Source organism: Juglans regia, chromosome 1 (assembly GCF_001411555.2).
Source record: "Juglans regia cultivar Chandler chromosome 1, Walnut 2.0, whole genome shotgun sequence".
In the NCBI taxonomy this organism is placed as follows: domain Eukaryota; kingdom Viridiplantae; phylum Streptophyta; class Magnoliopsida; order Fagales; family Juglandaceae; genus Juglans; species Juglans regia.
The window spans coordinates 21,163,692-21,291,242 of record NC_049901.1 but is presented as its reverse complement, the minus strand read 5'-3'; the positions used below and the strand labels follow the sequence as shown (position 1 = coordinate 21,291,242).

General features: G+C 36.1%; 4 protein-coding genes and 1 long non-coding RNA gene across 8 annotated transcripts; 1 reads left to right on the top strand and 4 right to left on the bottom strand.

Moving 5' to 3' along the window:
• Window positions 1–12,168: 12,168 nt before the first annotated feature.
• LOC109013327 (protochlorophyllide reductase-like) lies at window positions 12,169–15,141 on the bottom strand. The gene is made up of 5 exons (XM_018995366.2): window positions 15,031–15,141; window positions 14,795–14,893; window positions 13,598–14,132; window positions 12,850–13,208; window positions 12,169–12,710 (listed from the first exon to the last, which is right to left on the bottom strand). The coding sequence occupies exons 1-5, from the start codon at window positions 15,082–15,084 to the stop codon at window positions 12,555–12,557; spliced, it is 1,203 nt and encodes a 400-aa protein (XP_018850911.1). The 5' UTR covers window positions 15,085–15,141; the 3' UTR covers window positions 12,169–12,554.
• Window positions 15,142–29,422: 14,281 nt separating this feature from the next.
• LOC109013328 (ethylene-responsive transcription factor ERF054-like) lies at window positions 29,423–31,485 on the bottom strand. Its single transcript, XM_018995367.2, has one exon. It carries the CDS (start codon window positions 30,874–30,876, stop codon window positions 29,485–29,487), a length of 1,392 nt encoding a protein of 463 aa, XP_018850912.1. The 5' UTR covers window positions 30,877–31,485; the 3' UTR covers window positions 29,423–29,484.
• Window positions 31,486–63,689: 32,204 nt separating this feature from the next.
• LOC109020836 lies at window positions 63,690–65,546 on the top strand. 3 transcript variants are annotated; one of them, XR_004797585.1, is made up of 4 exons: window positions 63,690–64,355; window positions 64,434–64,492; window positions 64,658–64,755; window positions 64,832–65,546. It is a non-coding gene; the product is annotated as an uncharacterized LOC109020836 (long non-coding RNA). The 3 variants fall into 3 exon arrangements; XR_004797586.1 differs by having other exon boundaries at window positions 63,690–64,247; window positions 64,356–64,492; window positions 64,658–65,546; XR_004797582.1 differs by having other exon boundaries at window positions 64,658–65,546.
• A 1,144-nt stretch (window positions 65,547–66,690) lies between these two features.
• LOC118348489 lies at window positions 66,691–69,179 on the bottom strand. The gene is made up of 4 exons (XM_035690290.1): window positions 68,889–69,179; window positions 68,248–68,378; window positions 66,813–66,945; window positions 66,691–66,708 (listed from the first exon to the last, which is right to left on the bottom strand). The coding sequence occupies exons 1-4, from the start codon at window positions 69,177–69,179 to the stop codon at window positions 66,691–66,693; spliced, it is 573 nt and encodes a 190-aa protein (XP_035546183.1).
• Window positions 69,180–96,388: 27,209 nt separating this feature from the next.
• On the bottom strand, window positions 96,389–101,121 carry LOC109008980 (uncharacterized protein At4g04980-like). 2 transcript variants are annotated; one of them, XM_035684667.1, is made up of 10 exons: window positions 100,784–101,121; window positions 100,543–100,677; window positions 99,370–99,549; window positions 99,184–99,279; window positions 98,958–99,084; window positions 98,034–98,874; window positions 97,778–97,943; window positions 97,521–97,685; window positions 97,289–97,441; window positions 96,414–97,188 (listed from the first exon to the last, which is right to left on the bottom strand). In XM_035684667.1, exons 2-10 carry the CDS (start codon window positions 100,603–100,605, stop codon window positions 96,985–96,987), a joined length of 1,995 nt encoding a protein of 664 aa, XP_035540560.1. In that variant the 5' UTR covers window positions 100,606–100,677; window positions 100,784–101,121; the 3' UTR covers window positions 96,414–96,984. The 2 variants fall into 2 exon arrangements, with proteins under 2 accessions (XP_035540557.1, XP_035540560.1); XM_035684664.1 differs by having other exon boundaries at window positions 96,389–97,188; window positions 100,543–101,121.
• Window positions 101,122–127,551: the final 26,430 nt, after the last annotated feature.

Below are 127,551 nucleotides of genomic sequence, written 5' to 3'. Positions count from 1 at the left end.
TAATTATTATCCTCATAGTACTGATTTTCGCAATTTATATGAGTTAAGATGCCTAGATTATAATCTAAAACTTGAATTAGAAATATTAATGAATAACATAGAGGATCTTAAGAAACAATAATAATTGATGAGACAAGATTATACATTAATGATGACTAAATATTATATATATCAAAGTAGACAAGCGGTAATAGAATATCTAGAAGCTGACTGCACTTTTTTAAGAAACGAAATTAAAAGTGTAAGAAATTATTTAAGGATTCTTGTTTTATAATAATAATAAAAAAAAAACATAATACTTACAGCCTATTATTTCTATTTAATTAATATATAATTAAATAGAAATAAAAAATTATATATTAATTAAAAAAATAATGTATAAGTATTTCACGTAAAATTTTTTATAATATATATATATATATAAATATATATTTATTTATTTATCTGAAGCTTTCAGCTTTGAGACCCGTCGGGTCATACACGTGCACAAAAGATGAACAATAGTTATATTTTATAATTTCGTTGTCCTGTTTTGGAGCATTGTTAAGTGTTATCGGCAGATAAAAAGACATTAGTTTGTATAATTGGATGAGATAAAATAATTTTAGATAATAATTAAATAAAATATTATTAAAATATTAATTTATAATATTTTTAAAATTTTTAAAATTTAAAATAATTAAATTTTTTATTATATTTTATATAAAAATTTAAAAAAATTATAAAGATGAGATAAAATAAAATAAATAATTTACGTATCCAAACAATATCTTAATCTAGTGTTTGTCAGTTTCTTCCTTCACTAACAAGGAATCGTATAAGTTTAAACCAGTCAAATCAAATTTTATACAAATTATATTATTTAATAATTAATCACAATTTTATGTGAATCAAGAATTTTAAATTTTTTTTTCCACCAATCTTATAAAGCTTATCAAATAGCTTTATTTATTTAAGGTGCTATTCTCAACACAACAGTACAATCAGATGTTGGGTGCTCGTGCCGCTTGGACTTGTGATGTTGCTAGTTGCGGTGGGCGTGCCGTTTAGGCTCACGCCGGTGCTTGTGGTGGACGGCGGTAGCAGTGAAGAGACGGGTTAGGGAGAGATCAACAGAGGGGGAGGTGGCAACGCAACAACCATAGGAAGAAGAAGAAGAAAAAAAAGAAAGAAGAAGAATAAAAGAAAGCGCAAGTGGGAGACGGTAGGTTTGGATGAAATGATACCCTAAGTCTCACTTGTAGTTTTTTATTGTGTTTTTATTTTTTATGTATCTGTTGGTAGTTTTTGTTTTTAGTTATTAAAAAAAAATAGGCTATTCGACTTGGTGTCCAGCAGAGTTCCGTAATCCTCCTCCCTGAGAAAACAGAAGAGGTCAGTGCTTCTTTTCTTTAGAAGAGGGATCGTTTATTTCTGTTTTTATAGAACGCTTTCTCTATTAGGAGAAAGTTTTATATGAGTTAAGACAATGTCTGCCACAAAGGAACTTGTGTGCAGGGGTGCTCCAGAGCATAATCATAGTTTGGCTTGTAACTCGGATTTTTCCTGTATTATTAAGTCACAACTGTAATTTCAATTCATTAAATAAAATGAAATCTGTTTAAAAAAAAAAATGCCTTCCCCTTCACTGCTCATTAATCTAATGTTGTCATGTGGTCCCCTATTATTTATCATTTAATCAAGATACTTTATCATTGTATTGGCAAAATGACAAAGTTGCGCAAATAATTAAAAATATGAAATAAAGAGTGAATTAAAACTAAAAAATATATGAAAACAATAAAGGAAATAAAATGACGTTATATTCAATGTAAACAAAATAAAATGCTGTTCATATTTAAATTTTTCTTTTTTTTTAGAAAAAATGTGAAGAAGAAGAAGTTAAACCACAATTTTATAGCAAATTTTATCAATCCCCGCCCCATCAAGAAAATTTAATACACCTTTTTGTTTCTTTTTTTACAAAGGAAACAGTACTGAAAAATTCTTTCACTGGGTACGAGTATAAAAAACCTAGGTAGATTGAGTATTGAATTTAATCCAACGATTGCTTCCAAAAGTTTGGTTAGTTTTTATAGGATTGGTTTTGAATTGGATTGTAGGGGGATTTTCCTGCCGGGCGAGCCCATTGGAATTCGGTCCTATAAAAATCGGCCCAAGGGTATCCTCGCCCAAAGGGAATAGGGGGTCTACCAAGGAGGGGCGCCGAATGGACTTCAAGACTAATCAGTCTAACATTCCACATCTGACTTCAGAGCCTAGGGACCTGCACAGAGCATAACGGAAAACACGAAGAGCCTTTGATCTGGTGGTGCCAGACCATCTACAGAACATATGGCTTGGACAGGGTCAGGAAACCACGTCTCATTAATGGCGTTACTGCTAAGTTACACGCCACATTTATGAAACTGACGCAAAGCCACTCCTTATTAAAGGAGGTCTGACAACAGACGTAGGAGAAAAGGCACAGACTTTGTGGAGGAAAATACCATTGACGCATTTCCCAGACCATGGTATAAATAGCCAATTCCATGTACCAAAAGTCTCTCTCGAATCCCTAGACTACTTCACTTATTTACAAATTCTCAAGAATATTTACTAACTTTGGCATTAGAGGTTACCCGGCCTCTAAGCCGTCCTCTCATAGTTGTAGTCTTCTCTACCTTTTGCAGGGCTCGTTTTCGAAAACCTGAGTTGTTAGAGCTTGACCCAAAGGTACGAAACACGATGTTAGCAGTGACACCGTCTATGGGATCGTAATAGGTCTTGCGTGTGTTTCGTGCACTCAAGGCAGCCCGTTCTCGGCAATTCAAAGATTCACCAAAGCTATTTGAGATATGGAAATAGGCCAGGCACAGAGCCGGGAGCACAAGAATGAAAGGCCGCGATGGGAGATGGCTATGCATACGCAGATGGAGTACTGCCTACAATAGAGGATATCGGCGCTCTACCGCCAACCCCAAATCGCGCGAATGTTATAAGCAAAGTTCGAGATGAGTAGGAGGTCCAGAAGGCCAAGCCAATTGGATCACTAGAACTTGTCACCCTCCATCCAAATTGACCAGAAGCTATGGTGATGATTAGCAGTGAAATGACGTCAGAAGCTTGAGACACTATGCAACAACTCCTCGCTGAACATCTGGATGTGTTCGCATGGAACCATGGGGACATGCCCAGGATAGCGCCTGAAATCATACAACACGGCTTAAGTGTGGATCCAAAAGTCAGAGGGGTAAGGTAGAAGCGCCAGAGCGTCAGTGTGGAAAAGAATGCCGCCATAATTGAGGAGGTAGACCGACTGCTGGGGGTGGGGTTCATCCGAGTAGCTCACTACCCAGAGTGGCTATCTAATGTAGTGAGCGTGAAGAAGCTAGTGGCAAATGAAGAATGTGCATCGACTTCATTGACCTCAACAAAACTTGTCCAAAGGACAGCTTCTCGCTTCCTCACATTGACTTCATTGTCAACTCGACGGCGGGTCATGGATGCCTACTCTGGATATAACCAGATCCATATGAAGCTCGAACATGAGGAGAAGATTTCGTTCATCATAGACCGAGGCTTGTACTGCTACACGACGATGCCCTTTGGTCTCAAGAATGCAGAGGCCACCAATCAACAGTTGGTCAACCATATGTTCAAAGACCAGATAGGAAGGAATATGGAGGTCTATGTGGACGACCTGTTAGTCAAGATTAAGACCTTAGAACAACACTTGAAAGAATTAAGAGAAGCTTTTGCGATACTGTGACAGTACTAATTGAAGCTGAACTAGGCAAAGTGTGCTTTTAGTGTTAGGTTGGAAATTTTTTTAGGATTCATGGTATCCGAACGAGGTTTCGAAGTCAATCTCGAGAAGGTGAAAGCCATCCTCAGCATGGCCCCACCGCGAAATATAAACAAAGTGCAAAGGTTGACTATGCGATTGGCTGCCTTTAACATATTCATCTCAAGATCAACCGAAAAATGCCTACTGTTCTTCAAAGTCTTGCTGAAAGCGAAGACGTGGGACGACGAGTGCGACTAGGCATTCGAAGCCCTTAAGAAGTACCTTAGGAGCCTGTTGCTCCTTAGTCAACCCTGGTGCGGAGAAACATTGACTGTACTTGGCCGTCTCTCCCCCCCAGGCGGCTTCTTCAGCATTAGTACGTGAGGAGGAGGGGATCCAAAAGCCGGTCTACTACATCAATCGGACATATAGGGGAGCTAAAACCCGGTACCCACGCATAGAGCAGTTAGCTTTTCATTAGTAGTAACCATGCGAAAGTTGCACCCATACTTTCAAGCTCACCTGGTGCGAGTCCTCAAAGAGACTCATTTGAAGAAGGAATGTATTACAATGACCAGACACCTCAGGATGCCTTATGAATTGGGTGGTAGAGTTGAGCGACTTCAATATTGATTACGTGCCTTGAAACACCATAAAGGGGCAGGTGTTAGCAGACTTTGTCATTGAGTTCACTGGGTTCCCAGCAGAGGACAATGGTGTGCATCCTGTAAGTCCTGACAAGTATTCGTTGACGGCGTCTTGTCAGGCTGGAGAGGGAGTGAGAGTGCACATCGTGGCACTTGAAGGAGAAAAACACAATTATGCCATTAAGTTGGCGTTCAAAACAACAAATAATGAAGTAGAGTATGAAGCGTTGCTTTTAGGATTACAGGTAGCCAGAGCTCTGGGGGCTACCAAAATCAAAGTTTGGGCTAATTTTCAAGTGGTAGTAAATCAAGTGTGGGGGGAGTTTTTTGTGAATAGTAAAAAGTTAAGGAGATATCTGGCATTGGTAGAGGCTAGCGCCCTCACTTCAAATACTTCCGAATTCAGCAAGTGTCGAGGACGGAGAATCAGAAGGTAGGCAAGCTGGCACAAGTAGCATTCGGATAGAACAAACTCCCCCTGCTAGAAAATATGGTGGTTAGAACAGTGAAAGTACCCGCTTCGAAGTCGAGGTAATGGAAATACAAACTGGGACCCCAGACCGGGCAAGGGACATAATCAAGTACTTGGAAACCAACGAGGAATGCTATGTAATGATCGAAGGAGTCCTATACCGATGGGTTCACTCGGCACTTCTCTTAAGGTGCATCTCCTCGAAGGAGGTGAAATAAATGTTAGCAGAAATACACGAGTGAGTTTGCAGGAACCATTCAGGAGGACGGGCGCTAGCCAGAAAGGTGATGAGGGCGGATTATTACTAGCCTCAAGCCCTGCGAGATGCCAAGGATTATGCATGGAAGTGTCGGAAGTGCCAGGAATACGCCTGAATTCTCCATTGCCCACCAGAGAGGTTGATGTCGATCACATTGCCTTGGCCTTTTGCCCAGTGGAGAGTCGATTTAGTTGGCTCGCTTCCCCTAGGCAAAGGAGGAGTCAAATTCGTGGTACTAGTCGTGGGTTACTTCACCAAATGGGTCAAAACTGAGGCCTTAGCCACTATCACTACGAGCAATACCACGCAATTCCTATGGAGGTTAGTGGTTTGCAGATACTGCGTCCCACACACCATCATCTTGGACAACGGAAGACTGTTCGATTCCGATCACTACCAAAATTGGTGTCGAGAATTGGGAGTTGAGTTTCGATACTCGTCCTCAGGGCATCCTCAGTCTAATGGGTAAGTCGAGACAACCAACAAGAGGTTGATGAAAATGCTCAAAAAGCGACTTGAAGACAGAAAGGGAGAGTGGGTGGAGGAGCTCCTTGCCGTGCTATGGGCGTATCGGGTCACGGTGAAGACACCAACCGGGGAAACTCCCTTCACCCTCACGTATGGTCACTAGGCAATGTTGCCAGTAGAAATTGGACTCTCCATGTACAGGGTTCAACACTTTGAGCAAGAACCCAATAATGAACTACTAGAAGAACAACTAGACCTATTGGAAGAAGTCTGGCTGGAAGCTCAGATAAAGGTCGCATCTAGCAAGAGAAGGGCCAGGAGGTGATGTGCAGCCTAGAAAATTCAAAGTCAAGGAACTAGTACTCAAGGAAACAAGAACTACAATGCGAGATGAAGGAAAGCTAGGCCCCTGGTGGAAGGGCCCCTACGTGGTCATTGCCACAAATTGATTGGGCTCTATCGCCTCAAAGACTCCCACGGAAACAAACTGCTACACCCGTGGAATGCCGAGCATCTGTGTAAATATTACTGCTAAACCAGTTTCTTATCATAACTTCTGTATGTCCCCATGCACCTGCTACAAGCCTTAATAAAAAATATTTATGTATTGTTCAACGACTAATTTCCGGAACATAACATAACGCACCAAGTGAGCCCTCAATCGAATAAATTGGTCTACCCTGTCAGCAAAGTCAACTTCAATAAACAAAAACTCCAACAACTTACGTCCCTGCGAGATAAAAGGGAAAGGTAGGCCCATAAGGTTGCCTTATCCCTCTTACAGAGGAGTGTGGGTCGATCCTCGATCACTCGAAGACAAAGGCTTACTTTCCTTGTAAGCGTCTATGGGTGGCAGCGAGTTCAGTAGCAAACTGCCCGAATGATTTCATTCCTCGCAGGGTACGCATATCTCCAGGTGTCCCTCTCAAGTACCAGAATCCCCCAATTAACTCAATCGTTGCAAGGTATATCTGCTAATACGATGTGCAAAATTAATGGCTCCAAAACGCGAGGTCAAGATGTAGAAATTGAAGGGATGCCATTCAATGCAGACGCGTAACTAACGTCGTGTTGCCACGTATGCGAAATGCGGGTGGTTGATCAACGTACGACAAGGAGGGCTGGGAATTTGGCAGAACATGGAGGGTCCAAAGAAAGAGGAATTGGCGAGATAATTGTAGGGGGATTTTCTTGCTAGGTGATGCCCATTCGACTTCAGCCTTATAAAAACCGACCCAAGGGTATCCTTACCAACATAGGGAATATGGGGTCTACCAAGGAGTGGTGCCGAATGGACGACAAGACTAATCAGTCTGACATTCCATGACCAACTTCAGAGCCTAGGGACCTGCATAGAGCGCAATGGAAAATGCGGAGAGACCTTGATCTGGTGGTGCCAGACCATTTACGGAGCATATGGCTTGGATAGGGTCAGGAAACCACTTCACATTAATGGCGTTACTGCTAAGTTACATGTCACGTTTATGAAACCGACTCAAAGTCACGCCGCATTAAAGGAGGTCTGACAGCAGATGCAGGAGAAAAGGCACAGACTTTTTGGAGGAAACTAGCATTGACGTCTTCCCCAGACCACGGTATAAATTGCCAATTCAATGTACCAAAAAGCTCTCTCAGATCCCTAGATTCCTTCACTTATTTACAAACTCCTAAGAATATTTATTAACTTTGGCATTGGAGGTTACTCGGCCCCTAGGCCGACCTCTCATAGCTGCAGTCTTCTCTACCTTTTGTAGGGCATATTTTCGAAGATATGAGTTGTTGGAACTTGACTTAAAGGTGTGCCAAACAAGACGTTAATATCAATATTAAACTAAAATTTAAATTTTTACGTTGACATATATTTCAATTAATTCCTTTGGTTGCACCGACAGTCTAAATTGTGACATCTATAATGCACCAACCATGTTGGTGGAATGTATGATTGTTAGTGTCTTGGACAAAAGAATTAACGAGTTTGAGTTCATAAAAATAAGAACATATGGGACAAAATGAGTAATTAACATGTACGCCAATCCTAAAACTCATACAAAAATTCTATATATAACCGTCATGCGTCTCCGTTGCGGCATCGCATCCCACGTGGCAAAAATAAAAACGGCATTGTTTTGTAACACTGCAGCTTGAAGATAGAAGGGCCTCTTGTCTCCCCCATTTCGCCCCACATTTTGTCTTTCTATTTTCATCTTCTTTTTCTCCCTTGTGTCACGATTACCCTTCGTCTTCTAGAAAGCTGCAGATCCACCCACAAATTCTTGTCGAGCTTGCGTAACAGATAACATAACCTGATGCGATTTTCCCATCTCACAATCTTCGAGCCAGTCTTTGGGCCAAGTCCTAGAACAGAAGATGGCTTGTTCAAAGATAATATAATCCTTTTGATGAGCTTTTCTGGTATGCATGCGCATTATTCATCAGGCTTGGTCAAAGATAATATAATCCTTTTGATGAGTTTTTCTGGCATGGCATGGCATGCGCATTATCCATGGTTTTATTGAACTTTTTTTTTTCCCCCCATTTTTGGCTATTTCAGCACCCTCTTCTAATTTTACTTCTTGAGCTTCCAATATTATGGAATTCGAACCCATATCGAACCAAACTACTCTCAAAAGTTCAATTCCTCTTCCGAACTAAAATTTTTCTCAAGATATTGAAAACAATAAAAATGACATAAATATACGTATTAAACTTTAAGAAGAAAGTATTTCAGTTCCCTAAAAGACCGATTAACTCAGCATGGTTTCCTCTATTCGTGATCTTGCTGATTTTGAAAAAAAAAAAGCATCATTCAACTGCTAATAAACCAGAGAAGAGAGAAATTGAGAGAGAGTTTTGTTGGACTAGCAGCAAGTTATGCAATTCTTGAGACAGAGAGAAGAAAAGTGTAACTCCCTAAACCCGGGTGGCTTGGAGAATTACTACATGTCACTTAAAAACATGTCTCCTAACATATCTAAAAATCTCCAAAAAGACTTCATAAACAAAATCAATCTCATATCTTCTATATAAACACATTACAAACTTCACATAATCATTACTGCAATAATAATAAATCAAGGGCTCCACAATCTTCCGGTAGTGATAACATACCAAACTGATAAAACCATAAGTCCTACTAAACCAAAACATAATTAAATCTTAACGTAATAAACTGATACATCTTAAGTCTGAATAGAATCTAAATGTCAAAAAGAACTTCAAACTCTTATTCTAACAATGGTACCCTTAGGTACTCGACCTTTTATCCATATCTAGTCAAGCTCCGATTTCTATTCCTAATCCCCAGCTGGGTCATCAATATCATCTGAAAAATAATAAAAATAAGGGGTGAGTTATCAACAAACTCAGTAAGCAGAAAACTTATACTAGTGTGCAAACATGAGCCCTTTTTAGAAAGTTTGGTATGCAAAAGTAAAATATTTTATTTTCATATGCATATCTCAATACATATTATCAGAAAAATAAGAGTGACATTTCAATCTTTTCATAATCATAAATCATTTTCATATTCAAGAACATATTGGCATAACATAACTGAATATCTTCATCTTCTCATATCATATCGTATCATATTATATACCATGTTTAACCCCTGTAGTAGGGCTGTGATATCCCCGGTGGCCAAACCAGGCAGTATCATATTGTGAAACTTCCCATTTTTCAATCTCGGAGTCTCGAGTGTGCACACAATAAAGAATACATAAAAGACCACTTTGTTTCCAAAGTGGGTGCACTCATATCATATCATGTTGGTACCAACCATATCACGTGAACCAATATCATCATATCAGAACCATATTCAGAATCAGAACAAAACATATAAGTATGCTAAAGGTTTTTTTTTCATATTCATATCATATCAAACCACGTATTGAACATATTCATATAATTTCCATTTGATCATAAATAAACCCAAATCATTTTATATCATACGTACAAAAATTCACAGATATCATATTCGCTCTTTTGCACATTTTAGAAGCATGTCAAATATTGCTCATGTCTACACAATTCGTGTCAAAAGTATTTCTTTTCTCTTTTATACATATCTCATGAGTGAATGCAAAATATATACTGAGGTTGTTTTTCAACTATTCTTTTTAAAAATAACATGCACATTTTTACAAACCAACATTAGTTCATTTCTTTTTATGCAAATCTAGCATAGGAACCCCGCTTACCTGACTCTTATAGTATAATCTCTATGTTTTGGGCTTGTAATAAAGTCGTGTCACAATAACCTATAACAAAGAATATTTACTCACACGTTAATACCTACACTCGTAATTAACTTAGTTAAGAACATTCCATCTTCGTAAGAGAAGATAGACTAAGATTAAACTATTAAACAGTCCAAGATAGACTAAGATTAAACTATTAAACAGTCCACAAAACAAACAACTCTTGCAAACAGCAATACCCAAAAAGTCCCAATGTGTAACAGTCACTTGACCCATTCACAGACTCCATTATCGCACCAATCATAACCAATCCCCAACACTACATCAGCCACTCTCTACATCTTTCATGCAACATGAACGATAACAAGATACCCATCCAGCCACGACAATTCCCAACCACTCAACACAGCCAACCGAGTTTCATATACTTCAGCAATTCATCCATGAATATCATAACAATGCAAATATCACATCAATTTCCAAAGCTAGCGTTCGTGATTACCTTGTAGCACTTCGAAACGAGATCGTGCTACTCCACTTTCTACTGAACCCGATAGCAATACACTCCGAGGTGATAAATTCTAGATTTTTAGAAGAAAATATGGGAATGAGTGAGGAACTCAAAAACACACGAGAATAGAGAATTTAAAACAGAAGTTTAAAGAGAGTTTTACCTAAAATCAAAAGTGAGGGGAAACTGAAAATTTATGGGAGCCTACTAGTGTAAGCAACGTCAACCTGCAAGGCTCTTGAGGATGAAGGTGCACGACGTACTGATTTTTGAAAATAAAACCTTGTGAGTGAGAAACAGAGAGTGGTTACGCGAGGGTGAGATACATTGGATCCAACCAAGAAAAACCGAGTGTAGAAAGGAAAAAAAATGGTCTACCTATACCAAACTGAATGTTTTCCAAAACACACTGCAGTACCACATTTACACTAACAATTGCAGGAGAGTAGAAGAGCGGATGTGAGAGGAAGCGGCTGTCGAGAGAGGTCTGGTTGAGAGGAAGAGAAAAAGAAAAGAATAGAAGAAAAAATATGCAAGGAATCGTCGAATACGTGTGGGGGGTGAGTTATAGGATGAGGGAAAATCGGAATAAAGAAACTAAAGAGAGGGAGAAAGAGGGAAAATGTTGGGCTGCGGAGAGAAAGGAGGAAATAAGAAAAGTCAAGGAAAAGAAAAATTTTACATGAACGACGTCGTCCTATCCTAAGGTTAAACTCCAATTGGTCTGGGCCACGAGCTTTACAAAAAGTCTAGGCAAAGAAGAAAAGTTTGGTTTCGCTCTAATGCATCCAACCTAGCCGCAAATTTCATTTTTGGTTTCCCCTCATTTCTGCATTTTTTATTCTTTTTTTTAATATTATTGGATTGACGTGGCAGTCAGCAGTAAGCAAGTGCCGCAGCGGGGACGCATCTCGGTTGTCCCTAGAATTGCTGAAACTCAAATGATTGTTCGGGTTTGCTATTTGAATGTTGGTGCACCAGGACGCACAATTGCCAACGTCCATTTTGAACTTGTCCAAAAAAATACAAGATTTATATAGTTCAACAATGTGCTTATGTTCATAAAATTGCAGAAGATTTGATTTAGAAAAAAAATTGAATACACAATGCGTCAATATGGCAGCCATGCGAAATAAGACAATATATAAATGAGAAAGACTCTAATCACAAATGAATTACATAAAGATAATTCTAAAAACTGATGTGGCATGATGTAGTTGGTCAGATTGTAAAGTTATTTTTATTGTAAAATAAATCTAACAGATTAAATAAAACTATGTTAGTTTGTGGAATTACTTCTGTATAATATTTTTGTGGCTGTAACAGTACTCTACAAAAATATATAGTGAAACCTTTCTTAGTGGATAAACCCTAATTAGCTGGTCGGTTGAATAGCGAAGAATGGGTCTAACCCTACACTCCATGGCCCAAGTCTTACTTAGAATCCATTAAAAAAAAAAAAGAAAAAAAAAGGACAACAAATTCTTATCAAGTTTTATCAAATCGGACCGCCACAAAACTAAAGCTACCTCCACATAAAAAGCCCAACATTTCTCGCATTTGGAGACTAGTACACCCATAAATATCAACCACCTAGCTTTAAAGCTCCACCCTATAACTCATAACTCTTGCCCTCAAGGCTAGAAGACCAATTGAAATTGTGCACAATTTCAGTTTTTCAAGTGTAACATTCTTAATTAACATATTTACAGTTTTCTTGCTTCCACAAATCTTCTCAAGAATTACCTAACCATCCTTGAGAAGAAATCGAATAAAATGATATCTAATTTGAATATGTTTGGTATTGGAAATAAATGTTAGATTCTTGACATGGAATACACTCTGACTATCATTATAAAGAGTACTCTTCTCATTCTTCTTACCCAACTCCTCTAAAAAATTTTGTAACCAAATCATCTCCTTTGAGGCTTCGGATACAACAACATACTCTACTTCTACGGTAGATAGAGCAACAGTCTTTGGAAAGTTTGAACTCCAAGACACAACAGTCGTAGATAGAGCAACAGTCTTTTGCAAGTTTAAACACCAAGACACAACAGTACCACCAGAGTATATACAAAACCTATAGTACTCTTCCGGCTATAAATATCACCAGATACATCAACATCAACATAACCTTGCAACTTCAAACCAGGTCCATTAAAGCAAAGATACGTATTTGAAGAACCGACAAGCTGTATTCAGGATTTCTTTTTTCTTGGTGCCCATTTACGCCAAACCAACAAGCTTTTCACTGATCTCCCACAGCTTACGTGCTTTCTCTCGATCGCTGGCTTCTTTGGAAAGCTGGTTTTCGAATGAGGATGAATTCTTGTTCCAGCTCCAGTAAACACCTGATTTTGTCAGGCTTGGATCGCTCACTACCTGAACAACCAAAGTTCCATTTAGTCTGTGTCCAAATTAGCATGTCATTTCTTCAGGTGCAGATGCATGCAATTAAACAGATCAGTATGTAAATATGAATGTGCGTATTCATCTTTGCATATTGTAGATTTCATGCGACCTGTGCAAGTCTTTTCCCAGCCTCCTCTTCGGAAACATAGCCTTTGGTAATGTACTTCTGAAAAGGTGGGAATAGAAGCCTGAACAGGGGAATATGCTCCCTAAACAAGCCTGTCGTAGCAATGCAACCAGGGTAGAGAGAAGCGAAGGTGATTCCTGTCTCCTCATGGTAGCGCCTATGGAATTCTTGCATGGTGAGCATGTTGCAGACTTTACTGTCTTTGTAGGCCTTGGCACCATCGAAATCTCCTCCATCTATCATTGGCGAGCTGTTTATGCCATTCAAGCCTCCTGCAAGACCTCTTAGATCTCCAAGGTTTGCCTTTGGTGGTACATTCCCAGCCAAGGTGTTTGTGTTACCTAGAATTTCATCCATAATGAATTCACATTTAAAAATATGTATCTTTTCATTATGAATATTTTTCTTAAATTGTTTCCATCAAATGTCTAGACTATGCTGGACCATTTTGTTCAAGATACGATCCTTATATCATGTTTATTCCATTAGTTAACTAGTCACCTAGGAATTCCACAAGTATATTCCTTTGCACATAAAATAGCGATATCTCCCTGATATGCATTGCTTTCAACATTTGAGTTTCTTCAAGATCTTAAAAAGTATTACCAGATTTTGATGTGAAAACTAACTTAGAAAGTTTAAATTCTCTCCTTTTAGCTTATTAAGGTTTGATTGAGAAATGCCGCATCAAACTTACGTGGAGTTCATATTGTGGAATGCATGTTACTACCTGTAATGGAGCCAACAATGATGAGACGCTTGAATGGGTAATCTGATTGCTTTATGTTGTCAAGCAGAAGCCGAGCAAGGAGGAAGTGCCCAAGATGGTTTGTCCCCACACTCAGTTCAAACCCCTCAGCCGAGAAAGATGGCTCCTTAGCTGTGGGTTGGTAAACAGCAGCATTGCAAACCAGAACATCAATTGGCATGGCCAAACCACGGAGGTTATCTACAAATTGCCGAACACTGTCAAGGGAGGCAAGATCAAGATGCATAACAGAATAGTTTTCCTTGGTAATGCCGACTGATTTGGCAGCTCTCTCAGCCTTGAGGAAATTCCTGCATGCCATAATTACGTGCCATTTCCCCGTTTCAGCTAGAGCCTTTGCTGTGGCCAGGCCCAGTCCAGAGGAGGCTCCAGTGATTATCACAGTGCCCTTTCTCAAAGTCTTCTTTGCTTCTGGTGTAGCCTGGTCGATAGCTGGAGTTGTTGTTGCTGTTTGGGATCTAATGGTCCCAACAAGAAGTTTCCTTTTTCCAACTTCCTGCAAATGAGGTCCCATTGGTTGTATCCATACAAACCCAAAACCAACAGCTTGAAATTTCTGTGTTAATTCACTGTCAAGTTTAGGGTGATTAGGGCCTTCCATGGATCACAATTTATCTTATTATGTAGTTCCCAACATTTGAATTAAAGTGTATGTTGTCGTAACAATTTAAAATGAGTATACTCCTGCAATGCCAAGGGTCATTCTTGGAATACCATAGAGGCATTTTGGTTTTTACCATTTTATCAGTAGCTGTGGGCTTAAGGAAGCGAAGCTGAAATCATATTTCCATAACATCTTCAGCACGGTTGAGTGTATTTACATCATAGAAACATGAATTCAAATTTCAAACCCATATTCTTGCATTAAATCCTAATTCCAAATTTTCCAGGCCATGATTGGAGGTTTAAGGGAAAGAAAATACTGGATTTCAAATGAGAACAAAACCCATTTTATGAAATCCCGAGTCTTTCGCTTTTGCCCAACTTTGTGGCAGTGTTCGAAACAAGGCAATGGTTTGAATTTCCAAGGTTTTCTCTCATACCCACTTTCAAATAAGAAATAGACGGCATTTTAAGCTAAATATTTCTTAGGAATAAAACCCGGAAAATTAACAGAAATTTTCAGGAAAAGAAAAAGGCAAGTGATAAATAAAGCACCTGGCTCCTAATCAGAGGACACTTGATTTCATTTTTTAAAAGGTTGGATATTGAAGCTCCAAACAGATCCGAGTCCTTGAGAGAAATATTGGACTTCCCCTGTGAAGAAGGACAACAAGAAAATTACTTTGCATGAGTCATAACAATAATAGAAGACCTGAAAGGGCCCATTTTTCTTAAGAAAACACCACAATATATGCAACAGAGGAAACGAAAACGTTTGAGAAGAAGTATACCCCCTTGTGGATGGAAATAGCAGAAGGAAGTGAAAGCGCTGCTTGAAGAGCCATGGGAGAACTGGAATGTTTTAACAGGCAACTGATATTACTTCCGTTTATCTTTCTTTCTGGTGACAGAGATAATAGTTATGGTGTTGCTGACTAACCTGCCACGTGGACATACATTATCCATATTCCAATCATGTTTCGAAATCTAGGATCATGGTTTAGCATTATTGTTGGTGCTTTCATCCATCCAGAGCCTTCTAGCAAAAACCCATGGACTTGGGCTCAAAGCTAATTCATATCTTTGTTAGTGGGCCACTCCAACACTGTTCTAATACCTATTTAAACATCGGCTAACCTACAAAGATAGTCATTGTTAATCATGTGGGAAACCTTGGACTCTAGCCAATAACATTATATAGATCGGGAGTGGGTATGTCGTCCTCTTTGCTGTAGTCTTTTGAAAAACAATAGATTTTTGTCCTATGTTAGATCCAGCATTTCATTTTGTAGATAATCAACAAGCATACACTTCTGGCTATTGTTTGAAAAAAAATTCTTCTCATCAATTACTATTTATTACTTTATACCTCACACCTTATGAAAAATATATTTATACTCTATAAAAAACACCACCATATTACAAAAAAAAATTGTTGATGTGAGATGTGAAAATGAATAATAACTAATGTATAGAATTCATCTTGTTCGAATATCTAAAGTTGCAAATTTCACTCGTTATTCTTTATTTGCATCATATTAAGGTTGGGTTTAGATGTTGAGATGAGTTGAGTTTTTTATGAATAGTAATGAGTTGAGATTGTTGAATGAGTTTGGTAGGGTCCACTTAAAATGAGTTTATGTATGTTTGGATGTTAAAATGAGTTTAGATATATTTATAAAAAGTTATAAAATAATTGGGACCCATCACTGTTAACCTGACATTTTTGTTCCCCACGCGGAGTTCACGGAGATTGTATAAAAAAAAAAATTTGTCCCACACAAACCGAGAGAGAGATGATAGCAAAAAGACAAAAAAAAAAAGAAAAAAAAAAGGAAAAATCAACTTTTGTCAGAGAAATATTGCCTCACACACGGAAATTTGAAAAGCTGTGGGCCCAACTTCTTTCATGTTTAAACTGTGTTAAGAAGAGATTCACTTGCGTTTGGATGTTGAATTCGGTCTAAAAACGAAATGAATTGAATTGAGTTGTGTATCCAAACGAAGCCTAAATGATTTTTTTTCTTGGAATGCGTGAATGGAAATCACTAGTGACTACTTCAATACAAATTTTTAGTGCTCATCATACTGTTGGAAAATATGACATAAGTTCGAAACCATTATTAACTTTCATTTTTTGTTAATTTTTCTTTTTCATGCACTCTGATATATATTTTAGAGGGTTTAATAGGACCTTAAACCCCATATTGTAACTTTAATTATAGTCCGTGAAAGAATAAGGAAAAAAAAAAAGAAAAAGGAAGCATTTGCTTGAATTCATCTCATCTTTGTACCTATGCGGTCGTATGCATAAGTAGGATTGTAGCCCTAATCATGCATACCAATGTTTTGAATACCGTACCGGTCAAGTACTGGAACGAAATATTTCGATACTAATACCATTTCGTGTATCATTTCAGGATAGTCGATATACGAATAAATTATATATAAAAATATATATAAATTATAAATAACCTAGTCTGAATTGATGGTAAAAAAATGAGCTTGTAATTTAAAAAAATGAAAAAAAAAATTAAAGGCCGAAATATCAGTCGGTACAGGCTGAAATACGGGCTGGTACGAAATATGTATAATACCTATACAATATTTGAAACACTGATGCATACTCTTTGCAGAGTCTTTCTAAGAGCCTAAAGATAAGAAAAAAGAGAGTTACGAAATATTAACAAATTTATGCACCTTTAAACTGTCGTCTTTTAAAGTCGCGCGAACTGAAAAAAATAGATCCATTACAAAATGGGTGTTAATATGGAGATAAAGTGACAATTTTAATAATTTAGTGCTTGTTTGGGATTTCAATAGGAGAAAGAGTTTTTTATAATAGCACTTTTAATTATAGAGATTTATTAAAAAATTCTACTATTAAAAAATTGTTTACTGTTAGATAAACATGAACCTGAAACCTTTTTTAAGTTAGTCATGTTGGCTTTTTTAAATGTAATATTATTTATAATAGCTTTATAACAAAGTTTCAATTTGGTACTTTTTTTAAAAGTGTATTTTCAGGTTTTTTTAAGTGCTTAAAAAAGTATTTTTTGTACATATTTAAAATTGCGGTGGGTAATATAGCTTTTAACTTTAAGGTTTATAACTTAGAACTTAACTAATAAGCTCAACTATTAAAAAAATATTTATTATTTGGTAATCATATGTTTAAAACATATTATATTTATTTGGAAACAGTTTAAGAGTACTTTTTGAAATAGAAATGACATCCATTTTTGCTTCGCTTGAGTGATCGATACAGTTTGTGTAGTAGTTTCTGTTGTCTAATCTTGTGAGGGAGACTTTGGGGGTAACAATCATTTCTAATATGTAACCAATGAGCTATGAATTTAATAGTAAGTACTGTGAGTAAGACTAGGAGCTCTACTATGCCTTAACATGGTGTCTAAACATGCTCTATCTAAAGGTAATTCTATCTTATATCCTTTAATTGTTGTTATAAGGTCTTCTATTAGTTTTCGCTTTACCTTTATTTATTTATTTATTCTGCTGCTATCCACTCAACAAATTAGGAGTAGAGCACAGTGGAACTAGGACTAGAAGTAGGATAGAGATTCCTTCGTCGATCCCCACAACCGCTAAAGGTTGCTGGAGCCAAGTTCTTTCTTCCCTACTTCCGCTGCCAAAGCTAAAAGATTAGTTGGTTTTTTAAAGATTATGACAACATTCTTGATAGTTTAAAAATTATAATTATTTAAAGTTGTATGGTCCATTGGCAGTCTTTTTTAAAATTGAAACTACATTCCGCATTATCCAGAAAAGCACGTTAGAGGAAAATCATCATAATTGATACTTTTTCTCAAACATACTTTTTAACTTATTTGAAATTAAAAAGTACTTTAATATGTAACACACAAACAACTTAATTTTATCATTCAAGAGCTTTTAAGTTTATTTAAATATTTTTTAAGTCTCCAAACCCAATCTCAAACAGACCTTTTATAAATTTACCAAACATACTATTTTTTCTTCAAAAGAGCTTTTAAGTTATTAAAAGGATTTTTTAAATCTCCAAACTCATATCTAACCTTACATTTATGTCCGGTTTGGATACAGAGGTGAGATGACCTCACTCTGTACGAAAAAATCACCTCTTATCCAAACAGTGAATGTGAGATTTCAAAGATGGTTTTAAATTTTTTCATGTAACGACAAACTATCATTACTTCCCTCAAGCCATACTCAAGCGAAGTCTCGAGCGAATAATCTGTGTAATGGTCGCTCGAGCTACAGTCAAGCGAACATCAAGTGGACATTGTGTATGGGCACCATTCAATTTTTTGGGTTGGTAATTTATTAATTACTATTATTTATAAATAAAAAGAATCATTATAAACAAAATATATTTATAAATATATTTTTTAATGGATCTCGCGATAGATTACTTATTTACATACACAAGGAAGTTTGTAACATAATTCTTTACAAATTAGCATCGCTAATTTTAGAAGGTCTATACATAGATTTATTTTAATAAATGATTGGTCCATACGTAATTTTTATAATAATAAAATTATAAAATAAAGTAATTTTATATGAGACAGAGTATAAAATAGATATATAGACAAAACATTTTCTTTACTCTATGCCGAGTTGTTGAGAACATTATAGGATAGAATTTTGCCAAAACAAAAGAGTAATTTTCAATCATCAATGGCATATGATGTTTGCATAAAATAAGTTCAAAAGCTAGGCAAAATGACTATTAGTACTTGAAAATGGAAAATGATTTTAAGCACAATATTTTTATAAAAAATATCTCATAAATATCTTTTAATTATTTCATTATTTTGTAAATAATGAAATTACGGTAGGTAATTTATAAATTACTATTACTTATTTATAAATATATTTATAAATAAAATAAGTTCAAACCAAAACTATGCAATAATTGGTGGGACGTAATCTATCAAATCTTGAAAAGTTAAAACCATCTCATTTCACTTCCAAATCCAAACACATAAAATTTTTAAAAATAATTCTATTTTATCTCAATTCAATAATTTTATTACTATTTACAAATCATCTCGACTCATCTCATCTTATTTTACTATCCAAAGGAAGTCTAGTGAGCATATTACGAAAAGAACAGAAGTTTGAAGGACCAAAAGAGAATGAAGAATATTCCACAAAACTTATTTATTTATTGGTAGTTTGAATTTGCAGACCTTGGGTTGTAGAAACCCTCAAAGTTCAAGTTTGACCAAGCTTTAAATATTTCATTAAACAATGAAATACACTAAGAACTCTCCAATTATGTGTTAGGAAAGATAAGAAAAAAAAAGAGTAAGGAAATACAATATTTATATAGTTCGGCAACGTGTTTACGTTCACAGAGTTGCAGAAGATTTTATTCAAAAAAAAGTTGAATACACAGTGAGTCAGTATTGCGGCCGTGCGAAATAATACAATATATAAATGAGAAATACTCTAGTGACAAATAAATTACACAAAGGTAATCCTGCAAACTGGTGTGGCATGATGTGCTTTGTCAGATTATGAAGTTATTTTTATTGTAAAGTAGATCTAATAAACTACATAAAACTATATCAGTTTATGAGATTACTTTTGTGCAATTTTTTTGTAGTTGTAGTAATACTCTATATAAATATATAGTGAAACCTTAATTAGTGGATAAACCCTAATTAGTGAGTCGGTTGAATAGCGAAGAATGGGTCTCCCAAGTCTTATTTAGAATCCATAGGGAAAAGTAAACAATGAATTCTTGTTGAGTTGGATTATCAAATCGGGCTGTCACAAAACTAAAGCAACCTCCTCACAAAAAGCCCAACATTTCTCCCACTTGGAGATGAGTACAACCATAATGATCAACCACTTGGCTTTGAAACCTCCACACTATAGCTCATAGCTCCTGTCCTCAGGCTAGAAAACCAACTGAAGTTGTGCACAATTTTAGTTTCTCATGTGTAACACCCTTAGTTAATATATTTACAGTTTTCTTGCTTCTACAAATCTTCTCAAGTATCAGCTGATCATCCCAAAGAAGAGATCGAATAAAATGATATCTAATTTTAATATGTTTGGTATTGAAAATAAATGCTGAATTATTGGCAAGGAATATGACACTCTGACTGTTATTGTAGAGAGTACCATTCTCATTCTTCTTACCCAACTCCTCCAAGGAATTATGTAACCAAATAATCTCCTTTGAAACTTTGGATACAGCAACATGCTCTACTTCTATGGTAGATAGAACAATAGTCTTTTACAAGTTTGAACCCCAAGACACAATAGTACCACCAGAGTATATACAAAACATGTAGTACTCTTTCTGCTATAAATATCACCAGATAGATCAATATCAACATAATCCTGCAACTTCAAACTAGGTCCATTAAAGCAAAGATACGTATCTGAAGCATCCCTCAGATACCTCAAAATCTACTTTACTGCTTCCTAATACTGTTTTCCTGAAACACTCATGTACCTACTTCCAATTCCCACTATATGGGCAATGTTTGGTCTTGTACAGACCATAGCATACGTTAGAGAGCCAATAGCTTAAGCGTAGGGTACCTTACTCATTTAATCATGCTCCTCCTCTATCTCTAGTGACTAATCCTTCCTAAATTTGAAATGACTTCCCAAAAGTGTGTCCACTGGTTTTGCTTTGTCCATATTGAACCTGCTGAGAAGTCTTTAACATACCCTGTTTGTGAAAGTCTCGATGCGCCTCTGACTCTATCTCTAATAATTCTCATGTTAAGGATTTGCTTTCAGCTCCCAAATTATTCATTTCACAAATGTTTCTCCAGATTGTTGATATCATCAATACTAGACACTAGAATGATCATATAATCCATATACAACATTAGAATGATATAGGAATTGTCAAAATACCTAACACAACAATAGTGGTTTGCCTGACATTTGGTGTACCCTGCATTGCACATGAAGTTGTCAAACTTTTTATACCACTGCCTTAGAGCTTATTTTAGTCCATACAAGCTCTTCTTCAATTTGTAAGTGAGACTTTCCTTTCCTTGTACTGTGAACCCATCTGCTAATGTCTATTGATATCTTTTTCCAAATTACCATAAAAGAAATACTGGTTTCACATCTAGCTGCTCAAGATGTAAATTCTTTATAGCCACCATTTCTAGTACCAACCTATTCATGTTGTGATTTTAACAACTGGAGAGAAACTTCAGAATAGTCAATACCTTTTTTCTACTGAAACTCTTTCACAAAAAGTTTAGTTTTATACCTATTGTTGTCATCATGCTCATTCTTTAACTGAAATACCAACTTATTGTGTAAAACATTCTTCCCTATTGGAAGTTCAGTTAGCTCTCCATCTCTGATTCACTAATAAAGAGTCCATCTCATCTTTCATTGTTGACTATCACATGCTCAAATTCTCATATTGCAAAGTTTAATAATAACTCTGCTGCTCACATCCATTAGTCAATTAATATAATTCAAAGTAGGGGTGGGCAGCAAGGCCCCACACCCTGCAGCCCCGCTCCCATTCGCCCATGTGGGGGCAGGGCCCCCCGTCCCGCATCTAGAGCCCCTAGCGGGGGTGGGTGGCGGGGATGGCCTAACCCCACCCCGCGTTTCCCCCCGGCAACATTTATATAAACATAAATATATATATTTATATATTTTAAAAATTATGTATATATAAATATATATTACAATTTGTTAGACTTGATTGGCAAATTTAAAAACTATATAATTTAAAAGCTAATACATTACAATTTATACAAAATATACACTATCAAATTTAAAAATTACATAGTTTTTAAATTATAATCATATTTATAAAATTTAAATTTATAATTTGGGTCTAAAAATGTAGTATTTTTTTCAAAGTAGATGGAGGAGGGGCAGATTGGGAATCCACCCCGCATCCCGGGGGAGGGGGACGAGGTGAAATCCCCCGCCCTATGCGGGACGGGGTGCGGGGAAAGGGTTGCCTCACCCCGTAAGAGGCAGGTAGCACCCCTAATTCAAAGTGAATGAAATTTGCTATAAAAGACCGGTAGTCCTGAAAGACCTATTGATATGAACCTGTGGGAATGAAATCCCTTAAACCCACAATTAATTTGTAAACTCACCCAAGAAATCCAAAATCAAGCCAATAGAAAATTTAGATATGTTGAGGAACTCGTTTCAAGAACATAGATTATATGAAAATCTAGACTTATTGAAGAACATGTCTCAAGAACCTAAAGTATAAAGAAGAACGCTACAAAAGTTATGATTTACATTTGATAAGTTCAAAAGTTCATTCAAGAACAAGAGGAGATAATCTCAACTCATAATAAATAAATTCATCAAATTTCATAAATTAATTAAATGAGGCTACAAATAGTATTTAAACTAAAACTTAATTAAAACCCTAGCCAAAATAAATCCACATCTTCCAAAAATACCCCTGAGTGAATAGTGCCACGGCTATAGTACTCGGCTACAGTAACTTACATGTCTTAATCCCCCAAAAACCCTAGGTTAACATAAAATCATTTCCCAAAATATCCTTAGGCTAAATACAAAGCGTTCCCAAAAGAAACCCTAGCTGCAAATTAAAACAACCCCTAAACTACCTTTAAAAACTTCTTTTGAAACCAAATATCCTCAAGCCCCCTTATTCTAGGCTAATTCCTTTAACTAATAAAATAAGCCATTTTAATAAATTAAACAAGGTCTCAATAATAACTCTAGTTCATGTCTTCCATAGCTTGTATCAAGTGAATAAAAACTGGATCTTCATAATTCAAGCTCATCTTGAATGTTGGGCTTTTGCTAGACTCGTTCCAAGTGGATTGCACCAATCTTTGCATTGTCTCCTTGATCTTCTTGGCTCTTGACTTTGTAATTGGTCCATCTGGAATTTGCAAAGGATCTTTAAGACTAGGTTCATCTTGGTGCCCATCATTACAAATAGCAACTGGAAGTATAGACAGCTCTAGATCTGACTGTGGAACAATATGAATGGATGCACTAGGCTCACTCTCTCCTTGATACTTCTGCTCTGCACCTTGATCTCAAGAAGTTCATCCAGGCTTACAAACTCATACTCGTGAGGAGTTGCATCTACAGTATTTGCTGTTGTACTACATTTGTTCTTGGACATGGCTTTCTCATAAAAATCACATTCCCACCCCTGATGATTTTTCGATTATGATCATCCCAAAATTGGAAGCCAAACAACTCATCCCCATAGCCGATAAAGTAACACATTCTCAATTTTCCATCAAGCTTGTTGCGAGCATTAGAATTAATATGAACATAGGAAACACAACAAAAAGTTTATAAGTGAGAAAGTTTCATCTATTTTCTGCTCTAAACCTCCTTGAGTAATTTACAATCTAAAGAAATTGATGGCCCATGGTTAATCAGATAAGCTGCAGTGTTAACTACATCTACCCACAATGTTTATGGTAATCTAGCATGCAACCTCATGCTCCTAGCACGTTCATTGATGGTCCTATTCATACGGTTAGCGACACCATTCTATTGTGACGTCTTAAGAATAGTCTTCCTCATTTGATACCATACGTTGCATAGTACTCCTTAAACTCTCTATCAATGTACTCTCCACCATTATCAGATCTCAAACATTTCAATTTTAAATCTATTTTAGTCTCAACCATGGCGTTCCATTTATTGAATGTTTCAAATATATCAGATTTATTTTTCAGGAAATAGACCCATACTTTTTTGCTATAGCCATCAATAAAGGTGAGGTAGTACGGAGAACCTCCAACAGATGAAATCGGGAAAGGCCCCCACAAGTCTATGTGTACAAGTTCCAGCTTTCTTGACCTGAGTACTCTACCACCCTGCAAGAAACTGACATTTTTTACTTCTCCAGAATACAACTCTCACACGTATCCAGATGAATTGATTTTAGTTATGGTAGCTTTCTCTTTGACATATGTATCTTCATCTATTTTTGTCTCATATGACCAAGCCTGCAGTGCCATAACTCTGCATTATTCTCATCTTCAATGACAACAATCATATTTCTTGATCCTGATATCATATACAGAATGTCGGTTTTCTTACCAACAAAGACCATCGTTCCTTTTGTAATATTTCATATACCACCCAAAAAAACTATTGAATTACTGTCATCATCAAGCTATTCTATAAAGATAAGGTTTTTCTTCAACTCGGGAACATGTTTGACTTTATGTAAAGTACACACATTTATGTTTGGGAGTATAACGCACATATCTCTCATTCCCACGACATCCAGTGCTTCTCTATTGGCCAAATACACCTTACCAAATTCATCAACAATATAGTTCTGCATGATTTCTCAGTGTGAAGTGGTGTGAAATGAAGCTCCTAATCTAACACCCAATCATTAGTGGGACTATGAACAGCAAGAAATAGAGCATCCTATATTTCCTCGGTCATTGTGTTTGTAGCATCATTTTCAATCTTCTTCGTATTTTTGTAATTTCTCTTGGAGTGACCCATCTTCCTCAATTCTAGCAAGTACTTTGTTGCCCAGACCTTGACTTGCTCTACCCCTATTTCTGGATTTTGATCGACCCTTATTTGAGTTCTTGTCAAGTACTCTGCCCCGAGTGTCAACATTAAGAGTAGAACCCGAACCCGATGTCTCACCAGAATCTCTCCTGCACACCTCCTCAACAAGAATCAAATATCATCATATATCAGTTTCGTTTTACCAGTAGAATTACTCACAGTCATTCTGATGGCCTCCCAACTATTAGACAATGAGGCCAAAGAGAATCAAACTCAATTTCAACATATGACAATTGATTTGCGATACTATTAAACTAGTTTAGATGTTGTGCAACAGATGTTTCAGATTGAATAACTTCTTCATCAGATGCATCTTGTTATTAGCTGACAGCTTTTCATACATGCTAGATAAGGCTGCCATATGATCCACGGTGGTCTTTTGCTTGATAATGCTGTGTGCAACTAATCTTGATAGGGTCAACTGAATGACCTCAAGAACCTGTTGATCTAATAAGTTTCAATTTGTATTTTCCATGTTGTCCGACTTCTTCCCTAATAGAGGAGGATGGAGTATTTTCTTGTAAAGATAATCCTCGATCTACATTCCCCAATACTTGAAATTCATGCCATCAAACTTCTTGATTCTGGTCATCATTTTCACTCAAACCGGGACATGGCTCTTGATACCGGTTGTTGAGAATGAAAAAAGAAAAAAGTAAAGCAAAACCAAAATTAATTACACATGAACATGAGATTTATGTAGCTTGGCAACATGCCTACATCTACGGAGGTGCAAATGATTTTATTCTGATGAAAGTTGAATACATAGTGCGGCTGTACGACGGCTGTACGAAATGATACAATACATATAAGTGTATAGTGGAACCCTAATTAGTAGATAATCCCTAATTAGCAGGTCGGGTTGGTTGAATAGCTAAAATTGGGTTTAAGCCTGTGCTCCATGGCCCAAGCTTTATTAAAAGTCCATAAAAAAAAAAAATCACAACAAATTCTTGTTGGATCGAGTCATCAAATTGGGAGATCACAAAACAAAACCAGCCTCTACACAAAAAGCCAACATTATGATGCGAATAAACGCAAAACATTTGATTATAGAAATGATATATTTTCCTCTTAAGAGCATTAACATTAGTTTCATCAAATTTATATTTAAAATTTGATGAAAAGTACATGTCTTTCATAATTTCAAAACCTCGCTAGACATAACTCTACATTGAATTAACCATTGGATTAGTCAAAATAATAATATAATATTATTTTTTTAGTAATAATATTTTTAATTTATTTTTTTCATATTTTCAATTACACTAACTATATGTTAATTAATAATTTAATTTGATACTTAAATTCTTGTTTCCCAACTTAAATATATTGTGGCTCAAAATTGGAAAATAATAATTTAAGTAAATAAAATAATGGTTATAGAATGTGAATAGTTGGTCTTCAAATTTGGAGATGAACTTAAATATACTGTAACTCAAAGTTGAAGATTTTAATATATGCTGAATCTAATGCAGTGATTTTAAATATAAATTCATCAAATTTTAAAGATGACACTCATTTAATGAGTCCAATGTCAATGCCCTTATAAAGAGTGAGGTTGAAAATTAACAACGTGAGATTCAACAACGTGAGAGAGATTAATCAGTTTGAAGATGAATAAAGAAATCCATAACTTCCACAATATTAATGAAAAATAATAATTTAAAAAAAATAACAAGCTCCAAGAACTCTTTTGACCATGAACAATGGCTGGATGTCCAGTTTATGCCCTAAGAACTTGGAGAAGCAATTAAAAAATGCAAATTACATTGAATAATATATATATATATATATATATATATTATGGTAGTCACATCCATCTTGAATTCTATATTCTTACCCATACCAAATCTCAATATAAAAACATGCAAGCCCAGCCAAGATTGTTTCATATTTTAATCTTACTGCATTATTTTCTAAGTCTTATCATGGCCTAATTAAGTTTAAAATATGTTTTTTTTTCTGATCAAGTTCATCGTTGTCGTGCCGTCAGAAATAAGAAATGTGAGTGATCTCAAGGGACGGCAACAGGCCCCACCTTACCCATACAGTCAATGGCCTATCTCGAAATGTTTATATAATTACACAATTAATGTGGGAAGCTTGTCTTAGAGTATGTGCTGATCCCTGATTACTTCTTTGTTTGTGGAGTTCGGAGATGGGATAAACAATTCTTAAAACTGCAGAAAATGGAAGGCTTATCATCTCTCCCAATTATGAGATTCTATTCCACCAAGCCATGCAGGTTTTAATTAACATCTTTTGGTAATCGGTAATCGGCGAGTTGTCACTACTGTGAACATGATTTTTGAAATAAAGTATAGAATATTTAATTAAAATATATGGTTGAGAATGGAGTCGGAGTTCAAATTCAGATGGCCGATATTATAATGAACTAACTGGAAAATAAAAAAGAATTTAATAATTTGATAATATTCTAACATTAATCTTGATGGACGGTACGGGAAAAGCTAGCAACTCTGTGACACAACATGCTATGACGAGCGCATGTTTCTTTTTCCCATCTTTTGGCCTTCCTTCTTAGCCTTGGAATACCAGCTTTCACCTGAGTTCCGATCAGGATAGCTTCTTTGTCCAGAATCTGGCCAATTTGGAGCTGCTGTTGGTTCTTTTGGGCAACAAAACTCTTATGGCACCATTTGATTGTTGGACTCTACTGAGATCAATTCAGTTCAATCTAATTTTAAGTTGAGTCTAATATTTAAATACCTAACTTTCAAATCACTAAATTCATCTAAAATAAAAAACTCTTTACACGATCCGGTTTGGATTGAGAGGTAACTGAAATCATCTCAACTCATCTCACTACTATTCATTATTATTCACAAATTTTAACTCACAAATCTCATTACTATTCACAAATTTTCTCAACTCATCTCTGAATCTAAACGGAGCCCGTTGCAGGACTCACAGCATTTTTCAAATTCTCATAAATATATCTAAATTCATTTTATCTAAATACATCTGAACTCATATTAAGTGGACCATACAAAACTTACTCCACAATCTCAATTCACTACTATTTATAAAAAACTCAATTCATTTCAACTCAACTCGACATTTAAATGCAGTTTTACAATAACCTGAAAATACCCCATGAATGTCAGGGAATGAATACGAGTTATGTAGGTTGTATATCGTATTGTGAGATATTGATTTTGTATAGTTTGTGAAGTTTGTGTGTAGTTCCTTCAAGAAAAATCTTATTTATAACCAGTTATTTTTTACGAAAATAATTATTTTATGTCAAAATGAGTCTATTCTTGTTACAAATTATCATTCTCTATCAAAGAACACAGTGCAACCTCAGATTTTCTGATCTCAAAGCTTACTCGGAGGAGTAGAGCGCTCTCTTCTGTGAATGGAAATATCAAAACACCAGATTCATTTGCATTGCATATAAGAGAAACCAAGCCTCTCCAAAGTTTATAAACCCTTAAAACTCTCTTGGAAACTGAGTCGAGTCTCGAAAATTCGAAATCCCTTCACCACCTTACTTTGCAAGTAAATCCACAACTTGGCTGACCTCAGTATACACATGGCCAACCTGAACACTCAACCTTGACTTTGCTGCAACTATGTCCTTCCAAACAGCCAGCAATGAACTCTAGCAACCCCATTCAATCAGAATCAGAAGTAGGCTCAATATGAAGGAAATTTAAATTGACAGACCATCCAACACATGAGTCTTGACTTCTGTCATGGTATTAGAACCCTGCCAATAATAAGAGGAAAAACCAGCTACAGAACTCCTTGCAGAATCCGAGGACAAGTTCACAACATGTTACCAAACAATTCGAAGCTTCATATTTTGGAACCCCGAAGAACATTCTGAATCGTACTGAATGTGAGGTAAAATCAACAAGCCTAAGCACAAGTAGTAAACAAATAAAAGTGGAACATCACCCATACATTAATGACAATGAGAATGCTGCAAATTGTTTGATCTGTCATTACAACTACTACTGAAATAGAAAAAGGAATTTAACATTACAATGGTACGATTAAAACAAACTACTCAATGTACAGAATCACAAACTGATTCCATCTTCCGAGCTGAAAAACAAAGCTCTTGATGGAAGGGCCAACTAAGGAGATCACAAAACCGTCTCCTGTGCGGGTCCAGCACTAGATCAACTACAACTATTGCATGCCCTTGACAACAACAAAAGCTAAAACATCACTGCTGAACAAACACGCATGAGAGTACTACAACAAGGATTAAAAGCCTTGGCACGCAAGGAATGAGCTGTACTGCCACTTGCTGAAAGGCCGGGAAAAATATGCAGCCTTTTGAAGCAGATGGAGTGGGGGAGAATCTAAGGTATAATTAGGAGGGGAAGTGCTTATTAACTGCAGAAGAAGTTAAAGCAAAGATGGTTTGAAGTTTGAATTTTCAAAGATCCTATGAAAGTTAGGAAACCTCCAAATGGAATCACAGGTTGTTTTGTGAAAAAAGTGCAACCAGTGAGGGGGAAAGGTGGGACTCAAGACTAAACTCTCCTAAAATGCAAATTGCAAAGAGTAGAAGGATATTGCGAGGCTATCTAATCCTCCTTCCACAACTTAGGACCAATGGTGAAAAAGTTTCTGCCTGGGGGGGTTGTGGATGTGGTGTGTGCATGGCTTTCGACCACTAATGATGATTATCTAATAAATGACTTTTAATCATGATCCTTCCAAAAGAAGGGTTTCATTGGACAAGATGAGGAGGAGGAGGAGGAGGCCGAGGTTAAGTTCTCTTGCTGCCTCTGAAGATCAGAATCATTGAATTCCTGCTGATTCCGATTAGCAAAGGGAAGCTGTGTCTGCAACAGTAGATTATTGGTAGTGTCCAGATCGTCCCACACAGGACTACCCGGCCCCCAACCTCCAGCTGCAATTGCATTGAACCAAGCCTCTTGCATGTCTCCCCATACTAATTCCTGTGACTGTGAAACACCTTCACCTACATCAGCACCTGCTGTAATAGCCTGGATTTCATCACTCGCTGCAGCCTCGCTTGACCCCAATCCTGAATCACCGTCTGGATTATCTTCTCGAGTCTGTAGCGGTGGCTGTGGAAGTGGTGGTGGTGGCATCAACTCCATATTCAAAGCCTGAAAATCACGGCCTTCCGGAGCTTGTTCAGGTTGCTTCGAGTACCGAGTTGGCCTTGAACTTGCATGCGGAGTTGAGGGAGAAGAGGTAGTCGAACTAGGTTCTGTTGACGCTGCTTTATCCTGCTTAAGAAAGAGCTCAGGAAAATTGAGCCTAGCATTCTCGCCTCTCAACTTGAAGGCCTCGCGATCATATGCCAAGGCAGCATCTTCGGCTGTGTCAAATGTGCCGAGCCAAAGGCGAGTCCTATTGCGAGGGAGACGGATTTCAGCGACCCATTTGCCCCAATGTCGTTGTCTCACACCCCTATAGAGCTTGGTTGTATTTAGGGGCTGCAACGGAGGCCTAAACAACGGCCTACCGTCCGGCCCCAACCTATTCATCATTAGCATCCTTCCTCTGGGGCTTAAATTCAATGCATCACTCCAATATTGAAGAAGGTGCTGATGTTGCTGGGGGTGCATCAGCGCCGCGTCTCCGCCCAAGAACGGCGGATAAGCGATGTTGTGTTGTTGGTTTGAGGTGAAAGAAATCATGTCCTGCTGATTTTGAGGTACTTGCAGCGGTGGTGGGTGGTACATCGGCAAAGTTGCACTAAATTGGTGGGGATATTGAAAAGATTGTTGAGACCCATCAAAAGCAAAAGGAAACACAATTCTGGAAGGGGGACAAAGAGTGAGGGAGGAAGTTGAAGTAGGAGATGGAGAGCTGGGAATTGAAAAGGTAGGTGGTTGGTGAGATAAAGAAGCAGAAGACATAATTGGGTCTTGACGTTCCGGGCTTCGGATCTTCTTGAGAGGCCTATTCGACATGGAAGCATCCTCAAAAACGGGCTTCCATCGCCGTCTCTCAGAGCTAAAATCAAGATCCTTGCCTTTGTCAATCTCCCAATCTTGGTTCATCTTCTGTGATTCATCAACACCCATCTTGGATTTGCCACTATTCTTAGAAGCCATCGGATTCCAAAAACAAATGAAAATCGCAAACCAATATGTATTCTCTATGCTCTGCTCTGCTCTCTCCCTGAATCGCTCTCTTAATGCTCCGATAAGGAAACCCTGTCGACAATTCTATGTATAGACTGATTGAAGAGAATACGAGATGGATCAGCGGATCACCAAAGTAAGTAGATATCAGAACGGGTTCCTCTTCGAATCGAAAGAATAGATATCCCAAATACAAGAAGCACGGAAATTTAGTCACCCTATAAAAATCTGGTCAAGGAATTTAAAAAAAAAAAAAAAAAAGAATATTGGAACCTGGTTTTGATTTCAAAAACTAATCCGACCGAACCAAAAACAGAATCGGATACCAAAAGCGTTTAGGTGCAAGTAACCCATCCCAAATCTCCAAACATGAAACGGAAAAACGGAGGAGTGAGCGAGCTCGCTGTGAATAAAAAGAGGAAATCCCAGTCGGGCGTTGATGTTTTTGAAGGGTCTGCGTGGGTTCCCTCGGCGTGAATTGGAGAGAATTCGGAGGGGAAAGCAGAGGAGAGCTAGGTTTCTTCTGAGTGAGGTAAAGAGAGACATGGGAGGAGGGGTTTATAAGAGAGCAGATAAAGATTGTGGAGGCCTTTTTGGGTTTAGTGATATAGAGAGAGAAAGAGAGAATATGTACAAGTCTTGTGGTTGGTTGGCTCTATTCGGGCCCACACGGCTTGATTTCTTTTTACTTTCGTTGCTTCCACTCCAATTCCTCCTCCTTTGAAATATTATTAAATTATTTCACAAAGAAAAAAAAAAAAATCTTGAGTTATTTTATATTTGTTATTATAAAAAGTATTTATATTTTGATTTGCAAAGTAAATAGTATAGTTATAATAAAAAGTAGAATATCATCTTTTTTACTAGAAGAAATAATTATTTACACGTCGATTTTGGAAGTCATTTTTAGAATTTATTAATAATTTGTATAAATTTTAAAAATACAAATCTTGTGAATATACTTTATAAAAAAATAAACTCCAACATAAAAAATTGTTAAAAAACTATTTTTTTTTAAGGTGCGGCTCACTTTCTTAAAAAAGAGATACCATTTCTATACCATTCTCAATCCATTCATTTAATCTTATTCTTTTTGTAAATATAAATTAAATATAAACACTTTTTAATTTTTAATTTTTAACTTTTATGTAATATAATCATTTTTTTAAATTTTAAAAAAAATACAAAAATAGTTTTAAATTTTTATAAATCTTAAAATAAAAATATATTCTAATTATATTTTAACTTAGAGAAATAATATTTGTAATTATAGAGTCAGAATATGCAAGCGTCGTATAATTTTTTTGAAAAAAAAAAAAGAGTAAATACAGAACCCTTTTAATAGTGGACCATGCTTTTTTTCAAAATGATTGTACGGCATTTTTGCACTCCACAACTGTACAAAGCATTAGTACTCGTTAACTTAATAATATTTTTATTCAACTTTCTAACTCTTGTTTTTCAAAATGTAATAAAATATTTTAAGTCAAACTATTTCATTACTACTTACAAATCATTTCTATTTATAAATTTTTTATTTCATCTTAACATTCAAATGAGACCTTACTCGCCTATAATTTATATTTAACATTATTCAAAAGTGAAAATTTCAAAATATGCATGACATGTATTTTAATTTTATGGCAAAAAATTGTCATTAGAGATTTGTTACACAACCTTCACTACACTCCATACTCCATATTTTTTTTAATTTTTAATATTTTTTAAAACTTTTTTTTAAGTTTATTCTTTTTAAATTATTTCAAATTTTTTATTCATTATACATATAATAAATATTTGATAAAAGAAAAAAATAATACAAATTAAAAATAATATGGAGTTTGGAGTGTTAGGAAGTTGTGAAGATTTTTTGAGATGAAAATAGTGGCTCTACAGCCACTACCGTTGGGAGTCCAGAATCTACCGCTAGTTCATTTTATATTTTTTTTACATGTAATTTTAAAAAAAATTCAAAACATTATTATAAAATTATAAAGTAATAAAATAATAAAAAATTCAGCAATAACCCCAACTGAGAGGTATCAGCCGAAAGAATAGTATTTTCCAAATGAGAATTCTTAGAAAACAAAATCAGAAAGGGATTACAAATGAAATGGGAAAGGTTTCTGATATTTTGTTGTCAAAGAATTACATAAACCGTATGATAGGCCATGATTAACACGTATTATTTGAAACACACACTCTCTCTCTCTCTCTCTCTCTCTCTCTCTCCTTCAACTGTTGCAAAATCAGTGGTCGCCAATGTAAAGTTACTTTAATATCGTGGGGTTTCAAAATCTAAGGGAAAAAAAAAAGGTCGCTGTCTATGTTCATACGTGGCAGACAGTGACTGGCTTGGGAATCTGATATATATAAAAAACGTGCTTCTCTGACCCAGAAACCAATAAAATTAAAAAGTTCCGCGCGCAGTGGAAACACAAGGGTCTGTGGTATGATAATTCTTTCGGTAGTACTAGGTTCTTATTTTATTACTTGACAAAAAATAAAATCAATTAAAAAAAATGGTCCACTGCCCTAAGGGCAGCACTCCCCTGGACGGAGGTACCCCTTCCCAACCCACCCCTGCATCTTGAGGGTGGGTATCTCGTCTACGTGTTGGAAGCGGATTGGCTCCTTGGTTAGTCTATCTCCCGCCGTCCGTCATTCATTAACAATAACAAATAATAAAAACAAATTCAAAAAAATACAAAACAATCAACAAGCAACAATAAATTTACATATCCATATCTAAAATCTACAAATCTATCATCCAAAAATAAATTAAAGAAATTATAAAATATAAACACCATGACACAAAAGAAAAATACCATCACGGCACATGGCAAGACCATAGCGTGATTGTGGGTCTGAGCAAATGAACTAGATCACGAATGGTCGTTGTTCCATGGCCATGCTTCAAGAACGAGTAAGCGAGAAGAAAAACAACAAACTAAAAATAGGATAAGGAGGAGGGGGAAAGAAGAAGAGGAGGAGAAGGAGGAGAATGAGAGAAAGAAGAATTTGAAGAGGGAGAGAAACTAAGAAAGAGGAGAGGAGAAGAAAAGCAGCGGAGGGAGAGAGAGAGAAGATAGGAGAATGATTTAGGGTTATTGGTAGGGTACAATTCAAATCTTATTGGTAGGGTACCCTTCCCCAGCAATTAGGGGTGGGCGATTGGCGACCGCCCCTGCCAACTCGTGTCTATCGCCCTGCCCCCGCCTGTAGGAAGAAAAGGGTGCAGGGATAGGGGGCAGGCTAGACATGCTCGCATTTACCCCTCCTCGCTCTGGCCCAGCCCATTTTTTTCAAAATGACATCAATTTATACTTAGGTCCTTAAGTATAAAAGTTAAAAACGCCAACCCTAAACCATTTTTCTCTATTCTCTCTTGCTATCCCTCCCTCCGCCGCTTCTCCTCTCCAGCTCTCCTTCCTTCTTTCTCAATTTCCCTCACTCTTTCCGCGAGTTCTTCTTTCTCTCCTCCTCCTCTTCTTCTCTTTTTTCTATTTTTAATTTTTAATTTTTCTTCTTGAATCTGGATGTCGAGTTCTGTGAATCTATATTAGTTTATTTCAGTTTTTTATTTCCCACTAGACTTGTTTTTGTTTAACTTCTTTGTCGGTATCTTGGTTGTTTTCTGTTTTCTTTGAATATGTTTATCTTTTCCGATTATGACAGCTATGTTGGGCAACGAACGTGAAGGGGGAGGGGGATGGACGGACCAGTGGTCGGTTCTTGCACCCCAACACATGGATAGGGGCCTTGCTCTCAGGGGGAAAAACTCCACCCCCGCCCATTGTGGGGGTGGGGTGTACCCCGGCCCCTGGGGTTGCCCAAGCCGCCAAGGCGAGACAAGGACAGTCGATGGCAGGGTGGCAGAGGGCGGTGCCCTGCCATCTATCAATATAGTGCCGTGAACAAATAGAGTACTCCTTTACAAGATAAATGTGTGATTATTATTAGGTAGCCATAAAGTACGGATAGGTGGTATTTTAACCTATCATAGGATGTCATATAGTTAAAAACTAATATTTATACAAACAATTTCAATGTTATGACATGTTGTGATAGGTTGGGAGTATCGTGTAGGTCATACTCCAGGACAACCTAATAATTTTCCATGACAAATGAGGCATTACCCTACAACTTCTAACCCAATACTAGAAACATTGACCATTTGTTTTGTGCGATTACCTCCCATCCTTCTTACCATGTCATTAATGTTCACCAAATTTGTTCAAGTGGCTCTTGTCTTACAACTTCCAACCATGCATGTTATGTACACCAACTGGAATGTTGATCACGACATCATTTTATCTACTAACCAGTCACCATGACAGAATAGATAGGTATCGAGAGAACTTTGTTAAATGATTGAGCTTATGAAAAGAGTTTGCGACCCCACGCGCGTTTGTATTAACATTCATTGTTTGATTTAGCTCTTCAAATTTGATCTTGAAAATAAAATTAGAAGAGATGTGACAGAAATATAAATAAGATATTGATAAAATGGACATCGTCAAGGATATATTATGATCTGTGTGTGCATGTGCTCACTCATGTTTATAAAGCAATATATTTCTTTGATACGTACGATCAACGGCTCCAATCTTAGCCATAAGCTTATTCCATTATGAAAAATGACTTGTGCAAGTCTAGAACATGCAAACCTTTGCAATAAAGTGGGACTCATCTATAAATCCTCTTATTTAATTAATGGTGGTTTTTTTTTTTAATTATTATTATTATACTGCTTGCATGCTTTAGGCTTGTATCTAGCATGCTTGCTACAATATATACATATTTACCTTGCTTGCAAAACCATAAGAATAAATGCTTGTGATGGATTTTTAAATATGAATGAGGCAAGAAAAATGATATTTGCAGTCATAGAGTGTGCAAATGCCGCATACTCATTTTGAGAAAAGTGAGTAAATATGAGACCCGCATAAAAAATTAATTTTTTAATGCTGGATTTCACTCTTTTTCAAAAGAAATGCATGGAGCTTATATAAATCGTAATTGTATCAAGCATTACTTGTGCTTAAACTTTTCATATACAAGCACCCACCTATTTCTCATTGGGTACTACTTATGGGGGTGATCCATTGAGTCTGACCCCTTGGGGGAAGATCAAAGTCAAAGGCTGTGGCCAGGTCGGTGAGGGCTTGGCCCTTGAGCCCATCAAGGTCGCCAAGTCCAGGAGACGCAGGTGGTGACACATGCATAAGAGAAGCAGGGGGCGTCTCGCGCCTCGTAGTCATATTAACACCAGAATCAACGGCCACCTCTGGCATAACAACATCAACAATGCCCTCAACATCTTCAGTAGAGTAAGTAGCAGGTGCCTCACCCTCAATACGGCGTAGACCTTTTTTAGGAGTTTCAAAAGGCAGGGAAGTGGGCCTTTTCTTTGAAGAATGCGTTACAACCTTTAATTTATGACCCTTAACGTGGGAGCGGTCAGGCACAGCAATGAATTGGTCAATGTTAGTGGGGGTCAAGAGTGTCTTAGTCCATAGGGCATCCTCATTATCTTTGGCTTAGCTAAGGACTATATTGACATGAGAATGCTCTCGGTCAGTTAAATCAATAAGGATGTTTTTGTCGTTGGGAACCCTTCCCCAATTAGCTCGGATGGGAAAGTCCCGTATGACCATCTTAAAGGCTGGGAATTTCCAGCCACGACCAAAAATAAGGAAAAATTTCTTTTGACACTGTTTGGCATTCGATTGGCGGCTTTCAAATGCCGCCAAATGTTGTGCGCGAACACGGAAGCAACAAATGTTACATGGTAAGCTTTTCACAGAGTAGAAAGACAGGAACTCACGAGCAGTCAAGTCGGGATACGTCTCTGCCAGAGGTTTAAGAACCATGCGAAATGCCACACACGAGCATAAAAGTACACGCCAAGCGTGTGAATGAAGTTGGGCAGGAGCTAATCCCAGGTAGTCGACGACATCGCAAACGAGGCAGCAGAATGGAAGGCGTAAATCATGTGTTAGGGCACAAATGGAAAGAGCAACTCTCCCCGAGAAACCTTTCTTGTTGACGGCGCTTTCAAAGGGAAGGTTGAGAACCACGGTGTCAGGGATGCAATACAAAGTCCTCAGCCTCGTCAAATCCCGAGCGATAAGTGTGGAGCGCCATGTGAATCCCTCAAAGAAAGGTAGAGTTTGACTATCAGAGGATTTGGATACAAAGTTGGAGAAAACCCTTGGTGGGGTTTGGGCAGAAACATGGCTAGGCGCACAAGAAGAACCACATTGAGCCATTGTTACTTTATAAAATGGAAGAAACAAGATCAAAAATGGAGAAGCGTTGCTGGAGAGAGACTTGAGAAGAATAAAGTTTAAGGAAACTTGAGAAGAGGAAAGGTGAAGGAAGCAATGAAACAAAAAGAGAAAATGACGCAAGAAGAGGTAAGAATTAGAGAGGGATGAAGGGATTCTTGGGAAGGTGAAATGGTGACAGCACCGTCAACAATCGTTTTTGAATAAAATAATAAAAAAATGCTAGAATAGTTACAAATGACGTGGGCCATGTAATTGGTCAGTTAGCATAAATACCCAGTGGGGTAGGGAGAGCACGAATTAATAAATTTCCCACGTGTGGGCATAGAGATAACTTGAAGGGATATTTAGGGCCCCAAAAGGATAAGCCAATGTGTTGGAAGACCCAAGTCATTGGCCTTAAGAGTCGAGTTTAGTTAGTAAGCCTGGGGATTCAACCTACATACGCATGATGGATAATGTAGTGAATAGATAATGCCACCTTCTTATCAGGAAAGTTATCCTATCAATTTATTCGGAGTTATCGAAGATAGATTAGAGGTTAGCACTTATCATCACCTTCATGGTCCTATAAATAACACCTAAAGGTAACGCATAATAATTCATTCATATATGCTCAATAAGACCACTTCTCTCTAACTTAGGCATTAGAATCCCACTGAGCATCCCATGCCACTATCTCATCTGTTGCAGGTCATCCATGTAGTTGGTATTGTGAAACACGTCCTTAGCAGTGACCTAATTTACATCTATTTTCAACTTGCATCCTTAATAATTAAGGTATATATGATTGTTAAGTGTGTGTGTTACATAATTAATTTTTCGTTCATTTAAACGGTCATATCTTAATTGATGGTCCAAACTGATAACATAAATAATTTAGTATGCAAATTGCGATTCTAATAATTTAATGTGTAAATAATAATAAAAAAAAGAGAGAGATAATTTATAGGTGAAAAGTGTAATCCCCGAATTTATTTTCAAATCAGCTTATTTGTGCTAGAAATAGACTCGGCAGAAAACAAAATGCACGGTTAGTGGCCGCTAGCTAGACGCCAACAAAAAGCTTTTTAGATGGGAATACAGATATGGTCTAATTTTACTGAAGTTAATTCATTTATATATATATATATATATATGACTTTATATAAACCTAACATGTTGAATTAAGAAGAGACTACATATTAGGGTGGATCGAAATAACAATGTAGTCAACTTAATTAAAATGTGCATCTTCTGGGGACCAAACTAATACCTTTTTGGATGCATTTGGAAATGGTCAAACCAAAACCGACCCTAGCCTATTATATTAATTGCTTTGAGCCCCCCACCCCACCCCCCCATGAGGGTTTTGGAAGCTGTACAACCGACGGGATTGGTTGGCTCCTCTTTTATATATATTATATATGATAAAACTTTTAAATTATATTAAAATGGAAAATTAATTAAGTTATGAGAATGCCCTTACTTGGATTATGTATATTTGAAATCACCCAAACGTTCACTTCCATCACTTTATTTCCCATATTACAGTCATATCATTGTAGAATTTACCATTATATTTATATATATATATATATATAATATAAAATACAGAGAGTTGCGTGTGATTGGGTGCAAGTGATCCACGTAATTCGGCTCCATGTCTTTTCACTTTCGGTGCTGGTTTCATAAAACGTCAGACCCGTTTGTCGTTGCAAGAGTCAACAACATTAGGGTGTCGGTGAAAATCGGCACGTGTCGGTGGTCCATACTTAACTCTAATCATTTTGTTCTTTCTTTAATATTTTTCCAAGTCCAACACCATAAAGAAAAGAAAAAAAAAAAAAAAAAGTTATCTAGCTTTTTGTGCATGACAAAATATCAGGCCTCCTAATGCCAAGGGCATGCACTATCATAAGGACACCCTCATGATCATCGAATTCGATCACAATCTTCTATGCATGCATGCATGCCAACTTAAACATGATGTAGGAATAGTACTACCGATTGGGTTCTTGAATCACTATAAGAAAAAATAGATATTTATAATATTTATTTTTGATAAAAAGATTATTTATGACAAAAATAAATTTATTTTATCTAAAAATAATTATTTCGTTAAAAATAATTAATTGTAAACAAATAATTTTCTTATAGTAAATTATGAAGCATGTTAATTTTACATAAGAAATTAATAGAGGTCAAAGGTTCCAAAAGCTTATGATAAGATAAGCTCATCCTAACCTTTTCTCATTGGGTTTGAAGAAATATCAGTCCGCCTTGATTAGCAACATATACAAATCTTTCCTTTGAAGTTTAGGTGACCCCATTTGGTAGACACGTGGCCTCTATTCCTGCATTATTGTGGTTGTCTGGAACCTTTGGAAAATATCTAATTCTATAAATGTTAGAACCATTCTTCATGAGGTACATGGTGACAAAAATGGAGGGGTCCTTTTCTTTGACCCGCAACACTCAAAATTCACCTACTTTTTCTGTCTTTTTCTACACAAATTTTGGAACACATGTATGAATATATATGATGAAAGGGTTTTGGGAGTCTCTGGCATGTGTTCGTGGCTGTATATTGTTTGATCTCTGCAGTAGGAAAACGTGCATGATTGGTCTCTCAATTAATTATACGACTCTTTGAATTGGACCATCTCATGTGCGATTGATTCAATATGCATCTTCATTTTTTTCTTGACTGGCCGGAAACAACTTGTTTTTTTCCCAATCATTTCATATCATGAAAATGGAATTAATACCCCATTTAAGATGGAGAGTAATGAAATGAACTCTCAACTTGGCGATCAAAAACTAAAATCGTTAAGAGCCAAGAGGTTTGATAAGAATATCTGCAAGTTAGTACTGGGAAGCAAGATGAAATGTTTTGATGATTCAAGTTTGTATTTTGTCTCAGATGAAATGACAGTCTAACTCAATGTGCTTAGCCCGTTCATGAAAGATTGGATTAGTAGTGATACGTAGAGCAGCTTGACTATCACAAAAAAATTGAGCACTATGAGAATGAGGAACATGAAAATCAAAGAGAAGGGTTAGAAGCCAGACTATTTCACAAGTAGTGGATGTCATGGCCCTATATTCAGCCTCAACCGAAGAACGAGAAACAATCTACTGTTTCTTAGTTTTCCAAGAGATCAAAGAGTCACCAAGAAAAACACAGAAACCAATGATAGATCTTCTGCTGTCAGGATAAGAGGCCCAGTCTGAATATGCAAAAGCCTTGATTGTTAGTGAATTGTGAGCTGGAAAAAATAGATGAAGACCAGGAGCATTTTTAACATATTGTAAAATCCTATGAGTTGCATTTAGATGAGGTAGTCTAGGTCGATCCATATATTGACTAAGTTTTTGAACTGAGTAAGACAAATATGGTGTCTTGTAATGGTAAGGTAGAAAAGCCTACCAATCAAACTTCGAAACACTGTAGGATCTGGTAGCAAGTCATCATCATCTTTACTAAGTTTCAAATTTTACTCCATAGGAAAAAATACTCGTTTACATGCTAAAAACCTAGCATCTTGTAATATTTCAAAAGAATATTTTCGCTAACACAGTGAAATACCACTGGGTGATTTGGCCACCTTTAAGCTAAGAAAGTACTTGAGGGAACCAAGATCCTTGAGCTTGAATTTGGCATCAAGCAAGGATTTCAAAGAATTCACAGCCTCCAAATCACTACTAGCTATCAAAATATCATCAACATAACCAGTAGAGCAATAAAAGAATGACTAGTGGACTTAGTAAATAAGGAATAATCAGATCTGGACTACACAAATCCCAAATTAAGAAGAGTGGTAGAAAACTTAGAAAACCACTGTCGAGAGGCTTGTTTGAGGCCATAAAGAGACTTATTCATCTTACATACTTGTGACCCCCTTTAATGTGAAAACCAAGATGTAACTTCATGTATACCTCCTCCAAATGATCACTGTGCAAAAAGACATTGTTGACATCAAGTTGAATAAGATAACAATTCTTAACAGCAGCAATAGTTAACAGAGTTCTGACAGTAGTCATTTTGGCAACAAGTAAAAATATTTCAGAATAATCTAAACCTTATTTTTTAGTGACCTTTAGCAACTAATCTTGCTTGGTACCTTTCCACAGAACCATCAGCACGATACTTGATATTACAAACCTATTTACAGCCTATAAGTTGTTTACTAGGAGGCAAATTTACAACAGTCTATGTATTATTGAGTTCTAAAGCAGCAATCTCAATTGTCATAGCATCTCTCTAATGAGAGTGCTTGACTGCTTGATGATAGAACTTATGTTCAATATCAGTAGAAATAGCAAAAACAAAAGATTTATGACCAAAAGAGAATTGATCATAAGAAACAAAATTGGAGATATCATATTTAATTGAAGAAGGAAGGGAACAAGAGATATAACTTGTTGGAGAAAATGTTTTAAAGTTTGCAGTAGAGGATTACAATAATAATGCTAAAATAACTAGGAGCTCCTCGGATTCTGGTGGATTTTCTTGGTGGTAAGGGTAAAGTATCATTTGTTTCAGAAACAATGGAAGATTGAGATGGTAAAGTATTATGTGATTCAAGGGAAGACAGAGAAGAATCACTAGATGTTGTTGAAGGCACATTAAACATATCAAATGTTGAAGATTGAGAAGGAATTGGAAGAGGAATTGATGAAAAAGAATAAGAAGACAAATCAAAATAAGAAGAATGAAAAGGGAAAACATGTTCATAAAAGATGACATGTCTTGAAACAAAAGATTGATTTGTCTTGAGGTCATATAATTTGTAACCCTCGATACCAAAAGGGTAAACAAGAAAAACACAAATCCAACTCTAAGATCAAATTTTGTTTTGGATCTTTGTAAGGTAGAAGCAAAGCACAACAACCAAAAAATCTCAAATGTTCATATGAAGGAGAAGTATGACACATGATTTCAATAGGAGATTTATTTATGGTGATAGGAGAAGGTAATTTGTTAATTAAGTAAGTAGCTGTTAAAACAACATCACCCCAAAATTTGAGAGGCAAATGAGATTGGAACAATAAGGCCTGAGCAATATTGAGAATATGCTGATGTTTCTTCTCCACAATAGAGTTTTGTTGTGGAGTTTCAACATAGCTATGTTGATGAATGACTCGTTTGGAGATGAGATATGAGGAGAAAAAATATTCAGTACGATGATTAGTACAATTTTTTTTTTCTTTTTTTTTTTTCTTTTTACGAAACTGATTTTGATTATCTTGAAGAACGTCTGAATTAGAAGTGGAACTTCAAACTTATTCTTGAAAAGATAAACGCAAGTAGCCCGAATGCAATCATTAACAATTGTTAAAAAAAATTGTAACCTTCAAAGTAGGGACTGAAAAGGGACCCCAAACATCACAATGAATAAGGTCAAAAGATAATTCAGAAAGATTATTATTATTTGGGAAAGCCAACTTTCTTTGTTTGGCTAGTGGACAAACAATGCATGGTTCATCAAACACAACCAAATTAGGCACAAATTTATTCAAGAAAGACATTCTTGAAATAGATGGATGTCCTAATCGATCATACCAAAGGTGAGACAATGAGCATTTAGAGGAAGTAAAATAGGCAGTTGGTAACAAAGTATTATTGTCATTACAATGTTTATTGTGAAAAAATAATGGCAATTGAGGGGAAAGAAAAGTCCCTGGTTGTTGCAAGATATAGAGTCTTCATCATTGTCTACCCACTCCAATCAGCCTCGAGGTGGTTAGGTTCTGAATTAAACAAAGGTTAGAGGAAAAAAAGCAACAAGTGAGAGATTTGGTGAGTTTACTAACAAAAATCAATTTAAAGTAAAAGTAGGTACACAAAGAACATCTTTAAGAACAAGATGTTCAAAAAGGTGAATAGTGCCAAAATGTGTAACAAGAACACATTGGCCATTTGGTAATCTGACAGAAGTATTTAGAACAGTGGTAACAGATGTAAAAGAATCAATAGAAGAGACCATATGGTCTGTAGCCCCCGTATCAAGTATCCAACTAGAATTATAAGGACTAAATGAAATATGTCTGTTAGATTTAAAAATAGAATGTTTAGATGAAACAATACCAGAGAAAGAATGAGAGGAAAAGGCTACAACATTGACTACATGGCTGTAATCATTAGACTTATGCTGAGGATTGAGAGTGAGTATTGACAACAATTGCTGATATTGAGCCTCAGTCAAGGAGAATGGAGATGCTATTGAAGAGTTATCATTGAGGATAACATGGTTGGCCATGGACTACTGCAACGGCTTTTGCTCATACTCCAAAGGAAAACCATTTTGTAGCATTTTTCAACAACATGACTTGTTATTCTACAATACTTACAAACTGGTTGATCTTTCTTAGAAAAAGATTTTACAGATCTCAAAGTATTAGTGTTAACAACAAAAGCATGAGCATTAGTAAAAGGAGTAACAAAGATTTCTCTCTGTTGCTCTTCCTGAAGAGTAAGAGAAAAAACCTTGTTAAGCGGTTGTAAGGGCTCCATCAACAAAATTTGAGCCCTAGCTGAAGAAAATGTCCCATAAGGAACTGTAAAATACTTTCGTTCTGAACATAAGAATTCAACATATTCACAGCACCACAAGAACACATAGAAATTGGCTTGTAATTAACCTATTCATCCCAAAGAGCCTTCAATCGAGTGAATATATGCACTAACAGAAAGTTGTCCTTGAGACAAGGAAGAAATCGATTTCTGGATTTAAAAAATCCTAGGGCCATTCTTTTGAGAGAAACATTCCTTTAAATCGGTCCAAATCTCAAAAGCAGTGGTAACATATAGTACACTAGCAGCAATTTCAGGAGAAACAAAGCTAAGTATCCAAGAAATCACCATGCTATTACAACGCAACCATGAAGAGAAAAGTGAATCAATGGAGTTTGGTTTGAGAATTGTACCATCCACGAATCCTAACTTGTTTTTCGCAGAGAGAGTTGTAGCCATTGAACGAGACCAAGTGTGATAGTTGTCTCCAAGCAGGAGTTGCGTGACTAGAACAACACTAGGGTTATCGCTGGGATGAAGGAAGAAGGGGCTCGCAACATCTTGAGAGGAAAAAGAAGGATTCTAAACAGTTGGCGCTAAGAGATGAGAAGAGGAATTTCAAGAGATGTCTGATACCATATCAATAATGAAAACCCTAGAAGGTTCTTTTATTCAAGAATGTTGAAACTTTCCAAAATGTCAAAGTATGTAAAATAAAATAATTACAAGTATTTGTACTGAGAGATAAAATAAATCAGCCTAAAGAATACAAAACAAATGTAAAATACAAAATAAAATACAAGTACATGTGTAAAAGAACTATTTTACAACTTAATAAGCTCTATTTTATGAATTCGAAAAATTAGAAAAATAGAGGTACATTAATATAGTTTATTCTAGAAATATGACCTTATTTTTGCACGAAATATTAATATAATTGAACAACTTATACTTATTTGGTTTATTCAAGTAATAATTTGTTGTTGTCTTAGATCGGGCGCAATATTCTTGAATTTAAATATTATTTACACTAAACACCCCATTTATCGATGGTGATTTTTTAAGATCACGAGTAATACTACTTGTAATACCGCTTGCTTAACATGAGTACCGGTATGACAAACATGCATCAGCCATAAAAAATTGAAATTAAAAAACAAATTAAACCATGTACAACTTTCTATTCATGCATGCTTGTCACACTAATGATATTAGTATGAGGGTGAGGCATGATGATGTTACAAATAACATTACACTGGTGGTGACATATAATGAATAGCGTTAACAATATTTGAGCCGACATACACGAACATGCATTTATCATTTCAGGCTTGGCCGAGGTTCACGATCCTTGATACTCAACTTTGCCATGCAATTCACAGTTAATTTCAGATTGGTCAACTTTTGAATGTTGTGGTAAAGCACCAGAGCAACCACACCCACACACAAAATGATAACAAGACATATAGTGAAATAACTATGGAAACACAATAATTAAGCACACACACACGACACATAATTTAACGTGGTTCGATAACGTGCTTATGTTCATAGAGTTGCAGGAAATTTTATTTCAGAGGAGATTACAATCACACATAGTGGGTTACAAGAGCACCACTCTACTCACTCAATCTCAACTCTCTCTCTCTAGGGCTTTTTCTTTTCTCTCTCTCTTGCTCAAGGCCTCTTGCCTCTCAATATTCTCACAATCTAATTTGCTGATACAAAACATATGAAATAAAATCATATTTACATAGGCCCAGGCGTGAGAAACCCTAAGGCGACAAAATTTGGATTCTTAGCTCGAGTAGAGTGTCGAGAATGCCGCCAGCGAACCATCTGTGCAACATTCACTTGGGTAGATTTTCGAACAAATATAAAGGTTTTCCTTCGCTCAAGCCGACTGTCATGCGAACCTTGAGAGAAAAATTTGTCTGGATTTCACTTGAGCCAATTGTCGAGCGTACCTCAAACGAACTCTCTACATGAATTTCGCTCGAGTCAAGGTCGAACGACAGTTGAGCGAATAATTTGCTTGGTGCTTTTTAGCTCTCAAACCACACACATAACCTAACAATCTCCCTCCTGGAGGCTGGTTCTCCACATGCCAGCCACTGTCTCCAGCATCAGCCCTATCACCTCTGCAGCTCATAGCTCCCATCTTCAAGCCAGAATATGCACTAAAGTCGAGCCAGACTTTAGTCTCTCACGTGCATCGCCTCCAGTCTGAATATCTACTAGATGACTTACAACTCCCACTACACTGGGAATATCAGGTCTTGAACTAACCCTGGCAAATATTAGAGAACTTGATGTTGATGTCCATTTCTCTGATCTGGGTAACTGATCCCACCTCCTACTGTTGACATACTCTGGCTTCCAGTCGATGTGCTCATCTTCTGTGCAGTCCCTTCTTTCTCCATAGAAACATAGTTGGCTTCCTCTCAGCCAACTCCCACTTGCTTGATCTCCCGTCTCGCAAGATTTTGGTGTTGTTCCGTGGCTGACTGCCTTCTGTCAGCAGGATGTAATTCAATGTAGGTGTCCACCGTGGAGGTCTGGTCGTCTTAGCAACTCTGTGAGAATGCACTGTAGGTTTAGATGTCCTTGGAACACTAGACGCTCTATTTTCGTCTCTCATACCTTTGCTCCCCACTGTGGTAATGGGAGATTTCCCCAGGCTTACATGAGAAACAACAAAACTGACTCCATTTTGCTTCCCCATCTGAATTATGCAATCAAGCCTGCTCTTTTTCAACTTTGCATCTACCTGCACATCATTGGATCTTGATGTCAAATACAAAGTGTCAATATTCTTACCACGTACCAGGACTAGTGCACCCTTCGTGACCTTACATGTTCCTCTAGAAAACGCTACTATATAATCACTATCGTCAAGTTGTCCCACTGAAATCAGGTTTTCTTTCAGATCTAGAACGTGTCTGACTTGCTGCAAAGTCCACAAGCACTGGTTTGAAAGTGTGATGCGCACATCACCCACTCACACTACATCCAGTGCCTCTCCATCAGTTATGTACATCTTCCCAAAATCACTAGCAACATAGTTCCGCATGTTCTCTCGATGTGTGGTGCTATGGAACAAAGCCCCTGACCCCATCACTCAATCATCAACCGGACTGTGCACTGCAAGAAATAGATCTTCCTCTATTTCCTCAGGCACCGTGTTCATAGCGTCATCCTTAGTACTTTTCTGATTCTGGCAGTTTCTCTTGATGTGGCCCAGCTTGCCACAAATCTAGCTAGTAATTTGCTGCCCAGATCTTGTCCTACTCCTACTCCTGTTCTTGGACCTGTTAGATCCTTAGCCCTAACCTCCAACACTCAAGGCTATACTCGTAACAAAAAACTTCCTAGAGTCTTTTTTGCGTACTATCTCACAGAGGATCATGTCACTTACATCATCATAACTCAGTTTCATCTTGTCGGCTGAGTTACTCACCGCCATCCTCATGGCCTTCCAACTATTTGGCAATGATGTGAGCAAAATCAAAGCGTTAATCTCTTAATCAAACTCAATTTCTACAGAAGACAATTGATTTGTGATCGTATTAAATTCGTTTAAATGTTGGGCCACAGGCTTACCTTTTGACATTCTTAGATTGAACAGTTTTTTCACTAGATGCACCTTGTTATTAGCCAACACATTTTCATACATACTTGACAAAGCCGCCATGAGATCCGCCATGAGATCTATCATGGTTCTCTCCTTAATAACCCCCAAAACCTGTTTATCGAATAGACTCCACTCAGCGTCGTCCATGCTGTCCAGCTTCAGTCCCAATTTAGGAAGGTGGTGCCTCTTCCCATAGAGATAATCATCGATCTACATCCGCCAATAACCAAAATCTGTGTCATTAAAATTTTCGATTCCAACCTTCATGTCCACTCTTGCCATCGTTCAGCCCTGAACTCTAACCTTGGAGCTTTGATACTAGTTGTTGTGTTAAAGCACTAGAGCAACCACACCTACACACACAACAATAACAAAACAGAGAGTGAAATAACTACAAAAACACAAGAATTAAGCTCACACACACGACACAGAATTTCACATGGTTCGACAACATGCCTATGTCCACAGATTTACAAGGATTTTATTTTAGAGGATATTACAATCATATACAGTGAGTTACAAGAGCACCACTCTACTCACTCAATCTCAACTCTCTCTCTCTCTCTCTCTTTCCTCTCTCTTGCTCAACGCCTCTTGCCTTTCAATATTCTCACAATCTGATTTGCTGATACAAAACATATAAAATAATATTCATATTTATTGGCTCAGGCATTTGAAAACTAAGGGAGAAAAATCTGGGTTCTTTGCTCGAGCAGAGTGTCGAGCACATCATGAGCGAACCATTTGTTTAATATTCGCTTGAGTAAGGTATCGAGCGAATATCGAGTGAACACTATGGTTTTCCTTCGCTTGAGCTCACTGTCACGTGAACCTTGAGCAAACAATCTGTCTGGACTTCGCTTGAGCCAACTGTCGAGAGCACCTTAAGCGAACTTTATGCTTGAGCTTCGCTCGAGCCAAGCTCGAATGATATTTGAACAAACAATTTGCCTAGCGCTTTTCATCTCTCTAATTAGGCTCTACACACAACTTAACATTGAGAATATCAATTTTAGAATATTTTTATAATTCCTCCATCGTTAAATCAAGAGAAGGTGGTAGTTTGAAGTTTCAATAGGTTAAATCTAAGATAAGTGCTACAACCACAAATAGGTTCCACAAAAATGAACCTACAAACTGATGTGGTTTCATATGATAAATTAGATGTACTTTATAATAAAAGTAAGTTTACAATCTAATGTATCATATCAAACCACATCAGTTTGTGAGTTTATTTTTGTAGAATCTTTTTGCGACTAAAGTATTTCTCTTATCGAAATAAGAAAATATTATTCATAAGCCATTAATTTAACCATAATATTTTTATCGTCTCTATCTAGTATCAAATAATTAAAAAAATATTCGTTATCTTTAACTTATTTGTAGTAAGTGAAAGATGATAGGTATTTTGAGAGTTGATCAAGTTCAGGGTTCAAAACATGAATAGATAAGTTTTGTTGTTCTAGATGACAGATGTGATTAAGATTTGGTAGGAGATATGTTCTATCAACAATCTGTGGTTTATTTGTAGATTTTTGGGATTGCAATTTTGAAATTCAAAAAGAGTTTGCTCAACACAATGACTATTCAAAAAGCACAAAATTGACCTTTAAAGTTGCCCATCAGGCTACGTTTGAAAAAGAAAGAAAAAGAATTTTTAAGCTTTCTCTAGAAAATCTTTATTGGAATTTTTGGCAAACCACACAATATGGAAGAAATATATATGATGAACGATATGATTTAAGACAAGTACTGGAGATTCTAGTAGAAGAAACGAAATTTGAAAATTATCAGAGGTTCTAGCTAGTAGGGATTCTCACTACATAAAAGTTTTATTGAAGGCTGGCCAGTGATAGGTCAAAGGTTTTCTAATTGGACTAGAAGCCTATTTGGGGTTGCAGTAAGAGTCTTAAAAAGTGATTAAATGGTCTTGAAAGCTCTTTAATGGAAAAATTAGGTTGTTTGGATGTTATATATTAAATCATTTTTAATCTCAAATAAGCTAAAAATCATGTTTGAGGAAAAACATCATTTTGATGCTAAATGAAGTTTTTCCTCAAACTAAATATGCTAAAAACATCATATTTGCCACTGCAATCCTAAACATGCACTAATTGGAAAAACTACACGTTATGTGGTCGGAAGTAGGGATTATTTCTTAACAAAGATTTTGTAGAAGGAAATGGTTGCGAAGGTTTTGTAATTAGACTACTTATAAGTTTTCTCCAAATAATTAATTGGTTTCTTCGATCTGGGTATGTATAGAGCTTTACCTAATTTAAAGAGTTCTTTGAATTAATGTTTCTTTTTATCAACAAATGTTGTTGTCGCTTGATCGTAATTTGTTTTCTTTAATTAATTTGTTCATGTTATATGTGTCATGTAGTTTCTATTAAATAGATCTTTAATTTTAAACAGTCCATATAAAATTGATTGGATCGATCTAGTTCGATCTCTATAATTTTAAATATCCCGTATATTGTCATGTCACGTACTTATTCACCCATTGATCTAGATTTTGTATTAATAGGTCTAAACACATTTTTTAAAAGATGTTTAAAAAGACATTAAAATTATTATAATATCTCCAATAAAATATAAATCTTGTATCGGTCAAATAATAAAAAATATGAAGCCCAAGAATATTTTTCACCCTGCCATCACTATAACAAAATTAAGATTTTGGGGTGAATTATTTTGAGACAAAATGAAAATCGTCCCAAAAAATGAGTTGTAGGGATGAAATTTGAAAAACGACGAAAGACGTTAACTGTTTGAACAATCACTTTTTTGTTTGAACGGTATATGTAGGGACGAGAAATTTCGTCCCTTATAAAACCACCGTTTGAACATTTACAAACACGTTTGAACATAATAAAATAGACATTTGAAAGGATATTATACATGGTCGAACGAGAATTTGGTGCTTTATGTGACAAGATATAGCGGGACATTGACTTACTTTTCAAACAACATACAACAACATTCGAACGTTAAGGTTAATCAATGTTCAAACAGATATTATATATGATCGAATGGAAAATTGGCGGGTTAAGTCACTAAATTTAGTGGGAAATTGAGTTATCGTTTGAATCCATTACTGTATTGTTCAAACTAATAGGTTAATCAATATTCAAACGTAAAATAAAGAGTTCGAACGGTAATTTATTGCAGAAATATCTGGTAGGAATGGAGAAACATTCGAATGATATATATTCTGTTCGAACAATGACATTAATTTTATAAAAAAGTTTAATTAAAGAATATATAATAGAAATCAATAATTAATTTAGAAAAAAAAGTCATTCATAATTAAATTAATTTTACAAAATACAAAATACTGTCTATACAAAAAAAAAAAAAAAAAAAAAAAAAAAAAAAGATATAAAGATGGGCATGTCTTTACTGACCCAACTCTCCAACCACATCCTCGATTATAGCTAGGCTTGTCTCTAGCTGTGTTATATTGATCGTGACCTTAGTCACAGATATGGCATTAATTTCTGTACATAAGTCAGAGATGGCTCTACAGATCTTTGTACGCTCTACATCAATCACTTCTGATGTCTGTGCGCAGATCTCTGCATGCACTATATCTACAATCTCGTCACGAGTAGTAGTGCGTGATGCCTCGCCTGCGTGGATGGCTCACCGGCTGATGCTCCACGATCAGTTGGGTGTGCATCTCCCTAAGTATCGGTCGACTCTGGAATAGGAGCACAAAGACGAAGTCTCAAGTGTTCTGTACTTTGTGATAGGGTGGAGAAGTTGATCGGTCCAATCGGCTCCCGGACACGCTTAGGAATATTTGGCAAGACCCCAGCATGTAGTAAAAATCGTGTTATCAGGATCCCAAAGGGCAATATATCCGTCGTAACGTAGGTAGCCTCTGGTCGAATTTTAGTGAATATATAATCTTCCAGGTTGATAGGCACCCCACGAGCGATAGGTATCATAAACTTCACCTGATCCATGCCAACCTCTGTCTTGTGCTGTCGAGGATCAATGTTGATGACGATGATTAAGTTCATGATCTCGAAGAAACCATATAAATCAACCTGCTTGATGCTCTTCGTCCCGTCATAAGGAGGAGCATTTGGACTAACAACCAACTGCCTTACCTCATGATCAACAAGGCCATCGAGTCCATCTCTATCAGAGCCTTTGTCCTCAACCGTCTCCCGATCTGCTGTAGACTTCTGGGCACCACGTTCGGATATGCAGTGCACAATCGTGGGATACCAATGAAATCAACAAGTATGTCTGCTAAAAATGTAACTGAAGCTCCCTGAAAGGAGATCGTGTATGCCTCATCGTCATCTTTGTTGGAACCACCGAGCTCTTTATAAAACTCAGAGATAATGTCGAAATAGGAAACAAGGTCCCATGCTTCGTCCTTCTGTTTGAGGATTGGTGTCGAACCATGCTCGACAAAGACGACTGTTAAGGAAGGACCCTCCCGAAGAAGATCCTGAAAGTTAGAGATCTTTACCTGACGCTCCCACAAAATAATCCTCTCTTGATATGATTCGCTAAAGGGTTGCCCTGGTCTACCATGCTTCCATCCCCTAGAAGATATTGTCAACTTGAAATTTAAAAAATAAAATTAAGAAAATTAGTTATAAAATATGATGCATATACCTTCAAAAAAATTATATGCTTATTAATATAAAATTGTTTTGTGTTATACCATTCGATTGAATCATTAGACATTTGAACGTTATAACAGTATTTCGAATGGTTATATAACCGTTTAAACACTATTGAGAGGACTAAACCATTCGAACGTCAAACATTTGTGTTCGAACGCCATATTAACAGATGTTCGAACAGTTTCTCAACCAATCGAGACTTGAGTCCATAACGTTCGAACGAATTATGCAGTATTAATACTCTTAAATATCTTGGGTTAAAAGAGCTTTATATATATTAAAATAAGAGTATTAATTAGATAATGTGAATTAACTTTGTTTGTTATGTGAAATAATATTTTACCTCTAATTAAATATACATGCATTATGTTGTGGGGATAACTAACATTTAAGGGAAACTTACAATTGAATCTTGGCCCATTAGAGATTGAAGCCCGTGGATATAGAAGTGTGAGGGACTCTGGACGTAGAGAGTGAAGATTGAATTGAGGCCTAATGAAAGACCACGTGCAGCACGCCTCATATCTGATGTCTCACGCCTCACGAGTCAAGTTTAATGAGGAGCAAGCCTCATACTTATGTGCAGTGTTTTGGGAGTGGAATGACCGAAAGGGCAGGAGCTGCTGCGCACGTCCGTGGAGCTGCAGCTGGGACGTGCAGGCAAGAAGTTGGAGGCACGGACGTTACGGGCAGAGGGATTCGCACAAGTAGAGGGTAATTCTTCATATATATATTCAAGCTAGTTTTTATTTTAATATACATTCCATTATTTTTATTTTTCCTGCTTTGGTTCAGAGAGGCAATTTTGACATTTTAGGATTTATTTTCTTTTGAACTTTTTTGCGTTTTATGAAGATGATCGGCTAAGTTTTACAACTTGGGTTGCAGTAAACACTTTATTTTATCTACATTTTTGCTAGATTTCTAGCGACCAAGTTTTGTTTCTTACCTTGTTTATCTTCATATATATATATATATATATATATATATATTCAAATTTCTTACCTTGTTTTGTTTGAGAGCAAGTTTTGGGAAAAAGATGTTGGATAGATTATCTTGCTCTTATTCTTGTTCTGTTGTTGACACGAGACACAACAAACCCTTGAATTAATCATGGTTTCTATTAGCCAAATGTTATAGTGAGATTGGTTGATGCTTTAGTAAGGATATTTTGTGTTAAGAACCGGCACATATACTCTGGGTGTATACTATTTTTAATCTGTGATTTGTTAATACCTTGATTGGGTTAATAGAAAATAAGTAGTGCCTAGAATTATTGTGGAGTGTAGAAACAAAGGAAGCCTAAAACTGTGACCCAAGTGTTTGTTAAATCATTTCTTTCGTACTGTTATTTTCAACTTTATATAAAAAATTTTGTTTGTTACTTGTAGGAATTAAAATTACAGTTTTTTATTGTTTAGAATATTAAATTTTCAGCAACCTTTCTTTTATGGTTTAATCCATCTTTCTAAAAGTTACAAAACTGAGATCCTCAAAGCACAACCATATATTCTGTTTTCATTTAATGTTTCTTTGTGAATATATTAAAATCCGTTTTGCTCATTGTTTATACATACATAAAAAAATACAAAAAGAAAGAATTTTATACTTCATTTCACTTCCTTCACACTTTTTATACATTATCATACTTTCCAATTAAATTTGACAAATGTTTTGATAATCATTTGTCCCTGTGGAATACGATTCTAAACTTATCCTTGATACAACCTTGATGTTTCTACACTTTGAATCACAATTTAGACCAAGTCATTAACCATCATTTGAACGATTTCTGGATCGAGCTCCGCACTTGTGGCCATTGAAACGAAAGGAATTCACTGATTCCTTTCGCTTCTTCCACAAATAATACACAAACAAGGTGGGGATGTGTATAGAGACATCTCGGCCTTGTGTTTTCCTGCCACCTACGGTGTCCATTGATGAAAACTATTGATTTTTCTATTTTCTATAAAAAGTCATTGAAAATAACACGAAATCAATCCATTAAACGTTCCTAAGTTGTATACCTCTTAACTAGAAGTGGTATTTGACGATGGCGGTGATACGACAGTGACGATGGTGGTGGAAAGGCTTGAGGAGCGTTCGACAACATCTAGGTTTAGAGAGAGAGAGAGAGAGAGAGCGATTGATCGAGAAAGCTAGACGTCGTTTATAGTGTTATACCGTTCGAACGTTAAAATTTAATGTTCGAACGATGTATATATACTATTTATATATATATCATATAATATAGTATATACTATATACTATAAACAATATATTACAGTATATAATATCAAATATTATAGTATATAATACTATATATTATATATAATATAATATATAGTATTATTTACTATAATATACTAGATATTATAGATTATAGTATACCATACTATACCATATTATAGTATACTAATACTATATAGTAGCGGTGCTACTCTACAGCTCAGGGTAGCCCGCTGTAACTTACCGCTATACCAAAATCACATTTTTTATTTTTTTATTCATTTTTTTAAATCATTTTTAAACATTTTTAAAAAATATCAATACACTAATAGTCAATTTCTTAACTATTAAGTAAAGAAAAAAAATAAATAAATAAAATAAATACATGAGGTGTCAAAATGAGGGGACAAGTTGAGTGGGCAAAGTAACATTATTCTACTATATTGTATATGTTATATATTTATAGAATATACTAATATAGCATACTATATCATAGTATATCCTATATTTCTAGTATATAGTATATATATAGTATCTATAGTATATCTATAGTATCTATAGAATATAGTGTATCGTATTTATAGTATATCTATAGTATCTATACTATATCATTGCTATAGTATATATTTTTATATCATCATATATATAGTGATATGATATATACTATATGTATATATATAGATATCATCACTATATTATATATTTTTATATTATATGATATCATATGCCTATATCATCATATATAGTGATATGATATATACAATATATATCATCACTATATATATATGATATCCATGTATAATATCACTATATATCATATATCACGATATAGTATCAGCACGATATATATGATATCCATGTATAATATCACTATATATCATATATCACGATATAGTATCATCACTATATATATGATATCCATGTATAATATCACTATATATCATATATCACCATATAGTATATATCACTATGTATATACATTGTATCTATATATCACTATATGATATATAGTATATGCTTGTATATAATACTATACATTATATAAGTTGTTATATACTTGTTATATATAATACTACAACTTGTTATATACATATATATGGTGTCATCACTATATAATCACTATAGTATATATTTTTATATCATCACATATAGCATTGATATATATGATATCCATGTACAATATCACTATATATCATTGATATATATGATATATAGTATATATATATATATATCACGATATAGTATATATCACTATATATATATATACATATATACCATATCTGTATATCATTATATGATATATAGTACATGCTTGTATATAATAATATACACTATGTAACTTGTTATATATAATACTATAACTTGTTATATATATATATTATATATGATATCATCACTATAGTATATATTTTTATTTCATATGAATATGTCATCATATATAATTATGCTTATATATATTAATATTATAATATATGATAGTATATATATTATAATATATACTATGATAATATATATTATAGTATTATACTATACTAGTATATATATTTATAATTTTCGCTTCCCAATATTTACAACTTCTATGCAGGAGTGGAGTTCTATAAACAAAATAAATAGATCGAAGTTGAAGATTCATAATCATATAGACGCAAAATCTTTCAATTACCTTTCTAAGAAATTGGTAATATTATTTCTTTTTATTGTATATAGTTCGTTATTTGGAAGTATTCTAATGACTTTATATTTTAACAAATGACTCTTATAGGAAGAGCGAGATACCAATTATGATCATACAAAATTATATACTGCATCACATACTAATTGTAATGGAGAGTGGACTTATCTCGATGTTCGTGACAATTATATAAGTATTATTATTATTATTTGTTTTAATTAAAAATATTTGAATATTTGTGGTGATATTAATTATTTCTCTTGTGTGTAGAAAAAAATGGTTGCCCAATGTGCTGAATTTGCGTTAGATCAAAATTCCTCAATAAGTGATGTTGAAATTTTTACATGAGCTTCGGGTCAACATTCAAGATATTTGAGGGGCTTGGGTTGCTATGTAAAACCTTCTAGCTATTCCTCATCATCTGGGTATGCCTTTAACACCCAATGTTTTGAATACCGTACTGGATGCCGTACCGGTCAATGCACTAGAATGAAATATTACGATACCGGTACTGTTTCGGGATACTCAATATATGAATAAATTATATATATAAATATATATAAATTATATTCCAAAATAATATTCTATATATGAATAAATTATATATAAATACATATATATAAATTATAAATAGTCTAATCTGAATTGGGAGTCAAAAAATGAACTTGTAGTTTGAAAAAATGAAAAAATAATAATAATAAAGGCCGAAATATTGGCCAGTACGGGCCGAAATACAGGCCAGTACCGGCCAGTACGGTCGATATTTGAGCCGGTAAGAAATATATGTAACACCTGTACCGGACCAGTGGCCGGTACGGCATATACCGACCGAACCGGCTGGTACAGTATGGTATTTAAAATAGTGCTAATACCTCTATAGTGTTAGAAAAAGCAAATTCCAAGATCGAGAAATTGAGTACAAGACATCATAAGTTAAATGCTCAATTGGCAAAACAAACAGACATGAAGATGTGCATGAAACAACAAGAACAACAACAAGAAGAGTTCATGAGAGAGATGCAACTCCAAATGCATATGTTTATGCAACTGTTCAGACCTCTAAGCAACTAATTTACATTATACGTATAGATTTTGGGATCTATTTCTGTACGAAGAACGCTAGTACTATTGTATGTTTATTTGGTTTTTCATTGTTTAGTTTACTTTTATGAGTATTGAACAAATTGTAATATATTTCTTAAATATTATATATGTCTATTTGGTTTTTTATTATTGGATAAAATAAAATAGTTATCGTTCAAACGACCTAAAACTGTTCGATCAAAATAAGTAAAACCATTCGAACATACAGAAAATTCAAGTGTAATCGTTATTAAACGTTCAAACAATACTTGAAACCATTTGAACAAAAACATTGAACATGAAATAAACATTCGAAAGTCATTTCATAACAAATCATTTGATTGTATAATGGTCCGATTGAACGTTTTACTCAATATGCTCAAACATATTTTACTGTTCGACCATCAAATTATTTGTTTGAACATTTTCACATGCCTATTTGGTTGAATGGACTGGTATCGATTGACCACTCATGAAGGACGCGTTCGAACATAATTGACGTTTGAACGTCACGTTTGTACCATTCGAACGTGATTCTGGGATGAAATTCAATCGTCCCAAAAAACTGTTCCGTTCAAACACGATCGAACTGTTTTGCTCAAGTTCGTTCCGAAAGATATTTTTTGGAACACAATCGATATTTTCTTCCTAAAATACTTTGTGGGACACTCTTATTGGAATGACTTTGGGACGATTTTTTTTCGTCTTAAGTAATATTTAAGGACAAAATCACAATTTTTTGGAATGAAATTTTTTGTCGCAAAAAACCACTTCTGTTGTAGTGTGTATATATATATATATATATATATGTATATATACTATATAATATATGTATGATTCTTATTTTCCATCTTTAAATATTTCGTGCTTAATTAGCTATTCTATTATGAAGCTGGCTGCCTAAACTTCGAAAAAGTTTATGAATTACATACAAAAAAATCGACAAAACCGGAAAGAAAGATCAAACAAAGTGGAATCTGATAGATCAAAGCAGAAGTTGTATCGATCGCAGATTTCTCACGAATTTTCCATCTTGAGAATTTAAAGGGATCAGTATCCCCCCATTGACCATTTATAACATGCAATAAAATGCATATAGGTCAACGCAATGTGCGCACTTGACATGGCGCACACAAACTATATATATGGACAAACAATATTATTATTATAGGCAGCTAATTCCCATGATATATATATATATATATATATATCTTATAAATCATTAATAATTCACTGACCTAAACTGGATAGTTACAAGAGTCTGACTTGTTTTAATTATATATCTTGGTTAAACCAATCACGCATGCATATAACATATCATGTTAGGATCGATATTTATTTAATAAATTAGGTCACGTTTCATTATCGTATTCAAAACTTACCTACACGTACACGTACACTTACACTACGTACCACGCACCATTGATATATAAATTAATTGGTGGTGAGCACACGGAATTAATAATGGCTTCGCATCACATACTTCATTATATATATATATATAGTGGATATAAGCATCATCAGGAAGAAACCTATTTCAAACAATATTAAAATTATTCTATTCTTTTCCAATACTTTGCTAGCTTCCAATTCAGCTTCACCACGTATATATATATATACGTCTGCAATACATGACGACACTACTACTATATATATGTATTATTGTATGAATGTATGTATGACGTGTAACGTTGTGGTACGATTGGTTGAATCGACATAGTTTTCCTCGAAGTAAATTGAGCTATGAAACTGGATCGTGAATAATGACATGTTGATTAAAGTCAACCCCTAATTGGTACGTGAAAGTCAGCGTTGACATATTGATTTAACATGGTACGCCTCTTCGCTGTCCCATTCATCACAATGGCTAGCAAATATAAAAACTCCAATATTCCCAGTACTGTCTTTTAACGTCTATATATATATAGATATATATATATATATATATATATATATATGCTATAATGATCAAGATGGTCCACATGCTTCCCATATCTACAAGATTAATTTGACTAGTGCGTTAAATAGACGTTTTCCTGGATATCTATGGTCACTACTACAGCCTATACTGCCGACTATATAGTTTCTCCCACCTTTTCTTTTTTTTTCTTTACGCCTACGTACGTGCAGGAGGGAAATCTAAATATGGTGAAGGAAAAACAATTACTACTACTAAATTAATATTCATTATTTTTAATGGAAAAGTAATTTTGATCCCCACAATTTTCAAGAGACAACAATAGGGGGAGTAAAGTCAGATTTGGTGGATTATATAAAATGTCAAAACCCTAATTAAGAAGCATGCAACTAATCAACTAGCTAGGTTGGAAAGGGATGATCGGATCAAGCTGTAAAGGACTACGAAATGTTCGGAGAAATCAAAGAAATAATGGATCACATAATTAGCATTGAAGACCGAAATATTATATCGTAAAAAGAGTACAATAAGTCCAAGGGGAAGCTAAATGTTGCATCAAATTTAGGCAAAATTTCGTAAAGACCCAACTTCTGTGTTTGCTCGATCAGTGCCCACTAGATACAAAAACTAGAGATTGCCTTGGCTGATCCTCAAATCTAGGCATTTGGCACTTCTGATCGATTTCTCCACGAAATCTTGCCCGTCGCTCAGCATGTCGCTGCAACAGGTCCATTCATTTTTCATGCACAATCTTAGTGTGATAATGGAACTCTTTCCCACCATGCATATGGTTTGGCTTGAAAAACAAGTTTGTGGGAAAATGCCAATTTTGTTGTAGTGTGATATATATCAGACTTTAGTCAGGAAAATAATCAATCTTCTGGACAACCACCAAAAGAATGGGAAATGTTGTTGTTATATAAAATCAACAAACATGCATCACATCATTAAGTGTGGCTAGAGATGACAAAATATAAGATGGAAAAATAGCATTGCTCATTAAAAATAGGATTAAACATGTTGGTGCAAAGGGGATTTGCAAAAGAGAAAATAGTGAGAGAAAAGAGTTTGCTTCAAGGCGCTTTACAATGTCGCTTTCCTTAAAACAATATTCGCCCCCATTAATAATAGTATGCATACGAGTTACAAGCGAATTTGCCTCCAAGATATAATGAAACTTAGAATAAGTTTATTTGTCTAACAGCTGAAATTAGACATCGAATACTTTCAGATTTTACTATTCAACCAAGAGATTAGAAATATGTTCTCCCAGGAACTAACAGATTCTAATAACAAGTTTTGAAGAAATGATATATTTAGAAGAGAGGTAGAATTTTGATATTGGCTTCTAAGATCCTCAATTGGCAAGTCAAGGGGTCTATTTATAGATGACCAAAAGATGCGAACGAAACTTTTCTTTTTTTGAAAACTATTCTAAATAGGTATATATTGTTTCTTTTGCCATAAGACACAACACTTGGACTTGGTCCAATGGTCCTTGTTTCTCCTGGAACAGGTCGGTACCGATTCAAAACACTGCAGTCATGCATTGGGGATTTATTTTTGAGTAATACTAAATATAATCACATGTGTAAGTGTCGTACACTCTTTTTCAAAAATAGGGAGGTCCACCTTTAAAAAATTAATTTTTTCATGTGAATCTCATATTTGATTACTTTTTTTTTTTTAAAATGAGTATATAACACTTGTACAATACATGACTAAAAATATTATTTCTCTTTATTTTTTTCTCATGCATTGCAGCGCCTTGCACTTTGGCTTGCTGGGCTGCATGCCCTGGTCCACGTTGCACCTTGGGTTGCTACTGTGAGTTGCACCTTGTGCTGACTGGGCCAAACGCTCAAGCCCATGTGGAGCCTGTTCTCTCAATAAATCAATAAAACCCCTTCTTGCCATCGGGGTGATTGGAACCCCAGCCCTCAAGGGCATCAATACCACTAATTAATGGCTTACATTACATATATGGACCAAAAATATTATAAGCCTTATAAATTTTTCATAACTTCTCTATTTTCAAAATAATTCATTACTTCCTAAACAAATCCCAAAATATTATTAATAATAAATATAATATATAATTAATTATTTTGATAACATTTCTAACAAAACACTCAATAAGAGATAGGTGCATTTTTATTGGCGGGTGACGTGGCTTATGAGCTACGTTGCGGGGTCCCCTTGTGGGTCTAACGGATGAGCTAAGTGGAGAGTAGTACAAAAGATGAAAGAAGTCTAAAACTGAAAAGTCAGGGAGTAATCCATCTAACGGCCAAATCACGTAGTCTATTTGAGTATCAAACCTTAATAAATAAAATGATACTGGTTTAAAGGAACATCTTATCCATTTTTAAATTTTGAAATGAACGGTGCTGATCAAGAACAACTTTAAAACTATGATCTCCTAAATTTCATATACATATCGAGTAATGAAACAGTAACACCCCGTATTTTTAGTGTATTTTTTTTTTAACTGAAAGATTATTTGTTATTAATTTAAAATTTATTCTCTTATTTTAAAATTGTTGGATTTTTAGTTGTGTTATTTTTATGATTTTATTTTTGTGAAAATTATTTTTGAAGTGCTTTCTCTAAATTAATTATTTTATACGTTTAAATTTCTTCTCAAATTAAATTAACTTGTTGTTGGGTTTAATTAATTATTTTCATGTTAATCACTGTGTTTGAAATATTTTATTTCACTAGCTGTTTTAAAATCGTTTCAATTGGATCATTTTCGTGACCCAAGTTATGAGGATTGAACCTCATTTCTTTTTTCTCTATTTTTCTTTTCCTTTTCTTTTCTTTTCTTCTTTTCCTTCTTTTTTTCTTTTTCTTTTTTTTTTCTTCTTTCTTTCTTCTCCCTCCCGCGCCTCTCTCTCTTTCTCTCTCTGCCGTGCGTCCGCCGTTTGCCCTCGACCCGCCGCCGTGCGCCGGCGGTGGTCGACACCGCCCGGCTTCCCAGCACCCCCACCCACCGGCGACCTCCCCCTCCGATTTCCAGCCCCAGCCGCGCCGCCGTTAGCCTCCACGCACCACACGAAGCCGCGGTATTCCTTGCGCCGCCGCGCCGCCATCGCGCCACCTCCGGCCACCATCTTCTCACCACATCATCCTCGACCTTCTAGCAACCCAATGGACCCAACCCCACCTCCGATCTGTCACCGGTGAAGCCCCACCATCAACATTTCCGTTTTGGGTGTTTTTGCACTTCAACCGCCTATTGCGCCGCCACCCACGGCCAACCACCACCACCATTAGCTTCACCGACATCCCTAAGCCCTACCCTATCAATCTCGGGTCTTCGTTTGCACCCGTTCAAAAGTGGATTTTTGAGACCCACGGCCACAGTGCATTTGGCACTGTTTTGTTGCTGCGTTGCCGCTTCTAGCACCTCCGTGATCTTTCAAAAATTATATTATAGCATTGTAAGTATTTTTCCAAAGTACTTTTGAGATTTAAATGTATTTCTGCTCTAATTCTTATTTACTGTGTTTTTGTTGGTTGTGTCGGACCGAGTCCGAGGGGTAAGAAGGGGTCGTTTGGATTGGTGGTTGAGAAATTATTTTAGAAGGGAATTTAATTTTCTTTGTCTAGTACAGTTTAATTTTTGGAGGTATTAGTTTATATTTTCTGTTATAGAGTTGTGAATGGGAAGAAGTGTGCTTTGTGTAGTATTGTTGGTTAAATTGTTAGTAATTGTTTGGGACTGCGAACTGTTGGAATAAGTGTGAGTTATTGGACGAAAAATATGTTCTGACATGCATTGTGTAGACATGAGCTAAATTTTGTCATGTGGTTTCTGAAATCTGGAAAAAGAGCGATATTGAGAATATGAAAAATTGTGCATTTATTTAAAAAGATGTTCTGACTTTTGTGTCCAGCGTGTGTAAACTGTCTGATTCTGTTTTGGTACTATGTTTTTTTTGATATAACATTTGAAAACCTTTGGCATGGTGTACTGGTTTTCGTATCTGACTCTGTCTCTGCTTTGCTCTGCTCTGTTATGCTCTGCTCTGTTTGGGTTGGTACCAACTTCTCTGTCTCTGAGTGCACCCACTTTGGAAACATAGTGGTTTTATTGTGGTCTTTCCTGTGTGCACACTCGGGGCTCCGAGAAGAATAAAGGAAAGATTTCACCTCTGTCTCTGCCTGGTTTGGCCACCGGGGTTAGCACAACCCTACCACGGGGTGAAACATGGTCTCTGCTCTGTTTGATGCTCTGTTTTGATCTGATGATGATACTCAGTTTATGTTATGCCAAAGTATTATGGGTTGTACGTGTCTTAAAACCATCGCTCTGTTACTTTTGAAAATATGTTATGTTCTGCATGATAATTCTGAAAAATATTTTGTTCTGCATGCTATACTTTGTAAATGCTCATGTTTGCACACTAGCATATGATTTCTGCTTACTGAGTTGTTGATAACTCACCCCCTATCATTATAATATTTTTCAGATGATGTGGAGAGTCCAAATGTGGACCTGGATTAGATTGCTGTTTGTGTTTAAGCTGAGGAGATGTTGGTAGAAGAAGGACTTCTGGTGTTCCTAGTTTTTATCTCTTTGAGTTTTAGTAATATCTTGGGTTTCAGCGAGATTTATGAAATTATTGGTTGGGTTGTTATGACTACCGGGAGGTTATGGACCCCTTTGATTTATTATTATTGCATTAAAGATTTTGTGGAGTTTGTAATGAGATTATTGAGAAGATTTGAGATTGATTTCATTTATGAAGTTTTTTTTGGAGATTATTCTTCGAATGTGTTGGGAGACATGATTATGAGTGACAAGTAGTAATTCTCCAAACCACCCGGGTTTGGGGCGATACAGAAGCAGCTGATAAACATTTTACAAGAAAAAACCAAGGAGGATCTCTTTGAAGTAACAAAACAGAAATGTTACAAAACCAAAAGAGCCATACATTTCTAACGACTTTGTGGTCTGCGAGTTGTCTTATGTTGCCACAACCCTTCATGTTTTGGAGATGCTCTTTCTTGAGAGCAAGAAACCTAGCTGGCTATAGCATCATAGTCAAACAACTTGGGATGAACATGGTTAATTGGGAAGACTACCAAAGTTGTGATCCCTTCCTTTTGCTTCAATGCTAAAAACTCATGGTCGTCCAAGTCTTTGTCACCACAAGAGCAAAAAGAAAATGAATGTCTCAACCTGTTGTTTTCCATCTCAAGGTTAAAGAAGGATCCCTCGGGATCACACCTGCAATTACATGATTGGATGTCATTACCCAAGTCCAAGCAGCAGGTTTTCTCCAGTCCCTTTGGATCATAAAATGATTGATGCCTTCTTACTGCTGGAGTCTTCTTCTGATGCTTTCTAGGGTGATTACTTGGAACTCTTGCACGGCTTGTCACAATACAATATTACACATTCAATGTTGTTCGGACTTTGTTTGTCCTGAGACATTGATCTCCTCAATCTTTTTCCAGGTGCCTTCTCACTCAATGATTCATAATGACCCATATTACTTCGATTACAATTGATTCCCATTTTTTCACCACCCCTAGGAGGAACAGATGCTTTGAACTTAAGTTGTCTTTGCTCTCGGCAATCTCCATCATTTTTGGTGAGTGAAACTCCTCTATGTCATTCAGATAAACTGCAGCTTCCTCTGAGGCAAACTCTTTGAAGAAGATGTTTTAGTAGTTTTCACTTGTGTTCTCTAAACCAGGAATTGTGTATTTATTTGGTGACTTCAGCTAGATTTTTTCCACTTTCTCTCTTTTTTCAGGCATAGGACATTTTAATACGTTTGGGGGGATGATTGCTGAACAATTGAAGAACTAGTAGACTCAACATTCGAAGAACCGGCCAGTAGAAGTAGTAGATGTATCAAAATCTTGTTTATTGAGTAAGTTGTACCGTTCTGTCAAAATCTCTCTAACATCCGAAGTTTGCATTTCAGGTCCGCTGGTCGTGTCATAATAAGTTTGAGCATCCGCTTCCAATACTTGACACTATTTTCATTCACTTTTAGGTTCATGGCAAGAAATGAAGTCCATGAATTGGAATTGGTAAGAGCATCATGATTTTTTTTAGAAAAAAGTAAACATATTGATTTAAGCACATAGTATCACCTCCTGGATTTTCCATTCAGTGTAGTATTCGAGTGCTAAAACCTCTGGTTTCAGGCAGCATTCCCTGGATATTTCATCCACCAAACTATGCTTAACATCATCTGCCACTGTCCTAAGTGAGAGTTTCTCCTTTATCTATAGTTTTAGATTTTGTTTGTTGTAGGCATCATTGTAATCATCATTTTCTTTTCCTCTTATTACTCTGTAATAATGAAACCATTTTGATGATGGAGGTCAAACTCCCTGATGGATTGCTGCAAGAGATTTTGCTACGGCTATCAGTCATTTCTCTCATGCAATTCAAGCGTGTCTCCAAAATCTGGAACACTCTCATTTCTGGTCAAAATTTCGTCTATAAACACCAACTTCACGCCCGATCCCCTTCCAACAAGACCAAGAATGCCCTTCTTCTTGTTAATCGGCGTGATAGAACCACCTTAGATTTTGTTGCCTCCAGGCTTTCTAATGAAACTCTCCAGGTATTCCGCACACAATGTCTACCTCTAATATGTAATACGAACAATTATCAACGAAAGGTTTACATTGCAGGTTCTTGCAACGGTCTCGTTTGTGTTCCCGATAATTATGACTTGAATATTGTTCTCTAGAACTCTGGAACTCAAGAAACAAAGCTTGTCCCTATATCAAACTGACCCCTCCTTCCTGCTGGCTATCGTTCGGTCTTTAGTGAAAAAACCACCATCAATGTTTCAAATTGGCATAAATTATTAACCTCACGATTCACAAGATTCTAAGGAGATTGTTCAACAAATAATAATAATAATAATAATAATAATAATGCAAATCTCTGACCATAACACGCTCTCCAAAGAGCTTTCGGATCACCTGAACCTTGGGTAGATCCCCACATCTTGCAGAGGCAAATATAAGACTTGAAACTACTTCATTAATATCATTTGGACAGTCCCTGAATCAACCGAATTACAATCAGAGATCCTTGTTTTAAAACCACAGAACGGTAGCAAAAGAAATAGGGGAAAAATAAAAGATCTTTAACGTTTGTTGCTTGGAAAAGACATTGCATGTTTATGTGTAGTCTCATACCTAAGTGAAGATTCTAATAGAAAACTGGAATAGAAGCTAATGCCAAAAATAAGAAAGCTCTTAGAATGCATAATTGAAGAATGCAACTGAGATATTCCACAACTGACTTGCTATAATTCAGTATGGAAATAAAAAGAGCATAATCAACTGAAAACTCATTGTTCTTTATGCCAATTAAAAGCTCATTTTGATAGTGACTTTAGAAATCTACCAAGCTCCAGGAGATGAGGCATTTTAGCCATGGTGAATTAATTGTGAAATTGGGCATTTTTTGGGCAGAACTTTTCCGGCAGTAACTCTTCAAAACCAACCAAGTCTTAAAACTGAATTAATCGTCAGATTTAAGTTGGGTGATACTATTTAGTTTTGTAACTGTGTTATATATGAATGGAAATTGCACTCAATCATAATTGCCACAACTGGTTTTGTCTATGACTTTCTGTTTCCTGCCTCTCTCATTCAATCTTTATTCGTATTCAGTGCTTTTTCTGTCATGAAATGATTATTATTTAAAGCATATCTTACAATTTAACAACCAGAAAGTCTTTTTCATGGAAACTTGAGTTATTCGAAGTCTTTTTCAGCAATGAGATCTAGACAAGCCATAGCCTTGAAAACCAACTTATAAATCTGTAGTTAACTGATACAAAAAATAATTGTATAATCAATGAAGAAAAAGCAGAGGAAATAACTGGGGAGCTATTCAGTATACTCATATTGATACTGCAGAATTAATTAGCATACCCGACTAAGAGCAATATGTTCATCACCACTTTTAATTAGTTGAGCCATGTCGTCACGTAATTGCCTCACAATCGAATTCCTCTTATTCTTCAGTATCTTTAGCTGGGACTGAACCCGGTTGATCACTTTCTTACTGCAACAAGAAACACGTACAACTTTACATGGGCAGCCACAAATGATTGGTAAACAGATCAGCCTCGAGTTCTTGAACATATTGGGTTACCATTTTGAAGCTTATCGCCATCCGAACAAGATGCCAAACATCTCTCAAATTTCACAAAAGCCACTAAGTTATTTTTGTAGCAGAAGAAACGAGATTGTGGAGGAGAGAGAGAGAAACAAAGAGTATGAAAAGGTGGAGAGGAGATCAGGAGCAACTAAGGCCTCGTTTCTTTTTTCGGAGATGAGATGAGATAAAAGTTAAAAAATTGAATAAAATATTGTTAGAATATATTTTTTAATATTATTTTTATTTTAAAATTTAAAAAAATTAAATTATTTATTTTATTTTATATTAAAAATTAAAAAAATTATAATAATTAAATAAAATAAAATAAAATATTTTTTCAAAATAAACGAGACGTAAATCACCGTGACAGTTGGGTTTACTTTGTGGAGGGCGTTATACTTAAGCGGGAGAGAATGAAGCGCGAGGCGCTTCTGGGTCCCTTGGAGAACTGCCTCGCGACACCCGTTCTTGGGACACATGTCAACCCAAATATGAACGGAACCCATTGAAAACAGAGTAGATCAACATGCGAGTGAAATCTGTATGACAGCTGGGTGTTTTATGATAAATAAAGGTCACTTAAAAAAAAAAAAAAATTTAAACAAGGCACAAAGACCAATTAGAATTAGGAGATTAGAATGTATCAAGAAGCTTTAAAGGCAGGTGGGGCCCTTTGGGATTTCGAAGTCAATCCAACAACAATAATCATAGACACCATCCTTTGTTATTTCTAATAGTGATTTGTTTGATAGGTTGAAAATGGTTAAGCTAAACTTGAAAAGATTATGACTCGTTTGGATAGTGAGATGAGATTAGATAAGACGATTCAGACATGAGTCTAATAAAAATGTCTCAATACACAAATTTTGCCTTATCCAATATGCGCGTGACCCATGCACGAGACTAATTAATGTCTCAATACATAAAGTATGCCCCGTTCAAAATGCGTGTGATTCGGGCATTCATTGACATTGATATATTTAAAATAGAATATGAGCATAAATAATATAGTCAAACAGTCAATGATCACATAACTCCCACAAACTAAATACAATAGAAGACTTTAACAATTCCAAATGAGTCACGTGCTCCTGAAACAATTTTGGAACTAAACCTTTAGTTAGTGGGTCAGCTAACATCTGCTTTGTGGAAATATGCTCAATACAAATATAAGACTCGATTATTTTCTCTCTAACAAACAAATACTTAATATCAATATGCTTGGAGCGAGAAGAGCTCCTAGTGTTTCGAGAGAAAGCAACTGCTGCAGAATTGGCACAAAATATCTTCAGCAGTCTCAAAATGGTGTTCACAACACCTAGCTCCAAGATAAAATTCTGCAACCATATAGCTTGACATGTAGTCTCATAACAAGCTACATTTTGCCTCCATTGTAGAGGAAGCTATAAGTGTCTGTTTGACATTTTTTCAAGAAATAGCTCCTCCTGCCATTATAAAAGCATAACCAGAAGTGGATTTCTTGTCATTTGAACAACTTGCAAAATTGGCATCAGAATATCCAACTACATCAAGAATGTCAGATCGCCGATATATAAGCACTAGATCTTTGGTGCCTTACAAATACCTAAGTACTTGCTTTGCAACTTTCCAATGAGCCAAACCAGGATCACTTAAGTATCTCCCAAGTACACCAACAATATAAACAATATCAGATCGTGTATTTACTTGAGCATACATCAAACTACCCACAACCGACGAATAGAAAACCACTTGCGTTTCCTCTCACTATCATCTTGAGGGCATTAAAACTTAGAAAATTTATCACCTTTTACAATAGGTTCTTTTTTTCCATGAGAACAAGAATGCATATTAAACCTACATAGAACTTGATCAATGTAGGTTTTCTGAGACAATCCAAAAACGCCTCTAGATCTCTCGCGAAAAATCTGGATGCCCAAAACGTAAGAGGCCTCACCAATATCCTTGGTATCAAAATGAGATGACAACATGCGTTTTGTCTCAAACAGAAGCTTAATGTCATTTATGACGAGTAATATATCATCAACATAAAGAATAAGAAAGATATACTTACTGCCACTGACCTTCAAATATATGCATTGATCAATAAGATTCTCCTTAAATCCGTAAGAGGTAACAATCTTATCTTTAGGTACCATTGTCTAAATGCCTACTTAAGCCCATAAATGGACTTGTTAAGCTTACACACCATGTATTCATTTCCTTCCACTTGGAAGCCATCTGGCTGCATCATGTACACATCCTCAAATAGATGTCCATTAAGGAAAGCTATCTTGAAATCCATTTGATGCAGTTTGAGATGAAAATGAGCCACCAAAGCCATAATAATCCGAAAAGAATCGTTGGTAGAAACAGGCGAGAAAGTATCCTTATAATCAATGCCTTCTTTTTGGTTAGGGCCCTTAGCAACAAGCCTAACTTTATACCTTTCTACCTGACCTTCAGAATTATTCTTGGTCTTAAAAACTCATTTGCAAACAATTGGCCAATAGCCACATGGCAGTTCAACTAAGTCTCATACACCATTTTGACATATCGATGACATCTTGTCATGCATAGCATCCATCCAACATGAAGATTAAGGACTATCAATAGCTTCCTTAAAAGAGGCTGGATCAAGAGACATACCAGTATTAAATTCATGCTCTTGCAAATAGAAAATATAATCATCTGGAATTGTTGGTCTATGAACTCTTTGTGATCTCCTCAAAACAATATCATCAGTCACCACATCAACATCAATTACAGTGCAACGACAGGGTCTTGGACAACAGTACTGGTTCCCTCTGTCAATGATGGTGCAACCATTGATGGAGGAGTAACTTGAACATGTATAACAACAAGCTCCTTGCTAAATACAACTTTACATGGTGCGAAACTCCCACTGTCACTAACATCCTCAAAGAAAATGGATCAATCAGATTCAATAACTCTAGTAACATTTGAAGGGCAATAGAATCTAGAGTCTCTTAATCTCACACAATAGTCAACAAAATAACTACTAATGGTCTTAGAATCAAGTTTCTTCTGCTGAGGATTATAAGATCTTATTTTCGCTTTACAACCCCAAATACGGAAATGATGCAAACTAGGCCTCTTACTTGACGATAACTCATAAGGAGTTTTAGGAACCGACTTACTTGGTACTTGATTCAAAATATATGCAGCAGTTTTCAAAGCCTCACCCTACAAAAATTCAGGCAAAATGTAATGACTAAGCATACACCGCACTGTATCCATAGGAGTATAATTTTTTCTTTCTGCAATACCATTATGTTCAAGAGTTCCAGGCATTGTGTACTGAGTCTCAATATCACATGCCTCGAGAAATCTAGCAAAAGGTCCAGGTTTTCTACTAGTTTCATCATATCTTCCATAAAACTCATCTCATCTATCTGATTTTACGACTTTGATTTTCTTATTTTTCTGGAGTTTCACAGCTGCCTTGAAAGCCTTAAAAGCTTCCAATGAGTCTGATTTTTCTCGAATGAGCTCAATATAACCATAACAAGAATAATCATCTATAAAGGTAATGAAGTATCTATAATTTCCTAAAGCAGCAGGTGAAATGAGTCCATAAACATCAGTATGAATTAAATCTAGAATATCCAGACTTCTGCTAATCTTTTGCTTTCTGGTCTTCGCTGGAAGCTTCACTTTGATACAAGCAACACAAGTTTCAAAATCAGAAAAATTCAAATCAACTAGAATGTCATCTTTAATCAATCCCTCCATTCTTCTTCTAGAAATATGACCCAACCTTTTGTGCCACAACATGGAAGAGTTTTCACTAGATCTAGTACGTTTAGAACCAACTACAATATTCATAATAGAGACATTAGAAGAAGTAGGATCTAAAGTAGGAAGCAAGTCAATTTTATACAAACAATCATATAAAGTATCAGTACCAACCACAACTGAGTCATAAAAGATTATAGCATTTCTATTTCCAAAATGAAAAACATATCCACATTTGTCCAAAATAGAAACAAGGATAAGATTTCTTCTGATGGAAGGTATAAAAGCAATATCAGACAACTTCAAAACATGCTTAGAAGACAAAATAAGTCTGCCTGTACCAATATGTTCAATTTTAACCTTCACCCCATTGCCCATATTTACTACTAATTTTGTATCAATTGGTCTTCTGCAGTTCCTTAATTCTTGCATTGAGTTTCTAGTATGAATGGTTGCACTAGTATCTAGCCACCAAGTATCGAAAGACACACATCGACTGGATTAGACTCAAAGCACACTAGTAGTGAACGTGTATCTTTCTTGTCTAACCAAGTCTTAATTTTCCTTCAATCTACCTTCTTATGCCCAAACAAATAACAGAAGTTGCATCTTCCTTTAAAACCTTCATTCTTAGGTCCATTTGGAACACTCACACTAGCTTGCCGAGGAGGCCTCCAAGATTTTTTCATCTTGCTAGAGTTACTACTACTACCCATGAAGAATTTCTTCTTCTTCTTCTCTTTATCAACAGTTATCATGAAAGTAGCATAAGGCTTTCCCTTTTTATCATCTCCTCTTCTTGAGTTACAATATCAGTCATTTCATTTAAACTCCATTCATCTTTCTGAGCACTATAAGTGGGCTTGAGTGCATCAAACTGAGGCGGTAAAGATTGAAGCATTTGCCATATAAGAAAACTATCTGCTAACTCAACTTTCATTCCTTTGAGCTTGTTAAAGAAATGAGCAAGCTTCATGATGTGCTCTTGGACTCCACTAACCATATCATAGGTTGTGATAGTAAGAAGTTTCATCAGAGTTCACTTTTCGGCCATATCAAATTTAGTAAATTTCTTCCCAACAGTATCAAGATATTCTTTAGCACTATCTGTATCAGCTGTGCTCTGCATGATAAACTTGTCAATAGTATACTTCATAATCATGAGACAAGTCCTATTAGAATGCACCCAATGCTCATAACGAGTCTTTTCATTTGCAGAACTTTCACTAGTGGACTCAACTGGCGCATCGACCCTTAAGGCCAAATCCAAATTCATGATAGCCAAATGAATAGTGAGTGACTCATACCAATCCTCATAATTTGTTTTCGTTAGACTCTTGATGGCAGACAGAGAGAGAGACAGAGCTGCATTGCCATAAGCTGAGGAGAATATAACAAAATTTATTATGCATGTGAAACAAGAAACATGCACCCATAAATGTTTCCATTAAGCAATCTTATTTCCATGCTAGAGTCTTATTCAAAATTTGCTCTTACGCACTATACTAGAGCCCAAGATACAGAAAAGGCTCTTAAGCATGATAAAGTAAAATAGTTAAATACAATAACTTAAAATGACTCGCTACCGAGAGGATTAGACTAGGCCCCTAAGTGCCAATCACTTAACTATTATCTTTATCGTCCTAATCATCCTACCAAATAATGGTTTGCCGACGGAAAAAATTCACTATCCGTATGGATCTTAGTATAGTGTCATTAAGCAGGTGCATGATCAATATAACAACTCTGATAATTTATCATGAGTAGTTCGATGAGAGGTGGGTACATAGCCACTCCAAACCATTGGTATTACAACAAAATGATATAACCCACATGAACAAAATATCTATTTATCTCAAAAGGGATTATTTATTTCTTTTCTCCATTAACAAATATGGAGCAATATCACAAAATTCATAAACACATAAAATGAGGAATTTTGGATTACAAGATTGTTTCAAAACAACCAATTATTCATCAAGACCATAAGCTTTGGTCAATGCTCAAAGTTTAAACAATTACCCAATGAAAAAATGCCTCATGTGAAATAGAATAAGGACAAAATCATCTCAAGTGAATTAGATAGCAGTGATTTACAAAATGCCCTAAAGAAATCTCCACCCAAATGATGACAAAGACCCAAATAGAAAAATAGAAGCTTTTCGATAACGGAGACAAGCATGAACTGTTGAAAATTCACCCTTTTCTCCTCGAAACAACAAATCACAAATCACAAATCGCAAAAAAAAAAAAAAAAAAAAAAATCAAAGAACTCAACCATGAAAAATAAGAAGGTAGCTCTGATACCAATTGTTAGAATCACAAGATGTGATAATCTCTTCCTATAATCAAAGCATGTGTTCAATAAAATTGAAAGTTCATACCTCCAATAGTTTGAGATGGATTTTTCATGGAGCTTTAGGGTTCTTGCAAAAGAAAGGAAAAAATTCCTTCTATGGAGAGAACTACTTTCTACCAATTTTCTTTTATTTTTCTTCTTATCCTAAGAGAGGAGAGAAAGAACAAGAAGACAATAGAACTCAATAGGCTAGTTCTATTTTAAGTGGGGTGAGAGTAGAGACCTCCATATGTATCTATTAAAATGGCCCATCGCATTATGGGCCCAATGGGTAAATGTTAATGCTAGTCAACTATTTACAAATAAATACAACATATATATATATATATATATATATATTATAATCAAAAGCTGTGCGCTTCTGAGTGGGAAAAAAGTTATGAAGTATCACTTTACGTGGTAGTGTGGTGGGGTTGTGCTCATGTCAACCTTCTTACTGTTCACTTGTTGTGGCATTGAGTAGTTCAAGCACGCAAATTTTGAAGGCAAATGCCTTCTGCGTGAATTAAACATTGCTTTGGCAACTTGTTTCAAGTAGCCAAACAATCATGGATTTGTCTCAAGGGATAGAGGAAGAGAAAACCAAAGTGATCTAGTAAATTTTACAAATCAAGATGCTAAAACTGATGCTAATTTCTTTAAGATGGTTATATTTCATTATTTCAAATTGCTTGATCAGGGCCGTTGACTTAGTTATATACATTATTTTTCATTTTTTTTATAACAACATTATTTTTCATTTAATAACTGGTATAAGACTAAAACTAGGACCTAAAGTCAGACTATAGATATAAATAGGGGTATAAACTCAAATAAAAAAATCGGAAAACCGGTCTGGACTGGACCGAACCGGACCGATTTTGAACCGGTCTAGTCCGGAACCGGTTTTTAAAATGTAAAAACCGGCCGGTTTCGGTTCCGGAATTTTTTGGCCCAGACCTAACCGGACCAGACTGGTTGATTAAAAAAAATAAAAAATAATATTTTTATATATAATTTTTATACAAAATATTTCATATATATTAAATATTAATATATATATAAGTTTTATATATAATGTATAATTATAAATTTTTATGTGAAATTATATATATAATATATATATTCATATATGAAATAATTTCTTATTATAATTTATAAATTATTACATAAAATGTTAATACTAAATCACTAAAAGTTTATAACTAATACTAATATATAACTTATAACTATACCAATAGTCTAATATTAATACTATTATATAGTCTAATATATTAATAAAAGTATAAAAAAAATTTTTTTAAATAAAAAAAAATTTTATAAACAAATTTTTAATGACAAATTGTGAAACTTACATTTTAAAAAAACCGGAAAACCGGATCGGACTGGACCGGAAATTAGTAAAACCGGAAGTACCGGTTTAGGAGGGTAACCAGTGCGTAATCGGTTTTGAAAAATACAAAACCGGTACATACCGGTTCGGTCCTAGATTTTATAAAAAATCGGACCGAACCGGACCGGTTACACTCCTAGATATAAAGAGAAGATGCATGTGATGATTGATTACGCCGAATCACCTGTTGCTCCCAGAATTTTGCAGTATAGCTTAGAGCACTACAATAAATTCGCTTTTTTTGGGATGAAATTTTTTATCCCAAAAAATTGAGTTTTCATTCTCATAAACTTTTTGAGATGAAAAAGTTTCGTCGCTATTTCGTTTGAAAAAGTCCATCCCAAAAAATAATTTATGGGACAAAAATGTGCTCGACCATTTGAATGTGTTCGAAAGGGTTTGATCTTTCGAGATGAACAAATTTCGTCCCTAATAACGGTTGAAATAGGATAAATTCCATTCGAATGGTACGTAGCAGTTTCAGTAGTACATACTATGTTGGAACGGTGTTTTTGACACAAAAAAAAAGCTACAAAAACTCTTAAAATAGCCACAAAGTACTGTTTTCGGTGCTCATTACTCGCGGCAAAAATAGTAATTTTGTAGCAAAAAGTACCAATAGTAGGAAAGTACTGTCACAAAAGTGCGCTTCTTCGCCATTATTTTTGCTGATACTTTTTTCCGGCTCTTTCTATAATCGGAAATAAGTATCTTAGACAAAAACTATGATTTTTTCGACAACAAATTTTCGCCACATATAGTTTCTACGGCGTTTTATATCTGCAAATAAGTAAATTAGACCTAGTTAATTATTTGCGGCTAGTCAATATCGCTGCAAATAATTATTTGAGAAATAGTCATTTGCAAAATAAAAAAAATAGTATGAAATAGAATTCATTAAAAAATACACATCCACATTACATTTCAACCCAAAAATAGGAGGGAGTTTTATTTTTAAGCGGCTTCCCATAATGATATTACCTATTGAAGTGACCGTAGAAAAAGATTCTTAATAAATGGGGTATTACAATTATACATAATACCAGAGTAAAAAAAATCGTATGCGAAAAAAAATAGGCCCATATCAGATATGGTGAATTGATGCTATACCAACATGCTTCACAAAAATTGATGGGAATGATAATTATATAAACATTGATGCACCAACAAATGAACATCTGTTAACAATATATCGTCATAAGCAAAATGAAAATATAATAACATATACCAAAATTTTTCCATATTTGGTATGCTAGCCTCTCACTCACTCCTTTTTGAGCTGTAAAATATCCCAGACTTCTTAAAGTTTGGGGTGCTTTATATTTTTTAGGACATTGTTGACTTTTCAAAGAAGTTAGAAAACATTCAAACACTTAAATTTTAAAAAATAAGCGCGTTTCAGATTGCGGTCAAATTTCACTATTCCCGTTCGAAAATAACCAAACTCAATTTGAACGGAACTATTCATGTTCCAACAACATTTGTGAATTGAAAAACAATGACACGGTCTACTTCTCGGACAATACTTGGTTGAAATTTGCATTTGAACATTTATGATACCGTTCGAATGTGAATGCTGTAAGGGGCTACCCTTCATTCGGTCACGGAGGAGTGGAAGAATTAGGTAATACTCCTATCCCTTCCATGGTTTTAAATTATGTGGAACCGCTCGACCACCTTCAAATAAGGGAACTTAGAGATTAGGTAGCTTACTTAATAAAACAAGAATTGATTTACGATCCCGAATTTATGAATTGAGAGATCGATTTCGATCTCGATGAAGCACTTTTTGATTATATTTTGGAAATAAATGACGAGTTTTTCATTGAACAGTCTCATCCGTGGTAGAATTAGGAATTCCTCTTCCAACTAGTCCCATAATGTAGTTGTAATTGTTCGAACACATTATCATGGTTCGAATAGATTTCTTACCATTTGAATGGGTTTGGTACCATTCGAACGGTATTAGCACAGTTTGAACGGAAAATTATTTTTAGGGACTAATTTATACTATCGTTTGAATGATAAAAGATAGTTCAAACGGTAATTACAATTCAACCTATTTTTTTTAGATTAGATTTGGATTTCATACCTAAAAGTGACTTTTAAGAACAAATAATATTTTGTTTAAAAAACAAAAATCATCCCTAAAAGTCAAATTTGTTGTAGTGGAGTGAGCTTATTGGAACTTTAACCTAGAGTAAGGATCATTCTACTCACAATCTCTCTTGCATGCTCAAGAAAAATTTATGTACCAAATATATCAGCTTCCACCACCCTCTATCAACGTCAATTAGTTCCTTTACTTTGGCTTCCTTATCCAGCATTTTCATAGGTGACTGAATTTTGTGAGTAACAGATCGAAGTCGCCAATCACTTATCACCCCAAATTCTAACGTTTTTCCCATTTCTCACTCTACCTTATTTCTAGCTTTCAGTAGATTGAAAGAGCCCCATACTTGTGGGTGAAGAAGGCAGATGTCCTCACTTGGCTTTCAAGAGGTTTTCTCCAGCTTTGCCATCAGGAACCGGGAAACAATTAAGAGATCAATATGCCACCCTTGCTTGGCAAGCATAGCTACGTTAAAAAGAAAATGTTGTAGCCATATAAGGATATGTGAAATTACAAACTGACGTGACCTAATCATGTAATACGTTAGATTGTAAAATTACTTTTATTATAAAGTATTAGATCTGAGGTATCACATAAAACCATATCAATTTGTGAGTTTAGTTTTGTAAAATCTTTTTGCGGATGATCACTTTCTAACAAAATTCTCCAATTTAATCCTGGCCTACATCCCATACCTTCATTAGTAATTTCATTTTTCGTGAAACTTACATTTTTTCATTACAACTTCTAAAAACCCCATTCCACCCTATTATAATTTTTCAACACATCCACTTGGGAGCCATGAATTCACTCCTCAACTTCAGTGGAGTTTGTTGTAGGCATAACCTCATACGCATTCAACTAGACACTACATCAAATCATGTCTTTTGGGATGAGAATTATTTTGGGACGAAAACAAAGCGTCGAAAGGTTGTCCCAATATTAGTGTCCCAAAAGGTATTTTGAGACAAAAATAACAATTTAGTCCCAAAAAATATCTTTTGAGAAGAACATTTGCTAGACTGTTCAAACGTTTGAATGACCTTTTTTTTCTAGGATGGCTGAATTCGTCCCAAAAATGAGTTCGAACGCCAACAAAAAACGTTCAAAAATTATGTAAGTATTATAATATGTTTTAATTAAATATATTTGAATATTTGTGATGATATTAATTCTTTATGTTTTGTGTAGGATAAAATGGTTGTTGTATGTGTTGAAACTGCATCAGATGAAAATTCCTCAACAAGTGATGTTGAAATTTTTATACAAGTTCTAGGTCAACGTTCAGTTCAGGATATTTGAAAGGTTTGGGTCACTGTGTAAAACCTTCTAGCTCTTCCTCAACGTCAAGTACCTCTATAGCTTTAGAGAATACGAATTCCATAATCGAAGAATTGACTACAAGACAACATGAGTTAGACACTCAATTGTAAAGACAATAGGAACTCAAGCTATTTGATACAAAGTCTCAGTCATTGTGAGTATGCCGAGAGTCTACCATTGATATTTATATTGTAATACCTGAACCCTACTATGTAGGTCCTTACGTCATTTATTAAAATATTTTTAAGTGAAATATTTTGAGATATAGATTTTTATTATTTTATTAATTTATTTTAAGATGGCTGTATTTTTATTTTATGTGGTTTATTTAATAATTCAAGGGTGTGATTTTTATGACCTTACAATATTTCTTTCAAACCCTTTAATTTTTATTTATTCAAGAAATGGTCCAAACTCTTTTACTCTCCACCATTCATTCCCTAGCTTATGGGATAAGCTTGATCAAATCCATTGACTTCTTCCCTTCAACCCGTAGCTTCCTCTATAAGCCAAATTAAATCTCCTTTTCCTTCTCTTGCACGTCGGCTTCCTAAGCAAACAACTAAGTCCCTTTCCCCCTTGTATCCCTCGACTTCCTGAGCAAGCAAGTGATTTCCCTTCTGTTCTCCATTCACCCGTCGGTTCTAAGGCACACAAAAGAGAACTTCTCAAGTTTCCTTCCTTCACACGAGAGACTCTCGGTTTCCTCTAGTTCGCACGTTCTCTCTCTCTCTCTCTCTCTCTCTCTCTTTTCTTCAAGCCGATTTCTTTCACCTCCTAAACCTAAGATTCCAGTCGAAGCTCTTCAAGAAAAACGAACTTGTAAGTGATTTTCTATGATTCTAGTTTCTAGTTTGGAATCTTGGATCTATGGGTTTGACCTAGGGTTTCTTTTTTTGAAATTTCTTTCTGTGTTCTAGCTTTGGGTCTTTTCTGATTTCTCTTCCTCTTCTCGTCTGCTGTGTGTTTTCGTGGCTTGAAAGGGAGCCAAATCAGGTGATGTTCCCTCGGTAACATTTTCTTACGATTAAGATTTAGCTAAGCAAGCTTGTGCCTTGTGATTGGGGGTTTTTGAATTTTCTGGTCAAAACTGAATATCTTGATGTTGTTTTGCCGTGTGTCTCTTATCATTTGAAACGGTATATTTTATTCTTTAAGTTGGTTAGCCACAAGTGATGATTATTTTATCTACTGTGTATATATGTACATGAAGAAGCTGTGAGTTATGCCCTGTCATGGAGTGTTCCAGCCGTGTGTTGCACGGGAAATTTGTAGTCCTTTTCTTGTGATCTCTTGAGTCCAAACCATGTTTTAATTATACTTTTATGTGTTAAATTATTGAAATTAAGCTTTATAATTTTAAACATACTTTTCTCAAGTTTATGGGATAAGTAAGCCACTAAGAGTTCTAAATCTAAATTTGTAAGCTTACTTTAGGAATTTAAGTTGCCAAGAGTTGTACCTTTTTATCTATGCTATGTTTTTCAGAAATATATGAGGCTTTTCTTAAAGTTTTCTACCACTCTTGTATTATTTAATTGTATGGTGGAGATTTGGTTAAGTGAGAGGTATTTAAGACCATGAATGTACTAAGATTGCTAGCTGTCCATGTACTACAGAAACTCTAAAAATTTGTTCTATTTTGGAAGCCTAGCCCATTTTACACCTTGCTCAACTTCACCCCTTTTTGTTTAATCAAAGATAAACCTTAGTATGAAAAACCCTTAAAGAACAAGTGATAAAAACCGACCTCTTGTAAGCATTGCCTTTTGTTGAATTTACTTTTCACATGATGTTACAAGCTGTCAAAATGCCATTTTGATAACATTTCCAGATTTGGGTGGTACCTCTTTGTTCCTACCATACTTAAATAAATCCTTACCATCCTATACATTTTAACTTATGATTCCTACCTATCCCTTGTATAGAAAATAGTAGCCTTTAAAGAGGGATAATAAGCAAGTTTCATACTTTCATGGGTTTCTTTAAATATTGGAATGAGGACACTAATGGTTGAATTAGTGCCATGTAGGTAGCTAAATGGGTTAAGGAAGACGCCTTAATTCCAGTTTGGAATTTGAGTGAGCACGTAGGGGTCTCGGATAGTAAGCTTAAAGTGAAATGAATATTAATATGTTTACCCCCATTTCATTGAATATGAGTTTATTTTCAAGATTCAAGGAACCTACTAGTAAAGCATCGAGGTAAGTAGTTATGACCATGCTCCTTACACAAAGCTCTCTTATGAAAGAAGGTCTCCCTCTCTTCAAATATTCTTTTAAAGAAAGAGTATATATTATGTACAAGCCCTTCTTGGTAGCCCCTGTTAAGCACTCTATTGATTACAATTGTTTGTATGTAAGGTAATGCATCATGACATTTTATGCATGCTCTCTTAAATAATTATGCCTTACTTATAAGTAGCATGACATGAAATGCTATTTTCAAAGAAACGCATATGCATTTGGACTAAGGAAAATATAATGAAAATGCTTGACTGCAAAGAAAGAAATGAAAAGGAATGAAAGCATTAAAGTGCATAATGGCCATATGAATGAAAGGGTGCCAAAGAATTGGTAGATTGCAATGCTGGGTAAGTAGTACTGGTAGTGTACCCAGTGCTGCCCCCCATGAAAACGATTCTCAACCTGTGGCCGCAGGCGGAATCTGGGTTCAAAAGACTGCTAACCCCAACACACTGGACGTAATAGTGTGTACTAGGCAAAGAAAATGAAATGTAAAGTAAAATTATTTCTTAGGAATGTTTATGCATGAAAGTACATTTATGCATGAAAGTATAGTTATGCCTTAAGCCATTTATGCATGAAAGTGTAGTTATTCTTTCGACTATTACGCATGAAAGCATTGTCAAGAATTAGCACATGTTTATGTGTGCATGTTTTCAAAAGAAAAGATTATGTGATTAATAAGTTAACGGCATGGTGTACTGCTTACTGAGTATTAGACTCACTTTGTGTTTATGTTTTAAACGTCCAGGTATGAATGATGAGGCTGTGGAACTAGGCATTGCTAAGGAGGGAGGGGCCGTTGCTTAGAGTTCCCTATCGGTTTGATTTTTTTATATTTTTATGATGGGTGCCATGTTGAGACATTTTGTTGGCTTGACTTTAAGACAATATGCCCTTGGGCATGATGTATGGTGGGGTGATGGTAATGGTGTAACTTCTATGGTGGGGCGATGGTAACCCCACATAAGAAGGTTAAATGCCTTTTTGTATGTGTTGTAGGGACTGAGTCATCTCTTATTTAGGACTAGTTATGTTTGATGAATGAATGATGGGCTCTGAGAGTCATTTATTTAGAATATTGAACAGATAGTTTATCAAGTGTTCTTTTAAACTAGAAGCACAGAGTACATGCATGACATGCTCATACATATCCCTTATTACCCTCGTAGAATATATATATATATATATATAGCAAAAATATAGTACTAATAATGATAAGAAAAGAACAGGTAAATTGTCGCGCCCCCCGACCTAGTCTTAGGGCGGGGTTGTGACATGTATGTTCATTACATCAACACCAGAGGTATTGTACCGTTTGAAGACAAAGTATACAAGGTAAGTTTGAAAAAGAAATATAATGAAGAATTAGCTTTTGGAGAGGGAGCGGGATTAGGATTATCTTTAGATAATACTGTAGTCGTTGTTGTGATTGAGGAGGCTGTGATTACGGGTTCTTCATTTGGTAAGTCTTCGTCTATGCTTGGTAATTCTTCAATTGTCGTGCTTGGATTGTTTGTGGTAATATGCCCCCGCAAACTGTGCTGAGGTACAAGGCCAAGTTTGGTGCAAAGAGGAGATAGAGTCGGGCGCCCAAGTGGCTTGCTAACAATATCAACAAGTTGCGAAGATGCCAAAACATGGCGAGTATGGAGAAGCCCAAGAGCAACATGTTCACGTACATAGTGATAGTCGATCTCAATGTATTTGCTTCGAGCATGGAAAACTGGGTTAACGGTCATATAAAGTACATTGAGATTGTCACAAAAGTAGTAAAGGCAGGGCGTGTAGCGTGATGCCGAGATCACAAAGGAGGAAAGAGATCCCAGTGAGTTCAGCTGTGGTTTGGGCCATAACTCGATATTTAGCTTTGGTGCTCGAGTGAGAGACAATATACTGCTTTTTTGCTAACCAAGAAATATAGTTACTACCAAGAAATACACAATAGCTTGTTGTGGACTGTTAGGTGAGTGCACATCCAGCCCAATCTGCATCAGAGAAAGCATAAAGATCAAGTGTAGAGTTGGAACTGAAATGAAGGCCTAAGTCAACTATGCCTTTCACATATCGGAGTATACGTTTGACCATTTTAAAATGAGCTTTAGTAGGAGAGTGCATAAATTGAGATACAAAATTAACATTGTATGCAAGGTCAGGGCGAGTAAGAGTAAGATATTGAAGAGCACCAACAAGACTGCAATAATGAGCAAGATTAGAATATGGTGTTGTGGATTTAAGACCTTTGGTCTTAGCCATCATGGGGGTGCCCTTGGGCTTACAGTCACTCATTTGGGCACGGTCTAAAGTATCATGGGCATATTTTTCTTGGGTCAGGGTAAGGCCATCAAGAGTTTGAGTAATTTGGACCCCTAAAAAATAATGGATAGGACCCAGGTCTTTCATGGAAAATTGACTACTAAGGGTGGAAATAAATTCAGAAAGAGAATCTGAGGAACTAGTAAGTAATATATTATCAACATACAATAGTAATATAAGACAACCACAAGAGGAACGATAAATAAATAAAGAGGAATCAATAGTACTACAATGAAAACCATATGTAAGTAAGAAACTACTGAATTTATCAAACCATGCATGTGGGGCTTGCTTTAAGCTATACAAAGCTTGATTTAATTTGCAAACATCAGAAGAGTGAGTTGAGTGGATAAAACCAAGAGATTGTTCCATGTAGACAGGTTCATTGAGATCACCATGGAGAAAGGCATTCTTGACGTTCAGCTGTCGAATGTCCCAATGTTTGATCAAAGCAATAGTAATAATAGTCCGTATAGTGCTTGGTCGGATCACCGGAGAAAAAGCTTCATGATAGTTAATACCAGCTATTTGGTGAAAGCCTTTGGCTACCAGACGAGCTTTCAACCGATCAAGTGTTCCATCTGCATTGAGTTTGGTCTTAAAAATCCATTTGCAACCAATAACATCCATAGAGGACTCACGGGGAACAAGAGTCCAGGTATTGTTAGCATACAAGGCTTTTAGCTCATCAAACATGGCTTGAGTCCATCCAGGGTGATTGAAGGTAGATCGAATGGTTTTGGGTTCTTTAGGTATGTTACTAAGGTCATGGAGATTTGCATATTTAGGATTGGGTTTGCGAATACTAGCACAGGATCGGGTAATCATGGTGTGTTCAAGTGGTGGTGGTGGGGTCGATGTTGGGAGGGGTTGAAGCAGCGAGATGAGGTGGTGGGTGAGGGGCAGGGAGGGGATGGGTGAGGGTAGTGGAATATTTAGGACATAGAGAGAGGAGGAAGTAGGTGGGGTCGATGGAGGTGAAATCCAAATGTCAAAGACAGACAACGTTGGCTCAGACGGTTGGGAAAGGTGAAAATTCCTAGGATTTTTGAAAGGAAACGTAAGTTCATCGAAAACAACATGGTGAGATACAAAAGTTCAACAAGTAGGTGGGTGATAGCATTTGTACCCATGATGGTGGTCACTATAGCCTAAAAAGACACATGGTAGGGTTTTTGGATTAAATTTATTTTGCTTATTGTCCCAAGTGTAGGGATAACATTTGGAGCCAAAAATACGCAAGGATCGATAATCAGGAAAGGTGCCATAAAAAATAGAGAAAGGGGATTGTAAATCAAGAGTAGAAGTGGGGAGACGATTAATTAAGAAGACAGCAGTGGCAAACGCCTCAACCCAAAAATATTTTGGAATACAACTATGAAAAAGTATTGTCATACCAAGTTCACAAATGGTACGAAGACAACGTTTCACAGTGCCATTTTGTTGAGGAGTATGGGGACAGGAAAATTGGTGAATAATGCCTTATTTTTATAAACTAGAGATAAACTGATTGTTAGCAAATTCACTACCCCCATTAGTTTGAAAAACTTTTATTTTTTTATTGAATTGGCGTTCTACATATTTTTCAAAAGATAAAAAGGCTGAGAAAAAATCAGATTTTTTCTTGGAGTGAAATGAACCACATAAATTTAGAAAAAGCATAAATCAAGCAGGCATAGTTAGAAAATTTACCAATAGAAACAACAAGAGCAGGGCCCTATAAATCACAATAAACTTTATCAAGAATAGCATGAGTTAAATTAGAAGAGGGTAAAAAAGGAAATTTGCTTAATTTGCCTAACTGACAACTTTCACAATTTTATTAGTGCATGAAATTTGAATAAGTCCTTTACATTTAAGGAACTAAATAGTAGAGGCTTGAGGATGTCCCAAACGCTGATGCCACACATCTTCAGAGACAGTCCGAAAATGCGTTGAGAAATGTGCTTTGTAAGGGGCTGAGAAAGTGTAGAAGTTACCCTTCCGTTGCCTGCTCATTAGGATGCGGTTGGTCTCCTGTTCCTTAACAACAAAATGACCACATAAAATTCATAGTTATGGGGATAATCAGTGGTAAGTTGGCCAATAGATAAAAGATTTTTTGCTAGTGCTGGTACTAAAAGAACAACATGTAATTTTATTCAAGAGGAACCATTATTGATATACGTATTAACAACATGTGTAATAGCATGAGAACTACCATCGCCAATAATGACAGCATTAGTACCAAAATAGCGATGTAAATTTTCAAGCATACCTGAGTTACTTGTCATATGAGTAGATGCTCCAGTGTCGGCAATCCATTCATTTTCATGGGAATGTTGGTCCAATGTCCGGCCAATGCTTGAGGAATATCGTCAGGCTGGTACGAGTGATTAAATTGGTTCCAAAATTTAAGTGCAGCATGACCAATTTTTCCACAAATTTGACATGTGGGTGGTGGGTCACGGGCCTTGGTGGGATGGTCAGTGGGCTCACGTGTTGTAGAAGTGCCATCTGAAGAAGCCTGTGTGTGAGGAACTAGCCCTTGTTGATTCTCGTGTGTAGAGTGATTGGCTGGGTGAAACCCACGGCCATAAGAGGAGAAGTGTCGTTGCTACGAATTGCCACCACCACTGTGGTCTTTGAAGGTCGTCGTACCTACCCGATTTCCATAAAATGCAAAGGAATTGTTAGATTCATGAAGATTAGAGCGAATTTCATACCCTTGAAGGAGCGGGAGTATCTCGGTGTAGGAGGGCATGGGAAGCTTGAGCATCGAGGTGGTGAACAACTCATAGCGGGCACCAAGGCTGTTCAACAGAGAAAACACTTTCATTTTGTCCACAACTGGCCTCCTGATCAATGTTAAGCTATTGCACAAAGTTTTGAAAGTTCTGAGATGATCGGCAAGGGGCGTTGAGGGATCCTTTTTTAGGTATGTAAGTTGCTGGGTAAGATGGAATTCACGCTCTTGTGAATCATGAGCATACACTGCTTGAGTGCCATCCATACGTGATGAGCAGAGTCCAATCCGACAACAAGGCCAAGTGCCTCTTCCTAGAGGGTACCAATAATCCATCCTCTGAGTAGGCGGTTTGATTTGCGCCATTGAAGATACTCTTGAGTTTTGTTATTGTTTTCCCAAGTCTGATGCTCCATCAAGTGGTGGGTTGAATTCGGGAGGAGCAGAGTCCTTATAAAGAAGGTGATCTACTAAGTCTTGGCTCTTAGCAAGGCTAGAAGTTGTTCAGGCCAAAATGGGTAATTGTTGTTGTTGAGGCGTAGAGTGACACAATTTCCAACATTGAGAGCAATGGTGGCCATGGAGGAAGACTCTCTTCACTCACATGGTCTCTGATACCATAAAGACAATAGGAACTCAAACTGTTTGATACAAAGTCTCAGTCATCATGAGTATGCTGAGAGTCTACCATTGCTATTTATATGTTCATTACATCAACACCAGATGTATTGTACCGTTTGAAGACAAAGTATACAAGGTAAGTTTGACAAAGAAATACAATGAAGAATTAGCCAATGGAGAGGGAGCGGGATTATCTTTAGACAATACTGTAGTCGTTGCTGTGATTGAGGAGGCTGTGATTACAAGTTCTTCATTTGGTAAGTCTTCGTCTATGCTTGGTAATTCTTCAATTGCCGTGCTTGGATTGTTTGTGTTAATAAATTGGAGAAACAAGCAAATATGAAGATGCGTATGAAACAACAAGAAGAATAACAACAAGAGTTCAGGAGAGATGCAACTCCAAATATAGATGCTTATGCAACAGTTTAGGCCTCCAAGCAACTGATTCTCGTGTTTTGCATAGATTTTGGGATTTAATTATAAAGTTCTGTATGGATGGCATTATTAGTGTTATTACTATTTTATCTATATAGATCGGATTTATGACTAGTTTTATTTGTATTGAACAATTTGTAATGTATTTTTAAATATTGTTTAATTATACCTATTTTGTTTTAATTTTTTTTAAATAAAACATTAACCGTTCGAATGTCCATGAAATGTCTGAACAGGGATACATCGAAACAACGGTTCAAATATCACATTAAACCATTCGAACGGCTGTTAACTGACAAATCGCTCGATCCTTTCATTATACATTCGTACATCGTACTCAATCCGTAAAAAATATAATTTTCGTTTGATCATCAATTTGTTTGTTTGAACATTCCCTTATGTCTATTTGGTCGAACAGACTAGTATCGATCGACCACCCATGTAGGATATGTTCGAAAATACATATACGGATGTAGCATATAATTTTCCAGATTATAATTGGTGTCTGAATCTTTCTACAAGAGACATTGTTAAGATATAAAGTCAATATTAAAATTAGTACCTCCAAAAAATAAGCTATATTACAAATTTCATAGAGGGGCGATGGAAAGATTTTGAGCTTGCATGATAACGAATCTTTAATTTTGATATATTTGTTTTGTTTATTAAACTTCGCTCCTATATAGAAGTTGTAAATATTAGCGAGCAAAAATTATAAATAGGACACGTAAAAAATTCATTTAATTTACCTTATATGATAGATCCTCAAACATGTCACAAAATTTTTCCCAATCGAAAGGTCGGACATCCTGAAAAGGATGCTGGCGTGCATCTTCTTTGTTCTCGTACTAATTGTAATGCTCATGATATCTCACCTTGTACTTGCAGAATGCGTTATACATAAGCTTATCGACAGTCTTACACTCCTCTCTTTGACTAAAATTTAGCTCAAAGTTATCATTGAAAAAATATATACACAGATATTATCACTTATAATATTAATATACATTCATTATTTAAATATTATGTACCAAACAACGCTTCTTTGTAAGTTTTTTCACATTTTACGGGACTTTATGCCATAAACTTGTAGCTAAATGTGCATAAGTTTATGTAAGAGCAGTCACATGTGATGCAAGCCAAGTTGCTCACCTCCGGTATGCTCGTCAATAATGTTAACTTTAATCTTACCCACTTTACGATATTTCTCTAACGTCACTCCTCTAGTAGTGTCTCGACCTTAACGAGATTGTATTGTTAACTCTATAAAATATTTAGTTATTTACTTTGTATCAATTATCAATTTTCTTCATTAAAAAAAATGAGTATCAGATTAGATATTTACCTTCCTTATAGAGTCAGTCTCTAGTGGTGAATCAGATAGAAAGCTAGGAACATGTGGAGATGAGATGCGAACTTCCTTCCTCTTCGGCAACATAATTTTGAGATACAGTGTAATGTGAACACAAAATCGGTCAATCATCTGTATCAGTTTTATTTGTAGATTTGCTCTCATCATCTGTAGATACTTTAGATGACTCAACATTTTGCTCAACTGTCGCATCAACAATTTTAGTCTCAATATTTTCCCTATATAATAGGATCATTTCATACTGGCTCAAATTCACAATTAAGTTAAAGGCGGGTTGACTCTCTTGGTATGTTTCCTGAGTAGAGGGATCATCTTATTCTTCATCTTGTCCCTCTGCCTCAGGGATAACGTTGTATATATTTCTTAGAGAAATCTTTTGTACTACTCGCCATTGATTTCCTGATTCAGAATCGTCTAAGTAGAATATTTGAGATGCTTGGAAAGCCAAAATAAAATGATAATCTTCATACCATTTTTTTGATGTATTAATACTCACAAAATATTCATCATGGCATTTTTCCTTTCGAGGATTGCTTAAATGCCACCAATCATAGTTAAATAGATACACCACAAGCTCCCTCAAATATCTAAATCAATGTTGTCTCAGTCATGACTTCTTTCGACTAGGACACTACTATTTTGTGTTTTCCTATAGCATTCTCGATCCATTGTGTGATACCTACTTCCTCGAGAAATACGTCCAAAATATTGAGGAGCGCGTATCTAGGGGTCACGCACTGGTGCATACAATTTGCCGATATATCGTTTGGATTACTCGCATGCATTTGTACAACCTACATATTATATAAAACATAAACATCTAGAAATAAGCAATCCAATATATTTTTTAATTTAATGCAAACTCATTGTTCAAGCCATTTCAGGAACTCCTCTTCATGTTTTTGGTCTATATCATTTACTTTCAGTTCTTTGAGCACGTTAATATGATCACTGAAATTAAACATTACCAAAAAAATTATATTCATATAATTTTCTAAAGTAAATTACAATATTAATTAACAAATAATGTGAACTTATTTCAAGTGGCTCTCTATCTTAGGGCAATTGTTTAACATGTGCTACTGAGTTTTCTCAAATTCTCTTCCACACAAATCATAACTATGCGTTGCACCAAGTGGACGTACTTGTTGGGAAAACATAAAAAATCCGTTTCAAGGTCTTGTTTGGTCAATATCAAAATTTCTTTCCAGCTGATCAAACCTCGTGTTAACGTCTTGAAACTATTTGGAACAGAATGTATGCCACTCATCATCAATATATGTTTTTCCAATTGATCATTCTGGGCAGATCTTGTTACCCACTATGCATTTCAACTTCTCAAGAACTGTTCAATGGGATACATCTATCTATGCTGGAGTGGTCCTGTAAGTTGAGTCTCACGTGGCAAATCAACGACTAAATGAACCATGACGTCAGAGAATGACGGTGGGTAAATACTCTCATGCTTACACAATGTTATAGCAATTTCACGTTCCATACGATCCAAAGCTTCTACATTTAACATTCTAGAACATAGATATTTAAAAAATGCACCAAACTCAGTCAAAGCCACCTGCACATCTCTCGTCAAGTACCCACGGATACCAATAGACACTTCAATAAACACCTACACAATATATATATAAACAATAAAATCAATATAATGAAGAAAATTAGTTAATTTACAACTATATTCAACAAAAACCATATCTTTAATCAGTACAAGTGTGCAACCCTCTTTGAAATATGCATAGAATGAGGAATTGTTGCAAGAAAATGGAGGATTGTGGAGAGAAAATTTTGACTGCGTGCTTTTAAATGAGGGATTGACGGTGGCTAGAAGGGTTTAAAGAGTTTTTGAACTTATTACGACGATAATTTTTAGTTGTAATAAGTTCCCTTGCATGAAATTGCGTCATGCTATTTAATGTACAACTTATTGCGGCAGAATAATTTGTCACTTGGGCGACGTCTTATGTCAGTAAGTGTTCGAACTACAATATTTGGCGGTCGAACGTGAAAAATTCATTGAGTGGCAAACTTTTTGTGCTTGCAAATTTTTGCAGAAGCGTTCGGACGTTATATGTGTACAAATCTTAAGTGTTCAAACGTTTTTCCGGGGGTAAATGTTATGCGGGAGTCCCTCCAAATGATTCGAAAGTACTTCTTTATGGCAAAGACCGTTCGAATATTTACATTACGTTCGAACGGTTTGACTCTTCATTCAAACGGTTATGATAGATATTGAAATATACTATAATGATTATAGTTATACTATAATGATTAGTATTAGTATATATTATATAGTAATCTTAAGTGTTTGTAATCTATAGTATTACTAATACTATAGCATTATTTGTAACGCCCCAAACTCGAGTGGCTTGGAGAATTACTACCTATCACTTAAAAACATGTTTCCCAACATAACTAAAATAAATCTCCAGAAACTTTATTAGCAAAACTCAATCTCAAGTATTCTAAATAACCACCTTGAAAACTCCACAAAGTCATTACCGTAGCAAAATAAACTAAGGAATCCATAATCTCCCGGTAGTCATACCAAACCAAACTAATAATTTCATAAGTCCTACTAAACCCAAGATATAATTAAATCTAAGAGACATTAAAACTAAAGGACATCATAATTAAAACTAAAGGACATCAGAATTCATTCTTCTAACGTCCTCTCCTCAGCTTAATCATGCTCACCAATCTAATTCAGGTCCTCAGTTGGACTCTCCACATCATCTGAAAAATATTATGAAGATAGGGGGTGAGTTATCAACAACTCAGTAAATAGAGGACATATGCTAGGATGCAAACATGAGCATTTACACAGTATAGCATGCAGAACAAAATATTTTCCAGAGTTATCATGCAGAACATAACATATTTTCAAAAGTAACAGAGCGATGGTTTTAAGACAAGTAAAACACGTAATACTTTGGCATATCATAAACTGAGCATCATCATCACATCAAAACAGAGCATCTTACAGAGTAGAGACCATGTTTCACCCCCGTGGTAGGGTTGTGCTATCCCCGGTGGCCAAATCGAGTAGAGACAGAGGTGAAATCTTTCCCTTATTCTTCTCGGAGCCCCGAGTGTGCACACAGGAAAGACCACAATAAAACCACTTTGTTTCTAAAGTGGGTGCACTCAGTGATGGGAACCAAGGTGACCTAGTCTTAAAGATATGTTGCAAGTTCCAGATGGGCCAAATACAAGTTGAAGGGCTTAAAGGATTAAGATTCAGTTTTGAATCATTTGATAAGCTATGGAAATGACAATAACATGACTTAAAAGCTTTGGGCACTTGAAGGCTTTCAACTTATTTAATTTATTTAAAGGACCTATTTTATTAGTTTAGAATAATTGGGTTTATTATGGGAAGCACTTAAGGGGGTCTATGCAAGGGCATGTTGGGAAAGTTATTATTTTATTAAACTAGGGTTAGGGTTATTATAGCCGAGTTACTATAGCGTCATACTATAGTCGCGGCATTGTTCACTCAGGGGTATTTTTGAAAGATGGGGCATTATTTTGGCTAGGGTTTTAATTAGGTTTTTGTTTAAATACTCTTTGTTGCCTCATGTTAAAAAAAATTATGAAATTTGATGAATTTATTTATTGTGAATTAGATTTTAATATAATCTAGGTTCTTGAAACGAGTTCTCATCGGGTCTAGGTTTTTCATCTATTGACTTGATTTTGGCTTTATTGGGGAGTTTTTAAATTGATTGTGGGTTCAAAGGACTTCATTCCTGCTGGTTCATATAGCTCAGAGACAGAGAAGTTGGTACCAATCCAAACAGAGCATAACATAGCAGAGCAGAGCAGAGCAGAGACAGAGTCAGATACAAAATCAGCACACCATGCCAAAGTTTTTTTGATGGCATATCAAAACAGAACATAATACCAGAACATAACCAGGTCATTCTTACATACTGAAAACAAAAGTCGGAGCATCTTTCTAAATAAATGCACAATTTTTCAGAATTCTCAAATATCGCTCTTTTTCAGATTTTAGAGACATCATAACAAAATTTAGCTCATGTCTACACAATGCATGTCAGAAAATATTTTTTCTTTTTCCACACAGATTTCATGAGTATGCAAATAAACGATCGATGTTGATTTTTGTTTTCCCAAGTTCTTAATACATCACAAAATATGCAAATTTTCAGAAAGTCAACCTCAGTCTTATAAGCTCGTATAAAACCTAGCATAGGAACCCCGCTTACTTGACTCCTGAACGTATTATCTATGTCTTGAATTCAACCTCTAAAAATCTAGTCACCTATTGATAGAAAATAAATATACACTGAGTGTTAAAAGACAATTGACACAACTTCCATCTAAATAATTAAATCCCAAAATCCCAAACCATATTATAGCAAAACCAACTCACTAAGACAACCATATAGTAATCTAGACAGCCCTCACTTCAACCCAAAATACCATATACTAATTTTGATATTGCCCTATACGCCCACCAAAACCAATGTCAACTCAAATAATCAATAATTCACACTCATTTCAGCAGCTCATAACCCCAAGCCACCACCAACAATTTAACCAAAACAAAATTACACAATTTCAAAACTCCTCCCACACCACCTCTTCAAAACCCAAAAGCCACCCTTTATAATTCTTCTTCAACAACAAAACACCATCAGATTACAAAGCCCCCAAATTTGATTAAAAACAAAAGAGATTTTCCAATGATCATAACATCAAAAGTCACGAATTCACACCATGAAAAAGGAATGTAGAACATCACTCGGTTTCCTTACCCGTTTGACAGAGCTCGGCGTCAACACTATGGCAAGGAGATTAACCACGTCATAGACAGGAGAGAACAAAAGAGAAGCGAGAGTGGGTAAGCGTCTAAAAGCCAAACCACCAGTAGAGAGAAAACACAACAACAACACTTGGAAAAACCCCACGCGGTAGCACATTGAAAACAAAGGATAAAATGAAGAAAAATAAAATAAAAAATAAAAGAAAAGGAGTCGACTTGAGAGGAAAGGGAGATACCTGAAGATGGCGACACTGCGCAAGAAGGAGAGAAGAGATGAGTTTAAAGAGAGAGACGCTAAACTGCAGAGATGGGGGAATGTGAGAGAGAGGCATTGACTTTGAGAGAAAACTGAAAGTGAGGGAAAAGAAAATGGAGAAAAGTTAGGGCATGGAATTTGGACTCACGAAAATAGACCAAATGAAAGGGAAAGATGAAATCGGGAAGTGAATGTGGGTTATGTGTGAGAGAGGCGTTTGAACGAGGGAAACCCAGAAAAGAAAAGAAACCGAAAGAGAAAGAGGGGGAGAAGGAATCGGGGGGAAAAGAAAAGTTGAGGAAGAAGATACTTACCCCAAAACGATGCCGTTCACACACCTCCAAGGAAATGGGCTGGGCCCTCGAGCACGATCCGGGCCTCACAAATAAAAAGAAAAAAAAACTGGGATTTACATTATTATATTAATATATAGTATTACTAACACTAACACTACGGCCTATAGTATTACTAAAACTATAGTATATAAATATATACTATATAATACATAGTTATATAGCATATAATATTTTTATATTGTGATTGAGGGGCACACACGTTCGATATAGTTTATATAGTATACAATTATATAATGTATCTTTATTATAGTTATATAGTACACTTATATTATTATATAATATAGAGTTATTAGGATAGTATATATTACTATATTATATTTGAAATGCGTTAAAAAAATGCAATATGCAAATTGAGGGGCACTAACGCTCGAACTCCTATATACCGCATTTGAGCTCCCAATCGAAAACAAAACCGTTCGGACAAAGGAATTTAACATTTGAACATATGTTCGAACGTTGCATAAATGTGTTCGAACATATCTACATTATAAGAGGCGCCTGGTTTTCGATTGATCGAAGCAATTCCTTTTATACGTTCAAAACTCAAAAATCGATTGAACGCACTTCGTATCACTGCTGTATCATCGCTACCATTGACCATCAGTACAACTATTCAAAAGGTACATTTTTTCCTCCATTTAAATGTATTTTTTTGGTTATTTTCATTTAGTTTTGAAAAAAAATAGAAAACTCATATAACTTATAGATTTAGTATTCTAGGGCTAGAAAACACAAGGTCGTGATGCTTTTATGCACATTCCAGCCTTGTGTGCGTATTATTTGTGGAAGAATCAAAAGGAATCGGTGGCCACTGAGTCGACTCAACCATTGTTGCACTCGATCTAGATTCCATTTGAATAGTTAGAGCTCAAGGGTTAGAATCTCAAACGGTTAGGATACCGTTCGACCATCTATTAAGATGACATTCAAACATAAAAATGACATCTGAATGCGTTCGAATGCATTCAAATGTATTACTAACAAGTTTTAATTTCAAACGGTTGGGAAATCATTTGAACGCTTTTGTTTCCATTTGAACGTATATAAAATTGTGCGAATGGTTAATTTAAATTGCATTGTGGCGTTCAAACGCCTTATAATTCGATCAAACGCTTAAGGGTAAACCAATTTTAAATTATTTTAGTCATTATATAATTTTGTCACTATTTTATATTTGATATTTTATAACTAATTTGCTTAATTTTGTTATTTAAATTTCAGGTTGAAAATGTCTTCTATGGGAGGGAAGCGTAGCAGATCAAGGCTAGAAACTTCCTTTAGTACTAGTGGAGTTGATACATTTATCTGAGATGATGCATATACGATCACTGTGCGAGGAGCAACATTTATATTTTCAGTAGACATACTTGTTGATTTCATCGGCATCCAATGTTTGCGGATTGCATATCCGAACATGGTGCCCAGGGAGGTCTACAGTTGATGGGAGACAGTTGAGGACGAGGGCTCTAATAGAGATGAGATCGATGGTTTCGCGAATTATGTGGTTAGATAGTTGGTTGTTGGTTCAGATGCTCTTACCTATGATAATATGAAGAGCATCAAACAAACTGATTTATCTACTTTATTCAAGATCATGAACTTGATCATTGGCAACAATATTGATCTAAGGCAACACAAGACAGAGATTGGCATTGATCGGGCGAAGTTTATGATACGGGTCACTCATATGGTGCTTATTGACCTAGTGGGATGTATATTCAGTAGGATTCGATTAGAAGCTTCCTACGTTACGACATATATTTTGCATTGGGATCCTCATCACGTGATTTCTACTATAGCCGATTGTTGTCTTGCCAGATATTGTTGAGCATGTCCTAGAGCCGATTGGATTGATTAACTCCTCCACTCTGTCACGGAGCACGGGGCATTCGAGACTTTGTCTTCGTGCTCCTAGGGATGAGCCGATCGATACTCAGGTCGGAGATGCACACCCGACAGATCATGGAGCATCGGTAGTGAGACATCCAAATAGCCCTAGGCCTCACGCACTGTTACTCCTAACTAGATTGCTGATATAGTGCGTGTAGAGATCCATGCACATACTTCAGAGATGGTCGTTGCAGTGCGTACGGAGATTCGGGCTACCTTCTCCAACTTATGTATGGAGATTGATCTCGTGTCTGAGACTTAGCTCACGATCTGTATTCGACTGACACAACTAGAGACACGTTTAGCTTAAGTCGATGATGTGTGTAGAGAGTTAGGATCGTAGTAATTTGTATTTTTAATTTATATTTTCTTTTGTTTTTGCTATGGGCAATATTTGATGTTTGGTAAATTTAATTAATTATGAATTAATTTTTTCTATAATTTAATTGTTGATTTCTATTATATATTATTTAATTAAAATTAATGTTAGAGTTTGAAGAACACATATACCATTCGAACGACGTTCGAAAGTTAATGTCCACGTTCAAACATTGATGATCTACATATTCAAACGGTAAAGTGGTATGTTCAAACGGAAAATCAATTTCCCACGCTTAACCCGCCAATTTCTTTACCATGTTCAAATTGTTATTTTATTAGGGACAAAATTTATCGTCCCTACATATACGTTCGAATGGGTTCAAACGGTCAACATGTTACAGTCTTTTTTTGAAACGAAATCTGAATTTTGTCCCTACATCTCATTTTTTGGGACGCTTTTCATTTTATTCCAAACGAAAATCGTCCGAAAAGCCAAATTTTGTTGTAGTGAGAAGTATTGTCTCTCACTAGTCTTACATAAGTCAGAAAATTGCACAATACATGAACATTGGTAATTTTATTAAATGAAAATTACGATTTTAATTACCTTTGCATTTTGAGCCATTGTATATACATTAAATAAAAGTTTGTTTAAAAAGAGTTTCATCATTATCATATCGATTTCCAAATTTAATTGACCACCTTAATCTACTATTTCTTTATTATTTGCTGTTTTAGTTGCAAAAAAAACTCCCAAACTAGTTTTCTTGAGTTGAGAGAAACCGAGAGCTTGTTTTATGGTATGCCAAAGTAATTCTGACCATCAAGAACTGTAACAACTTATAGACTTTTAACCTTTTTAACAATTCAAAACCTTTATGAGTCCATTGATTACAAAAAAAAAAAAAAGTACATTGAGTTGAGATAACCAAAAAGATGTGTAATACAAAATTTAGAGACTACTAGTTTAAAATGAAAACTATTATCTTAATTAGATATACTCATTTTCATTTAGTAACTACAACTTTTACGTATATATATATATATATATGTATATGTATGTATATTAAAGCAAGACATGATAACTGGGGAGTGGGCCATGATTAAATAGGAGCATGCAAAGCTTTCTGCTTAAAAAATTATACATTGTAGTAGATTATAAATGTTGTACACCTTCAAAGACATTTTGTCCAACGTAAAATGACCATATCCTACATACTATATATGGTCACGCCCGGAAACCACATTTGGTTGCGTCCAACTATTTTTCCCTCAAGGAAAAAGTACAAAAAAATTAGAATGACAATACCCTACAAGCTGATGCATCATGCAAGCATGTTTAGGCTGTCTTGCTAAATAGTTCAGTTCTTAATTAGCAACTATAAAGTACCACATGACCCGATTAAGCAAAACCAGGTGGGTTCAGGTTTCCAACATGCACTAACTTAATCCAAGAAGTTTTGGATCTTAACGTTGATTCAACTTGCATTTTTTTTCCTTCTATTTTATCTTTCATTATTGTTATTATTATTTTCAAGATAGATAGGTACATGATCAGGTTTTGAGTGACACTTCTGCAAGTCTTACCACTTTCCAACATGCACTTCATAATCCAACCGACACGCAGCTCTAAGAGGATAGGGATATTAATATATCGTATTTTATGGTTGTTTGATGGAAACTATATTAACATGGATCACTCCTGCTGTGGATCAGCTTCTATTTCGTTCGCTAACTCTCGAGTCAACGTGTCTGCCCGATCATCTTGTCCACCTGCAAAGCTGTAGACCCGAAATGCAAGCTGAAAAGCCCTCCAGAGCATCTTTACTTGCGCCTTCGAACTGTCTTCGGCTTTAGGCCCAGTTTCTGCATTGGCAGCTGACTTTGCGTCTCTCCGTTCCTAAAGCCAAAGGCCAAGTAATTATAACACTGTATTCGGACTTTTGTATAAACTTACAGATTCGTGAGATACTGAGTATATAGTGAGTTCAGTAATTTACCTTAAGAGCCAACTCCATGCAGCTTGAAGAAACATCTACCATAGTTTCTTTAATACGCACCAAAATATTGAAGTCGAAATGAATATTGTGGTTCTGCAGTCTCTTAGAATCTTCATCTTTGGTTCTTTCTAATGCATCCACTTCTCCCTTGATCTATTTGCATTTAAATTGCTAAGTGAGTTCTGAAATTTTGGTCTTTAGACTCCTCCATCCATAAGAGCTAAAAGTTTACCTTGTTGAAGTAGGAATCAACCTTGTCAAGGAGCTGCCCCAATGGAGGGGTTACTTTCCAGTTCTCCAGTGAAGTAGATATTCCTTCCAATTTTAAGTACAGTGCTGCAGCAGTTCTCAATGATTCGAGCTTCTTTGTGGGAAAGCCTTCAAACCTTGCCAGCACCTGCATTCAAGGAGTTTTATGTTAGTAGTATCAAGGAGCCAAGATTGGACAGGTTTAATAAATCGAAACATGTGAAAAGAGGGTGAAAAAACCTGGGTCTCATCCGTCAATTGCTCCAAATGTAGCTCCACGTGCTTGTGAAATTTGATAAGCTCAGCCATGTCCTTTGTTTGAAAGGAATCAATGGAAGTTTTAATATCCATGATTGATTTTGCATGCTTCTGAACATCTTCTTCAATTTGCTGGAAATATGCTGATCTAACAAAACAAAGAAGGAAATTAGATGAATGATTGAGTTCTAATGCAATTGGTGATTTAATTGTTAAGAGGCTGTCAAAAGAAAAAGACCTTTTTGTCATCTCAGCTAGTGCATCGGCCATTCCCTGTTGGCCCCTCGCAGAAGCTCCAATCTGAGTTCTACTTCCCCTTCGAACTTTGTCATTTAAACCAGAGCCTTCAACCTTTCCTTTCAGGATTCGATACATGTTGCCCATATGGGTTGATCTCTTCAGTTTGGTAGTTGCCTTCTTTGGGCGTAGAGCCTTTGCCACACCAAGTGGAGGTGGAGGTGGTGGTGCATCTCCCTTTGTCAGTAGCGGTGGCAGCGGTGGCAGCGTTGCTGATCGTTTAGAAGGTGGAATGGTTGGTGTTGGTGGCGTAGTTGACAGTGGAGGTGGATCTGGGGGTGGTACTGCTGCTGAGCCTTGTGCTACAGGTGTCGTATTTGAACTTAAATTTGGGATCTTTGGCGAAATGATTGTGGCTTTAGAATCATTTGGCCTCTCAGGACTTGCATTATCTGGCGATTCTTCAGCAACCTTGTATTCCCCTGTTGTTGGGCTGGAGCCTTGAGATGATAAATTAGGTGACATGTTGAGTGACAGGCATTTCATGTCTGTGGGCATCAAGTTCCCAACTGCCTGAAGTCTGAGAGGAAAAAGAAGAGACCGGGAAGGGGAAAGATCAGCAAAGTCACCAGGTCTCATAGCGAATGTCAGCTCAGGAGGGACTGAAGTTGGAGTATCCGGGGAAGGGCAGAGGGTTTTGCTGTCTGAAAAGGATCTGCTTAGAACCTCCCCAATAGTGGAGCCTTGTAACCCTCCCCCATTGCCCCCTTCTTCTTCCATCACATCAAACATTTCTTTTGCTATGTTAGTCATGTAATCAAGCTTTGCTTGTACACATCGACCTTCAATGCAACAAATTGATCAGTTTTTTCAATATGATAGTTCAATGTTTTGAGATGATTTCACAGAAATAAAGGTTCCCTACCGAGTTGCTCCAAACTGATGTTCTCCATATTGTCCTCTATCTCAACTCCAGAATTATTTATCCACTTGTGGTTCTTTGCCCATGAATCTCCAATGGATTTCAATGCAATGTGTAGGTGGGCCAATCCCTAAGTAAACATGCTTGAGTTATTTATAGATCTATATATGCAATCAGTTATAATAATTAAATAACCATCTTTTCTCATCCTTTTGTTTGGTATGTGAACCTGATTCATTGAAGTTCCTTTGATTTCTGAGTTCAGATTTCCCGGAACAATATTAGGGTACAGATTATGGAGATCCTCTACAGTTCCCATCACCAACTGCCAGAAGATATAAAACAGGATAAAGAAATGAAATGCAATTTCAAATGTACTACTTTTGCTTTACTGGGTAATCAAATAGATGAATACCTCATGGATCTGGCTCGAACCATCACAAGGAGGAAGGTCAATGACATCTCTAAAGGTTAGTATCTTCTTGCGAAGCTCTATCATCTGCACAAAATTTCCTCCCCAACCATTTGAGTTGTCTATCATCATGCCTACCAGTACCACATCCTTTGGAATCTTGGATACATCTGGGCTTCTTGTCTGCAGGAACAATACTTTTCTTTGGTCAGAAATGCTAATTTGTACAGAAGTATATGTGAATGCATGGCTTGTTATGTGGCTCTTACAATTTAGTTTCACAGTGACAAATTTCCTTGTAATCTATTAGTCAGCTTTTTTAAGAAAAGTTACTTAATCAGTAGCGTAGTGATTGCAAGATCCCTCCAGTTTATAGCCAAAGATTGTGTGATCTTGGAAAACAAAGTACTGATTCTAGATATTTGACTAATTTATTGTAAAACCACCAATTGTCTCATATGCCTTAACACTCTCCTCACGTATGGACTAGACTCATCTTCAATAAATAGGCCGAACAAGTGGAATATTTTATTAAATAGGATAGAGTGTAGAGTCGAGGTTCGAATGCAGGACCTCTGCTTGGATACCATGTGAAACTGCTACTTGTTACAAAAATTTATGTCGATAGAAAGATGTAAATTTAATTATTTATTACATATCTTTAACATTTCCTGACCCTACCCAAGAAAAGCATGTAATGGTTTAGGTTGCATCTCCAATAAACAAGTTGGAAACGGGTACATGCAGGTGGTAAGATATGTTTTGGTCATCTACAATGATCATGGAGTGAAGCATATTCTGACGTGCTCAAGCACATCTCTTTCCATTGTCCTTGCAGAAAAAAGATTTTTCGCTGAAGGAGGCTTTAGATATTTTGTATGGAATGAACGACATGTTTGAACTTTTCAAAACTATGAAATCATTTTATCTTTTAGTGGTGGACAAATTAGCATTTTTAACAATTTTGGCCATATTTTGCAAAACTAATACACACACACACACATATATATATAGGATGGAAAAATTATTCGTATCAGGCAATTGATTCTTACAGCATTTGCTTTAAAAAAAAACGCCTGTTTTCGCTGGATTTGTACGATTTGTATTAGTACTGTTACCAATTGTGGATGTACGAGAACTCATATATTCTGTTATATAACTATTACTCATCCTTACCAGGAAACTGCTTGCATTGCAAAGGGAGAAAAATGGTGGCTGAGCGTAGAATCCAGTCGCCATCTTCAACTTCTGCTATACTTTTTTCGTTGCAGAGGACGATGTTGAATATTTCAATAACCCAACATTTAACACCTAGGTAGCCTCCAAGGATCAGGAACACAGATGACCAATTGAACTAAGCTTGGATCAACAACAAAGGAACACAAAATTGAAATGGCTAGTTAAGATTGATGATCACCAGGCTAGGTGCACCTAGATCTTCGGCTTGTATTTTTGAAATAAACCAAAATTAAAAATAGGTAAAGTCCCAAGAAACTTTGTTGCAATGCAGAGGTCCAAGAGAGGAAATAGCATCTGCCCCTCCGCCGCCTCCGCCTCCATCTCCTCCCTTTCAAGGGACAAATCGTGTAGGTGTACCGGTTGCCCGGCTGACCGGCCAGCTTCTTGGTGTCTCAAGGTCGACCTAATATAGCTAGTGAATTGCTCCTACAAGTTCGGAACTGAAGGGTTGAGAGATTGCCACTTGTGTAAATAAACTAGCTCTAGATAAACAATAATGACAGCAATTCCACAAACCCCTTCCACCCTTTTCCCTTTGTTTTTGGTTGTGCGTACTTAATATAAATTGTCTGCTTAGATCCTCCATTTCTCTCCACGCCAGCAAAATTTATCCTTGGTTAAAATGTACAGTACTTTGTGTTGGGGGGTAAATATGTCAGGTTGGGCCCAAGACATACCAAGCCCGGCCCAATCCATGATAAACGTGTCGTCAAGAAGCTAAAGTAAAAGTTAAGGAAGAAAAGCAAGTCAAACATGTAAGAAGAGAAAGTGACATAAAGTTAATTTTCTCACCTACTGTAACATCTCGTATTTTAGTATATTTTTAATTGAAAGATTATTTGTTATTAATTTAAAAATTTATTCTCTTGTTTTTAAATTGGTTGGATTTTTAGTGGGTTTATTTTTATGATTTTAATTTTGTGAAAATTATTCGGAAGTGCTTTTTTATAATTGATTGTTGTAATACATTTAAATTGTTTTTCATATTAAATTAACTTATTGTTGGGTTTAATTATTTATTTTCATTTTAATCATTACGTTTGAATTATTTTATTTTACTTGCTGTTTTAAAATCGTTTTCGTTGGATCATTTTTGTGACCCAAGATATGAGGATTGGACCTCATTTCTTTCCCTCCATTTTCTCTTTCCTCTTTTCTTTTTCTTCTTTTTTTCTTTTCTTTTCCTTCTTTTTCTTTTCTTTTTCTCCTCCTCTCCCGCGCGCCACACGTCTCTCCCTCTCTCTTCTCTCCGTCCGTGCGTCGTCCCCTAGCCTGCCGCCATGCGCCGGCGGTGACCGACACCACCCCTCCCTCTCACCTCCCCTTTGACCGGCGATCACCCCCTATGATTTCAGCTCCTAACTCGCCGTCGATAGCCCCCATGCACCACACCAAGCCACGGCACTCCTTGCGCCGCTGTGCCGCCGTCGCGCCACCTCTGGCCACCATCTTCTCACTACATCATCCTCGACCTCTCAGCAACCCATTGGACCCAACCCCACCTCCGATCTGTCACCGGTGAAGCACTTCCAACTCTATTTCCGTTTTGGGTGTTTTTGCACTTCAACCGCCTATTGCGCCGCCACTCACGGCCAACCACCACCACCACTAGCTTCACCGACATCCCTAAGCCCTACCCTATCAATCTCGGGTCTTCGTTTACACCCGTTCAAAAGTGAGTTTTTGAGACCCGCAGCCAGTGCATTTGGCACTGTTTTGTTGCTGTGTTGCCGCTTTTAGCACCTCCGTGATCTTTCAAAAATTATATTATAGCATTGTAAGTATTTTCTCAAAAAACTTTTGAGATTCAAATGTATTTTCGTACTAACTCATATTTACTATGAATTGGTTGGTTGTGCTAGACTGAGTCCGAGGAGTAAGGGAGTCGGTTGGATTGGATGATGGAGTTATTGGTGTGATTGGTTTATGCTACGATATTTGTTGGCTGTTTCGAGTTTAAATATTGATGTTTTGTGTTTGACGTGAATTATGGTGGATATTGGTGATTTTAGGAAGTGATGATATATTTTGGGATTACGAATGTTTTAAGTTTTGAGGAATTAAAATAGGTTATTTAAGAAGTTAGGCTTAAATATCGAAATCCGTGATTGATTGGAAACTTATGGAAATTATGTGATTATTTTTATAGGTGACGATTTATAGTCGACTTGACATTTTTGAGGAAATTTCTGAAAAGCTAAGTTGTCCAGGTAAGCGGGGTTCATATACTAGTTTTGCATAAAAGAAATGAAATGAGGTTGAATTTGAAAAAATTCATGTTTATTTTTGAAAAGAAATCTAAAAACGACCTCAGATATTTGTTCTGCATATGCATAAATTCTATAAGAGAAAGTATTTTCTGTCATGACTGGTGTAAACATGAGCTAGTTTTGTGCATTCTGTTTCTGAACTATACAAAAAGAGCGAATATGAAAGTCTAAAAGTTTTTGCTTTGAATAAATGAAGATGTTTTGGTGTCTGTTTATTTCGAACACGTGAAATGACCTGAAACTTTTCAGTATTTGGTTTTGATATGATGTGTCATCTGAAAAACCTTGGCATGAAGTTCTGAATCTATATCTGAATGTGATCTGTTTCCGATGATGTTCTGTTCTGTTTCTGTTAAGGCCCAGCCACGGGTATAATGGTTAGCCCTACCACGGGGGTGAAACATGGTATACGGCCCAGCCACGGGTATAATGGTGGTTTATAACCCTACCACGGGGGTGAAACATGGAATACGGCCTAGCCACGGGTATAATGATGGTTTATAACTCTACCACGGGGGTGAAACATGGTATACGGGCCAGCCACGGGTATAATGGTGGTTTATAACCCTACCACGGGGTGAAACATGGTATACGGCCCAACCACGGATATAATGGTGATTTATAACCCTACCACGGGGGTTAAACATGGTATTTGTCCCGATGTGATGCTATGAGATGAAATGAATATAATGTTTCAGTTGGATATGCCAAATGACTTTCTTTTTGAGAACAAGTTTGTTTTTCTGAATAATTTCGCTCTGATGTTTTGTAACAAGTTTTGTTTATGCATTCTGAAAGAAAATATGTTGTTTCTGTATTCTGAAAGTAAATGTCTTGTTCTGCATACTGAACTTTATAAATGCTCATGTTTACATGCTAGTATATGCTCTCTGCTTACTGAGTTGTTGATAACTCACCCCTTATCTCCACAATATTTTTTAGATATTAAGATGGTTCAGCTGAAGATCAAGATTATGAGGTATTGGGTGAGATGATTTAAGTGTAGTGGTTCAAGCATAGGAAGTTTTTTTTTATGAGTATTGTCGAATTTTATTAAGAAATTTTATTCTGTTGTGATGAATTGACATGTTGGAAAATTGGTTATATTGAGGAAATTAGATTGAATCGAATTTTCTATATGATATTGGGAATTTAGAGTCTATTTTTATATTGTTGGAATGTGAGTTTAAGTGCTAGGAAGTAACTCTCCAACCTGTGCGGGACCGGGGCGTTACACCTACCACTAGGAGGGCCAGAATAAAAGGTGGGATCTAATTGGATAAAAAGGGAGCGGACGGGGTGACTTCAGACAAGGATCTTCTTCAACCTTATGAGGCGAGAAGCCAATTTTTTTACCTTCTTTAGGCTAAAAGGCTCATAGACTCTTATTGTATTGTGAGACATGAGAGATTATGAGAGACTGTAAAATACTTTCATTATAGTGGATTTTCCATCCAAACGACCTAGGGACGTAGCACTATGTTGAACCACGTAAATCTGTGTGTCTCATTCTCAACTTACATTTCCAGTACTTTTCCTTTTATTGCTATGGATGTATGTGCAGGTACCGTATTGACATCCCAAACTAGTATCGCGGGATTTACAAGACACTGATTGAGGCTTGGGTCTCCACAATGGGCTATGAATGACTATTTCTTCCATTCCAACATGTTTTGTGGTTTTATGCCTCAATAGTTGGTGCCATCCATGGGATCGTCTTATCCTTTACACCATAAATGGGAGAAGAATGATTTTTTGGCTTACAAAATCATCTTTGATTGAGCAGATAAATTTCCTCTCAGAAAAGTGTCATCAACTTTCCATATTTTATTTATATTAATACCATTATTGGAAAAACAAAAGAGGCGAGAACCCAATACCCAGGTGTGCATTGTGCACTTAAAGTACGCTCGAGCTATGCACTGTATGCACAGTGGGTGATGGGCGCATGACGGGCGTGAACTGTGCACTAAAAGTGCACAATGCACATAAAAAGTGTCTCGAATGTGCGTGGCCAGCACAGTGCGTAATGGGTGCACCTAACCATATACCCAGGAGGCTTGTAGCGGCAGGAGCTCACCTTCGTCGTCACCAACAGCTCCATATATTGTCCGACCACTCCTTGGAGTAGTTGGGTAGAGTTGGCGATGGTCGTTTGGCCTAAAATCACATCGTATGATGTCTTGAGGCGCATGGAGACCAGTTCAACCGAATCGTGAGTAAGGTGAGGGTGGCGGCTGTAACGCCCCGTTCCCGAAGGTCCGGAGAGTTAACTCTTAATACCTAAAATCAACTTAAATAATACAACCATAAAGTCTAAACCTTAAATTAATCTTTCTAAATATCATCTCCTATATTCCCCAAATTAAGCCTGTTGGATATAAAATCCCTAAACCTCAAATCTCAAAACACAATTACAAAGTCTTGCAAAATCTAAAACCTTAACTATCCACATAATCGTCTCTTATTCTTTAAAATTCTACACCTTAGCTCTGAAATTTCTTTGTAAACCCACAGATATCTAAACCTCCAAGGTTTATAGTATGCAGAATTCAAACCTGGCTCTGATACTAACTGTAACGCCCCGTTCCCGAAGGTCCGGAGAGTTAACTCTTATACCTAAAATCAACTTAAATAATACAACCATAAAGTCTAGAAAATTCCATAAAACATTAATCCAGTTCATTAAACCAAATATCTAAGTTCTTCCATGGGGACAATAAAGAAAACCTCAATAACATAAATTAAAAATTCTCCAAAACTCGAAATTATCCTTAACTTATCAGATCAAAATAATCGAAAAATAAAATCAGTTTACTAACAACGACTCTCAAATAAGCACTTGTACCCTCAGGTACTTATTCCACTTCGATCATCACACCTTACTAAAACTTCCTACTCTTGTTCTCAAACTGAACCATCAAAATTATCTGAAAAATATATGGAGATAAGGGGTGAGTTATCAACAACTCAGTAAGCAGAGAACATATACCAGTGTATAAACATGAGCATTTATAGAAATCAGAATGCAAAACAAAACATTTTCATTTTCAGAGTGCGGAAGTAGAACAGGTTATCAAAATATCAGAGTGAAGATTTAGAAATAATTTCATTCAAAATATTCTTTGGTATAACATAAAAGATCATCAACATCATCAGAACATCATATTAGAAAAGAAGCCATGTATAATCCCCGTGGTAGGGTTGTGCATCTGCGGATAGCCAAGCAGAACATGAAACACTCTGTCACCAAGGTGTGCACTCAAAACAGAGACCACTACTATAACCCGTGGCAGGGCCGTATCCACTATTATTACCCGTGGTTGGGCCATATTCACTATTATTACTCGTGGTTGGGCCGTATCCACTATTATAACCCGTGGTTGGGCCGTATCCACTATTGTAATCCGTGATTGGGCCAAATGCCACTATTACCACCTGTGGCAGAGCTGTAACTGAACAGAACGGAAACAGAATCAAATTCAGAATCAGAGAGTTATGCCAAAGGTTTCAGAAATCACGTCTTATCCAAACAGAGTACTGAACAAAAATCTTCGGAACAGAACAAAATCATATCACAACATAATTTATGCACAAATTTCATATTCGCTCTCATTTTCAAAGTTTAGAAACAAAATGTCAAAAATAAGCTCATGTCTACACCAGTCATGACAAAAAATACTTTCTTCTTAAACAGAATCTCATGAGTAATGTAGAACAAATAACTGAGGTAGTTCAAATTTCTTTTCATAACAAAACATGCATATTTTCCAAAACGGACTTCAGTTCATTTTATTTATTGCAAAGTCTAGCATAGGAACCCCGCTTACCTGAACTTCTTAACTTTTCAAAATTTTCCTCAAAATGTCGAACAATTAACAATCGTCACCTATCAAATAATCAAGTAATTCCCGTAAATTTTCAATCAATCACGTATTTCAGTATTTAAGCCTAGGCTTATAAAATAACCTATTTTAATTTCTCAAAACCTAAAACCCTTAAAAGTCCAAAATATATCATCCCTTTCTAAAATTGCCAATGTCCATTTAATAACTTCGACTAAAAACATTTAAAAGTCTAACTTATTTACTATTGAAGTGTAATTATAAAATCTAATAATAGCTAATATAATTACACCAAAATATTTTAAATTATAGAGCGATCATATAATAAACTAAGTCATAGTAAAAATACAACATTACCGATTATTCCTTTGAAAGAAAAAACAAATTTAAAGCATTTAAGAGACATTTTTGACTAACATAATAAAGGACTTATCTGCCATAAAAAAAAAAAAAACACCCTTCGTAACAGCCAACCCAACCTAACCGAAAAATATATAACTCAAACCACCTAATGCTTGTCACGAAAACTCACTAAAACTGGAAAAAAATTTAAGCCAACTAAACGCTAACGGCACTATCGGGGTCCACTAAAACTGGAACTTGCTTTCAAATTTGAAAAAGAAGGGGGCAGCGACGAGGCTCACCGAGGAAGGAAACGTGTGACGGCGTAGGGACTGGCTGAGGTTGACGGTGGTGAGGGCGGTGCCTGGTAGTTACAAATGATAGAGAGAGAGAGTGAGAGAGAGAAACACACTGAGAGAGGGACAAATTCATGCGATAGAGAGTGATACACGGCGTGTGCATGGAGGTGTTACCGAGAGAGAGGGTGGTGGTTTGAGTCGGCAGCAGTGTAGCAAGGTGGTGCAGGGCGTAGCTAGCAAGACCAGGTTATGGCTGTTTCCGTCGAGGACAATGGCTGAACGCGTGCCTGGGAAGGAGGGTCTGGCGAAGGAAGTACCCTATTTCTTGCTGCAAAAACAGAGCAGTTTTGGCTTCTTTCGGGGTTTATCTGCGCGACGTGAGGCTGCCGGTGGAGGCTTGCTGTGGTTGGTTCTACTTCTGGCTAGTGTTTTCCGTCGTGTGGGTTGCAGCGTGGAAGGGCTTGGTAGTGGGAGTGGTTCACGGTGGTCTGGCTTACGGTTTCGCGTGGGAAGGCAACGGCGTGAGCTTTCTTCATATGTATATATATAAATAGATGATTGAACATGAAAAGAAAACCCTAGAAGAAAACCAAACGGACGCGGGTTGTGCATGAGGGACATGTATGCGGCTAGGAAGAGAGTCGTGCGGGTGAGGGAATCTGCTACCTCAAAAACCGAAAGGTTTTCTAAGGTTTAGTCAAACGGGTGCGGCCTTGTTCCGCAACTGATGGGCCAAACGTTAAACAACAAAAAAAATAAAAAATAAAAACTACTCGATCATTCACCTAAAAACCAAAAATAAATAAATAAATAAAACCATGGTCCAACCATACAAATTCTAAGTCCGGGTGTTACAGCGGCGGCCACCACATGGACCACCGATGCTTTTTATCACCGCCAAAGTAGTCCCTGACCACGGAGGTTGTGCACAATGCATGTAGTGCATGCACCCAAATGAGCCTCTTCCCATGATGTCTTGTGATTTATGCTGCCAACGAGATGTTTCTCGATCGTGTATTGTTGGGCTGCTGTGGGTTTCTCGGCCATTGTCCATTCGTAGGCCACGAGCTCCACGACCCCAATCCGTTCCTCAACCACAGTTTGTTCCTCGGGCATGAGCTCCACTACCACAATTCGTTCCTCGGTCTGTGAGCCTTTCCCCGCTAGTGTGGCTCTCCTCGGTCCCTCCCTGTGTAGCACACACAAAGGCCAAAGGGAGCACGTCAACATGCATTCAACAACCACACACAGTGGGCACAATGCCCGCCACCCTTACAAGATGGGCAAGCTCCCTTTCCCACCCACAGTATCCTATCACCAACACGGTTGGCAATCTCTATTGCCCACTAATACTATGATCTCCCTGCTTTTTCTGGACGTCCGTCAACAACAGTCAGACTTTACCATCATTGTTCGAAGGAGATGGTGTTGCCACACCATCTTTCAATGTGAGGCTCATGGTTGTCACGAGACGTACCCACTATGCATGGCATACATGGGTCCCCCTTTCACATCCACAATACACTTAGGCGTTAGGATACTATGGCAAGCAACCAAACCAATGCCCTTTGGCGAGCACTTCTCCACCACTACAAATCCTGTGTCGCCATGAGAGTTTAGCCCATCTACGTGCAACCTTCCAATACACAACCCCTGCTCTTCACAGTTACACAAGCATTGCAATCACCAAACGCACCACTGGAAATAATTGACAAACAAACCCGTTTTGTCCCTTGAAGAGTAGACGGCACTTGAAAAGTTGTTTCCACTAAAGTAAAAGAAAAATAAATGGGACACGATGATAAACAAGCAAAAAGCTTCCCTCGGCCTCCCTTCAACTCACACCGGAGACAAAAATTAAAAGATTGAGCCACTTGATTCGAAGTTATATGAGCACCCAAGAAAGTGAACAAATAGAATTATTTAGAAATTGACAATCTCTATTGCTGCAAAAATGCTCAAAGATGGACAAGTTCCCCATGCGAAAATCATTCAGCAGTGAACAATCTCAGTTGGGGAAAATTGAAAGCAGCAGCTGATTGCTTCGGTTTGTCTCTCTCAAACTCGCTATTTGATTTTTTTTTTAATTAAAAAACTTGATTTTTGGAGGTTCTCCCCAAATCAATCTTTGAGGTTCCACGTGAATCCCAATGTCTATATGCCACAAGAACATACTTTGCTGGAAATCACCTATGTAGCCCAAAATGCCGACTACAAAGCCCCTCTTGGGCACCACTCGAACATCTTAATTTGTCTTCATTAGAGTAGACTACTTGGTATCTTGGGCACCCCGGATCTTTGGCATTGCCAAAACATGCCAGCGTGTAGGCCTCACCTGTGCACCTCAAGCCTCGAAAGGGACTTAAGGGGGTAATGTTCTTTTCTAATATGTAATATGACTACAATCTAGCGAAATGAATCTGGTTTATAAATCTCAAACTTGTGATTTGGATTATCTACACTGACCCATTTGGTTTTTTGTGAAAACCTCTTAGGGCGGTCAAACTCTGTCTCTCGCTACAACATCGCAGTCGAGCTCCATCTCCCGAGGCAACATCGTGGTAGAGCTCCATCTCACGCTGCAGCAGCACAGTCGAGCTCCATCTCCCACCACAATTGTGCGGTTGAGGTCCATCTTTCCCATAACAATGCAATCGAGTCCATTCCCGCCTAGCTCTCCAAGCTAAGCTCCCTGCGCTCACACTTAGCTCGGTCAAGTCAACTAAGCCGAGCTCCATGCTTGCACCTAGCACGGTCGTGTCATCTCCTGCCTAGCTCACCAAGTCGAGCTCCTTGCTCACACCTAGCGTGGTCAAGTCGTCCCCCGCCTAGCTCTCCAAGTTGAGCTCCATGCTTGCACCTAGCATGGTCAAGTCGTCCCTCGCTTAGCTATCCAAGCTAAGCTTTGCGCTTGCACATAGCTTAGTCAAATTCATCTACTACCTATCTCTCTAAGCCGCTTCGTGCTCATATCTAGCATGGTCGAGTCGTCTCCCGCCTAGCTTTAAAAGCCGAGCTATGTGCTCGCATCTAGTGTAGTCGATTCATCTCTTGCTTAGCTATAAAAGCCAATCTCCGCGCTTGTATCTAGTGTGGTCGAGTCATCTCCCACTTAGCTCTCCAAGTCGAGCTCCATGCCCTCACCTAGTGCGGTCAAGTCATCTCTCGCCTAACTTTCCAAACTGAGCTCTGCGCTCGTGCCTAGTGTGGTAGAGTCCTCTCCAGCCTAGTTCTCCAAGCCGAGCTTCACCCTTGCACCTAGCTCGATCGAGTCATCTCCCGCCTAACTCTCCGAGCCGAGCTCCGCACTCACATCTAGCGTAGTTGTGTCATCTTGCACTCCAAGCCTAGATTGGCGCTCACATCTAGCTCGGTCGAGTGCATGTCCTGCCTAGCTCTACGCTTGCACCATGCACGGTTGATTCATCTCCCGCCTAGCTCTTCGAGCGAGCTACACGCTCGCACCTAGCGTGGTCTAGTCATATCCCACCTAGCTCCCCAAGCTGAGCTACACACTTGAGGATCTTTATTGATTTGCACAAACAAACAAAAAACCAGGAATCAGCTATCGAAATTCATCTTTCTATAGGTTTATGCAAGTTATCTCTATCGTGGCTTGACTTGAAGACTCTTAAGGCCTTCTTGTCGAGCAAATTGACTTTAAGAATTGCGGGCATGCTGTTTGGGTATATATACTAGGCTCGGCCCAAGACGCACCAACTCCAATCCATGATAAAGGTGCTATCAGGAAGCTAAAGTAAGAGTTGAGGAAGGAAAACAAGTCAGACATGCATGGGGAGAAAGTGACATAAAACTAAGTTTCTCACCTACCATTGGGAGGGCCAGAATAAAGGGATCTAATCAGTTGAAAGGGGCAGAGTGGGGCGACTTTAGGCAAGGATCCTCTTAACCCTCGTGAGGTGAGAAGCCACATTCTTTTCACCTTCTTTAGGCTAAAGGGGTCACGGACTCCCATTGTCTTGTGAGATATGAGAGACTGTAAAATACTCTCATCATTGTGATTTGTCCTACAAACGACCTGTAGACGTAAGCCCTATGTTGAACCATGTAAATCTATGTGTCTCATTCTCTTTGTACTAACGCCTCAAACTGGTATCGTGGGCTTCAGACGACACAGATTAAGGCTTGGGTCACCACCATGGATGATTTTATAACTGTCGGAAGATTTTATGCCTCAACAGTTACATTCTTAGTGACATGAATTCCATTTGTTCTTTATCCATTATCCAAACAGTTTGGACCATTGAACCAACACTTTTGTGATTGGAATTTTTATATGACCGATCGGTCTCATAATAAGCAGTGTGTTTATTCACTAATTTGTAGGTAGTAGAACTCTTTAGGCCTCATTTGTTTTTATAACTCCTCTCAACTCATCACATATAATCATTACAACTTTTTCAATTTTTAATACAAAATAAAATAAACAATTCAACTTTTTAAAATTCAAAAACAAAAATAATACAAAGAAAATGTATTCTAACAATATTTTATTCAACTTTTAACTTTTGTCTCAACTCAGCTCATCTCATCTACAAAATAAATGAGTCCTTAGTCTCCACTTTAGCCACACCGTTTCATTTCAACAAAAGTCTCACTTTCTGGCCATCATCTGTTATCATCATTCACTAAACATATTTGTAGGACTATTCATCTGGATTCCAGCCCAGGAACCCATGTATACCCAGACCGGAATCCAAGTTTCAAATATGGGCCAAAACTTGAGCCTGTTAGTCCGGGTCAGACACGGGCCGGAACCCGGAAACCTTTTTTTTTATTTATTTTTTTTAGACAACTCCCAATGGTTGTGCTTGTGAATTGTCTCAGAAATGTTTGGGCAATGCAAAGCAGTACTCTAGGCCTAGTATGATTCTTCATCTAGATGAGGAAGAGGCTGAAGTTTTACGATCACTTGGGTAGGAGGAAAAGGCTGGAGAGGATGAAGGCCTTACAGAGGAGGAGATTAGTTCTGCAATGTGTTTATATATATATATATATATATAATTAGAATGTAATATATATTCTAAATACTTCTTTTTAGTCTTTATTCTTGTCTTCCTGTGCAATACATGAAACTGCGGCCATCATCAAAACTTATGCACAAAATATAACCAATTATATCACTAGCACTTAACTCACAACAGAGTAGCTGTAGTTGTGCTTTGTCTGAATTGGTTGTACATGTTGGAATAGAATCTTGATTTTGAAAATGACTGAGCAAAGCTAGGAAGTCTGAGTGTGATTGTGGAGGTGATATACTTAAATTTTCTTTTTTGGTTTCAATTCAAAACATTCAAACTGATAAAAAAAAAAAAAAAGGTTTCGGTTTCCCAGGTTTCGAATCGTTTTTCCTGGCCCGAATGAATAGTCCTACATATTCGCACTTTCGGTAGCATAAAACAATGAGCTCTGGATCCACATAATTAGGTTATCATCAAAAATAAAGAATGAAATAGAACTAAAAGAAATTCTTTTTAAGTATCGATCGACATGCTGCATGCATACACATTGAGTCGAGCGGTGAGGTTTTCTTTTCTTTTCTTTTTCGTTATCGTGGGTGTGAAGGGACAAAATACCATAATCCATAGTTGGGCCCAGCCCACTAGGCCACCACTAGGGAAAAGAAAATGAACAAGAAAGAGACAAGGAGAGACATGAGAGCATGCAAGTGTCAGAGGGGTAAGAGGGAAAGTAGGATGAGAAAGGAAGCTGACACACACAAAGGGGTCAGGTCCCATCACTGCAAACTGGCACACGCAACAAGGAGATATATAAGAAGCCTTCTATCAGATGACAAAAAATTTCTCTCGATCAGATCTTCTTCTTTTTCATCTTCAGTAACCTCTCGAGGAAGATAGTGTCTCGAACAAGAAGAGCTCTAACTTTCTTTGTATAATGAGATATGAAAGACCATGAGAAACTGTAAACAAGTATATTATAGTGGACTTTCCCTCCTCAAATGCCTGTGGACGTAGGCAACATGCTGAACAACGTAAATCTTTGTGTTCATCTATTTTTACTTCTCGGCACTTATGTTTTCATTCACTGCCATGGGTGTACACATCAAAACACTACCGGAGGCTCCAAACAATACCGATCAAGGCCCAATCAACTCAGTGGACTGGGAACGACTCTTTCTCTCATTCTGGTCTGTTGTGTGATTTTTACAGGATCAACAATGGCGCCATCTGTGGGATTCGTTTCACTTTGTAAGCCGGAGGTAGGAGAAGGATGATTTTCCAGTGCACTGAATAAATTCTGAATGATGAATGAAGCTTTCTCCAGATAAGTACTCCCAGTTCTCATACTCTTATTTTTATTATGATGCCATTGCAAAAATCGAGTGAGTAAACTCTTCCTCGGCCATGTAGTTGGTGATACTATAAACTTAAGTGCCCGCGCATGGCAGTTGTAGCTCAAGTAACCGGGCCGCTCACCTTCCTGACTCAGGGGTGTAGTTTGTGCACGGGACATGTGCACTAGTGGGCAAGTACTGCACACCCGATGTGTAGTGCCACATAGGACACTATGCTCAGTATGCACAGAAGAGGGGCCCTCCATAAGGCTCTCTTAGAGGGCTTTCCCTAGATGGCTCTCCCAGTGGGCTCCCCTAGCGAGCTCTCCCCAGCGGGCTCTCCCAAAAGCTTTTCCAACAAGCTCTTCCAATGAGCTCTCCCTAGAGGGCTCTCCCAATGAGGTCTTCTAGTGAGCTCTTCCAACACGCTCTCTGAGAGGGCTCTTCCAACGAGCTCTCCTCAGCGGGCTCTCCCAGCGTGTTCTCCCAACGATCTCTTCCATTGGGCTCTCCGTAGAAGGCTCTCCCCGCGAGCTCTCCCCAGCGGGCTCTCCCAATGAGCTCTCCCAGCGAGTTCTTCCAACAAGCTCTTCCAACGAGCTCTTCCAACGGGCTCAACCCGTGGGCTCTCCCAGCAAGCTCTTCCTTTGAGTTCTTCCAATGGGCTCTCCCCAGCAGGCTCACTCGGTGGACTCTCCCAGCGGGCTCACTTAATGGACTCCCCTGGTGGGCAAGCACGGACTCCCCCAAACCAACAACAACTCCTGTTTATCTCTCTCAAAACTTATGTGAATTTTGTTTCTACTAACAAAGTGATTTCATGTCGCTTGGAACAACAAACGACGGCAATATGGTCCATTTGGGCACCGCTCAGTCTTCCCAATATGACCCCGTCGAAACAAATCGCCGAGCACTAATGCCAGTCTTCTCGGCACAAACAATCATCTACGTTAGACAAGCCTAGTCTCTTGACTTGTCGACCCTCATGCCAGGCTTCTGTGAAGGGACAAGATACCATAGCCCATAGTTGTGCCTAGCCCACCAGGCTACCATTAGGGAAAAGAAGACTAACAAGAAAGAGACAAGCAGAGACATGAGAGCATGCAAGTGTCAGATGAGTTAGAGGGAAAGTAGGAAGAGAAGGGAAACTGACACACACAAATGGGTCAAGTCCCAGCACTGCAAACTGGCACACGTAACAAGAAGATCTATAAAAAGCTTTCTACCAGATGACAAAAACTCTCTCCCTCTCGATCAGATCTTCTTCTTCTTCATCTTTAGCAACCTCTCGAGGAAGACAGTTTCTCTAGCAGAAAGAGCTCTAACTTTCTCTATATAGTGAGATATGAGAGGCCATGAGAGGCTATGAAATACTATAAACAAGTATATTATAGTGAACTTTCCCTCCCCAAACGCTCATGTACATAGACAACATGTCGAACCTCGTAAATCTTTGTGTTCATCTCTCTTTACTTCCCAGCACTAATGTTTTCATTCACTGCCATGGACTTACGCATCGCCACCATACAGCCGCACCGAAACATTGCTTGAGGCTTCAAACAATACCAATCAAGGCCCAATCAACTCAGTGGGGTGGAAATGACTATTTCTCTCATTCCGGCCTATTGTGCAATTTTTACAGCATCAACAATGGGTTTAATTAATCCTGAATATCTTAGATTATGTATTCTATTTTCTTTGACTCTACTACATATTCTTCCAAATTAAATAAGTTATTTAGGAATTCAGCATGCAATACCACCCATAAAGGTTAAGAAAAAAATAATCACGATGAATTGGACTATTTTGAGTTGTGTTTAAAGGGGAAGCAACTTATAAACAAGACCAACCACTGAAGTGAAAAGTATGGATGATATTAGAGGCCCAAGCAGAGTTGTCGATGTTTGACACGTACGATTCATAACTTTAACACAAACACTACAAAAGATATTAAAGATTCTTTTGGATAATGAGATGAGATAAAATGTAATGATTTTAAATGAGTTGAATAAAATATTATTTTTAAATATTATTATTATTTTAAGATTTAAAAAAATTAAATTATTTATTATATTTTATGTGATCGAGAAAATTTAAAAATATTATAATAATAAAATAAAATGAAGTAAAATGATTTCTGTACCAAAACGAGCCTTAAAGTTAGGGTCGAACATAATTAGACCTGAATCAATTTGACAAAAATCCAATCAATAATCATGTCATTAATTAAATCAATGTAACCCGCAAATTGACCCACCGTTTATTTAATACACAATTCTCATATTAAAAAATTTTGTTTAGTCTCACATGAATATCCATAGTACGTATATAGTTTCAAAAAATCTTATTTACCTAACATTTAAACATTTATATATCAAATTATTAAACTCATTTTAACTCAATATCTATTTACGCGTGAGACCTATAAACTTTTTCAACTCAACATATCTTTATACGTGAGATCTACAACATTTTTCAATTTTTCATAAATAGTATTAAACTCATATTAACGTCTAAATATATCTAAACTCATTTTAGATGAGTCCCACATAACTCACTCCACCTATATACTTAACTCACTATTATTCATAAATAACTTAGTTCAACTCAGTTCAACTCAACATCCAAACTCAGCCTAAACTTTCACCGATTATTTAGTCTTAAATATTTATAAAAGTACAAAATACTTCATGCATCTATTTTTTTTTTTCAAAATTATTTTCTTGAATATTTTAATTTTATGTTTTCTTAAAACATGAATGTTATTTTATTAATTTTTTGAATTTTTATTTATTACTTTGTTAATTTAATAACTTTATTGTATTTAGAATCTTCTGTTCCAATTTACTGATGTTGTTTATTTTTTCCTAATTTTTACTGTTATACTAACTATGCATTTTTTTTTAAATTGTTAAATGTTGACTGTATATACATATGACATATATCCACTTATATATGTTAAGGTGGACTTGGAATTATTGAAGTTAGATAATCACATCTAATTGAAAATTGGTGGATGGGAGAAAAGTTAGCATATGATCTCTCTGATCTCATCTTTTATTTGCATCGTAGATGCCTATCGTTTGGATAGTAAAAGTATTTTATCTCATTTTATTTAATTATTATAATTTTTCTAAATTTTCATAAGAAATATAATAAACAATTAAACTTTTTGAAATTTTAAAACAATAATAATAGTAAAAAAATAATATTCTAATAATATTTTATTCAACCTTTAATTTTTATTTCAACTCAAATTATTTAAATTCACTATCCAAAGTTTCCCTAAATCTCAACTTTTTTATTGCTCTGGTCAAGTCACCACACATTTATTATCTAAATATAAAAATCAATATAATTTTTATAAACTCTATTAAAATAAAAATACTCTTAAAACATCATATACAAATAACTTTTGATGAGCTCTACTTATTCACTTTTACAAGACTTCAATACAACACTTAAATAAAAAATATATTTTATTCAAAGCTTTCTTTTTTTTCACAAAATCAATTTTTTTTTTAAAAAAAAAGAAAAAAAGAGAAGTCTCAAAATTCTCATATTTTCTCAAAGTATTTCATAACCAAACATGGCCTAAAGCTTTCCTCTAACATGATTCAAATCCAATAAATGAAAGGTTATATTACACATGATAAAACCCGAAAAATACCTCTATTTCTCACATAAATTCCCTTGAAATGCAATTATAGAGCATTATAATTATAACATGAGGAGAACATCAAGGAAGGACTCTGACTTTGAACCGAAGAAAATTAGGAAGCCAATGCCGCCGAATGCTTTCGTTGTTCTCTGGTTCCATCAGTGGTATTATTGAAATTTAAAACTCTCAGGAATAAAACACAATGATTTAATACCAATTGAACTTCAAGTCATACGTGTATTGAGTAGTTAAGATCCTAACTTTCTTATTGGGGGACAAGTTATCGACGACCACTGAGCAGTTTACATAAACATCAACCGTCTTCAAAGGAAAGTCTCCGAGCACAAAACTAACTGGTGCCTCCAGTCTAAATAGCAAAGGAATTTTGCCCGCATGCTTGTTTTCCATGAAGGCTTTTTGCAGCTCTGAGCCAAATAGCCTGTTCCCTTTTAAGACAACATTTCTCACGGTTGTATTCTTTCCAGGTTGATAAAAAGAATAGAATTTTCCAGAACAAAGCTCTGAATCCGAGTAGGATATAATAACGCGGCCACCTCCTCCATTCATAAGGCCTACGAACTTATTTTGGTTCTTAACTTCTATAGTCACAGCAAGTTCGCTGAAGAGGCTATTATCAGACTGGATGTTGAAAGCGTGTACACTGAGGTTATCAACTTCATACAATGGAATCTTTGGTGCAAACTTGGCGTAGAGAATGTAAACGATGGAAAAGTAGACGGCAGTGCAGAAGAATATGGAGCAATAGCAGCACCACAAGCACCGACAACAACAACTTCGACTTAACCTCCTTTTGGACTTCATGGGTCGGGCATTGATATCATGTCGATAAGCTGGAGGCGGCCTGTTGAGGTTGGAGCCTTGGTTCTCTGGGAGTACTGGGACATTTTGTGGTACTGGTGGATTTTGAAAACTGTTGGACTCCATGGTAGAGGATCGGAATGATAATTATGGAGATCAAACAATACAAACTCAAACTAATGGAATATTATTTTGATGGGATCATAAAAGGAAATGTGTTGGGAAGATGCATGCGTGCATGGTTGGAGATCGAGCAAGAGGGTATAAACTGTTTTCTTTTGAGGGAATGGTTTCAACCGGCTAAAGGCATATTGTTACATACATGTGGACATAGAGTACTAGCCTGGTTGTTCGTCGGACGGGGTTGTGAGGTGCCCAAACTGATTTTGATCTAATTTCTAGTGCATGCCACTTCTTTGTTTCCTTATTTGGCCTATATTGTTGCTAGCTACATCTCAATATGCTTATCTTTTGTTTTTTTTTCTAAATTTAGGCAAAAACAAATCAATTTTAGCTAGCTGGTATATACATACATACATACATACATATATATATATATATATATATATATATATATATATATATGATAGTTACTAACTATTCGTTGATTTGCCATAACCGATAACTTTGACTCCATTATTTTCCTAATCTTTTGAGTATGGACCTAATCTTCAGTATCATATATAGACAAAAATGTTGACAACTAATATGACACGAGGGAAATTAGAAAATGTCATGTGCCAAGCAACGGAACTAATTAGTAACCACATTTCATAAATTAATCACATATATATAGGAGAAGCATTTCCTAAATGCCATTCATGTATTTGTAAGTAAAAATTGTTAAATTGAAATCATAATATATAGAGAATAATAACCAAAAATCTCCTAGCAAAAGAATTGAAATTTCCAAGGGCATTTGCTATGAATTATATCTAGTGCCTGGCATTGGAAAGGAAGCGCACAAAGACATAGGACAACTTATACAACGCTTAATTAAGTAGTACTACAATACAATTTGTCTTTTGTGACAGAGGAAACCGTCACAACAAATAACCAAAACATCATTAAAGATATTTGGTGACAGTTTGAAACCGTCACGATGACCGTCACCTAATGTGCGTCACAAAAAATAATTGGTGACAGTTTATTGTTGAATCGTCACTAAAACTATTTTTAGTGACGATTGGAGGTGTTCTGTTTGGTGTAACGTTCGCACGTTCTCTTTTTTTGTGACGGTTGAGATCTGTCACAGAAAGTAACATTTGGACGTCCAATTGAACGTTCGAACAGCAACCCGACCGATTTGCGTTCGAATGACAAAAGTTGACGTTCGTTGATTCCAGTTTGAACGTATCATATTTATATTCGAACGTTTATGCATCCGAATGTTAATTGGCAAAAACGTTCGAATTTCCGTTCGAACGTTAACGGACCAATGCTCAAACGTAACAAGTTTAATGTTCGGACATTATTTTGAATGTTAATGAAGAAGCGTTCGAACGCAAGTGGTATGTTCGTAACGTTAATCGTTTAATCATTCAAACATTTTGTTCGTTTGAGGGTGAGTACGTTCGATCGTTGAGGCCTACGTTCCAATGTTATTATATAATTTTGTGTATTCACGTTCGAATGTTGATTCGAATGTGAACCAATGTTCGAACGTTTTTAATTTATATTTGAACGTACAAATCAGAAATACTAATTTCATAAAATTAAAAAATATATCAATTGTATCATATTACACACCATCAATTAACAACTAACAATGTCTTATAAAATTTTAAAATTAGATATTAAAATTAGTTATATACACTGATAAAATTGATAAAATTCATTTTTTCTTCCTCGCCTACGGTGATTCTATTGCAATGACATAACATGCTCCATTTGCACTATCATCTCTCGCTGCACTTGCTCTTGGATTTCATTACATATTATTTCCTCCTAGTCTCTCTGTTGGTCCTACAAACGCGTCTTTAAATGAGACTGTCGCTCTAAGAGAGACTCTAACTCTTACTCTCTCGATCTCATATACTCATTCTCGCGCCGTACAGCTTCTAAATTTTTGGTAAGATTATTAATTTATGAAATCGATGAGGTTGAGGAGGATGAACCCAAAAGCTTGAAGGATCGTCCCAAACCTCTTGCCATACTAGACTACGGCCCGAGCACTTGCGTGAATATGTCTATGTCACTAGGAGAGGATTCCACAAAAGCTGACTACATCTCCATCATTTTTTCATGCAATTTGAAAGAAAACACACAATAAATAACGTATTAAAAGAAATACAAATAAAAAATCAATTATTCACATGTTGCATAATATATTTAACAAAATTAACATTGCTTACATAATTATCTGCAGGGGCAGGATCCATCCACTCACTATGCTCATTAGTGTGAGCAGCAGCATAGACATCAATGAGTGAAAAGTTTTCAAGATCATCACGTTTATAACAAAGCGACATTAGCAATTTTAAAAAAATAATGTTAATACTTAAATAAAAAAATATCAGAAAAATAAATGAATTGTATAATTTTTTAATTATCATTTTTTCAGTAAGATGGTAGAATGATCTTGAACCGGCACGATGGTGGACAGTCAGAGCAGATCTATTCTGTTCATTTGTAGAACTCAAGTGCTACAAAATTAATTAAGAATGTTAATTGTAATATATATACATATAATATATAGAAAGAATATAAATGTAAATAATTAAAAGATTTAAATGTAAAATATCTGATAATCTGGAGATGCGAAAAGATCATAACATTTTCTCCATTCATCTAACTTCATGTGCTGGAAAGGGGACTGCGCAGCCTCTTCCAACGTCTCAAAATTTTTGAAGTGATCATGACATCGTCCCTTGTGACGTTGGAATAGTGTAGCCATAAACTCATTCACAGTTCTCAAATCTTCGCTATAGCCAAAGTCGAGGTCGAATTCATCCTAATAAGTTAACTAGGTCAAAAATATGATATACTAATCTAAGTGAGAAAAAATGTACTCTCAAAGTAAACTCACCAGCACACGATTTCGAATGTACTCCTTAATTTCATTCGAAACATCTCGTCACGAACATCTTGAACTACTGTGCCAATATAGGAGAAAAGCACTATTGCACTATCATCCACTCCTCCAGTGGAATTATCAGGAATGATGATCTTGAGTTTTCTATACTTTCTATTTTTCTCAAGAGAGATGCCACTTGTATAGCCACAACTGCGACGTTCAGATGCATCAACTATATGATAATATCATAATTATAGTTATATAGTTATTATCATAATTATGATAATATCATAATTATAATTATATTAATATCATAACTATATAATTAATTATCAACGACAATATTTCCTCACTGGTAGGTGTCGACTGGTTGTTGTTCTCTGTTAACGTGATCTTCAGTTGTGGATTCCTCTAGTGGGGAGTCTTCAATGGGTTCGGGACTTCGACTTGGCGGAGGCACATTTCTTTGTTGTCGTTTTGGCGGTATCTTTGAAAATGATTAATTATATCAAAGAAAATTAATTAGAAGAAATGATGAAAAGTATAATATTTTATAGTAACCTATATGAATAAAATATTTAGTACTTTTATTCTTCATCTTCGGATGTATTTTCCATACTTGTTTCTAAATCTCTCTCAATAACATCTTCATCATCATCATCATCAACCTCTTGTTCGTCCTCCTTATCCACCTCCTCCCCGGATTCTGATTTGTCTTCTTCTTCTGACTCTTCTTATTTTTCTTCTTCCTCACTTGCTTGAATTAAATGATCATTTAATACAAACAGGTTGAGATGGATAGGTGGGATGTCATCTTAACACAATGGGAACAACTCGAGTGCACCGAGGTCAACAAACAAGTTACTACCATCTCCATCTTCCTGGTATGCCTCTACAATCGAAGTATCATCTTCATCTCCACTATTCTTGTAATCTGCACTCGTTCTTGCTACATATATATTTTGAGGGACAAGTTCTTGTATGACTCGCCAAGTTATCTTTCCACTATCTTCATCAACAATTTTCATTGGATCAATCAAGTAATAGACTTGGGTAGCTTGTCAAGCCAATACGAATTGATCATCTTCATACCATTTAGATGCAGCATTGACACTCGTAAAGTGATAATCCCTATGTATCAAAACCCGACCACCACCTATATCCCACCAATCACATTTAAATATATATGTTACAGACCCACCCAGATATTTCAATCCGATAATATCACGTATGACACCATAATAGTCAATATCATCTGTTCCATGACTCCCCTCGACCAACAGACCAGAGTTTTGAGTCTTTCTATTACGTTCACGGCCCAGAGTATGGAATCTATAACCTCGAACCGTGCATACAGTGTATCGAAGTGCTCTATTTGAGGGACCACGGGCCAATGCATACAATTCAGGAGAAATTGATCTGGGATCATGAGCACGTTGTTCCAAAATCTAACAATTGACATAGTATATATTTGTTAAAAGTTACCCAGAGTTAAAAATTTCAAAATATAACATATATATAATATTAGTTCATACACATTGTTCAAACCATCTGAGAAATTGTTCATCGTGTCTTGCCTCTATATTCTCTATGTCTTCCGTCCTAAGTTTGTCCATGTGCTCGGTATATATAAGTGCAAAAGAAGTATATATTGAAGACAACAATTATAGTTAAACTTCATGAAACTAGAGTTATTCGAAGCATGCAACGAAATACTTGAAATAGTCATCAATCTCCCGACAACTATTTAGCACATACTACCGAACTTTACCCAACTCTTCATCAACTAAATCGTAACCCGTTTGTGCACGCAAAGGTCGTACATTCTGGAAAAACACTGATAATTCACGAGGAGGCGGAGTAGCAAGATCAGCATTTCGCTTTTGAAGATTAAATTGTGTCTCAACACCACGAAGATATAGAGAGCAAAATGTTAATCATTCATCATGTATATAGGCCTCTGCTATTGAACCCTGAGCATTGGTTTTATTCCCAACAGTGCGCTTCAGTCGACCCAAATATCTTTCAAGTGGATACATCCAACGGAACTGCACCGGTCCACCCAACAGTACCTCTGGAGGTAAATATATTGCTAAATGAACCATGACATCAAAAAATAATAGTGAAAAGATCTGCTCAAATTTACATAATATAGTAGCAATGTCTTCTTCTAGTTTCCACAACATATCTCGATTTACTACGCAAGTGCTCAAATCCTTAAAAAACATACAAAGTTTGGATATAACGACACGTACATTAGATGTCAACTTCCCACAATTTTCAACAGGTAATAACTTTTGCAAAAATACATGACAGTCATGACTTTTCAATCTACTGATTTTTCAATCATTAGAGTTCACGCATCTACCGATATTTGAAGCATAACCATCTGGCAACTTCGCACCTTGCAACCATTTGCAGAAGTCCATCCTCTCCTCCCTCGTTATCGTAAAACATGCATGTGACATGACCACTCTATTGCCTTTCACTTGCAAATGTAGATTATGTTTAATTCTCATTCTCTCAAGATCTTTACTCGTCTTGATCATGTCTTTCGTCTTTTTGTTAATGCTCATCAATGTATCCAATATATTATCACAGATATTCTTCTCTTTGTGCATTACATCCAAACTATATCGCAACATGCAAGAAGACCAATACGGCAAGTAAAAAAAAAAATACTACACTTTGTCCAATTCAATTCTGTTGCGCCTCGTTTTCTCTTGTTATTTTTCTGACCTTTGCCAAAATTGTTCGCTCTAACATGTACCAGTTGGTCCACTATCTCTTCTCCAGACAACTCATTTGGTGCAATTCTGTCCTCTTCTCTCCCATAAAACTTAGCATATTCTATTCTCCATGCATGATTTGTTGATAGCTAACGTCGATGACCCATGAAATACAACTTCTAAGAATATTTTAACTACTCACTAGCAGTTTCTTTATTCCACGTCGAACACGCTAACTTCTCTTTCGTACTCCAGCCGAAAACTCATTTATCGTCCACATTACCACATCATACATCTGAAAAGATATCAATGTGGATGCATCATAACTTTTGACGCCTGTTTTCCATAAGTCTTTCAGCTTTTCAATCAACGGCTGTATGAATACATCAATGCATTCCCAGGTGATCTCGGGCCAGGTTAAGTAAGGTTAACAAAAAGTTGGGCGCCTTCATGCACCTCCATGGTGAAAGATTGTACGGAATCAACACTATAGGCCTAGTGCTATAACTTATACTCATATTCCCAAAAGGATTGAATCTATCGGTTGTGAATCACAGGCCCACGTTCCAGCTTCTATTCCAAACTCTGGATATTGATTATCAAAATATTGTCATGCAAGTGAGTCAGCTAGGTGCCTCATATATGCGTCATCCTTAATTCTTTTCTCCTTGTGCCACCTCATATCATGAGCTATTTTCTTACACATATAATCTTTGAAACCTAGGTCTCAAGGGAAAATACCGCAACATCTTAACCGGCACATTTTTCTGACCCTTCCACCTCGACTCTCCGCATACACGACATGCTTATTTATCCTCGTTCTCCTTCCAAAACAAAACACAATCATTCTTGAATGCATGTATGGACTTGTGCTCAAATCCTAATCCATTTCTCAACTGTTTTGTTTCATAAAAGTTTTTCGGCAATGCAAACCCTTTGAGAAACACCTCGTTAAATAATTCAAATACCATGCTTATTGCTTTCATCGACATCCCACACAATAATGTGATGCAACCGCACAATAAACGACATTCTGGAATGTTTTGTACAGCTTGGATAAAGCTCGCGCTTTGCATCTTCCCACATTGCAGCGAAATTTTCACAATTAGTCCCTCGGCCACTTGAGACATTGTCATCAACCTCATCCATAAACATCTTAGCTCCAATGTCACCCAACATCTCCTCTATCCCATCCTGCTCATAATCATCATTTATGTGCCGCAAATAATTTGGATATTTGACCAATACATCCGCTGATTGTTTATACGACTCACCATGTAGTATCTATTGGGTATACCTCAGATCCATACTGTTCAAAACTATATGACTTTCAACTTCATCCAACCCTATCGCATACAAATTTTTATACCTTTTACATGGTCACTTAATGTAACCACGACTATTAGCAGAGACCCTTGCAAAATCAATGAAGGTTCTTACTCCACGTGCATAGGGTAAGTAATTATTTCCAAGTCTATCGCACAGACACATTCAACTTTTGTCAATTTCTAAAAGCATCTATTTACAAAAAATATCTCCATGTTGTTTGAATTAACAATATCAAACAAATAGTAGTGTTATATTGTTAAATTAGAGAGATATGAAAGAATATGTTAACAAGTTTTCTATCATGAGTAGATAACGAGGGAGAATGATCTTGAAGAAATGTTTAAATTTTAGTCTAATTACTTTACTGTCACAAACTCTCCGGCCTTGACAACTCTCAAGATTGGAGAGACTACGACAATCAAGCAATTAGACTAAAATTTAGTCAAGATCATTTACTATTATTATTCCTAAATTATAATTTAATTGTTATTATATATATTATAACATTGTTAATTGATGCTTATGTAATTTTAATTGTTTTTATATAATTGTTATTGTATTTGTTATTATATAATTTTAAAGGTTATTATATAATTTTAATTATTATCATTCTTAAATTATAATTTTAATTATTATACTTAATTGAGTGAGTTATTTATTTACATAGACAATAAGTATATAATTTCTAAATAAGTATTTATTTGACCTTTATTTATTTACTCTCTATTTTATTTTAAATAAGTATATTTATTTATTCCAACTCTTTATTTATTTGGTAGGTTTAAGATTTTTTTTTTGAAGAGTATTTTACTTTCTTTCTTTATATATATATATATATAATAATATAATGATTTGAAACCTCGTAAGAATATATAATGTGTATAAATATATATATATATATATATATATTATGGTATTACGTCTAATCCATTCACCCCGTATTAAATCTACTTTTATTTTATAAAATTGAAAACAATATCATAATATATAATATCATAAAATTAAAAACTTAATTATGACTAATACAATATCATGATCGTATTAAGATATATAATTGTAAAATAAAAAATATATTGTATGTATTATTAAATAAATATATGCGATCTCCACGCCATATTGTTTTTTATGAAATTGAACAGGATTGAGAGAAGTTTAACATTTCATGGAAAAAAAAAAGTTTGTAACTACATATAAAAAAAAAAAAAAAATTATTTAAAATAAAAAAGACTAAAAAAAAATGAAAGCATCATGATTGCGCGCGCAGTGCGTATGAAAACACTGCCCCGTAGTGCTTTTTTCTGAGACAATAATTCCTTTCTGCATTTATGTAATATGCCCACTGTCGTACGGATATATAGATAGTCTAAGCAGGATATATATATATATATATATATATATATATATATATATATATATATATATCTGTCTGCAAGTGCAAGCATGCATTTAGATGTGTCTTCGTTTCCGTGATCTCCAAATCGACGAACAATTAATGTACACTGCGGATGGTATTTACGATCTTGCGGCACATAGAACTGTTTCTGATCTTCTGTGTAAAGACAATTTATTTTTCCAGGCCTGTGCTAAGCTCTTTTATCTTCTGAGCTGTCGAAGTAAAAATTATTCCGAGTATACAGAACAATCCCTCGAATATTTCTCCAGTCTATTTAATACATTCTCTCCCCAAATGCTACTTCTTTATGGGTTGAGTTTATGGTACTTTAACAATCCCAAACTGCGTCTTTTATTTTTACAGAAGAAATGATATTAAAATTAAAAATTAAATAAAATAATATTATATTATATTTTTTAATATTATTTTTATTTTAAAATTTAAAAAAATTAAATTATATATTTTATTTTATATAAAAATTTAAAAAAATTATAATGATTAGATAAAATGAATTGAAAAAAATTATGAAAACAAACGAGACTGAACTATCAATAATTTGGTATTTCCATTCTGATTTTATATCATTAAAATTATTTACATATCTATTAATTTTTTAGATAAATGATATTTATATTTTTAAAATGTATAAATACTGTGTATTTCTTTTAAAAAAATAGATAAATCTAGAACTGACATAAAAAAATCATTACTTTTACTAAAGAAATTTGTATATTCTAAAACTATATCCAACGTTCTAATGTTTAATTGCATGTCATCTTGTAATAGAATATGAGTTCACCGTTCACCCATCCATGCATATCCATATATTGAGATAGAAAATTATTAGTCAGTGAATGTCGTGGTACTCTTATCATATTTGAAGATACCATGTCTATAAAATTACATATATAACCCCTACTTTTTATT

What these genes read in the sequence shown, in the direction of transcription:
- LOC109013327 (XM_018995366.2), bottom strand. Translation starts at nt 15,084, where the DNA reads ATGGCTCTTCAAGCAGCGCTTTCACTTCCTTCTGCTATTTCCATCCAC. An exon ending in GTCCTCTGATTAGGAGCCAG is followed by an intron (nt 14,133 to 14,794) that starts GTGCTTTATTTA and finishes CCTCATTTGCAG; the next exon opens with GAAGTTGGAAAAAGGAAACT. An exon ending in CATTGTTGGCTCCATTACAG is followed by an intron (nt 13,209 to 13,597) that starts GTAGTAACATGC and finishes ATGAAATTCTAG; the next exon opens with GTAACACAAACACCTTGGCT.
- LOC109013328 (XM_018995367.2), bottom strand. Translation starts at nt 30,876, where the DNA reads ATGGCTTCTAAGAATAGTGGCAAATCCAAGATGGGTGTTGATGAATCA.
- LOC118348489 (XM_035690290.1), bottom strand. Translation starts at nt 69,179, where the DNA reads ATGGTACCTAAAGATAAGATTGTTACCTCTTACGGATTTAAGGAGAAT. An exon ending in AGAAAACCTACATTGATCAA is followed by an intron (nt 68,379 to 68,888) that starts GTTCTATGTAGG and finishes ATATGGTTGCAG; the next exon opens with AATTTTATCTTGGAGCTAGG. An exon ending in TCCAAGCATATTGATATTAA is followed by an intron (nt 66,946 to 68,247) that starts GTATTTGTTTGT and finishes TTCTTGTTGCAG; the next exon opens with TAAGAAAGTGATCAACCGGG.
- LOC109008980 (XM_035684664.1), bottom strand. Translation starts at nt 100,605, where the DNA reads ATGGCGACTGGATTCTACGCTCAGCCACCATTTTTCTCCCTTTGCAAT. An exon ending in CATCAGTTTGGAGCAACTCG is followed by an intron (nt 98,875 to 98,957) that starts GTAGGGAACCTT and finishes GTTGCATTGAAG; the next exon opens with GTCGATGTGTACAAGCAAAG. An exon ending in AATTGACGGATGAGACCCAG is followed by an intron (nt 97,686 to 97,777) that starts GTTTTTTCACCC and finishes CCTTGAATGCAG; the next exon opens with GTGCTGGCAAGGTTTGAAGG.